Source organism: Conger conger, chromosome 8, assembly GCF_963514075.1.
Source record: "Conger conger chromosome 8, fConCon1.1, whole genome shotgun sequence".
NCBI classification, from domain to species: Eukaryota; Metazoa; Chordata; class Actinopteri; order Anguilliformes; family Congridae; genus Conger; species Conger conger.
Window position 1 is genome coordinate 21,534,467 of NC_083767.1, and position 121,896 is coordinate 21,656,362.

General features: G+C 41.9%; 3 protein-coding genes across 5 annotated transcripts; 2 read left to right on the forward strand and 1 right to left on the reverse strand.

Annotated features, from left to right (window-relative positions):
• The first annotated feature begins 31,477 nt into the window (after positions 1–31,477).
• guf1 (GTP binding elongation factor GUF1) lies at positions 31,478–44,286 on the forward strand. The gene is made up of 17 exons (XM_061251548.1): positions 31,478–31,984; positions 32,204–32,315; positions 32,686–32,834; positions 33,782–33,862; positions 35,390–35,467; positions 35,662–35,745; positions 35,837–35,901; positions 36,156–36,359; positions 36,846–36,985; positions 37,699–37,822; positions 38,246–38,378; positions 39,778–39,921; positions 40,058–40,191; positions 40,891–40,992; positions 41,784–41,903; positions 42,272–42,308; positions 43,682–44,286. The coding sequence occupies exons 1-17, from the start codon at positions 31,787–31,789 to the stop codon at positions 43,814–43,816; spliced, it is 2,040 nt and encodes a 679-aa protein (XP_061107532.1). The 5' UTR covers positions 31,478–31,786; the 3' UTR covers positions 43,817–44,286.
• Positions 44,240–50,605, reverse strand: LOC133134934 (glucosamine-6-phosphate isomerase 2-like). 2 transcript variants are annotated; one of them, XM_061251549.1, is made up of 7 exons: positions 50,506–50,605; positions 50,097–50,234; positions 49,915–50,016; positions 48,748–48,930; positions 46,986–47,170; positions 46,125–46,299; positions 44,240–45,757 (listed from the first exon to the last, which is right to left on the reverse strand). In XM_061251549.1, exons 2-7 carry the CDS (start codon positions 50,218–50,220, stop codon positions 45,693–45,695), a joined length of 834 nt encoding a protein of 277 aa, XP_061107533.1. In that variant the 5' UTR covers positions 50,221–50,234; positions 50,506–50,605; the 3' UTR covers positions 44,240–45,692. The 2 variants fall into 2 exon arrangements, with proteins under 2 accessions (XP_061107533.1, XP_061107534.1); XM_061251550.1 differs by lacking the exons at positions 49,915–50,016; positions 50,097–50,234; positions 50,506–50,605 and adding an exon at positions 49,380–49,498.
• Positions 50,606–59,243: 8,638 nt separating this feature from the next.
• LOC133135315 (BTB/POZ domain-containing protein KCTD8-like) lies at positions 59,244–118,839 on the forward strand. 2 transcript variants are annotated; one of them, XM_061252225.1, is made up of 3 exons: positions 59,244–60,078; positions 118,310–118,462; positions 118,529–118,839. In XM_061252225.1, exons 1-3 carry the CDS (start codon positions 59,244–59,246, stop codon positions 118,837–118,839), a joined length of 1,299 nt encoding a protein of 432 aa, XP_061108209.1. The 2 variants fall into 2 exon arrangements, with proteins under 2 accessions (XP_061108209.1, XP_061108208.1); XM_061252224.1 differs by having other exon boundaries at positions 118,310–118,839.
• The last annotated feature ends 3,057 nt before the right edge of the window (positions 118,840–121,896 follow it).

The following is a 121,896-nucleotide window of genomic DNA, read 5'->3' on the forward strand; positions in this document are numbered from 1 at the left end:
TTGACGTTCTCGTCATTGCGGTGTTCCGCCAACCCTTCAAGAGATTGGTCTTCAGCAACTATGGATTACCTTTAGCCAAGGCCGGTACCTGTGATTGATTCCCATCCATTAACTCTTTTTGTCTATTGCACTGCAGAAGAGCAAAGGAATTATCTTATTCTATGCCTTCACTGCGATGTTGTGTCAGCCTTCCGTGGTAAAGGCAAAAGGGCTGCATGGAAATCCTGGGATGTTTGTGATGAGGCTTCTGATGTTTTCAGCAAACTCAGCCAGTATCTACCAACAATAGATGATGACGACATGAATATTTTGGAAAAGTTAGTGGTCATTATGTATGACAGGTCCAGTACAGCTGATGGTGTTGATGATGCAAGGCTCAGAAGCAGAGGCCATCTAAAGCCATCCCTCCTCCTCAAGTTGCTCTACTCCAGCATGTAAAGTGTGTGGTCTAGCAGGCAGGATGCATATACGGGTCAATCAATACTTTGTCAACCAGGGACTTGTTTTACGAAAGTTGCGACATGCAAGCTGAGATCTGCAAGATGCAACAGATTTCTCCTGCACTTTTTGGAGTGTTTCATCGAGAAATCGCAATTGCAAGCCTCAAACGCATGTTGCAAGTGTGTCTATGTAGGCAATCAGTAAATCAGCTATTGTTCTCATCTGCCTGCTTCCTTTTGGTTTTCTATCAAACTTTTGTATTTGTGCACAGCATTAGCGCGTGTCAGCAAAGTGAGCTGGCCATGGGTGTTAGACACCAATATTTCAAAGGGTGGAAAATTAATCTTGCAGTCAGATAAAAAAAAAAAATCTAGTTGCGTTGTAAAATAAAAATGTTTTTATGGTTTGTTTTATTTGTACTATTAAGTCTACCTGGTACACCTAACATCATAGCCAACCCTTCATAGTAACGTTAGGTGTTTTCTTATATGTAATATCCAAATTAAACTGAACACTGACACCTAGACGCCATCCATTAGTAACATCACCTGTGATGAAGCAGTGACCCAAATCACAGTTGCTTTAAATGTAACTGTTGTGTGTGCTCCCAGTTTATTTAATGGCAGCATACTCTGTAAGTGGCAACACATAGGCTACGACTTGTAAGCTGACTTTTACTGAGTGATACCCTACTCATTTCTAAACACAAACATGTGTGCGGCCTTTGCATTGTGCATTGATGGGAATTTGTGAACTACCAATTGCACTAAGGACTTTTGGGAGACCAAGTAGTTTGAAATTTCACTTGATTACTGTGCCGGGCTTGGATAACCGAATAAAGGTTTTACACATTAGTGCTTTACGGACGCATCTGGATGGATGGTGCTTACGCCATTGCCTGAAAACCCCGGTTACTCAGAGCTGTCAACAATAAAGCTGTTTAGAAAAATATGCCTAAAGTACTTCTTCTGAACAAAATCCCAGGGAGTGGAGGCTATTTAAACTGCACATTCTTTGTACTTTAAATAAGTCAATGGTTTAAAAATAATTACAGTATAGCCTACCACTTTAGGATGCAGATCATAGAATAAATTGTATTCTTTCTGGAGCCTGTGCTGCAGCCTATCTGCACTATCAGAGGAAATCCCATATTTGAGAGGGAGAAAATGGGTTTTGCGAGAGGTATGCAGTCAGGTTTATTTGCGATTCGCAAGTGACACATTTTTGTGAAATGCATTTTTATAAGATATTGCGATCTGCGAATTAAAATCCTTGCAAATCACTTTTGTGAAATGAGCCCTAGAAGCACAAAATCCTGCCGACTGTGGATGGATCAAGAAAGGTGATCTGTCGTAGATCTTGTGGACTGATCTCCCGCCTATTACAGAGTTGGCAACAACTGACCAAGTGTGGATGACACATTTACTCTAACATAACTGTTGATCATGGAATGTTCAGGTTATTCAGGTTACAGATGTCTTCAGTGTGAAAAATAAACAGTACATTGAACCTTAAAACAGCTGTCAAGAGCTATCCCAGCGATGTGTGCGATTCACCCATTAGCATACATCTACCGGAAAATGTTTTGGATTTGTACCCAAATCTTAGCGTTGCCCTGCGCTTACTGTTAACCCTCTGGGGTCTGAGGGCAAAATGAGGAAAACTGGTGACTGTGCCATGCTCTGACATTTGTGTCATTTTAATTAACTTCATATACAGTGATTCCAAAGTTTTTAATAACTAAACACATACTAATCAATTGTAACAACATTGAACATTGAAATTGGTGATATCAAAAGATGACAAAATATTTTAGCAAATCCAATTAGAAATAAACTACAAACTTTTTCAGCACCAGTTGACAATGGCAATGGCCTTTTTCTTCAATGAATATTTATGTGGTATGCGGTCCTGCCAGTTAAGTAGACTTTTCACACCTGGCCTGTCCCCTCCTGGCCTTTCCACACAGCAATACCCAGTCAGCCGTTTAGAAGACAGAAACACATTTTTTGATTCAGGAATTTATTGAAATCACCACACAAACTACATACAATGAAGATGCCATTCACAAACACCTCAAAGTTTTCCGTGCCATTTTTCAAAACAGTTCCTGTTCAGCCACAAGCACAAGGGGGCATCACACTCTTTGCAAGTTATTTCTGCTATTTCCTCAAATGTGGATACAGTACGCAAGTATCGATTGTGCGAGGATACCAAGTTTTAGAATCCAGGCTACGCCACTACACATCACGTATGTATTATTTTGAGATGCAATGGTTACAGAGTGGGAATTTACAAATGTGCATATTGCTGAATATAATATAAACGACGCTGGAGAAGTTGCAGTACACACAGAAGAAATGCATCCAAATAGAAAGGAAAGTATCAGGCACTCAGAACGGGAGATCCAAAAACAAGACCACGACTTAAGTTCTTTAGTTAGTCTTTATTTTCTCAATGCAGTTTGAACAAGCGAAGGTCAGAAGCAGAAATAAGGCAGTTTATAATAGATAGTCCAGGCAATAGGTCAGATTTCCAGCGAACACATATATCAATGGTAATCCAAAGAGTAGTAGTGGTCACAGGCGAAGGATCGAAAACAAATGGGCTAATCAGACAAAAACACAATCCAGAAACAAAAGTCGAAAAACAGAAACGGGTCAAAAAACTACTGGTCAGAATCACCGCCGACGACACCGCCGACCCCAGAGGGTTAACTGCTGGTAAACGTGGCATCAGGAGAGAGGAATTTTTCGCATCTCAAACTTTGACTATCTGCGATTGACAATGTCACACATTAGATTACTCAAAGATAATTGTAGAGTTTGCAGCAGCCAAAGCAAGAAAATGTCAATGTGATAAACTGGCATTTCTTTTGTCTTAAAAATTTGAATGCTGGCATTTTCCTATTTTGCCCAGAGTGCCGGATTGTCTTCCCTCAGCCCTGCCCATGTGCAAGCATCTACAGTATAACTTCTGCTGAGCATACAACTGGCTAGTGGTATGGTATTACAATGATAATTGAGTAAAATCTTTGCAAAATAATTACGTTTTATATTATATTCTGTGCGGAGTTTGCATGTTCTCCCCGTGTTTGCGTGGGTTTCCTCTGGGTACTCCGGTTTCATCCCACAGTCCAAAGACATGCAGGTTAGGCTGATTGGAGAGTCTAAATTGCCCGTAGGTGTGAGTGTGTGAGTGAATGGTGTGTGTGCCCTGTGATGGACTGGCGACCTGCCCAGGGTGTATTCCTGCCTTTCGCCCAATGTATGCTGGGATAGGCTCCAGCCCCCCTGCGACCCTGTTCAGGATAAGCGGGTTAGGATAATGAATGACTGAATGAATTATACCAAATATTAAGTCATTGACTTTCATTTACTTAAATACTCTCTGTTCCAATACTTTGGCAAACCTAAAAATTGTGTGCTATGTTCTAAGTAGTTTACCACAACTAGGGGTAAATATCAGGAAATAAAAGCTGAAATTCTTGTTCATCTTTTTATCTCAACCCCAAATGTATTCAATGCATTTCAAAAAAGAAATTGGCCTTGCTGTTACAATACGTTTGGAGGGACTGTAGAAGACTCTGTTTTTGGTGACCATGGAAAAAATATTCACTCCTCTGAGGCTCAGAGCCACAGTTGGGTGGGGGGTACTTACCAGTGTGTGGTGTAGTGGGTTGACTTGCAGTGTGGGAAGTCCCTCTCTCAGGGCTTTGCTCACATGGCCTCGGGTCAGTTAGTGGATGGGGCCACCACATGAGCAGGGTAATAGAGATGAGAGGGGGGGTCAGAGTGGGATGGCTGCCCGGTCATGAACAGTTTTTATAAAAAATTGTAATAGAAAATGAGGACAGTAAAAATGCCTATGACTCCACATTAAAAGGAATTTTCAGTGACTTAACTCCATTTTATATCTAATTACAATATTAATAAATAAGGTGCTGGTCTTCTGTGAATGTGTGGGATGTTTCATTTGTTGATGAGGGTTGGGCATTTCACTCAGTCAATGAACCTCTATCAGTATATTAGTATATTAGATGTTATTAATGTGTAATTGTTATAGTTACAGAAGCTCAATCACAGTGAAAGTGCATACTTTTTTTCTCACTGAAAAGATTATCTGGATACAGATTATTGTAGCTGTGTTTAGAAACACAATGGAGTCAAGTTACAACACTGGACAAGTCCATTTCAAATTTGAGTGACAATATCACCGAAAATGAGCATTCTGCATTGTTTTTTTCTAATCAATGTCTCGGTAGTTTTCCAAAAAGGACATTTAGAGACTCGGACTTGTCTCATGGGCCCCTGAACTTGACAAGTATTAACAAAGGCAATGGGGGAATTCAAGGGCAGTTCCCTGCCATCTCCGCTTTCTGGTTCTGGACAGTGCCAGATTTTGTGGTTTGGGTTTTAATAGTAGCCTATATGGGTGTAAGCATGATGAAGTCACCCAGAAATCATCATCTGGATTTTTTGACCTTGGACTGTACCCTCACTATTGTCCTGCATCCTGATTTTGGCATTGTGTGTTCTGTATTACTGGCTTTGACATCGGACTGAAAATAAACTACAAATTCTGACTATCCTCTGGTCTGCATTTGGGTCTCCGGAACAGTATGTACTAATATATTCATTGAGGTCCATTGATTAAAGTTTTTGTCAAATACCCAACCCCCATCAGCAAGTCAAACACATTCCATAATTTCACTGTAATTATCTTCTTTTAATAAATTAACTCTTTATTTGAAACGTTACCTTGTTGTGTTGTCTCCCTTTTGTCAAGGCTTACAATAACTGGGGTAGGATTTGTTAACTAAATAAAAGATCTAAGCCTGCGCTATGACCATGTGTGAATTGTTTATACAAACAGAGAAAATAATTAAATCAAAAAGCAGAAAATGTAAGGTGATTCAAACTATGTACAACGGGGGGTACAGTGCAGGTTGTTTTATCGAACAGGCTAAGCAACCAACTGGCAGAAATGTTGACACTTGGTGCTACCATTGCATTTTTTCACCCTTTGCTGGTATAATCAAAATGTCTGAGTCAGACACAGTTAGAACTACCACAGATCTGCTTACTCCACTTCAAAAGGATTTCACCATCTGCTCTGGAAAAGGCACTAAAGAGGGAATGAATATCCAAGTATAAAAATCTGTTTGATTTCATGCTGCTCGTTCCCTAGTGCCCTTTGCAAAGAATTGATCCTAGTGCCCTTCAAATCGTAATTTCCAAAGTCTGCTTCACAATATTTGCCAGTTAATTATTGTGAATATCCTGGGTGAGACTGTAATTGACATACTCATTTTAGAGTGGAACAGTTTTAATCAGTGTTTATGTATTCTTGTTTTATCATGGTTCAGCCTATAGGGAAGCTTATGAAACATTTCATTATCTAAATGTACATTTAAGATTAAACACAATTACTTATTGATTGACAATGTTTGTACAATCTTATTTCAATCAATATATTCATAAAAATGCGTACGATCACATGATGTAATAATGTGTTTTAAATGTAATAAGGTGTTAATTAGTGTTTTGTTGCTGCAGTGCACAATGGTATGGAATATCTAGATTATCTTGGCTGTTAATGTATTTTTTAAGAATGTTGAAGCAGAAGGAGAATGATAATGATGACATTGATAATAATAATTTTAAAATAATAATTATAATAATAAACAATAAAATATATACACTCACTGATCACTTTATTAGGAACATTCTTACTTTATTATACCTACTTATTAACCAACTTAACATTCCCTGAAGCGCTGGCTCCTCACCCCATTCCCAAACTCACAGAGCACAGAGGAGAGGCACAACAACAACGGTCACAGTCAGGCGTGTTCCACCGTGGAGTGCACCATCAGGCTGCTGAAAGGGCGATGCCTGGATGGAACAGGTGGCTTTTGTACCACCCAGCAAATGTCTGCCACATTGTCAGGGCATGTGCTGTACTGCACAACATGGTGTAGAGGAATGGACTCCCCCCCCCCCCCCTTCAATTTGCCCGATGACCCTGACCCTCTCCTACTAGACTATCAGCTAAATGCTGCTGCTCTGCAACTGCATGTGGATGTGATGCATTGCCTGTGAAATAATTGTATTTTTCACAAGTTTTTATTTTTTCACAAGTTCTTTGAGATTGGAGCAAATTTCTGACAATACTGTTCTTATTTATCCCAATTCCATGGTGACGTCGGTGATTGCTGTAATTGTATCCGTCTGTGTCTGTAACACAGCATCAGTCAGGACGCGGCCACTGGTGCCAGTGCATGGGAGTCACTGGGACCCAATCTTCTGCCACCTCCTCACCTCCAATCACACCCAGTGAGTAATACCCAGAATCTGAAAGTTAACAAATACATTACATTACATTACATTACATTTTACATTATTTGCATTTGGCAGACGCTCTTATTCAGAGCGACAAACAACAAAGTGCATACCCATAACCAGGGATAAGTTCGCTGAAAGACCCTAGAGGGAAGTACAATTTCAACTGCTACCTGTACAACAAAGATAAGGACGAGGGCCCTTTTTTATTTTTATTTTTATTTTTTATTTTTTTTGATAACAAAGAAACAAACAAACAGAGCAAAAGTGACCAAAGTTAACTATCCAAACACTGCTTACCTAGCCAACTAAAAATTCCGATTCACAAAGCAAGTCACAGAGACAACAATTAAGGTTCACAGGGAGGTAGGGAGGGATGGGGAGAGGTGCTGCTTGAAGAGGTGTGTCTTCAGCTTGCGCTTGAAGGTGGGGAGAGATTCTACAGTTCCACCACCGTGGAGCCAGAACAGACAGTAGTCGTGAGCGTGATGTGGAGGTTCGGAGAGGGGGAGGTGCCAAGCGGCCTGTGGAGGCTGAACGAAGAGGTCTGGCAGGGGTGTAGGGTCTGATGATTTTTTGTAGATAAGCTGGGGAAGACCCTTTAACTGCTTGGAAGGCTAGCACCAATGTTTTGAATTTGATGCGAGCCATGACAGGCAGCCAGTGGAGGGAAGTAAGCAGGGGGGTGACGTGTGAGTATTTGGGAAGGTTGAAGACCAGACGAGCTGCTGCATTCTGGATAAGTTGGAGGGGTCTGATGGCGGACGCTGGGAGGCCAGCCAAGAGGGAATTGCAGTAGTCCAGGCGGGACAGAACCATCGCTTGGACCAGGAGCTGGGTCGAGTAGGGGGTGAGAAAGGGGCGGATTCTCCGTATGTTGTATAGGAAGAACCTGCATGACCGGGTCACCGCCACAATGTTCTCGGAGAGGGACAGTCTGCTGTCCATCACCACGCCAAGGTTCCTTGCACTGGGTGACGGCGTGAGTGTGGTATCCCCGAGGGAAATGGAGAGATCCAGATGGGGAGAGGTTTTAGCAGGGATGAATATCATTTCAGTCTTGCCTGGGTTGAGCTTTAGATGGTGGTTGTCCATCCAGCTCTGGATGTCCCTCAGGCAAGCAGAGATACGGGCTGAAACCAGCGTATCAGACGGCGGGAACGAGACGAAGAGTTGGGTATCGTCCGCGTAGCAGTGGTAGGATAGCCCATGTGCATTGATCACAGGGCCAAGGGAGCGAGTGTAAAGAGAAAAAAGAAGCGGGACTAGGACTGAGCCCTGGGGAACTCCTGTGGCGAGGGGCCGAGGTGTCGATACCGAACCAGCCCAGGCAACCTGGAAGGAGCGACCAGAGAGGTAGGACTCAATCCAGTCCAGGGCTGTGCCACAGATGCCCGTTGCTGACAGGGCAGACAGGAGGATGGAGTGATCCACAGTGTCGAAGGCAGCAGAGAGATCTAGAAGAATGAGGACAGAGGAGAGGGAGGCTGCTCGTGCGGCATGGAGTGATTCACTGACGGAGAGGAGCGCAGTCTCTGTCGAGTGGCCCGATCTGAAGCCAGACTGATGGGGGTCTAGCAGGTTGTTGTTAGAAAAGAAAGAAGAAAGTTGAGTAGAAGCGGCTCGTTCTATAGTTTTAGAAAGGAAAGGAAGAAGAGATACCGGGCGGTAGTTCTGGATGATGGAGGGATCCAGAGTAGGCTTTTTTAGCAGCGGAGTGATGTGGGCCCTCTTGGAGGATGCCGGAAAACAGCCGGAAGACAGGGAGGAGTTGACAAGGGAGGTGACAAATGGGAGGATGTCAGGTGTGATAGTTTGGAGAAGAGAAGAGGGGATAGGGTCAAGGGCACAGGTTGTAGGGCGGTGGCAGAGCAGGAGTTGAGAAACATCAGAGTCTGTAAGGGGGGAGAAAGTGGAAAAGGAAGGGATGGGCCTAGAGGGGGGGAAGGGCACAGTGAGGGGGGCGGTGGTTGTAAAGGATCTACGGATGACTGTGACCTTCTCATTGAAGAAATCAGCAAAGTCATCAGCAGCAAAGGAGGACTGAGGAGGAGGAGGCGGTGCATTGAGGAGAGAGGAGAAAATAGAGAAAAGTTTCCGGGGGTTAGAACCGGAGTTCTGAATTTGTGTTTGAAAGTATTTTGCTTTGGCGGCAGTGACAGCGGAAGAGAATGCCGCCAGGAGAGACTGGTAAGTCGTGAGGTCTGAAGCGTCTCTGGATTTCCCCCACTTCCTCTCCGCTGCGCGGAGGCTGGCCCTGGAGGTACGGAGGGTGTCAGATATCCAAGGACTGGGAGGGGATGTGCGAGGTGGCTTTGAGACAGGCGGACAGAGAGAGTCAAAGGCGGAGGAGAGAGATGAAAGGAGGGTGGCAGATGCAGAGTTAGTGGGGAGTTTGAAGAAGGATTCAAGAGGGGGGAGTGAGGTGATGACGGTGCTGGCGAAGGAAGAGGGTGAGAGGGAGCGGAGGTTACGGCGGGCTGACGAAGTGTGGGTGGGAGGAGGGGGAGGAGGATGGGGAGGAAGAGGGAGGGAGAATGAGATGAAGTGGTGATCAGATGTGTGCAGAGGGGTAACCATGAAATCGGAGCATGAGCAGTTCCTCACAAAGACAAGGTCTAGGACATTGCCCGCCTTGTGGGTTGGAGGAGAGTGTTGCAGGGAGAGGCCGAAGGAGTGGATTAGCGGTAGGAAGGCAGCAGCCTGGGAGGCTTCTAGGTGGATGTTGAAGTCTCCAAGGAGAATCAGTGGGGTGCCATCCTCAGGGAAGGAGCTGAGAAGGGTGTCTAGCTCATCAAGGAAGTTTCCCAGGGGCCCTGGAGGACGGTAGATAACTGCAATGAAAAGGTTAGTAGGGTAGGATACTGCAACAGAATGGAATTCAAAAGTGGATATGGACAGGTCAGAGAGGGGGAGAACAGAGAATTTCCACGAGGGGGAAATTAAAAGACCAGTACCACCGCCACGGCCGGAAGGCCGGGGAGTGTGCGAGAAGGAGAAGGAGGATGAGAGGGCAGCGGGAGTGGCGGTGTTGTCAGGTGTGATCCAGGTCTCCGTGAGGGCAAGGAATTGTAGGGACTGGAGGGAGGCATACGCAGGGATGAAGTCAGCCTTCTGAGTGGCAGACTGGCAGTTCCATAGTCACGAGGGGGTCAGCGGGGGGTAGCTGAGGTTCGAGGGGTTCCGACGCCGTGGAGGCCCACGTCGCAGGGGGGGTCTTTGAGGGAGAGAGCAGACTGGGATGGGGTGAAACAAAACATCACAAACTGTGTCCCAGTGATTTATCTTAACCACTACGCTACAGGCCGCCCCATGCATGAATTAAACAAAAATGTGAAATGTTGAATAGGTTTGGTGCACTGACACGCCTATTTAAATGGCCTACAATTGCTCACAAGCAATATGAAATCAAAGCTAGTCTACTGATAAATTCCACAGCTATTTAAGCTATTTAAGACAAATGTTCAATCACTCTATAGGTATGTGTAGGGACTACAACTTCCACATTCCCACAGGAAAATTCTGCGACGTCCACCACGAATGACGTCTAACTTGGTTCAGCCAATCCCGTAATGGCGGGAGCAATAAACGGTCCCGTATAAGAGCAAGACACGTTCTTGGGATTTTGCTTCCTCTCTTCTGCTTTTTCTGCCTCTTCTGCTTCTTCTCTTCGACGCACCCTTTTTGGCCATTCGCTTCAGCTCATCTGCTCCGATGCTGCACAGCGCACTACCAGGCCTACGGACACACCCAGTTACCTCGCGGTAACTTCGTGGCCTATAGCAAGTGGGAACGCTACATCAGTTTACTCCTGCAAAGCTCACCATCGAACAACAGCAACAAACTTTTCCACCCGGAACAAGCGAACATCCTTCCAGCAACCGAGTGGACCGGACGACAGCACGCTGCTAAGATGCCCCAGCCTGCGCATCTCTCCAGGACACGCATTCACAGCACCATCGCGGCTCCTATAAGGACAGCACGTCTTTTGGATCCAATGCGTATGGACTCAGTAAGAGAACAAACATTCAGGCATAGCCAGTGTTTAGTTTAGTCTTAACTGTTTTTGTGAATCTGTGTTTCTATATTTACCATCCTACTATTGTAATGTGTTTGGTTAGCTACATATATATGTACGTGAATTGATTCGCCGTCTTTTGCGCATATATAGAGTAAAACTACTCAAGTAGTCCCATCTCACAGCTAACTCTAACTCATTACCATACCCAGAACTCTAGCTTACTCAAGCTAGCTACTCCCACCTTTCCTTTGTTCAAGCCCACACACACACATACATGCCCTAACTTAACCTACTAAATTTCCTTACTAACTTCCCGTTAGTTTATCTGTTATGTGTTTGTATGTTTGTTTAATAAATATATTTTATTAAACCCTGGTGTCCGTTTTGGACATGAGAGCCGAGTTAAAGCAGTCTTTCGAAGAACTTCCAACCTTCAGGTTATCGGTATATTTAATCATTAATATTGGTTATTTTAATTATTAATTAAAATACTAAATTTGTGGTTAGATATTTCTGATAATAGTAATTTTATGAGACTGATTACTTTTTGCAGTTATACTGCTACACAACGTTTAACTGGCTCCCCGGTTTCGTGGAGAGTAAAATCCCTGCGTTATTTGGAGGCCCGTGCGAGGACCCTACATAATTTGGAGTCCCGTGCGAGGACCCCTACATATTTTGGTGCCCTGTGCGAGGACCCCTACATATGCAACCAGTAGAAGTGATTAACAGACAAACAAACTGGCTCAAGCCCTAACCCTTGCTGTTCAAATGAGCAATTTAAAAATCAACGTTACCGCGTCTAGAGGAAAGTCCGCAGCAATACTAAACACCTGGTCAGAATGAACTTACATTACATTACATTACATTATATTATATTACATTAATGGCATTTGGCAGACTCTCTTATCCAGAGCAACTTACAGTTGATTAGACTAAGCAGGAGACAATCCCCCCCAATGCAGGGTTAAGGGCTTTGCTCAAGGGCCCAACAGCTGTGCAGATCTTATTGTGGCTGCACCAGGGATCGAAGCACCGACCTTGCGTGTCCCAGTGATTTATCTTAACCACTACGCTACAGGCCGCCCCATGCATGAATTAAACAAAAATGTGAAATGTTGAATAGGTTTGGTGCACTAGACACAAAGTGTTGGGTTGTTTACCAGGTTCACCTGCGGTCTCATCTTCAGCCATGTCTGTGTCATCCTCCTTCTGTTACCACACCGGCAATTTATGCTTCCCTGACAATTGATGCCATGCGATTATCATAGGGAGAGAGATCTGGTGTCCCCATGCCCCCACCAGTGGCACTTATGCTCTGCCTATGCAGAGCAATGCGCTTTTTGGCATTAACTTTGAGGTCGGACCACTTCTTCACCTTCAACATGATTCAGCTCTCAGAGCTGGCAGCATTAACAGCTGCTACTACATGTTGCCACTCAACAAATTTCCTTTTTTGTTTGTAATGCCAGCGCCATGGCTACCAAACAAACCTTTTTTCTGGTCACAATATATTCTGGTCTCAATCTCACAGTCTGAGAAATGTCTCTAAGCTTTAATGTAATGGTGATGGTCATAGTCATCAGATTTCTTCCCGAAAATGTATTTAGCTGCATTTTCCCTGGCTTGCATTAACAAGTACCTTCTCACGTGACAATGGTAAGGTATTTGTAATGTATTTCTGAATTCGATTTTATGGAAAAATCATGAATTTATCTCCATGATGAAAGCTGTTATTTGTAATGTTTCCCAATAGTTTTAACTTAATGAATAGTGACATCTTGTGGATTGAGTTGGAATTTCAGCATTTAGGCCATCAAAATGAAAAGTGCCTTTATCATTGTTTGAAATTAAGACAGTCAAAATGGTTAGAAATATTGCCATTATGACAGTGTGCCCTGGAAGAACATTTCTTACAGTAGCAAATCAGTCTGTCTTCATGCAGTATTTATTTCACACTGAAATATGTAAAAGACCACCTGCAAGAGATTGGACAATGATCTTACTTGTTGAGAATCAGTTGTATTGACACTGTGACACAGTGCAATACTGTAATCAAAAAACACAACAGCGCAAAAAGTTACATTGCACTGCATAGTTGAAATATGTCAGTGCAAGAAAATCTGAATATGGGAACCAAACAGGGCAAAAGTAAATATACAGCGCTCTAATGTGGATTTGCATGGATTTTCACTGGATATCCTGCTGCTCCTGTGCATCTGGCCACAGATTATCATCTACTGTATGTTGCATTCTCTTTGGCAATGCAATGTGGAAAAAATCTTTCTTCATCCAAGCCCAGCTGGTTCTGCCGTGATGTCCTCACATGCAGCATTATGATGGTTGGATGGATCATTTTGCATGTGGTGACAGACACAAAGAGTAGTTGCACAGACGTGTTTGAGAATAAAACTATTAAACAGAAAACAACATAATCTATTGTGATCAGCAAGATTTATGCGATTTATAATTAGGCCAATTGTTGACTATTCTACTTGTAAAATATGCTTCACATTTGCAGTTTGTAGAAAGTAATGAGAAATTGTGTTATGGTGTGGAGGTTTTCGCAACGGTTTGAGAATGTTGATTGTCATTTGACAATTGGGCCAAAGCAATTGTGGAAAAAAAAAAAAATTTTTCGAGATTTGGAAAAAAGTATTATGGACAGATGAGAAGATGAACCTGTACCAGAGTGATGAAAAGAACAAAGCGTGAAGACAATAAGGAACTTAAGCACCCCTTCATCTGAGAAATATGGTGGTTGGGGTGTTATAGTTTGAGCATGTATGGCTGCCATAGGTGCTCACTGGTGTTCATTGATGATGTCACTGCTGACAGCAGCAACAAGATGAATGACGAAGTATACATAATCAACTTTTCTATTCAAATCCAAGCAAATGCATCACAACTGATTTTGACTTCAGCATGCTGCAGGATAATGATCCAAATCATACAGCCAAAGCAACCAAAGAGTTTTTTGGGCCAAAAAGTGGAATGTTCTTGAGTGGCCAAGCCAATCACCTGACCTGAGCATACATTTCACTTGCTGAAGACCAGCCTGAAACGAGCATGAGCTGAAGAGGGCTGCAGTACAGGCCTTGCAGAGCATCACCAGGGAAGATACCCAGCATCACCAGGGAAGATACCCAGCATCTGGTGATGTCTATGGGTTGTAGACTTCAGGCAGTCATTGATTGTAAAGGATTTGCAACAAAATATAGAATATAATGACTATTTCAGTTTGTGTTCATTTGTCCAATAACCTTTGGTCCCCTAAAATTGAGGGAGGGAGGGGGGAATTTGTATGAAAAAAGGGCTGTAATGCTACCATGGTTCACCCAATATAGATGTAAAAACCCTTTAACAACACTTTAAAGGTGTGCATTTTTACAACATAGTGGTTGTTGCATTTCAACCGTTTGTTTGCTAGAGTATAGAGTAAAAACAAAAAAACTAAAAATGTGTCACTGTCCAATTACTTACGGACTGCACTTTATCGAACAATTAATGCCACAGTATGTAAATATTTAACATAATCCATCTGTGAAAATAAAATCTCCACGTGAATTAAGAATTTGAGTCAATATGTCTGAAAGTGCAAACATGGTTTAGCTAAGCCAACAATCCATTATGAATATTTAATATGCACACTCAGTTCTTTAATAATGTTATTAGGGTGTTGAATATTGTGTTTTATCATGGCACAAAACATGAATTTGTTTAGATTGGGGTCATAGCCCACTTGCAAGCGTTTTATATTTTATAATAATGAGCCCACTTAGGGTAAGAGAAGTTGATGAGCTAGAGAGAAGACTGAACATCTGATTTACTTGTAAAAGGTAGCAAACTGTCAGAAGCCAATTGATTATGACTATTTTAGCATTTTGAGGTACATAAACAGGCTGGTTTAGCTTTAACGCAGATTTAACTCACTTTTCACCAAATTATGTTACCAACCCCCGATGTATCATATATCCTATCATATATCCATATAACTCATGTGGATTGAAAGATTTATTTCTATAACCATTTAAGCAGTAGGTCTTTTGTTCATCTTACTTGTCTCCAAATTATGCTACCAACTCCCAAAGTATCATATATCCTATCATTTATCCATATAACTCACGTCATCTATGCATACATCAAATAATAACACGTAATAATTCCTTTTGCACTTTTCTCATATTCACGAAACAATCTTATCCATTGTGTTGTTTTTAAGAATGTAAGGAATATTTTTAAGTTATAGACTGATATCTTAATTTTTCTCCAGATTAAGATTTTAAGGAGGGGAAATACTTAGGGAAGTCTGCATGATGCAATGGGTGCACCTAGTGTACAGAGCCACCTAGTGGGTGGACACAAACCTATTGAAGATATTTTTCTGAACCAAATGTTTTAACAACCATACAATTTAGGCTATTTATAACATAGCTAATGCTGGGCAAATCCATCTACCCCGGCTGTCACACAACAATGGCAGCACCCATGGAGACACACGTCCTAAATAGTAAATAATAATAAACCATCAACGAAAAGACAACTCAAAGTATTTGTTCCTGCAAGACATTCAAATAAAGCACACTGTCATATAGTAAGGCCTGTGTGAACTATTCTGAAACAATATTGCCAATGTTAATAGTTAGCTGATTAGGGAAAATGATCCCTGAACGTTATCTTCTCTGCACTAACGTTATTTAGGAAAATGTAAAAAATACTCCAAAAACTTGTGAAACCATGGAAATATACCATTTACTGACTTTTGCAGGTTAGCTACCAATGTAACTAGACCGGAGCACAATTAATGTGTGGTATAATTTCAGCTGTTGGGTCAGTGCACAATGCAGAGTTCATGTGCTTATACACTTGTCACATAAACACCACCAGTTCACGGTCACCCATGTTTTTTGTTTACGTTTGGTGTAGTGCACCTGGAACGCAAAGAGGAAATTTTAACTGGGAAATTCCAATCTCCAATGGAAAATGGAAAGCAGCATAACTTCCGGAATTGAGTCTCCTTAAATCGTAGGGAAACCATAGGGAGAAATGTTACAAGGCGGGAGAAGTCTCAGACAGTTACACTCTCATTGGCTGTCTGCAAGGAGTGTGGACGAAATTGGTGCTTAATGAGTGAGTGAGTTTGTTCTACCAACTGTCTTCACACCTGACCCCCAGGTAAAGGGAGGGTGGGAAAACCAGCACTTCTCAGCCCTCGAGGACCATTATTTGATGATCCTTAATGTAGATTTAAGTATGGTGTATGTCCAGGAGGCAAAACCAAGCTCTGCCTATAAGTATGCTTCACATTCAAATTCCTCTTGACCTACACTCTTAGGAACACCTATACACTGACTTATTCATGTGATTATCTAATCAGCTAATCGTGTGGCAGCAGTGCAATGCATCATGCAAAATCATGCAGATATGGGTCAGGTCAGGTCAGGTCACATCAACCATCAGAATGGGGGCAAAAATGTCAAAATGATATTTGACCGTGGAATGATTGTTGGTGGTAGACAGGGTGGTTTGAGTATCTCAGAAAATGCTGATCTCCCAGGATTTTCACACACAATAGTCTCTTGAGTTTGCAACAAATGGTGAAAAAAACAAACAAACAAAAAAAACAGTGAGCAGCAGTTCTGCAGACAGAAATGCCTTGTTCATGAGAGGTCAGAGGAGAGTGGCCAGACTGGTCAAAGCTGACAGGAAGGTGACAGTAACGCAAACCACACATTACAACAGTGGTGATAGAAATAAAGAATAAGAAATCATTTATTTCAACTGACTCCAAAACCACTTGAAGCTGTTTGAAACAAATAATATGATTAGGCTTAAGGACAGTACTGTTCTCGGAAAAAAATATTAAGTCATGATGATTTCGACAGTCGCATGATTGTTGATGCCAGACAGGGTGGTTTGAAAAATGCCTTATTAATGAGAGAGTTAAGAAGAGAAGGGCCAGACTGGTCAAAGCTGACTGGAAGGTGACAGTCAGGCAAATAACCACACATTACACATATAACAGTGGTAGGAAAAAGAGCATCTCTGAATGCAAACAATAAGTCTAATAAATACCAAATAAAGTTCTCACTGACTGTATATTAACTTTGAGTATCACATTTCTCCTCTCTCTGTTGACATCCTGAAACAGAGTATGTATTCAATAATTTTCAACCATCCTGTGTCTGGAGATTTATGCTTGTACAAACTGCACCCACTCTTGGATACAACTACACGCCAGATACTCTGAATTAAATAGTTCACTCAGCCCTGGAAGACTTCACCCCCCCCCCCCCCCCCCAAATAGCATCTATTTAATCTGTTGCAATCAGTTCAGCACAATCACAAAGCATTCCTGACTCAAGGCTGTTGCAATTGAATCAATCAATAGTAGTTTGCAGGTGCAACTTGGAGTTAAAAGACAAAATATATCAATATTATATTTGTGATGATTTGGCAGGGGAAAATAAAAAGGTGGATTAATTCAGAAACAATAAAATGTTCAGAAATGCACAAACTGATGATTTTAGGAAAAATAGGAAGATATCCAAAATGTCCCTCTGCTCTCCGAATTGTTTGAACGAACGTTTTGTTTGGTTTTGAGTTAAGTTGGGGGGGGGGGGGGGTGGTGTTACTTTTGATATGTGTCTGTATGGTTGGTGTATCAGTGGAGCACGTACCTGCCGATGGATTGTTAAGGTTGGCCAGGCGGTAGGCCATCCCGGGGGTAAATTGAGGTGTATGTAGGTGATAGGTGTGTGTGCAGAGTGCCTCCTAGTGTGTACAAAAGAGGCTTGGGCAGGGTGTGGCCATCACAGGGAGTAGTGCGGAGTGTGTGGGTGCGGACGTGCTTACTTTTGGGGGTCCTGAGTTGATCCTGTAAACGTCTCAGTGTTAGCTATGTGTTTATTTTTGAATTGATAAATGAAGATATTTTTCCTGTTACTTTACTCATGTGTTGGTGTGTTGTTTGGAGAGAGGTGGATTCCCTCTAAGGGAAATTGAGACGGGTTAATATGGGGGAGCCCACAACCCCCGACACGTGTATTCAAGAGCACACTTCTCAGGAAGTAAACCATACTATCATATGCCGTGTGACTCCCCAGGGAGGACAGAAGAGCTGGACACAAGGAGATTCCGGATGTTGCTGGTCTTTATTTAGCTACAATAAGTGGTGGTTATGGAGAGGGAGAGAGAGCACGCCAACAAACGGGAAAAATAAACAAAAGTCTTCAGCCTTCACCCTCACAGGATTCGGCTGTCTTGTCTCCTGTGGTGTCCCAGTCTTCCCAGTCCCAGCACACTTTTTAAAGCATGGACTGAGTCGTAACGCAGCCTAGGTGTGTGCTTAATTAACCAGTAGGCATGGTCCTCCGATTAAACCTGCTTCCTTCCTGCACACCAAGCCCAGCTGCCACACATAGGGGGGCCCTCAGAAAGGAAGAGGAAGAGCCATATTCCGGTCCAATTGCAGTCCCACTAGATAATAGAGGAAGATGGGCCATCCGAAGACTGGACATCTCTATAGCACTTCTGCCACACCATTGCAAAATACAATGGATGATATTTCAGACATGGCCTATGATTTTTCAGTTGTGGCCATATCTGTGTCTTAGTTTTAGAGTGGAGCTTGGCTATGTTCCAAGCATTGTCCACAATAACCCTTGCTATGTAAGAAACCTGTGCTTGATAAAGAATAATACCCTCCCAACAAATTAAATAGGTTCAAGTAAAATTTGTTGGGTGTTACCTGATGTCTTTCACTGCAAAACAGCATTTTCCTGATTTGCCAGTCCACTTCAGTCTGACTCTAGTCATTAAGCTTTGATTGCATAATTGGTAAATTTGCTGCTAAGTGGCAAAAGCTGAAAATGATCAATTATAGGGTGATGCTTCTTGATCACATAATTAAAATATGCCTATTAATACAACCCCATAAGAGTTTGTAGTAAAGGTACACTTTGGCAAAAACATTGTAATGTGTATTATGTACAATGCAGTGCTATATCTTTTTTGACTATTATCTTTAAAGTTTTTCTGGTTAAAAAAATAACAGTCCACAGAAAATGGTAAAATAGTAAAAGAGTTTTTTTTTTAAATATGCCTGAATATGCATATTTCAGATACATATTTTTTAACCCTCTATTATGTTTTGGGTAAATTTGACCCCATTCAGTGTTTGAGATGGGCAATAGTGGGCGGCCGGTTAATGTGAATGACTGGGACACGCAAGGTCGTGGTTCTAATCCCGGTGTAGCCACAATGAGATCCGCACAGCCATTGGGCCCTGCCCTGCTCCCTGCATTGCTCCAGGGGAGGATTGTCTCCTGCTTAGTCTAATCAACTGTTCGTTGCTCTGGATAAGAGCGTCTGCCAAATGGCAATAATGAAATGAAATGTAATGACATCGAGCTAACCATTTCTTATATTGGTACTGTATGATTTTTCTAATTTTCTAATTTGGTGGGATTAAAATGCAATAAGCATAATGCTATGAAAAGTCCTGTACCAAGTTAGCATAGAAATGTGCTGTGTGGTGTTTATTTCACCGTCTGTATAAAATGTAAGAAAATATACAACCATTTAAAAAAAATTATCAGATTTCTTTGTGAACGATTCTGGTTGGGCGGCACGGATGGTGCAGTGGGTAGCACTGCCGCCTCACAGCAAGGAGGTCCTGGGTTCGAATCCCCGTCGGCCAGGGCCTCTCTGTGCGGAGTTTGCATGTTCTCCCCGTGTCTGCGTGGGTTTCCTCCGGGTACTCCGGTTTCCTCCCACAGTCCAAAGACATGCACGTTAGGCTGATTGGAGAGTCTAAATTGCCCGTGTGTATGAGTGTGTGAGTGAATGGTGTGTGTGCCCTGTGATAGACTGGCGACCTGTCCAGGGTGTATTCCTGCCTTTCGCCCAATGTATGCTGGGATAGGCTCCAGCCCCCCTGCGACCCTGATCAGGATAAGCGGGTTCAGATAATGGATGGATGGATGGATGATTCTGGTTGAACTCTCCAATACAGCTTCCAAACTTTCACTTTCACCCCATTCTCTAAAACGAGATGTTTCTCCTGGATTTTTCATATTTATGGATACAATGTTGGGAGACAATAAGAAGGTGACACACTATGTGTCAAAATCCTTCTTTTGCAATATTGATGTGTGTATTTCACCTGTTGGGCTCAATTAGTCCACCTTGTTCATATTTGTGCCTGCCATTTCTTAAATTTGCCACTACTCACATGCCTTCAATTGATAACAAATTGAAGGGACGTGTCACACGCAAACCTTCAGACTGTAACAGGCTGAATACATTTCGCCCAAATGGATAACAAATCGAAGAGGCATGTCACTATATGTAAAGCACGTCACACACTTGACACTGTAATATGCTGACCGGGGGCTGAGAAAAAGCCCTGGCAGTAGCTAAAATATTGGTCATAATGGTCATTCTTATGTTATGCTGTTGTTCTTTGTTTCACCATAATTCAAACTAAACAGCTTTAATTCACTTATTGACATGAAATAAGATGACAAACAAGACATACAGAAGGGTAATATTTTTTAAACCCAGTCTAAATACTCTCAAACTAAAGGTGATAGTCTATACTTTAATCTCATATTCATTGTTTAATTTCAAATAATTTCAAATGTCTTAGATTACAATTAATATTTTATTATCAGATGAACCTCAAACTATTGTGCAGCTGCCAGATATGCTGTAGATACTACAAGGGACATTTCCCTGACTAATTCCCTGTTGAACTCAATGGAAGAATTATTCAGGAGAAACACCCCTTTAAGTATCTTCTGTATATCTAGTAGCAGCACAGTTGTTTGAGGCTGGTTTGATACCTCGGACACTTGAAGACTTGAAGCCATTTAGCCAACAAATGTGTTCCATACTGTTTTGCCGTAATTTACAGCTGAATCTAGTCCCACCGCCCAGTTCCCATAGAGATCCATTCAAATGAGATTTTTGTATCACTTGTACGACAACCTTAACATATGATATCCAGATTGTGGTGATGTTGATAGGTCACAGACATCAGGAAGTCATGGTATGCAATGCATATGTAACCAAATACAAAACATTTCATTTGACATTATGTTAATTTGTCTCAAACAATGAAATGGGGGGCTATGTATAAAATGTACTGTAATAACTACATGGTGAAATGTACAAAAATACCATGAGAATCTGTCAGACCAAGAGAAGCTGAAAATGAAATTTGTATGCATATTAAAAGATTTCTGAATGAGGTTTTTATAGATCTCTACATTGCAGAAGGGGAAAGTGGAGGCATCAATAATAAATCCAAGGTGAGACTGTAATGACGGAGACTGGCGGAGAGCCAGGAGCGACTAAGGGTAATCCCTTAAAAGCGGACACGCGAACGTGTTCACCACAAAACTCCGGGAGGTAAAGGAAACAGAAAGGAAACAGAAAACCAAACTAGTGTAAAACCCCACGCTAACCCAATGACGGAATTTAGCGAGGGCCGAAGGGGGTTTTGCGTGCTTGTCCTTCTGGTGTTGCTGGGAGAATATTAGTAGGGTTAATTATTATCCTCCGTCCAAGAACAGAGCACAATTACGTTTAAGAATATACTGGGTCCGTTGCCACGGGTCGGATATGGATTGACCTGCCCCATATCCCGTTTACGGCTGGCCTGAAACGGATCAGTACAATTCTTAATATTCTCCGTTCTCAAACGGGGCCATATTGTAAGCTTAGTGGTTACTATAGTTTTACTTGTTTATCTGACTCCATTTAAGATATATAATTTAGAAATTTGGGTTTGAAACATACGCAAACCTCGGGAGTGATTACACTCGACTCTTACCTACGCCACCATTACTCAATATATGCTCCCGGGATTAGCATTATTGCTGAAATCTCAGTTTGGTGGAGAACTCAGAGGCTGAGGGTCCAGCCAACACAATACATGCAAAACTGCCATGATAGTTGCGAGCCCAGGTTGGCGTAGCATTAACTGGGCTCCTTAGAGCTAATTTGACAGGAACCAGCGCCATAACACCCAGGGGTTCCCTTCGCATCAAATTACAAGAGCCGTGCGTCACCGATCTTTTAATGGGCAGAAACTTGACGGCCTCACAACAATCAGAATCAGAATCAGAATCAGAAAAACTTTATTGTCTGACATGACAGAAAATCATCTCCAGCGTGGCTCAACAATCAGAGACAAAAAACAAAAAAAAACAAAAAACAGACAACCTGACACAAAACAGCATTCCTGCAATCAATCAATAAATAAAACAATGGCCATCTAAAAGAGGGTGGGTGGTGGGGGGGGTTGTTATTGATTGTTTAAGGTTCTGATGGCAGTGGGAATAAATGAGTTTCGGTAAATGTTTTTCCTGATGGAGGGAACTTTGTAACGGCGGCCTGATGGTAATAGCTGGAAAGACTTAGGCAGGGGATGTCTGAAATCTGATGTGATGTGGTTAGCTTTCCTTTCTATTGCTTGTGTGTGGAGTACAGATAGTTGAGTTTGATTTACGCCAATTATTTTACTTGCTTAATTAATGACCCGGGAGAGCTTTGATTTGCTCTTAACAGATGTGAAGTTGAACCAGGAGGAGATATTGAAAGTGAGAATTGATTCAATAAGTGATTTGTAAACAACTGTTAAAATGTCCTTCTTGACATTAAAATCCCTGAGTTTCCTCAGCAGGAACAGGCGTTGCTGTGCCTTCTTGTACACTGAGTCAGTGTGGTGGGAGAAGGACAGGCAACTATCTATCTCCATACCCAGGTACTTGAAGGCCTCAACCTGCTCCACTGCCTGCACATGCAGCCTCAGGGATTCAAAGAGGGGGTGTAGAGAATTAGGTGTACGCTTCCCCCCACAGCACAGTTCCTTGGTTTTTGAGATGTTAAGTTCCAAGGAGCTTTCCTCTATCCAGGTCATGAGCTTGCCCACCAGTTCATGGTGTGCAGAGAGGGAGTTCACGTCCCTGATATGAGCTACCAGGGCCATGTCATCTGCATACTTTAATAGTGAGAAGTCCATGTTGTTGTTGCAGGTGATGTTGTTTGTGTAAATTGAAAATGAAATGGGGGATAAAAGCCCTGGGGAACTCCTGTGTTTAAAATCTTGTTTTTGGATGTAAAACCATTGACCACAACATGCTGGGGTCTATCCATTAAAAAGTCTTTTATCCAGAAAATCAGAGTTGGGTTGACATCTAATTCCAGAAGGCGGTCACATAGAGTATGTGAGTCAACCGTGTTAAAAGCAGAGGAAAAGTCCATGAATAAAATCCGTGTGTGTGGTTGTGTAGAATCCAGGTGCCGGCATACGGTGTCCAGAGGAGTGAAGGAGGCATCCTCCACCCCTCTCTTTGCCTTGGAGGCAAACTGGAGAGGGTCTAGTTTGTCTGCCATCATAGCAGTAAGGTGGTCACACAGCACTCTCTCCATGCACTTGCACACTATGGATGTTAGTGCCACTGGTCTGAAGTCTCTCTGGCATTGGACTTTTTCGGCACGGTATGATGGTTGACTCCTTCCATATCTGTGGAGCACAGTTGGAATCTAGCAACTGTTGGAATAACCGGGTGATGACATCACCCAGCTGGGCAGAACATTCCCTCAGCACCCTGCCCCTCAGCCCATCGGGACCAGGTACTTTCCGGGGATTGACACGGCTCAGAATTGATGTCACTTTCGTTTTATCCACTATGATGGCTGAATGGGTGGCGTTGGTCAGGGGCCAGTCCTTTCGGGCAGAGGGCTTGTTGAACCTGCTGTAGTAGTTGTTAAGTTGCTCTGCAAAGGTGGCAGAATCAGGGCATTGGATCTTGGCAGATTTCACTGTTCTGCCCATCATGATGTTAAGTCCCTCCCATGCCTCCCTTGCATTGCCAGAAGTGAATTTCTCCTCCACCTTGTTTTTATATTGGAGCTTAGCCATCCTGGTTTTCCTCCGCAGCTCTTTATTCAGCTCTCTGACTCTGTGTGTGTCCCCCTGGAGGAACACCGCTTTCTTGCTGTTTAAGCAATGTTTCAGGTCCTTGGTAACCCAAGGCTTGTTATTAGAGTACAGCTGTTACCAACCCTGTTTTGTTGGAATAGCAGACCAGTCTGTGATCTCTACACAGGCCCGCAATGTCTCCACAGACTCATTGTTCCAGACCTTAATAGTTTGTTTTAGTGTTTTATTCGTCTATTATTTATTTGTGTATTTTGGGAGCAGCAGAATAACATTATGGTCAGAGCGACCGAGTGGTGGGCGGGGCTTTGAGACATAAGCTCCCGGTATGTTACCAAAACACAAGTCTAAAGTTCTGTCCAGTCTGGTGGGAGATGTAATGTATTGTTCTAGGTTGGGTAACAGTGAGGCTACATCACATGTATTAAAATCCGGTTCCGGTTTAGAGCTTTGTTGTAATATTCAGCAATGTGTTGTGCAGCAAATGCATTATCAGGACCAGGGACATATGCTAAAATTATTGTTATCTGTGAAAACTCCCGTGGTAAGTAAAAAGGTCTGAATGACACAGTCATGATTTCATGATGTCTGCTGCACCCTGTCTCTCTCAATGTAAAGTTGGTAGCTCCCCCGATTGACTTCCGTGTTTGTATTGTGTCTCTGTCAAAGCATATGATAGTAAATCCCTCCAGATCTATATCGGATATTCCTTCTGACAGCCAGGTTTCCGTAAAACAGAAGAGGCTTGTCTGGCGGTAGTCTGAGTCCAGTTTGATGAGTGCAGAAAGTTCTGTCATTTTATTCCGCAGTGATCTCACGTTAGACAGCGTTATTGCAGGTAGTGGCAGCCTCCTACCTCGTCTTCGCATTCTATTTCGAATTCCTCCTCTGGATCCCCTTTTCCTCCGAACTCGTCTGACATGATGATTCCTCTGTATGCATCGAGGTATTTGATGCGAAAAAGGTGACGCCGCTTGTAAGTCCATGGACACCTGCCGAAGATCCATTAGTGTCGGCCGGGAATAGGTGAGTCTTGGTTTGGGATCTGCCGGCTTATTCCATAACGCGATTGCTGGGTGAATAAGGGCGATCAAGATTCCCAGGCTCGCCAAATGTTTCAATGTTGGAGTCATACTTGTTGTGTAGAGTCCAGTATTAAAAATTAGCGGTTTACACACTAATAGACAGCGAAAAACTCACAAACAGACAGAGACACATGCCACGAGTCGCTCACAGAGTAGCGCCCCACCCCCCAGTGAAACAAAAAACTACCACAGATGTACCAAGCTGCTGATCAGTCAGTCTTTAGCCACCATTTCCCCCTAAGTATTCAGTTGTAATTTAGGCTGAAAAGGTACAAGATGAATTACAGTCATGGAGATCACGCAAGTTACAAACAAAATAGTTTATTCGCAGACAGGTAGGTAATTAGCTTTAGAATGCCAACAGTCAATTACAGATACACAAATTAAGAATAGAGATGGAGTAAATCATCATACCTAGCCTGCGTTGGCTACACACAAACAAAGAGTATAGAATATGCCGTGTATGGGAAGCCGATTACGGTCTTCCTGATACTTACATATACATACAATATGTTGTGTGGGAAGTCGAATACGATCTTCCTGATACTTACATATACATACAATATGTTGTGTGGGAAGTCGAATACGATCTTCCTGATACTTACATATACATACAATATGTTGTGTGGGAAGTCGAATACGATCTTCCCAGATTGGTCTGTCTCCCTTGCTTTTATGCCAAATCATACGTTTGAAACCAGGCGGCAGTGCCATAAATCACCCATCTGTAATTTACAGCCAAAGCCCACCAGGCAGTAGTCAGGGGGCTAAAACACATGGCTTCTACAGAGACAGCTTTTGCCCAGTTTTCCCCTCCTGAATGGTTATGATAACAAAGGTAGACTGTTACAAAAACTAGACCATTACACCAGTCACACTGAATCAATCAGAATAACACAGGTGGGGGTTAACAATGTATGCTCCGGGAGGGGGAAGTCAGCAAGCTGACCAGCGCATGACACCAAATGTTACTTATGACTGGCTTACACTAGGAAAATAAAGCGACCCTTAAAAACCAGGGCGAACAACCCAACCAAAATGAGTGCTAAAGGCGAGCATTGCAAACCCCAGACCGGGGACCAAAATAAAAGTACAACCTAGTATAAAACACTAGGCAAGAAAACAAAGAACCTTGAGACGCAGCTCAGGAAAAAACACAAACAAAAATACAAATACCGGGGACAACGGCCCTCACCCACAAGCTCACACGAGCTATAAATGAAATCAAAAACAAAGAACCTTTCGGAAGGCGTCAGCAGTGCACACAGCACCAGCAAGCTGAGCGTCTTCCTTACCTTTTCTTTTAAATGTGAAAGAAACCCGAACCAGCATGATACCTGACTCATTAAGCCACCGAGTCTACCGCGTGCATACCAACTTGGTGCCAGAGCGAACAGTTGACACCAAACCGCTGACCGACTGCCAGCGATGGCTTTAAATACCCTCAGGAGGTAAGCTCCCCTGGCACTAATGAGGGCCAGGTGAAAATAATGAGCCCCCGGGGTTCGATTCTCGGTCCTGCCAAAAAGCCAAGTTTGGCCGGCTCACGTGGAGCAGCAATAATTGGCTCGCTGCTCCAGAGGGAGGGACTTAGCAGGGTTAGTAGATCGCCGCACAAAAACAAGCACCTCGGGCGCCTCGGAATCACTGTTACAACTTGGTAGGCGAGACGGCTTGAAGAAGGCGTGTCCCTCTCCCGTTGGCCGCCGAGGGACGGGGTGTGGGCGGTGTATCTAATACTAGCTCTAATTGAATCAGACGGGGTCCAATTGGCTACCAAATTGGGAGAAAAAGGGAAAAAATCTGATAAAATTTATTTAAAAAAAAAAAGAAAATAATGAGCCCCTGCCCTCTGGTGGCCACAACCAGTCACTACCTTCCACCCATGACAGAGATAAATTGAAAGACAAATTCCAAGAGACAAATGGCACAGGATGCTCCAATCATCTGCTGCAATAACATACAGTATTTAAACCTTTACTTATTCAATTAAGCCGAATCAGAGCGGTGTTGACAAAGGGGATCGCTGCCATTGGGAAGCTGATGAAGGCTGTATAGCCAAAATGCATTCTTATGACTGCTGCTGTTAAAAATTGTGGTATCTATATTGTAAGTGCTGGCCATTCCTTTTACAGGAATACATGGCTGCCTTGTTTGTGTTTCATTCAGGTATGAGGACAGGAATGTACCCAGACCAGAGATAAATCAGTAATTCACAGAGGATGGATGTCAGAGTTACTCAGGAATGCAGTGGATCAGGTCTTAACTGAGACCCAGAGAGACAAGCCACCGGAATCCTTTCCTCCAATTTCCAATTTTGTCTCAACCTCTTGCTGAACTCAACTAGGAGGTTACTGACACAGGGCTAAAGCAGATCACAGAACACTGAGGAGTAGATTACATCAATGAGAAAATCAGGAAGGAATCTTCAACAGAGAGGACTGTCATTGTCTGAATGAAGGAAGTTGCAACTATCTTGTAAAATAAAACAAGGCTTCCCAAAAATTGGAAACACTTCCTCTTAAAAAGCTGGAACCATGGCAATGCTCAGCACTAGCTTTCTGCCCTACATAAGGAGGTCCTGGATGTGTTTGAATATGTGCAACATATTCAGGAGAGACTGACACCAGTTGTCAATCAATGCAGGAAGGCAAGTATAGTTAGTTATATTCACTGGTTTGAGACTATCACTTGTATTCCAGGAAAGTTTTTACATTATGTATATACTCTAAGATTCAATCCTAACACACTTAAGAGAACCGAAACTCCGCTGCAATTACTTAGGACTAGAGCTAGGACTAGAGCACTCTGTTGTGCTGGTGAATGCAAGCTATAAACTATAAGACAATACTATCATATGACAATCGAGAAAGATTGGTAAATCTATTGGAAAATGTCTCCCTCTGCTGTATGAATGTATCATTGCATCACTTGTGTTTGTATTGATATTAAACACAGACACCATATGAGATTGTTTCAGTGCAAATGGTCAGTTGTATGAGGTCATAAAATACTCATTATATAATTTACCAAAAGGGAATACAAATCAAGTCTGTTGAACCAGTCTCTCACAAAAGCAAAATCATTTGAAAGAGAGAATCTGCTCAAGCATGCACACAGACCTCAAAAACCCAAACAAATATATTTTGTGACCCAATACAGCTGGGAGGAGACTCGGGTTAAGGAAATAATAAAAAGAAACTGGAGCTTCATTGAAAGTGATCCTACTCTGTGTGTTCATAATGCCCCCAGCCTTCTCTTACAGACGGGCCCCCACTCATCAGGATAAGATGGTGCACAGTGACCTGTCTCCCTTAGCTAAGCCTAGTTGGCTCCCCAAACCACCTGTAGGAAACCACCCATGTGGGAACTGCAATCAGTGTTGCCACATTGTGAGATCCAACACATTTAAGGACACTCATAGAGCCAGTGCATATAAAATACAATAATCTGTCAACTGTAATACCACTTTTGTTGTATGCAGGTTGGAATGTGAATGTGGTTGTTTCTATGTTGAACACACCAAATGTATATTAAGGGCCAGGGTGTCTTAACATGTGTATGCCATTAGGACGCATAATGATAAATACCCTATGGCTGAACATTACAGACAGGCCATTGCAGCCCTGATTCATTGAAAGCCATGGCCATTGAAGAGGTCTGCACTTCTCGGAGGGGAGGTGACCGGCTGATATGTCTTCTACAATGGGAAACATTTAGGATTTTTCAGCTGAAAGCTGCAGTATTTCTAGGGCCTAATGAGGAAATAGATTATTCCCCTTTTTTGTAATTTGATTTGTTTTGTTTTTCTTTTGGGGGGACATGAGATTTGGTAGATTTTCATTTTTCATTTCCCCATGCTACACTTGTTCTATGTAAGATTTATATAAGTATATGGGGCTTCCCCTGTGCATTGGATATAGGTGCTATTTATGGTAATAAACCCCTGCTTATTCACCCTGATGAAGACCTGATTGCCATAACGCGTCGGTGCGTGTTGTTAATTTCTTGCCTATGCATTAGACATATAATAAAGGCTTTTTAACGCATCCATATCAAGAGTGCCTTGGTCGCCATCCTTTTCTCATCATTCTCATCACCGTCACAGGAGCGCCAAAACAAATGTTTGAATGAACCCTTTACCCTTTATTTCAATGTAGTTAAGATAGATCTCATCAAGAGCTTTCTTTTGTATTTATATATATGCACCAAACCCTTGATTTGGTCAATCAGCACCAGAGTAATGACGTGGCATTTTAATGGTATTAGTGCATCCAAACCACATTAGGAAATCGAAGACCGTCAAAACGATAAAATAAAGGGAATCCATACCCCCTCTACACACCACAAAATCAGCCTTTACGCAGACAACATATTTCTCTACCTACAAGACCCATCAAACTCTCTGCATGAGGTCATCAGTCTCATTAATGCTTTCTCTCAAATATCCGACTATAAATTGGACAAAATCAACCATTTTACCCATAAATAGTGCTGACTGGAATGCTACATCTCAGAACCCCTCACCTCCACTAGCAATATAAAATATCTGGGTATAAATATTTCCACCAAGCTGTCAGAGTTTTATGTCATGTTTCATGTTTAGTTATTGTCTTTGTTATTTTATGGTCATGTCATGTATTATGTTAGACTAGCCTTGCCACATTTTTATGTTTTATTTCTTGTTACGTTTCATTTTCATGTTATGTAACGTTTCATGTTTAGTTCTTGTTACGATTTATTTTTCTTGTCATGTCACGTTATATAATTTATTCATGTCACAGTTCGCAAACTTGTTATGTCACGATTTATGTTTGTTTCACCTTCGCAATGACCACCAATACTAACCTGCAACTAATACAATATAAGGTAATTCACAGAACTCATATCACCCACCAAAAGATGTAGATAATGGGATTCGTGGACTCTTGCACTCACTGCTCTTTGAACACCCCAGATAATTACTTCCACTCGACCTGGCTCTGGCTCACAGGCCAAATATCTCTCATTATGAGCTGTAGCATTACACTCTGTCCATCCCTCTGTCTACTAAGAGACCTTTCAACAATCAACCTGTTATGTTCCTGTGTTCTCTCTGTTAGTTTATCATTATTTATTATCGTTATTCTTGTAATGTATTATTTTTCATATATATGTCTGGTGTTCTGTTTATATTCATTCGTCTTTGAACTCATCTTCCCCTCTGAGTCTGAATGTTCACAAGCCCAGTTACTCCCCTCTCCTGTCTGCGTGCTCCACTATTCGGGTGTTTACGGTAGTTCTGGGGTTCAACCTTCCTTCCAATCTTGCATTCCTTACTTCCTGCTTTCTCTCCATTTCATGTTTGTACATAGCACTAATATACTAATCCCAGCTAACATAGAATTTGTACAGAACTAATTATACTAACACACTAATATGTTCATCAAACTAACAAACTAACATTCACTAGTTTTGGGTATTTGTCATTTAAATCACTTAACTAACTTACTAACGCATCTCCAGTATCAATTCTGTTCTGTAACTCCGCCTCCCTATTCTATCACTGATTACTTGCTTAGTTTCCGAGAAGTATTCGCACCTGTTTCTCCGTATCTCTGCATCTCCTGATTCTATGCAATTGTCTACTCCCTAGTCCGGAGCCGCTTGTATTACATGTGTGTCTTTGTGAATCCAGTCCGCTTTTTTGTTTCCCCCTCGTTATTGTGCTATTACCCTTTCATGTGTCTCACCTGATGTTTATTTGTTAGACAGCCCTCACTCCCATGCCCCGCCTAGTTTGTCTCCTTCCCCTGTGTATTTATACCTGTCCTTTTCAGTTGCACCTTGCTAGTTCGTTTTGTCCTGTTTTTTGAGTCCCCCTGTTCTAGCCCCCTTTTTCCCCGAGCCCTTGCACTGTTTATCGTCGGATTTCCTGTGTTTGACCCCTGCCTGATTTTTGGACTCTTCTGTTGGATCTGATTTTGTACTTTTGCCTGTGGACTGACTATTTGCCTGTTTGTGATTATGCTCTGTCTGCAGCTTCATCTGCTAGTAAACCTGCCATTTTCCACACCCCTGTGTCTGCTTCTGGTTCCTCTGTCCTCCCCGCCGTGACACAACCCACCAAATCAAAATACCAAACCTATACTCATTGCCCTAGCTATTGCCAATCATTCAATTTGCCTGTGGAATAATCCCCCAACTCCACCCTAACCAACATATACTAACATACTCCAGAAACACTCTCCATGCAATAAAAAAATAAATAAATCGAAGACCACACTATTAAAGCTCTTATGTTACAATATCTCATCGGTACAATTACTGGACTCTCTTAAAAGAAAGAGAAAGTAATTGTGAGGTAGCCACAATTCTGGATGAAACGATTCAAAAACCCGCGCAGTAACTGCGGCAAATCATTTTGCTACCACATTCGTTTGCACCATAGACTGGTTTTAGGTTGATAATCGACTACATTTCCCAGGGTTCTTCATGGCGGAAAGCCGTCAAGTAAATTTAAGATTTAAAAAATAATGATTATAAATTTAAAATAGAATTTTTAATTAACAAATGATGGGTTGTCCTTTAGTTATATTTTGAACAGACATAAAACACGAATAGACAAAGACACTTCAACCTTTGACCTCAAGATGGCTGCCTCCTTCAGATGTCATGTTGCCCTATTTCAAATTTCGGCTATCCATTTGAATTATAATGTATTCGTTTCGTTGCTGAATGTCTAATTTGTGCGTTTAATCGCGTGCATGAAGCTAAAGTACTTTTATATGGCGTACATATGTTTAAGTGATGTTTTGCCTGCATTGTCCCTACGTTTGCTAGATATGAGCACCTCCAAGCAGCTCTAGTTTACTGCAAATAAGAGCGAGCTGGTTAGCTAGTTAGCTTGAAGAGACGTGAAAGTTTATCTTTAGCATCTTTCTTGTGTATCCAACGATCCGGTATGTCGTTTTCTCTAATATGTGCTCAGGACTATATGCTCCCTTTCGCAAGACGTGTTCTTGATTTGAGGACATTCAAGATAATACGAAAGAAACAAAGATACACCACGGCTTGCACTGTGATCAGACATCGATGGATGAAAAATGCGCCTGTTATGTACACTTACAGCTCCCGACAGTGTAGCTCTCAAAGCGGCAAGGTAACTAACACTGAAGTTAGATACTTTTATCAATTGGAAATATTGCAAAGTTTTGGTTGTGGTGATGGCAGGTGTACTTCAAATGGTTGTGATATTGTAAATAATCTTATAACCGTACAAATCAAGGGACAGGAGCCATGAAAGGTTGTTGGAGTAAGCATTGTTTTTGCAAAGATCCTGGCACGTTTTCCATATAAATTATATTTTTCTCCTCTCCAGGAGAACATGGATACATCCAAGTTCCCTGTGGAGAAGATCAGGAATTTTTGCATCATTGCTCACATTGACCATGGCAAGAGCACCTTAGCGGATAGACTTCTGGAAATAACTGGTACTGTGTGTGCTCTCATCATACCACCACTTAATATAGTTCAGGGACGCATGGTTTCTTCAGCCAGGATTTAATCTAACCAAAATGTATTTAAGCATGTTTTATTTATTTCAGTACTACCACAGTGGCACATTCTGTGTGTTTGCTGACATTTGCAAAGACTTCTGAGCATGAATTACAATTTTTAACATTTGTTTATATTTGATACAGTTTGGAACAGAATACAGTGCCATTAGAATGAATCCTGATGCTAACTTCATTTCTGTTAACTGTCAGTTCTTTAAAACAGAAAAAACACCCTATTGTATGTCCGCTTTCACTGGTTTGACTTTCTTGAAACTGCTAGCGATCGACCCTCTTGTTACTGCAGGAGCCATAGCCAAGACGGAACAGAACAAACAAGTCCTGGACAAGCTGCAGGTGGAGAGAGAAAGGGGAATCACAGTGAAGGCTCAGACAGCCTCCCTTCTCTACGCTTACAAAGGCAGCACATACCTACTCAACCTCATCGACACACCCGTAAGCTAAACAGTAGTTTAGTGTTTCTCAAACTTGGTCCTGGGGACCCCCTGTGTATACTGGTTTTGTGCCATATGGCACTCGAGCGTAACTCCCATAAAATCCCAAGCGACCTTATACCTTTTCAACCAATGACTGCTATACTATTGTTTTGAGCCCCTATTAAATCTTTACTAACTTCTCAACTTTCTCAGTTTTCCAAACCAAACCCTAACCTTTAGGATTACTAAACTAAACGGATCTTCAGCAACCTAATTTAGAGTCTATTGATTAAGCTCAGTCTGCCTTTTGATCCTAACCTGATCCTTACCTAGACCTTATGTAATTGTTTGCTGTGCAACACAATAACTACAATATGAAAATGGCAGTTTTACTTATGGCATGCATACCAATTTATTAATTAATGTGAATTGTGAGGGTAAATAATCCCAACTTAAAAAGCACCTTCCTAATTAAGAAAAATGAACACCTTGTTAAAATTCTGGGATTGCAATTGTGGTTGGAATGAAAACCACCATACACAGGGCAAGTTTGGGAACCAGTGGTCTAGAGAATAGGACTTTTATCCAGAAAGTTGAAGATTCTTGTATTGATCATATGTTACCAGGTCTATACTAGGGCTATCCTGAAAGTAACATTGCAGCAGTATATAACAAAAAACTTTGTATTAACAATGTAGTGCTGTTCCATGTTGGTGTGCAATTTATTTCTGGAGGGCTGGTTTGAAAGCTGGTTTTTGTGCCAGCTAATTACCTTAATTTATAGAGCTGTCAGAAAAATAAATTATGCTGTTTTACTCCTGTACCTGTTATTTAGGATGCACTAGCAGTCTGCAGCTGTAGTTAGTCCATATACAAATATCTGCCCAAGACATTATTGAGTTAATGTAATAATTAAGAGCATTCAGTATAGGCAGAGTTACCTAAGTTGTGCTTTCATTTTTGCAGGGGCATGTCGACTTCAGTTACGAGGTGTCCAGATCAATTTCAGCATGCCAAGGAGTTCTTCTCATTGTTGATGCAAACCAGGTTAAAGTTGTTTTCAGTATATAATTATGGATAAATATTGATATTTCTGCTTTTTAAAGGAGTAACATGGTGGTTGGTCACACTTTCTAGGTTTGTATATGCTATTTGCACAAGAGGGCATTGAAGAGACAATGAAAGTATTAAATATGTCTATTCTTTACTTATGGAAAAGTTTCAAATGTATTGTCCTATTTTCAACTGGTTGAGAATGTTCTCATCATGTAAAGCACAAGGATAACCACTCCCCTTATCCCTCCCCTTTAACTCGTGACCCATTGTTTGCGCCACTGGCCTCCAGGCGAGACAATGCCAATATTTGACTAACGTTAGGTTCACTTAAATTAGAGTACCATTTAAGGACTATTAGACCATCTCTGGTCATATTCATTTAGCTAGCTAGCTAACGTTAGCTAGCCAGCTAGTTTGCTTTTATAAGGATGTTATAGTTGTGCTTTTATCTTTACTTGACTAGCTAGGTAGCAAAACATATCATTGGATAAGTCAGCGTCCTTACATTAGCTATCGATAGTTGATATAGTAAGTTATCTAGCTTGTGGAAATTGATTATCTCAAGATAAGCGCATATCATGGATGTAGCTATGGTAACAAACAACAATGTGTGGAAAGTGTGAGCATGGTCTGTCAATCATAGCTAATTGACAGTTCTCATTATCATGCCCAGACAGGGAAATTTAGGCTTAGAAAAATATGTTTTAAAATACATTTAAATGACTTGTTGTTGTTTTGTTGTTGCCTAAAGAAGGCGGCACAGATGGTGCAGTGGGTAGCACTGCCGCCTCACAGCAAAGAGGTCATGGGTTCGAATCCCGGTCGGCCGGGGCCTCTGTGTGTGGAGTTTGCATGTTCTCCCTGTGTTTGCGTGGGTTTCCTCCAGGTACTCTGGTTTCCTCCCACAGTCCAAAGACATGCAGGTTAGGCTGATTGGAGAGTCTGAATTGCCCATAGGTATGAGTGTGTGAGTGAATGGAGTGTGTGCCCTGCAATGGACTGGCGACCTGTCCAGGGTGTATTCCTGCCTTTCGCCCAATGTATGCTGGGATAGGCTCCAGCCCCCCTGCAACCCTGTTCAGGATAAGCAGGTTAGGATAATGAATGAATGAATGTTGCCTAAAGACTACTGGTAAGTGTCACATTCAACCACCATGTTACTCCTTTAATTGCATATTTAATCACATATAACCTCTAGATGCATTTGACCACAATCATTCAGACACTGTCATCTACATTGTTGTATTTTTCCATACAGGAATGTAATACCTGTATAGTTATGAATTATTAATGCAGCTTCATTGTGTTTATTCAACACAAGATTGTAAGTCTTAGACACAATTCAACTGAGAGGTTATCAACGTCAGTAACAGTCAGATTGAAAACACACACACACACACAGAGTATAGTCACTGCTGACATATAACTGCTGTGTGCTTTACCTCAAAGTACTTTACCTCAGTTGTGAAGCAGGTGAACTGATGTGTAATTTCATGTTATTGTGTGGCTTGTTTGAAGGGGATCCAAGCACAGACCATGGCTAACTTCTACTTGGCATTTGAAGCTCAGTTGACTATCATACCAGTGATCAACAAGGTAAAATGGATTTGGTCATTCTGCGTGTGAAGCATCATGCTTATGTGCTCATCTTTCTGCCACATTCTGTCATAATATCTGGCGCCCAGTGGTATTTTAGTTTACTTTGAGAAGCATTATTTGCTGACGTCATGATGTCATTGTGGATACATTGTTTTATGCTTTGCTTTTCATCTTTGTCCACTTGATTTCAGATTGATCTGAAAAATGCTGACCCAGAACGGGTTGAGAAACAGATAGAAAAGGTGTTTGATATCCCAAAAGAAGAATGCATTCGGGTAACTAAAGGAGTTTTTAACCTAACTGTTGATAACCACTGTTTTCTAAATTTATTTTTGATTAAATGGGCTCCGTTTTCTCACTCATCAGATATCTGCCAAATTAGGCACGAACGTTGATCAGGTCCTTGAGGAAGTGATCAGAAGAATTCCTCCGTAAGTCATTTTTCATTGTATTTCATCCCCTTCTTTACAAACTCTCATTACATTTTCTGGAAGCAATGGTGAGGCGTTGTTTCATGTTACTTTTATTTAATCATATTTGGGGTTATGAAAGATTATTCACATTCAGGACTCGGAGTCACATTCCCCCTTTATGTTTTCACGCACATATGATTATATATTGGAACATAAAAACTAAAATCACTAGACCAGGTATTTGGCAGAAATTGTCCCATTCCCCCCCAAAGGCCCATTGCCAGCAAAGACGACCCATTCAAAGCACTGGTGTTCGACTCCAACTTCGATCACTACCGAGGAGTGGTTGCCAACATCGCACTCTTTGGCGGGCAGGTTTGTAAGGGGGACCGGATTGTGTCGGCTCACCAGGGCAAGACCTACGAGGTCAATGAGCTGGGTATTCTGCGGCCAGAGGAGCACCCCACCAACAGATTGTGAGCACACGCCCCGCTGTCTGCATGCATATACCAATGAGAATTATACAAATGAACTATAAAATCATGAATTCCTAGGTACTGTATATGAATCAATGACTATGAAGTGCTACAATATCCGTTAGTTATCTTGTAAATTCACATAATGGGAAGTCTTATTATATGTAATGAGAAGGTTTGTTTATTTGGGTAATATGCTTAACAGGAGAATTTGTTTTTATTGGCTTAATTGACCATGTACTTTAAAGTCATCAGACTATGCTTTTACACAGTTAATTAATCAGGTTGTAAGTAGATTAAACACTTTTAAGCTCAAAATCAATTCATATTAGCAATTTATCTGGGAGTGGCAGTGCACTACTGAATTAAACATGGAACCTGATGTTTGCTCTCCTAGTTCCATGCCCACTGTACCACATTGCTTATATAGTCAGTACGTAAGTATTAATTCCAGAGCATACACCTGATGCCTTGAGTGTGCCCCAGGTATGCGGGACAGGTGGGCTACGTGATTGCTGGGATGAAAGACGTGAAGGACGCGCAAATTGGAGACACGCTCTTCCACCAAAAACACCCTGTGGAGGCACTGCCGGGGTTCAAACCTGCCAAAGCCATGGTGTTTGCCGGTATGGAAGTTCTAAGCTGAAGGAGAGGGCTTAAAACTCAAAATCAATCACTATGTGGTTAAAGTGCCTTTCTGCTTTAGTTTGAGGGTTTTTACATCCATATTGGATTAATATACTTTTTACCACCCTCCCCCTCATAAAAAAGCTAGTAGTAGGTCTAGAGTTGGTCTAGAAGTATCTAGGAGTGCCATCTGCATTTGGATGTCTCCAAAGGACCAAATAAGTGTTAATGCCAGTAAAGCAGCATCATTAGACTGAAAAATAAGAATAAATCAATCCAAAAAAAAAGAGGTCTGTCAAAATCAATTGTTTGGTACATTTTTAAGAAGCAAGAATGCAAAGGTAAGCTCAGCAATGGCAAATAACCTGGCAGACCATGGAAGGACCAGTTAGTGATGGAAAGTGACCTAAATTTGCCAGTAGTGGAGCAGGCGCTGTGGGGAAGAAGGGTTGTAATTGACAGGGATAACCCGATATGGATGTAAATACCCTCGAGTTATAGTTGACAGTCAGCACTTTAACCTCATATTCAAATTGAATGTGCTGGAGTACAGAGCCAAAAGAACAGAAATTGTAGCACTTTCCAAATACTTACAGACCTCAGTGTTTTGTCTCTCCAAACGCTTTGTACAAGAGCCATGCAGTGCTGTTTTTGATGCCATGCCTTAAGGGTAATTTGCAGTTCTGTAATAGTGTGGTCTTGTTGTTGGCAGGGATGTACCCAGTGGACCAGTCGGACTACAGCACCCTCCGCAGCGCAGTGGAGAAGCTGACCCTCAATGACTCCAGTGTAACGGTTCATAGGGACAGTAGCCCTGCCTTAGGGGCTGGCTGGAGGTAACATTCATCCTAACCTGCCCTCTTATTACCAGATGAAAAAACTGGATTGTTTTACATGCTGCGTTGCAGTGTTTAAGCCGGATTCTGCAATAGGGTTGTTCTGCGACTTTTAAAGTTACTTATGCAATCATCATTTAAAAATGGTTGACTGTCCGATGCTTTGGGTTGGCCTTCAATATAACATTTGTATAGTCTTGTCTATGGAATAGCAACTCCAATGTTGACTGTGATAGCTACCACCCTGTGATAGGATGGAATGTAATGAGCAAAGACAAAGACAATCAAGCATGCCACCTCCAATACAGTGACTGCACTGCGAAAGGCACTCTCATCCATAGTTTAAGAAAGTGAATATGCATTCTTTCTGAGAGCACTCACCAGTGGTTCTGTTTCTCCCTTTGTCTCTCGTTCTCCCACCAGGTTGGGCTTCCTGGGTCTCCTCCATATGGAGGTGTTCAATCAGCGTTTGGAGCAGGAGTACAATGCCTCGGTCATTATCACGGCACCGACTGTGCCCTACAAGGCTATCCTTTCCTCTGCCAAACTCATCAAGGTAGAGCCTCAGGCTGCCGTACTCAGATACAGCGCTCTTCCAACACCCGTGTATACTGCTCTGGTACAAAAACAAAACTCCACACACACATCCCCACTGACTCATAATGTGTAATTCATAAGTCTGTTACATTACAAGTATCATAAAGAGGTTAGAAAATTCTCTTCCAATTGGAAACTGAATTTTGAGAATTGATGGATTAAACTGGAAAGTTGTAATCTCTCAGTCACACACACACACACACACACAGACTTCTTCTCCTTCTTCCTTCGAGAAAGGAACATACTGTAATATACTCACTGAGCACTTTATTAGGATCACTAATACTGGGTATGGCTCTGAAAACAGCCTCAATTCTTCGTGGCATGTATTCACAGGATGTTGAAAACGTTGTTTTGAGATTATGTTCCATGTTCACAATCGCATCACGCACTTTGTGCAGATTTGTCAGCTGCACATTCATTCTGACTGGGAAGGTCATTGAACTCATTGCCAACTTTTGCTTTGAGACATGGTGCATAATCATGCTGGAAGTAGCCATTATAGAAGATGGGTGTATTGTGGCCATGAAATGATGCACATGTTCAGCAACAATACTCAAACAGGCTGTAACTCAAGTGATGATTGATTGGAATTAACGGGCTCAAAGTGTGCAAAATTCTGACCCTATATGCGTCAGCAGAGATTCATCAGACCAGGCTACGTTTTTCCAGTCCTCAACTGTCCAGTTTTGTTGAGCCTGTGCCCACTGCAGCCTCAGCTCTCTGTTCTTCGCTGACAGAAGTGGAACTGGATGTGGTCTTCTGCTGTTGTAGCCCATCCGCCTCAAGGTTCGATGTGTTGTGCATTCTGAGATGCTTTTCTGCTCACCGCAATTGGACAGGGTGGCTATCTGAGATACCGTAGCATTTCAATCAGCTCGAACCAGTCTGGCCATTCTCCGTTGACCTCTCTCATCAACAAAGATCAGTTACAGAAATACTCAAACCAGCCCGTCTGGCCCCAACACTGAGATCACATTTTTCCCCCATTATGATGGTTGATGTGAACATTATCTGAGGCTCCTGACCCGTATCTGCATGATTTTATGCATTGCACTGCTGCCACACGATTGGCGGATTAGATCATTAATAAGTGCTCAGTGAGTGTATACTGCAATGTACACTTAGTAAATGTAATGCTAACAGTGGCATGTCTTGAAATATGAGATGTATTTATTTTTTACAAGAACAGTGGCTCCCAAATGTTCAGCAGTGTATTATTGATCAGGTGTCTGTCTAGATATACCACTTTTTTGCTTGGCCATGCCAGAAAACATAACTGATATTACAACCCCAATTACTGCAAATATTTGAAAAAGTACTTTAAGGAGCACTTTGAAATGTTGTCCGTCCTGTAGGAGCTTGGGGCGAAAGAGATCACAATCGTCAACCCCACCCATTTTCCAGATAAGTCTCAGGTGACTCACTACCTGGAGCCAATGGTCATTGGCACCATTATTGCCCCCGAGGACCACATCGGGAAGATCATGACCCTGTGCCTGGTATGTAGTCCTGTGGATCAATCCTCTAGGAAGGACATAAGGATATGCATCATATGCATACAAATTCCTCATGAAATGCAATAGCTTCCACAAAGAAGCAATGGTACCTTATTTTGAATACCATCTGTTTTTGCAGAACCGCAGGGCAGTACAGAAGAACATGATCTACATTGATGACCACAGGGTAATGATGAAATATCTCCTCCCCCTGAATGAAATTGTAGTTGATTTCTATGACCACCTGAAGTCGCTGTCCTCAGGATATGCCAGGTGAGTTAGCTTTTCTGCCTTTTCAGAATCCTATAGAGTGAGCTCCAGAATTATTGGTACTCTTGATAAATATGTAAAAACAAAAACTGTAAATTAACATATTATACCGTTAATTACAATACCCTAAATGAGTGTGTTTCATTAATGATTCAGTGGGATCAACTAAAATCTTGCATTTTTCCAAATTAAATATATTTTCTCAAAAATCAAATTCATGAACATTTGGTGCAGTTTGTCATTGCATCGTGTGACCAAGGAGTTTTATTTTGTGAATCACAGATTTGTTAACTCCCTTCTTTTTAACATAAGCCCAAAAATGACACGCAGAATAAAGTGGTTACTGAACCCTTTTGACAACAGGCTTAATCCTGATCCCTGCTGATAGGTACCCCTTGAGTGTTTTGTTTTCCAGTCAGAATTACACTAAATATTACTAAACCAAAGTAACAGAAGTTCAAGCACCGTAGACATTTTTTTTTATTTTTTATTTTTTTCCACCTAATCTTTTCTTGAGTGGATACAGATGCTTATGGCTGTGGCTGGTGAGTTTATAAACACAACGGTGCCACAACCGCAATGCTGGTCAATTTCTGGCAATTTTTTATTCTAAGATGAAGGGAAGTGTCAATTGGCAGCATCATAATTACAGTGGACATTGTGAGAGTGATGTTGGTGATTACAATGGCACTCTACCGACAGCTTTGACTATGAAGATTTTGGCTATCATCCTGCTGAGCTGGTGAAGATGGACATCTTGTTGAATGGCAAACCAGTGGAGGAGCTCAGCACAATCGTGCACAAGTGAGTCATAGCTTTTACCCTGTGATCCCAGTTTATTTTCATTAAAATGTCTTAATCTACCCTAAATTCTAAAATTGATTAAAAATAAATACCCATTTACTGTAAATATTTTAAATCACATTCTAAAGTGTAGTGTCACTGGAAGAGATTGAGTAATGCTTGTGTGTGCGCTTTGGTAAATTTTCTATTAATGCATGCATGTATAGACAGGTGACAAATTAAAGGAAAAACCACTCCAATGCACCTTGGCTTAGATTCGATAAGATTTGGCATAGTGTTTCCTAATTTGTCACCTGCCTGTATGTGCCGCAACAAAAACAAAAAGTAAAACATAATTATTCAACATTTATTAATTTCAGATTGTTGTATTGTGGGGGAAGTTGCTAATTGCGAAATTAATAAAAGTATGTAATTAAATAAACCAGATTTAGATTTTTAAAAATTATTTCTTTTTACAAAATTTACCGAATTCACTTTTTACTCAGTTTAGTCAATTTTTCATAACCATATGAACACTTAAACACTTCAAATGTTTGTCAATTTACGATTCTTTATAATCAATATCCTTTCCCCCCTCCTTTGAATTGAATTATGAGTATTGATCCCCAACATTAGTAGTTTGACCATGTTCCTGTCCTTATTGTAGTAATATTATGATATTGATCATTTATCCAGGACTGGTTATTTCAGGAATTTGAATGTAGAGGTTCCTGTTGAAGCCTGGGACCCTGAATATAAAGAGATCTGGGGTCTGAATGCCTTTACTCATTGGAATGTTTTTTTGGTCTCAGGGAGAAGGCTTACATTATGGGCAAAGCAATCTGTGAACGGCTGAAGGACTCCATACCAAGGCAGCTGTTCGAGATTGCTGTTCAGGCAGCTATAGGCAGCAAGATCATCTCAAGAGAAACGTAAGACTTGATGAGCACAGAATGGTTACAAATGATATGCAACAGCAGCAAAAATGCATTTCTTATACTGGAAAAATCTGTTTTGGTAATAACACTTAAAATAATCTTGTAATAAGAAATTATGTCCTCACATAGAAAATATTAACTTTTTAAGTTATTGTTAGCTTGACAAGTGAAATGTTCTATCCCCATTGGCAAACCGCACATTAGCAATATTATTGTAAAATGTTTTGCAAAAAAGTACCAGAAGTAAGATTTTAAGTTTAAATACAAGAGTAAAATATTTGGGACAGATTTCTTTCAGTTTTTTTAATACAGAATCTGTACATTTAGCAATTTACGCTATCATTTTCTTTATTTTTATTAAGGATCAAAGCTTACAGGAAAAATGTACTGGCAAAATGCGTAAGTATTAATACAAACACTACTTCTTTTTGCACTTCGATATCTGTTAAAAAACAAGTATTTTACAGTTTTTTAAATCACTTTGGCCCATTTCCCACAACATTTTTAATTTTCTCATACCTGTAGGTGCATTTGCCAAAACATTTTATGCATACAGCAGCACAACATTATGGCTCACCTTTAACCCATGTTTCAAAATGAATTGTTTCAAAGAATTAGTCATTGTCATCAAAATGAAAAAACCCTTTATCATTGTTTGAAATCAAGACTGTCAAATCAGTTAGATATATTGTCATTATGACAGTGCACCCTGGAAGAACGTTTGTTACAGTAACTTCAAATCAGTCTCTTTCTGCAGTACAATATTTCACATTGAAATATTGACAAGCAGTCTAGCTGTCATAACATCATTTCTATGTCACAGAAATTTAGGGAGTATCTATGTGACATTATGATGGTTGGATGGACCATTTTGCATATAATAACAAACACAAAGAGTAGTTGCTCAGATGTGTTTGAGAGTAAAACTATTCAACAGAAAACAACAATCTATTCTGATCAGCCAGAGTTATGTGATTGAGAATTTGGCCAGCTGTAGACAATTGTACTTCATTTGTATACATGTGTTCATCATTTGCAATTTGTAGAAAGCAATGAGAAATGGCATTCTGCTGTGAACAAGTGACGTTAAGTTGTGGAGATTTTCCACAAATTGTTTTGAGAATGTTAACTGTCATTGGGCCAAAGCGATTGAGAGAAACTGTAATGTACCCACAGGTCATTCCAGCTACACTCACCGAGCACTTTATTAGGAACATTTTTACTTTATTAAAATATTGCTTATTCATGCGATCAGCCAATTGTGTGGCAGCAGTGCAATGCATACAATCATGTAGATATGGGCTAGAAGCTTCAGTTAATGTTCACATCAACCATCAAAAAAATTTGATCCAAGTGACTTTGACTGCGGAATGATTGTTGGTGCCAGACAGGGTGGTTTGAGTATCCCAGAACCTGCTGATCTCCTGGGATTTTCTCACACACTAGTCTCTAGGGTTTGAAGAATGGTGCAAAAAAAATCCAGTGATCAGCAGTTCTGCAGACAGAAACATCTTGTTAATGAGAGAGATCAGAGGAGAATGGCCAAAATGGTAAAAGCTGACAGGAAGGTGACAGAAGGTATGCAGAAGAGCATCTCTGAACACACGACGCATCATAACTCTTGGATAGGCTACCGCAGTAGAAGTCTAAAAAAGAAGTAAATACCTAATAAAGTGCTCACTGAGTGTAGTATACTGGTAATCCTAGTGGGTTACTCTCACATTTCAGACCTTCAGGCAGGTATTGGTGTTGATGGTTCATGTGTTTTCTAGTATGGAGGGGACATATCTCGCAAAATGAAACTACTGAAGAAACAAGCTGAGGGCAAGAAGAAGATGCGGCGAATCGGAAACGTTGAAGTCCCCAAAGATACCTTCATCAATGTTTTAAAACGAAATGAAAAATAAGCAGAAATGCATTGCATTGACATTGTTGCTCAGTGTGGAAGTGGGAAATAATTCACCAGTTGCTTGTCCTAAAAATTGTCCAGAATATAATTGTCCAAGACCAGAATAGCGATTAGTCTATTTTTAATTATATAATTACATTTTTTCATTCTATTCTTGTAAATAAGAATGTACTACTTATTACTTAACCCTTTCAATCCCAAGCCCAATATGAAGTGGCTCCACCCAAATCACACAGGGTTTTGGCTTTGGCTAAGAAAACTGAGAACACTTGGTAGGGTTTTACTAGGGGCTCAAAACAAAAGTATAGCAGTCATTTTGATTGGCTGAAAAGGTGTAAGGTTGATATGGTAGTCTTTGGATTTTACGGTAGTTACGCTCGAGTACCATATGGCACTCATGGGTTAACTAGAGATATTCCACTTTTTCTGTAAAAAATCTTTTTTATTAAAGTTATCAATTTTATTGTTCACCACGTAGCAGACCATTACATTGCAATACAAGAACCATTGAGCCTTTATGAGTATAAACAGAGAATTATAAAGGCAGTAGTTATATATAGTAACCACAAACCATTCATCAAACAAGCCTCACTAGGAATACAATGGGCCTGATTTTAGAGCACCCAAAATTATTCTCTGAAGAGCACAAATCAAATAGCCTGCTTTGTATGTGCTAAATGCATGTCAGTCACCTTGATTTCTGTAATCTGCTAGTCATATGTTCCCTCTCAACATGACTGAAAAGTATCTTCAATATCCAGTTTCATAGAAAAAATGTAATGTTAAGGTCAAGGGTTGACATGATTTTAAACAGCCTTAATGTAACCTGCCATTATTCTGTAATGTAACTACATGTAACATATTCCCATAAAGTAAACACTAGCCCTTGCCCTGTAAACCATTGTACAGGACTGAATAGGTAAGGTAGAGGGGTACAGAGCTTTGAAATAATTCCAGCATCTGTCTTCCTGGCCTGTACTTGGCTGGAAGTAAAGACCATAAAGTTGGACATTGGAATATCTATAATGGGACACAATGGAGTCCTGAGAGCTTCACTGAAACATGGAAAAATGTACATTTTACAGGCACAGCACCTACAATACACAATCACTGAAATTATGCTGCAACAGACCATTTCCTTAAAGGAGCAACATGATGGTTGAATGTGACACGCAAACTATGGGTCAAGAGTTATCGGGGAGGGATAAGGAGAGTGGTTATCCTTGTGTGACAAACTAAGTGGAGAACATTCTCAACCGGTTGAACATAGGACGATAAAACGCTTACGCCTCCAAAACTAAATGGAAATATTTAATACTTAGTGTTTCGTGTGCAAATTGCATATAAAAAAAAAAAAAAAAGTGTGACCAACCACCATGTTACTACTTTAAAGTAAGAGGATTTTAAGAGGGAGTATTAATTGGACCAGGGCGTCGCAGCCTGTCAATGATAGAAAATTACATTTTCAAAGCTATTGTTAATATTTGTGAAGTACATAAAATGGTGTAATTCATGACATTATTCATTTTCCAGAATGAAAGTGAGAGAAACGCTTGTTTTCTGTAGTTTCTAGTCCCACTAAAACAAAATGGAGCAGCGTTTGAGAGGTGGAGCAGAGTTTGATTATTAGTGTTCAACCTTGGGAGACGTCAAATCAGTCAAACTTGCATTTATAATTTACTTCAAATGAAATTCAAACCATATAGTGAAGTACAGGCTAACAAACATATTTTGGTAGAGGTATAGTATAAAGGGGGGGTCCTGACCTTTATTTTAGCCAATTAACCAGCCAATTGTACCATTAATCATTCTGAGTGTGCGAAGGTCACTGCTTTTTGACTACCGTGGGGCAAGTTTCTCTGTGCTTCCGTTGTTTAATGCTTCTGCTCCTTAATGCTGTGCAGTGGATCCACCAGTTTGTTGTGCACGTGCATCAGTCCTTGGGGAAAAAAAACAAAAAAACAGAAGCAGTGTGTGACTAAACCACACAACTCTACAAGAAAGAACCAAATCTGCAGTACATTGCACATTGGTGAACAAAGGAAGGAGAAACCTACTTGAGTTTGGATGATGAAAAAATGTTTGAATCACCGAGTAAACCCTGAATAAAACTAGATGGAAGCACTATATTAAGGTCGCCATTTAGCTTTATAAAATTTTGGGTGTCGTGTTAAATTAAGTTGGACTTCGCATTTGGCATTCATTTACATGGTACACGCACAATTAGAATTGTAATTTTACATATACATAAATGTGTTTTCAGTTTGGGCTCCATGTCTAAGGACAAGCGTGGACACCTAACTCACCTTTGAAGTACTTGACGGTTTTCACCCTGAGCTCCAGGGTGGCATCCTCATCGCACACAAAGATGGTGTGAGGATGCTGCTGGAATGCCGAGACAGTCCACATGTGGTTGACCCCTTCCTCAATGGCCTTGTAGAGGGCAAAGGCTTTGTGTGCACCAGTTATTAAGATCATGACCTGAAATGCATATACAGAATAGCAATCACCTTACTAAAACAGACCATGGCATAGCTAACCAACCTGAGCCTTTTTTTAAAACCCAGTAAAAGTTAACCAGAGATGGACGCCCTTTTATATGAGGCCTGCAATCTGCAACAGTCCATAAATATACTTCACCAGTATCATATATATATAATTTTTAATTTTATTTTCAAATTGGCTGAATTTTAGTAATTACATTTTAGAGAATTTGTAACCTGCAAGCCATTGACCATCCTGGTCAAGTATATTGAAGGACTGTTGCAGACCTTCGCACACTCAGAAAAAAAAAAAAAAAAAAAAAAAAAAAATTATATATATATATATATATATATATATATATATATGAATAATTTATACATAAATGTATACATACAGTATGATGAGCTTGGGACAAAGGCTTTCTAGACTTGGCTCTGTACTCCACTGTCAACTGTCAAACAGCCATATCTGCAGGCTATTTTGTACTTTTCAGCCAACTACTGGTTTTTATTGGGGCAGTCTTTAGCTGAATGGTTAAGGTACATGACTTGCTTAGTCTAATCAACTGTGAGTTGCTTTGCTTAATGACATGTAATGCATCTTGCAGTCTCTGTATTTCTGTACTTCTGCTGACAGTGGACGCAGACACATCCACACCTGCCAACCGTATGCATGTACTGTACCTCTCTGGCATCCATTACTGTTCCGACACCTACAGTTAAGGTCATAGTGGGAACTTTGGACAGGTCATTCCCAAAAAACCTAGCATTGGCAAGGATGGTGTCTTTGGCAAGGGTCTTCACTCGCGTCCTGGAGACCAAGCTGGATCCTGGCTCGTTGAAGGCGATGTGCCCATCAGGACCAATACCTGCCAGCAACAAGATGAAAATAAGGAAGAGAAAGAAGTGAACAGCCATTTGTATTGACCCATTTATGTCCAATATAAATCACTATTTTTTAATACTAAGTATTGGGACATTGTTCAGATCAGGCCAGGCAATCAATGCACTGGAATTAAAATAAAGGCCTTTGGATAGCCTACTGATACTGCGGTGTTCTTATTTTATGGCACAAAAAAACCATATGTACTGATATCGTTATATACAGTGCCCTCCATAATGTTTGGGACAAACACCCATTATGTCTTGATTTGTCTCCCAATTTGCCAATTATAGATTTGGAATCACACAATTAAACAGTTGGTTAAAGTGCGCGTTCTCAGATTTTATTAAAGGGTATTTTTTATACATTTCGGTTTCACCATGTAGAAATTATAGCGGTGTATATACATTCACTGAGCACTTTATTAGGAACACTATACTAATACTGGGTAGGGCTCTCATAACAGCCTCAATTATTTGAAGCATGGATTGCACAAGATGCTGAAAATATTCCTTTGAGATTAGGTTCCATATTCACATTGCATCACTCAATTTCTGCAGCTGCACATTCATGCTCATTGTCATGTTCATGAAATCAGTTTGAGATTACTTCTGCTTTGTGACATAGTGCATTACCATGCTGGAAGTAGCCATTAGAAGATGGGTACATTGTGGACATGAAGGGATGTACATGGTTAGCAACAATACTCAAATAGGCTATGGCATTCAAGCGATGATTGATTGGTATTAACAGGCCAAAGCGTGCCAAGAAAACATTCCCCACACCATTCCACCACCACCACCAACCTGGTGGTTGGCAGGTTGGATCCACAGATTCATGCAGTTGCCACCAAATTCTGACCCTACCATCTGTATGCATCAGCCGAAATTAAGATTCATCAGACCAGGCTTTCTTCCTGTTTTTAGCTGACAAAAGTGGAACCCGGCGTGGTATTCTGCTGTTGTAGCCGAGCCACTTCAAGGTTCAACGCATTGTGCATTCAGAGATGGTTTCTGCTCACCACAATTATACAGAGTGATTATCTGAGTTACTGTAGCCTTCCTGTCACCTCGAACCAGCCTAGCCATTCTCCCTGATGTCTCATTAACAAAGCGTTTCTGTCTGCAGAACTGCTGGTCACTGGATTTATTTATTTTTTTGCACCATTCTTTGCTAATTCTAGATACTAAATTATAGTACATTCATTTACATAACATTTCTGTTTCCCAAACATTAAGGTGGCCTGAAATAGGGGCTACGTATAAACACTGCTGTAATTTCTACATGTTGAAACCAAAGTGTATAAAAATGTGCTTTATTAAAATCTGACAATGTGCACTTTAATCACATTTAAGTACAGAGGCAAGTAAATAAATTATGGTGTTAGTCCCAAACATTAGAGGTCACTTTAATTCAGCCATAATTTGTCACAGGAACAATTTACCTTCAACATTTCACCATTCAGTTGCATGGAAACGTTTTTGAATTATGACACTGGGAGTAGCTAGTAGCTAAACTTATGACAAAACTCATAGGTGATTGTGAGAAGGACTCCCAACCTACCTCCGACAAATAACTCTATCCCTCCAGCCTCCATGATCTTCTGCTCGAACGCAGCGCACTCTGCCTCCAGATTAGCAGCATTGCCATCCAGGATGTGAGTGTTGGCTGGGTCAATGTCAATGTGCTGGAAGAAGTTGCTCCACATGTAGGAGTGGTAGCTCTCTGGGTGATCCCTAGGTAGACCTAAGAAGAAGAATCGTGTTACACAAGTCATCGCAATGAAAACCCCTGACCTCAAGCAGTGGTGGGTTAAATCCCCAGTTTTTTTTTTTTTTAACTAATTTAGAAAGTGGTGGATTATGGTTAATGAACTTGATATATAGACTCACCAAGCACTTTATTACACACAACACATCATAACTCTAAGGCAGGGGTCGGCAACCCTGGTCCTGGAGAGCCGCAGGGTGTGCTGGTTTTTGTTTTCGCCTTAATACCAGCAACTGATTCATACCCAAAAAACCAGGTGAGGCCAGTTAACTGAGTAATCGACTGCTTTAATTGACCAATTAAGTGCTGAGTAACAACAAAAACCAGCACACCCTGCGGCTCTCCAGGACCAGGGTTGCCGACCCCTGCTCTAAGGGGATAGGCTACAGCAGTAGAAGTAAAAAAAAAATAAGTCTAATAAATACCTAATAAAGTGCTTGGTGAGTGTATTTCTTCTGTGCACGAGGTGCATTTATACTCCAGCTGTTTCATGTGATAGAAATAAAGAATAAGAAATAATTTCTTTCAACTAACTCCAAAACCACTTGAATCTGTTTGGAAGAAATAATATTATTAGGCTTAAGGACAGTACTTGTTCTCGAAAAAAATGTCAATCAAGGGAGGAAAAAAACAAAACAAAACCCCGACGCGCTTCGTGGGCAAAGTTCTTTCATCAGAGTGAATGAACATAGTATCAAACAGAAAGAAAAAATAAATGTAATCACTCCAATCCGTTACTCCCCTGTACCAATCACTTGTCATACTCACACGTAACCAAAACAGCAATTAATCAATCAATTGTTCATTGACAGATCACAAAAAAACCACTTGATCGCTGGGGTTCCAAAGCCCAAACTGTTATACTTACACTGCCATGAAACAATGCGTATAATTGGCATTACCCGAACGTCAAATCACTTTTTACTGATTCCGGATGTGTTCCAGATGAACAAGACTCACCGACATATTCGTCCATGTTGAACGTTTTGACGAATTTAAAAGAGACATCGCCCCTTTTGTAGAATTCAATTAACTTTTTGTAGCATCCCAGCGGTGTGCTTCCTGAGGAGAGGACAAAAGAACGAGTTATTACCACATGCAATTCGGTCTAGATGCGCATGAGCGTCCATTTGTGTCGTTACCTGTAGGTAATCCTAATGTGAAGTATCTGTCGGCGTTGGGGTTGAACTGGATAATGCGATTTCGGATATACTTCGCAGCCCATTCACTGGCAAGTTCGTAGTCCTCAAGGATAACCAACCTCATTTTTATCTGAATGGCTGCAGAACAAAAGACTGAATGAAGGCACTCTGAACAGGGAGTTCAATAAACGAAGTTAAATTATGACATCTGGACTAAGCAAACTAACTTGGCCTGTCCGGGAATAAGATAGTTTAACCATTTTTACAACAGCGAATGAAGTTCCCATAATTCAGTGGCTAACGAGCGAGTAGCTTCAGCAAGCAATTCGACTGTTGTTGTATTTTGCGATTTAAGTACAACACGTTTGTCAAAAACCCAAACACCCAAATAAGCTCCTACTTAACTCACAAAAGTAAGACGAAAGGCTGAAGACGTTACACTGAGGTGGGTTTTCCCGACGATTTACTTCCGCTTGTTTGTCGTGTATTTCACGTGACAGAAAGTTAAATATTCATTGGCGGAACCCAATCTTACAATCAACAGACTTTATCACCTTTCCAGTGGTCTAGAGTATAATCTAATTACGTTTTAAGTGAAATTTGCATTTGCAGAAAGCCTCAATATACAGGAAATTTAATTAATCAGCCCTAACGCTAACATCAGCCTGCTCTCCGTCAAGGTATCAGCGCAGACAACTGTAGGCTACGTCAAACAACATACAGTAGCTCAGATCTTTGAGAGGTTTGGGAATTTTGCATATTAAAGTTCGAGGCAATATACTCTTTTCGCGCTTTTCTAAAACATGCTTTAGTTCCAACAAGTCCATGTGTCCTATTTAAGACCACATATCTTGTATCACTCTTTCAACATACAGTCCCTTCAAAAAGTATTGGAACAGCAAGGTCAATTTCTTTGTTTTTCCAATACACTGAAAACATTTGGGGTTGAAATTAAAAAGATGAACACGAGACAAGAATTCAGAATTTCATCTTTTATTTCCTGGTATTTACACCTTGATGTGTTAAACTTAGAACATAGCACCTTTGGTATCAGACCACCAAATTTGTAGGTACAAGTATTGGAACAGAGAGTAAGTAAATAACACTTAATATTTCATATCCCTTGCTAGCAATAACTGCATCAAGCCTGTGACCCACTGACATCACCAAACTGTTGCATTCTTCTTTTGTGATACATTTTTCTGGGGGGGGGGGGGGGGGTTCTCCCTAATAAAGTCCTTTGCTGCATAATGAAGTTCCTCCCAATTAGTTTGGATACATTCATCCTGCTGCTACAATCATGAAGATTACTGAGCACACTCCAGAAGCAGGCATGCAAGCCCAAGCCATGCCACTTCCTCCACCATGCTTTACAGATGAGCTCTTGGTCTCATCTGTCCATACAACTTTGTTTCAGAACCTTTGTGGCTCATCTCTGTACTTCTCTGCAAATTCTAAATCTCTGAAATCAAGAGTAGACATTCAAAACTATTTATTATTTAACCAATCAATCAAACAGGACACATCTCGGCAACAAGAAACACCTGTGAGTCACATGTTCCAACACTTTTGCTCACCTACAAATTAGGTGGTTGGATACTACAAAGGGTCACGACATTGCATTCCCTCGCAATATTTTTTGCGTTACCTCACAACAAATTTTGCGTTCCCTTGCAATAGTTTTGGTTTCCCATGCAACATCGTCATATCATCTTTGGTGCCCTGGCGTGAAGTTATACATATAAGCTGTTGACAGGTAGCCCATTTCAGGTAAACTTGTGTGGTTAGAATATCTAACGTAAGTTACAGTTTTTAAGTTTTTGCAGTGCTGCCACATAGTTATTGATTGTCTTTCATGCCCGCAGTATCAGTTAGTACGTTGCATATATACGTTAGTTCTGTGATTTTTGTCCCCCAAAAAATGCTTGTTTCTGTGTTTCATGTGCACCTGAGTGTGTCATCACATTATTGCTGCATCTGTAACCTACAGTAGCCCACAAGCATGCAGTGTCAATTAATGAGCTTTTGTATTAGCCACTGTTAATTAGAACTTTGTATTTTACAGTAAAAACATAATGCTACAGCAGTAATAATGTTAGCAGTGGTTGTTAAGTGTCATCTTAAAAGGTGATATGTCAATGTTTGTTCACACCTTGTTCAGCAAGTGGTACACTTCTCATTGAACATTTTAAATCTTTTTTTTCTATTTTTAAAGATATACTGTTTACATTGTGTGGCCATTGTACAGTGTTATTTCTGTATTTCATGTTTAAATACAATAAATACTTCAATACAATAAATACAATAAATGTTTCACTTGTGAAATGCTTGTTTTTTATAATGTTAACAGTTTACAGAAATTAGCCATTCATTGTTCATATTATTCTTTGATATAACAGTAGGGGTCTCATCAGGGACAGAGGGATCTCATCCTCAGTGGCTTGGTCAGACAACAGTCAAACTAATGCATTTACATTGTGAAAGTGAAAACATATAGAAAACCCTGAGTAGAACCATGGCTGTTCTGTTAGGATGGCCACAAAAGCAACTATGTATTAACATTTACCTAAACTGACAGTAATCTGAAGTCTCTGAAGAAAACATTAAGTTTAGAAACACATTAAGTTTAGAAATTGTACAAAAGCCCATGACATACAGAAGAGTATGCAATAACATGACTTGGAACACCAGTTTTTATGCTTGGTGGTTATTGATAATGATGTAGTCTACATTAGTTAATATTGGTGTCTAGATTAAATCTGATTAAGAATTTTATAACAAAAGACATACCCGAAATATGATTCTTTATTTCCAGACAATAAATCTTTTAGAATTTACAACTTTCACATCATTTGGTACAGCTTGCACAAGGACATAATATTCCTGTTGATTTCTGCACAAGTAGACCAACCGGCATCACAACATAATTTTGTAAAATAAGGTAAGCCTCATAATAAACACCAAATGTCCGTCTCCAGAGGTGATTGTAACTGCTATTAAATAAGCGAGAAGAGATTAATGCTGCCTGTATTAATACAAACATAGGGAAGAGACAATTCTGTTTTTCTATGAACTTAAACTAATTCTTACATCAAGAGGTCTCTCCAGAAGAAAGCAGTACAGAAATCTGCAGGATGCTGTCGGTTTCATTCGTGACCAGTTACTGTACTCAGGGCAACTGCACGGATACAGATTAATGTATTCTAAATGTAGAGAGTATGGCCTACGAGTAAGAAAAGAGGATGTCCACTTGATTATGAAAGAGCTGGATCCCAGAGGGGTTTCACTGAGGAAAAGGAGACTTCTCCAGAGGTGGAGGCGGAGAGTCTTCTGGATAGACCTCTTGATCTAAGAATTTGTTTAAGTTCACCCCTAGACCAGGACAGCCCAGCAAAGTGAGGGTGAGAAGTAAGACAGACATACCAAAAACAGACCCATACACATTACTGCAACACTGTGTATCAGAAAAAACAATGAAATAAAAAGAAATGGACAGATGGTAATAGAAAAACAGAATTGTCTCTTCCCTATGTTTGTATAAATATAGGCAGCATTAATCTCTTCTCATTATTTAATAGCAGTTACAATTACATTGATAACAATTCACAAGACTGTAGACTCTAGTATCCTATCCTATGTTTAGTATACCATATCAATTTACCTAAATCATAAAACTGAGAACTGCATGGACATCTGCAAAACATAAAATTGCAAGGGCATGAAGTAAGTATGATGTCCCTGGAGTAGAGTATGTTCAGGTCTATGTTGTAGTATGTTCTGTCATCTGCTGACAGGTTGTAGCTTTTATAGTGAAAAACAAGCCGATCAAAGAGAAGCAAGAATAACATCTCTCAAATGTATAAGTCCATTGCCTCATATGGGTCTCTTGGAATAACCAGGTGTGATTCTGCCATGATGATGTTGTATATGTCATACACATATTGGTCGCATGGAACACTTTGGCAAAAGGTGGATGCAGCTCTGCACATTTGCAGATCATCGGCAGGTGGAAGGTAGTCCCTGGTTCCATAGAGCTCTGGCAGTGCATAAATAACGCTGGGCTTGCCACTTGACACATTGATGTTTTTTGATGGCCTGATCATGTGTGAAGACCACACCTGTGCTGTCTCATCCAAGTAATCCTAGAATAGTAAAACATACATAATGATTTTTCCATTATGAATTACAACACCTTCTTTCAGTTAGATAATTGTGCCTCAAAATGACAGAGTAATAAAAATTTTAAAATAATTTGTTAATTAACTACAACAGGTATTTCATTGTAATTGTACTCAAGTGCTTCAATTTTCCACGCTATACTTAGGCTATTTGACACTACAGTCACAGTGGAATATTGTACTTTTTACTCCACTACACTGATGATGATTTTACACATAAAACCATGATCGTCTTATAAAATATAATGCAGTGTTACAGAATAAACTTCCCAACAGTAGGTTAACCTCCAACCCCCCCCAAAACTGCGTTTTACAAGTTTATGCATCAATAATAATCCAGTAATATAGCAGATAGGCTGTATCATTCTGAAAGCAGTCATTCTGTATGCTATAATGAGCATTATTTTATGTACTTTAAATAGCCTAAGTCAGGTAAATAATCTTTGTCCACCAGAGCAATTAATGTATAACCAATCCATTTATAAAAACCTACATTTAAATTGCATGTTGAGCCATCTTGTACGCTTTTGTGGTAATTGAGTGGTAATGAGTTAAAGAATAGTTTAAACGGAAAAACAACATTTTCTAAATATCATTTTTTAGATAAGGGGTGTCAGGTTTGTAAATAACAATGACTTACACATACAGAAGCTAAAAAGGACATGGCATAGGCTATCACATCATCTCACCTGGATTAGCCCCATACAGCAAAACTGCACAAGGCTTTTGTCCATCAAATATATCATTATCTTTGAGGTCTATCAATAGGGCCATCCAGAACTCCGTACACTGCTTTCATAGAGATCCCCACCAGGATTCTATTCTTTTGTTGGCTGTGCTAGCCCCCTCCAAATAACTGTCAATTCTTTAAGCATTGTTGGACCAAAGAAGACGCTGAAAGTCCCGCAAATGTCCATTTTCTGTGCCAAGATCCCCTCTAACTTGCGGACATCCTTTAAGGCACTCAACTGCTTCAACATAATAGCCTCCGATTACCTTGGGATCACTGTTGGTAGTATAGGCGTTGAGCCAGATGATTTTTCTGGAAAAGCCATCAATGCAGCCATTAACACAAATGCCGAAAGGCTCGAGTTTATCATAAGAGTCAATACGCCAGAAACCCAGTGAAACCCCTCTGGGATCCAGCTATTTTATAATCAAGCAGACATCCTCTTTTCTTACTCATAGGCCATACTTTCTACATTTAGAATACATCCATCTGTATCCGTGCAGTAACTGGTCGCAAATGAAACCAACAGCATCCTGCAGATTACCGTACTGCTTTCTTCTGGAGAGACATCTTGAGCTAAGAATTAGTTTAAGTTTACTTTCTCTAATTACATAACCATGCCTATTGAGCAGTAGTACTATATCAGCATACTTGGGTGACAGGGGTGACATGGCTCAAGCAGAAAGAGCAGTCGTCTGGCAGTCGGAGGGCTGCCGGTTCGATCCCCCGCCCGGGCTGTGTCGAAGTGTCCTTGAGCAAGACACCTAACCCCTAAATGCTCCTGACGAGCTGATCGGTGCCTTGCATGGCAGCCAATTGCCGTTGGTGTGTGAGTGTGTGTATGAATGGGTGAATGAGAAGCATCAATTGTACAGCGCTTTTGATAAAGGCTCTATATAAATACCAACCATTTACCATTTAATGCCCAGTTCGAAGTAAAATTCAATGAGCTGATCTATACTGGGGCATTGCACTGGGAGCAGCTGAGTGGAAATAGACATATGGCTCAGAAGGAATGGAAGAAGAAAACTATTGTGAGGGAACGCAAAACATATTGCGAGAGAATGCAAAACATATTGTGAGGGAACGCGAAAAAATCATTCTCACCGTGACCGGGGTTGTTTAAATAAAATAAAAGCTGAAATTCGGATCTGTCATCTCATGTACATATTTTGACCTCAAACTCAGTTGTCTTCAGTGTATAGCAAAAACAAAGGAATTGACCTTGCTGTTCCAATACTTTTGGAGGGGACTGTATCTTTCCCCAAATGTTGGTGTTTTCATTTAAATTAAGCTAGCTAGCTGACTACAGACAAATACGTAATTAGCTGACTAGCTAGTTAGCTAACGTCGCACTGTTATCTCACTGAGCTGGCTAGCAAAATTAGCGGGATTTTAAATTAGTTTGTGTTTCATTTCATACAGTGCAGGCTGAGAAAATGGATACCCCAATATAGCTAGCTACGTTAGCGAAGGCAGACACCACTGACGAAGGAGTGCTTCAAGTTTTACGTTTATGTACGCTGACCCAGCTTTTTTCGGCTGCTCATGTTCGTTTAATAATAGAATATTCAATTAGCATGTGTCTCCCCCATGTTAATTATATGGACAATTCATTGTTCAAATGTAATAAAATGTACAGTCGTAAAATTAGAAAAAGCATGTATATTTCTGAATAAAAAATAGTGATAATTTTTATCAGGGTTACTCCAAGCATACTCTATGTCAAATTTGGTGAATATTAAATAATTTGTAGAAGTAGAAGCAAAAAATATATATATTTTAAATCAAAATGGCGTAAATTTGGGCAGATGCAAATGAAATTGAGAATATACAAACAAACAATAGTTTGGTTTCAGCCAAGGAATCTGCAGAAAAAAATAATTTTGAGTCTAGACAAAAAGCTGTATTTTTTGCTGCCCATTCAGTTTTATAAAAAAAAAAAAAAATAAGCGATAGGGTTTAGCACTTTGTGCTTGGGCCTCTAAAAACAATAATAAAATCAACAACAGAATAATGTCATGTAAATGGCACCTTGATCCAAAGATATGCTCAATGCATTAGGCATCAGGGAGCACTTTATTAGGTATTTATTAGACTTATTTATTTGACTTTTGCTGCTTTAGCCTGTCCGCATTATCCAGTACGCGCAGTGTGTTCAGAGATGCTCTTCTGCATACCACTGTCTTCCCCATTATTTTCTGCTGAATAAATATTTGGTGTACAGGTTGTGGTGACCCGATCAGGAATCGGTACACCACTGGAGTGGAACGGCCCGTGCGCCGGCGCCAAGCGCTAGGAAATGTCATTAACCACGTGTATTTCCCCAGTTCGTATTTAACAGAGCCGCACCGGGGAGAGAGCCGGCGAGGAGAATCAGCACCATGGCCAGCGACATGGGGAAAGAGAGAAAGAAATCATTAACCTTTCTTATTGGACAGGCGCAGCCGTACCGACTCCAAGAGAGAGAGAGGCCTTACAAAAGACGGGGCGCAACCACAGAGCGGGGCTGAGTACGGAGGGAGACGGAGACGCAGCCCAGTGCTTAAAGAAACAGCCACGAACACGAACAACGACAACACGGTGGAGCCGCGGGGCTTCGGAGGCTTGGGAAAAGGCGTGGGCGGAACGGACTACCCACAGTCACCGACGGACCGGTGTACCTAATTTTTTGGCCGGGTTTTTTTTTTTCGTTTTACTGAGAAAGTTTTTGTTGGGACTTTGTGAAAGTGCACGCCAGAAACAATTAAAATATAATTTTTTGATGAACTACTCTTGCTCTCTCTGCCTCTCTCTCCCCATGGGGCGCCACAAGGTCTACCTATAAAGTGTTCACTGAGTGTAGAATATAATATAATATAATTAAGAATAAAATTAGATACAAATTAGACATCATTGCTTAAAAATTCAGCAAACAGGGAAATCAAATGGATCCTTAGGAAAACACATTTCTAAAAGGTTGAATTACATATTCAGTTTCATAGGAGGGTGAGCCATAGAACCTTGAACCCCAAACCCCTAAAATACTGAAATTCATGTAATTATACATGTTGTTGAAAATGCACTGGAATCAGTGGACCACTCAAGAGAAGTAATCAGTTGTGAGTAGGAGGTATTCATTTGAATAAACAATGAATGAAGAAAGAATACAATGTACACAGAGGACAGAATGGATTTTATTTTTGAAATTATAATTGAAGCTGAATTCTGGCAAAATGCAATGCTTTGTTTCATGTCAGATGCTGGCAAATGAGATGGAATACATTTGCATGCTCTTTTGTCAGGGAAATATGCCTGGCCATATAACCTGTGCCATATAATTTCAGAAAACATACATGTGATCATGAGAAGGAAATTTGTCTTAACATAATTTAATGTGTGTGTGTGTGTGTGTATGTGTGTGTGAGAGAGACAGAGACAGAGAGAGAGACAGAGAGAGAGAGAGAGAGAGAGAGAGAGGCATAGGGGGTGCATGTGTGAGTTGCTCACTTTGTCTATGAAGCCAGCTAATAATGTGCATCACCACTAGATGGCTCTATTAACTTCTTCATTTGAAATTGGCTCATTGAGAGAGATATTTGACAACATTGTTACATAAAGTAGCATATGGTATATTGCTTCATAATAGATTTAATACTTATTAAATGGGGGAAAGTGTTAATAAGATGCCACCTCATGGCATGCTCTGAAATGCATCATTACAATCACCATTAAAAGTGCATGTAGCAATTACAAAGCTTTTAGTCTCTTGTAATTGGCCACATGCATGCAAAATATCCCTTTCCCATTAGCTATAGATGTAATATATTTGTGAGGTGGTTACAAGACCAGATTTGAACAATTTGCTACTGCTCCTTTAAAAGGTGGATTTGTGGAGTTACAGCTCCACCTTGCCTGCCACAGATGTTTGGCTCCGTGCTGTTTTACGCACTTTCACTGGCTGCAGTCTGAGGGGACTCTGTCCTTGTCCCTTGTTCTCTTTCCCTCCCTGTGTCGCTTGTTCTCTCTGTTTACTGCTCTCCTCTCTCTCCCTTCCTCTCTCTCTCTTTCCTAATTTCCATGTGGATGGATACAGAGCTCTTTCCCAAGGCAAACTTCAGCTCTTCTCTGCCAGCACTGCACTGGATGCATCTTTCCTAGAAATCCTTTTGGGCTAGGATTTGTTCCTCTCTGGATTGCAGTGGGTGGGTAAAGTGTTAGGGTAGTGGGTGGCGTGGGGAGAGTGGGGGGGTAGGTGCCATGGCTCTGAAGGAGAGCATCCTGCCCATAAGTGAGGTGTCCAGCCGTAGCCTTTTCCCCGAGGTGGTGGAGCTCAATGTAGGGGGCCAGGTGTACATGACACAACTCTCTACACTGGTCAGCATCCCCGACACCACCCTGCACACCATGTTCGCCCGCTGCCCGTCGCGAGAGCTCCCTCGAGACAGCAGGGGCCGCATCTTCATCGACCGAGATGGCTTCCTCTTCCGATACGTGCTGGACTTCCTGCGTGACCGGCAGCTGGTCCTGCCCGAGCACTTCCCCGAGAAGGAGCGGCTCCAGCGTGAGGCAGAGCACTTCCAGCTGGGGGAGCTGCTGAGGCAGCTGGCCCCCCGTGTGGCCAAGCAGGGCTCGCTCAACGACGAGGGCTGCCAGAGTGACATCGAGGATGGCTCGCAGAGCAGTGACTTGGCCCGTGCCAACACCAACTGCAACTCTAACGCTGGGGCCACCACGGCTAACAAGAGGTCGGGATTTATCACCGTGGGCTACCGGGGCTCCTACACCCTGGTCAGTGACAACCAGGCGGACGCCAAGTTTCAGCGGGTGGCACGCATCATGGTGTGTGGCTGGATTGCTCTCGCCAAGGAGGTCTTCAGAGACATGCTCAACGAGAGCCGGGACTCTGACCGGCCCCCGGAGAAGTACACGTCCCGTTTCTACTTGAAGTTCACTCACCTGGAGCAAGCCTTCGACAGGCTCTCAGAAGCTGGGTTCCACATGGTGGCTTGCAACTCTACTGGCACGGCCACTTTCGTCAACCAGTACAGGGACGACAAGATCTGGAGTAGCTATACTGAGTACATCTTCTTTAGTAAGTACACAAAAGTCCTCACTCTCATACTTTTTGTGTGCCTGTTCATTCTTCCCACTTCTCTCTTGCCCCCCTCTTTTTCCCCCAATCTTTCTAAATAAAAAGGTATTGAATGCAAAATGGCTAATTAAACAAAATCTTTCTAATTCTCTGTCTCTTATCCTCTCCACTTGCAACCTTCCCTCGCTTCATCCTTATTACCCCCATCCCATCCTTATCTTCTTCAAAGGTATTGCTTAATTTTACTCTGAAGGTAAAATGAATGAGAGTTTCAACAATTCCATCAAATTACTCATCCTCTCTCGTCTCTCCCACCGTCTCTCCTCATCTTTGCTTCTCTCTCCCCTATACAGTTCAGTCATAGACAGACTGCTCAGTTAATGATTCAAAAGGTTTGTGGGGATTTATCAACAAAATTGAGTACTGTATTTATAAAATGGAGTAGACTGTATCTTGAAGACAGGTGACTGTTGCTTAATTAGTTCCAAGCTCAAACAAACTGTTTCCTGGGATTTTCTTCAGCACACATTAATGTTTAAATTCCAGTGCTTCAATTTCAATTTGAAATATATTCTGGCAGATTAAAGGTACAATAGGTAAGAGCTTTGTGTTAAAACATTGTTACAAGATCTTTGTAAATCCCTTCCAATCATTGAAAAAGGCTCACTGTGTTTATAGTCCTTAAATTTGGGTTTCAAAATATTCAGTTGACGGGCCGGCATTATTGTACATTATATGGCTGTACAATAATTCAAGCTCATTGGTTCTCCTTTTTTACGGCGGACGGAATCCATCCAAACAAGCTGGGCTCACGTGTGCTTGCTGCAAACATTCTACATGCTGTGCACTGTGCCAATGATTATGCCCCACGTGACTGACAATCAAATCGGGACAATCCTTTCCCTTCTGGCTGTGAAGCTGTTCTAAGTGTCTACTCCGTTATTCCTGCGCTGATTACCTCTAGGCGAAACACTCACTTTTCAGCACGTTCTGTTTTTAAATCAAGCCTAATATCTATTCCCCAGGGACAGCCTGAAAAGCAGGCGTCACAAAATCCTGACACTAAAATTATAAAAGCTGCACTGCTCAATGTGAGATCACTGTCAAATAAATCTCTCCTAATCAGTGACCTGATTACTAGCCATAAATTGGATATCATGTTCCTCACTGAAACCTGGCTTGATCTGAATAACAGAGTGACTGTTCTGACTGAGTCAGCTCCGCCAAATTTTAGCTTCATTGATGCCCCCAGAGTTGATAAGAAAGGGGGGGGAGTAGCTGTTATCTTTTCAGACGTGTTTCAATGTAAGCATGTATCATTTGGAGACTTCTCCTTGTTCGAATATCTTGCTGCTGTTCTGAAATGTTTTCCTATTGTTTTACTCCTGATTATATACAGACCACCAAAGTACTCTAATAGCTTCTTTGATGAATTTGCTGAACTACTGTCCATAATCTCCATGGAACATGACTGTATATCTATTGCAGGAGATTTCAACATTCACATAGACAACCCCAATGATAACATTGCCAAAGAACTGAATAACTTACTTGACACTTTTGGTCTCTCACAGCACGTCTCAGGGCCCACCCACAACCGGGGCCATACAGTGGATTTATTTATCACAAGGGGTTTTAAGTCATCGTTTGTATCGGCTATTGATGTCGCTCTGTCTGACCATCTCTGCATCTTTCTTGAAATGAAGATCACCCCTGACACTCTTATTAGATCGCAAACCGTTAAAAAGCGACACATTAATGAGAGTACCAGTTTATGGAGACTATTTCCCTGACACCTACCTTCTCCTCAGCCTCTGTTAATGATCTCCTAGACAATTTAAATTCAAAAATCTTGAATGTTATTGATATTGTTGCACCTGTTAGGTTGAAATCAATCTCTGGTAAGAAAAAAGCACCGTGGAGGAATGCTGCTTCCGTAAAGCCAAGAAAAAAGAGTGTAGAAAAGCTGAGCGTAAATGGCGAAAAACTAAACTTCACATTTTCTATGACATCTACAAAGAAAGTCTTCACTCCTATAATCTAGAATTGAAAAGTTCCAGACAATCCTTCTTCTCTGACATTATTAACAAAAACATTAATGATGCTCGCACTCTATTCGCCACTGTTGATAGGCTGATTAACCCCCCTCCACAAACAGCTCCTGAATTTCTTTCCGCTGTCAAATGCAATGAGTTTGCTGTCTTCTTTAGAGATAAAATTAAAAACATCAGACAAAGTATTAGTGGTTCCACATTAAAAAAAGATGTAACACCACTGCACCTGCAGAAAAGTAGCTCAATAAGCATGACCCAGTTTAGTGCCATTGACCACAAAACTCTTGAGGAAACTGTACAAGGCCTTAAGTCATCATCGTGTTGCCTTGACACCCTGCCAACAAGCTTTCTTAAAAGTGTTTACAGCTGCTTGGCGACCGACTTACTGCAAATAGCTCCCTCCTAACCGGCATTTTTTCAAAGTCCTTGAAAACTGCAGTTATTAAACCCCTACTAAAAAAGCGTAGCCTTGACACTTCTGTAATTAGCAACTACAGACCAATATCAAATCTTCCCTTTATAAGCAAAGTAATTGAAAAAGCTGTCTACCAACAACTTAACAACTTCTTAACCTCAAACGATCTCCTAGATAAACTCCAGTCAGGTTTTCGACCCCATCACAGCACCGAAACGGCGCTCACTAAGGTTATAAATGACATTAGTATGAACACTGACTCAGGCAAAACTTCAATTCTAGTGTTACTGGATCTTAGCGCTGCCTTTGATACTGTTGACCACTTAATACTACTGGACAGACTGGAAAACTGGGTTGGGCTATCGGGCACGGTCTTAGAGTGGTTCAGGTCCTATCTGGAAGACAGGAACTACTTTGTTTCCATTGGCAACTACACATCTGACCAAACTAGTATGACATGTGGGGTACCCCAAGGATCTATTTTAGGACCTGTTTTATTCAACCTTTATATGCTCCCACTAGGCCTAATTATGCAAAAAACAAAATAGCTTACCATAATTATGCAGATGACACCCAACTATACATAACTCTCTCATCAGGTGACTATGCTCCTATAGACTCACTGTGTCAGTGCATTGACCAAATAAATGACTGGATGTGCCAGAATTTCCTCCAACTAAACAAAGATAAAACAGAGATAATTGTCTTCGGTGCCAAAGAAGAAAGGCTTAAAGTTACTGTACACCTTGACTCCTTATCTCTTAAGCCAAAAAATCAAGTAAAAAATTTTGGCGTTATTATTGACTCTGATCTCAATTTTAACTCCCACATCAAGTCTATAAGAAAATCTGCATTTTATCATCTTAAAAATATTGCAAGAATTAGAGGCTATATGTCCAAACAAGACCTAGAGAAACTAATTCAATTCATTTCTAGCAGGTTAGACTACTGGAATAGTCTTTTCTCAGGCCTTCCCAAAAAAGCACTGAGACAACTACAGCTCATTCAGAACGCTGCTGCTAGAGTTCTAACAAGGACTAAGAAAGCTGAACATATTACACCAGTTCCCAGGTCCTTGCATTGGCTACCAGTGTGTCATAGAATAGACTTTAAAATACTGTTACTGGTCTATAAATCACTTAACGGTTTAGGCCCAAAATACATCTCTGAATTGCTTCTACACTATGAACCCTCTAGAGCCCTTAGGTCATCAGGGACCGGTCTACTAGCTGTTCCTAGGATCAAAACAAAACATGGGAAAGCTGCATTCTGCCACTATGCCACACATAACTGGAATAAACTCTCGGAAGATCTTAGATCTGCCCCAACTCTACTTATCTTTAAAAATAGACTAAAGACCTTTATGTTTACCTCTGCCTTTAACTGCTGCTAAACTACTGCACTCTGACGCAAAAATGCACTACTTTTACACTTTTTTTATATTTTTTATTGTCTTTTTTTTTTAGCTCATCTTATGTCTATTTTATATGTCTATTTTATGATTCTGTTCTCTATGCTCTTTTTCTCCCCCTATGCTATTTTCCTCTGTCATCATTTTTGTTTATGTAAAGCACTTTGAATTGCCTTGTGTATGAAATGTGCTATACAAATAAACTTGACTTGACTTGACTTGGTTGAAAATTGGTTCTAACTGCCACAGCCAATGGCATTTGAACGTCAGCACATTCAGAGGGTTGGATAAACAGTGTTGTGGTTTGAGCCTCTTTGTTGCTGCAATTCCTCTCTTGACTGTTAGAAGTCTGAAATTACCTATTGTACCTTTAAGTTTAAATTTGTTTCGAGAATCTGTAGCCTAACAGAGCCCAGTTCGCTTCCAGCTCATTTCAATTTTAGTACCGCTCATCTTATGTGTCTGGTTGCTCATCTAAATGGAATATCATCCAAAGTCAGGACCCATAGGAGAGACTAACCAAGTCATAAAGCAATATGAGCTGTCAAGGGCATCAGAACATCTACGTGTCATGAAGGGGGGACCCACACATACTTTGAACACTTCTCATTGAACACTTCTTTGAATCCACTCACATACATTGACTCATATGCACACATGCGCGAACACACACACACACATGAATGTTACATAGTGGCAGAAAAATGCATGCACATTGACAATGTTTTGATGGCAGGGGGGCATGGAACAGGATGGATTGGGTGCGTACAGCAACTGTGAGCTGGTTGTTGCATGAGGCATACTGCCTAGTGGGACTCGTTAGGAAATGTCTCGCTCTCACCCCACATAATATGATCTTCAGGACATGGAGGATGTATCTTCTCAGATCTCAGGGCACAACTCGCCTCAAACAAGGGTGACTTGCTGAAACATCTCTTCGGCAGCATATTTTATGGCTGAGCGTGCCAAATTGTTTTTATGGCGAAAAAAATTTATTTTATTATGAGTCAGTGCTAAGAACAACAAATCAAATGGCAATGCCAGAATGGAAAAGCCACAGGTTACAGCATTCCCAGGTTACTAGCTCTTTTTTTATGAGACTAAGTTGTCCGTTAAAACTGAATACAGACATCTTCAGAGCATTTGAGTGTATAACTGAATTTGTATAAATGCTTGGACAAACACTGTGAGCACGGTATTAGGTATATATTAGACTTATTCTTTTGACTTATTGGTCTTCTGCTGCTGTAAGCCTTAAGTGGTTTGATGCATTGTGTGCTCTTCTGCATATCACTGTTATGTGTAATGTGTGGTTATTTGCATTACTATCACCTTCCTCTCAGCTATGACCAGTCTGGCCCTTCTCCTCTAACGACCTTCATTATCAAAGCTTTTTTGCCCACAGAACTGCTGCTCACTGGATCTTTGTTTTTCGCAGCATTCTCTGCAAACTCTAGACACTGCTGTGTCTGAAAATCCCAGGAGGTCAGCAGTTTCTGATATATTCAAACCACCCTGTCTGGCATCAGCAATCACCCCACGGTCAAAGAATCTACACAGAAATGGTTCTGAGATGCTTTGGAACTTTGCAGCTTTACCTTTTTAGCAATGGCATCAAAAAGTGGAAAAAGAAGATCAAGACAGTTCTTAATTTCATTCCAGAAACAGAGGCTTTGCACATGGTGAAAACTCTGTTTAAGCAGCACAAGGGAAAAACAATGGCCAGTGTACAAGAAGTGTCTTCAGAAAATGAAAGAGAAGAAGACCAATAAACCACAAATTTATTTATTCAACATTAGATAAAAAAAAGGATTTTGTATCTTTTCCACAGGGGAATTTGAAAAATTTGAATAATGATACGATCCAAGTAGAAGATCCGTGTGGTCAAAGTCAAGCAGGTCACATCCGAGATAAATTGCGATGGTGGACCAAGAAGGAAAAAGAAAAGGGCATCAGACGAGTTAGGATCAGCTAACCATGGAACAGACAAGACCGCATGACCAGTCTGAAATGCCTGCAGCTTATTCCTACCACACAATGATGCTTGGAACATACCCTGTGGGTACTTGGGACAAAGGCATGGCACATATTATTCAGTTCTTTATTTATACATTCATTTATTCAGCTGCCAGCTAATATTTCCCCAGAGTGGTCTTGGAACAGTGGAATTGGTGGAGGTTAATAAAGGTCTTCCTTTATTAAGTAAATCACTTTGAAATTGTTAAAATATTTAATATAAATATATTATTATTATTATTATTATTATTATTATTATTATGAAGCACTGTTTTATCCATACTATCCATGAGAAGTCACAAACTTGACATGCCCACGTGACAACTTTCACACATATTACATTCCTTTTTATATCTTCGTGAAGTGAATATAAATCCATGAGTACAAAAAAAAAGTTCTGTTAATGGAAGTACAAGAAGGCAAAAACATACACCGATCAGGCGCAACATTAAAACCACCTGCTTAAACCAGTTTTTTCACGATTAAAAATGCTTTAAACTGTATAGACTTGTTTATAAACACTTAATAGTGCATTGTTTGATATTTAAATATCTTGGTACTACTGTTGTTCATGACAACGTATATCTTAACAGGTGCTCCGGGACCTGTAGAATTTTTACCTTTAGAAAAAAAAAAAAAGATTTTTATTTATAAAAATTATTTTTTTATATTTAAAAATGCAAGGGATTTCACCACATGCAGTACCAAGTAATTCCAATGGAGGGAAGAAGGTTGAAACTGATGTAGGATTAGATGGGACCAAACTTAAATATGGATGGTCTTTATTTATTGTTAAATATGAAAACTTCTACAGGTCCTGGAGAATCTGTTAAGACGTAATCATGAACACCAGTACATACCAAGGTATTTAAATAGCAAAACAATGCACGTTTGATAAATGAGGCCCAATGTATTTATTAAACCTGTCAATAAAATGAGGCTATATCGTGAATTTGTGATGTTTGTAGACTAATTTTCGAACATTATGTCGGTTGATTTTGGCAACAGTGACCCTTTCATTGTAGCCTAATGTTTTATTAAACCTGTAGATAAATGTTTGTTGTGAGGACTCAAAGCTTATCAAGCAGTCACAGTTCAAATGATTTCATATTTGTGGACTCATTTTCAAACATTAGGTAGTTCATTTTGGCAACAAAGAAACTAGAGGAGACAACAAACTTTTATTGTTTATTTTTTACAGCAGGCTTAAGCAAGAAGCCTGAACAATAGGTAAGAATAGACATAAGAAAGTGCAAGATAAAGAGACATCTGGAACTACAAATGATTAGTTAACTTCATCCTTTTTATAAATCTAGGAAGCGTCACATGCCATAAGCCATGCTTATCTGTGCTTGTGTGCAGATAGCTTTCCCACTTGGACATACACTCATTGAGCACTTTATTAGGTATTTATTAGACTTATTTATTAGACTTAACCACTATCCACTTAGCGTTATGATGCATTGTTTGCTCAGAGATGCTCTTCTGCATACCACTTGTAAATGGTAAATGGTTGGCATTTATATAGCGCCTTTATCCAAAGCGCTATACAATTGATGCTTCTCATTCACCCATTCATACACACACTCACACACCGACGGTGATTGGCTGCCATGCAAGGCACCGACCAGCTCGTCAGGGGGGGATCAAACCGGCAAACCCTCCGACTGCCAGACGACTCTGCTCTTACTGCCTGAACCACATAGAAACACCTTACTGGGAACAATGTCGTAATGTGTGTAGTGATGGCCAGTTCGCGAACGAACAGATCTTTTTTCGAACTAATCTTTCCAATGAACGAACCGAGCCGAGACTTCTCCATGAAAGATTTGTTTGTTTGGCTCTGTCACAACAAATTCTATCCCCCTTACAAAACTTATCCCCTCCAGGGTCACGTTTCCGGTTCCGTCTCTGCAATGACGTCAATCATATTTGTTTACTGCTGTGTGTAATAGGCTCTGCATCGGCTTGCTAGCGATGCTTTTGTGAATATGTAGTGCTTCATATGTAATATCCTGATTATTTATATACATTGAACCACGATATAGGCTACATCTAGCTAGCTAGATAGAAAGATCCCTAGCTAGCTAGGAATGAAAAAATCTGGCTTATCTTCCTAGTTAGCAAGCGATCTATCCGTCTGGCTGTCTCGCTAGCTAGATGTTTCTTATTTTGCTAGCTAGGGAGCTAACTTAAATATATCTACCTATGTCATGCTTCTACTTCTCTACTTCTCTACATATATTTATTGCCGAATGGTTTGCTGTCCGTTTCACTAACTAGCTAGCGGTACTGATATTAGTCCACCGAGAGATGAGCACTAGCTATCTCTATCGCTATCTTAAACTGTAGGGAAATTTGTATGTTTCGCTAACTTACATACACCGGACTAAATAAATGCTTATTGACAGTAATGACTAAGCGTATGCTGTTCACATAAAGACACGCCAGCCAGTTGACGCTACCGTACGCATCAGGGGAATGTATCTTATAGATCGCATCATAGCAACCAACATCTTGGCAACCACGCCATCGACTTGACGCTAACTCATGAGATAGAATTTGGAATTTGTTGTGACAGCTCTCTCCACGTTCTTCCTTCACCTCCTTAGCAAAAGACAGTGATTTTAGTGACTTACACATTGTCCAATGGCTACTTATCAGGCCAGCATTATGTGAAGGCTGATAGGCTTACCGAAATGCCAATCAAACAACTGCGAAATGTATGACCTTACGTACCTACATCAGCGAGCCAAGGAGCCATTCTGAGCCAGTAAACGAAAAGTGACCGAAATGAGTGAACAAACGAAAGAGCCATTGAGCCGGTGAACTAGTTTGTGAACGTTGAGCCATTGAACAAGTGAGCCAAATGAGCCATTGAACGAGTAAACAAACAAGCCATTGAATGAATTAACGAACGAGCATGAGCTGGTGTTGAACTGAAAGACGTAATGCAATCAGCAGGCATTCCGGGGACCAGCAAGTGGTGTCAACGAATGCGGTCTAAAAGAGGGCTAATGATTATGGTTATTTAACCAATTACACTTGGTTGTGGTTTACACCTTATAATAAATTAATATTAAAAGGGGAATGTTAACTCAATTCCGCAGCGAGGCTGGGTGATATTCAGAAGGTGCAGTCGGCGGTTTACCAATAACGTTCAAAACGATAAACTGAGTGACATTGTGAGACTCATGCGCGTACTTTCCAGAAGTACAAGTGAACGAACAAGTGTGCCGAATGGACAATGAACTGAGTTACATATGAAACTCATGCGCATACTTTCCGGCAGTACAAGTGAACTAATGAGTGAGCCAAACAAACAAATCTTTTGAACGAACAGAGCCAGAAGATCAGGCTCAACGAAACGAGCGAACATTCCCATCATTAAATGTGTGGTAATTTGGATTACTGTCACCTTCCTGTCAGCTTTGACCAGTCCAGCCATTCTCCTCTGATTAAACAAGGCGTTTCTGTCTGCAGAACTGCTGCACACTGGCTATTTTTTGTTTTTGCACCATTCCTTGCAAACTCTAGAGCCTAGTGTGCATGAAAATACCAGGAGATCAGGAGTTTCTGAGATACTCAACCCACCCTGTCTGCCAGCACCTAATAAAGTGCTCACTAAGTGAAGCTTTTTACAGTTGTATCTCAACAGCTAACATTAGGTGAGCTAGAAATAGCCGTGACAAGTCGCTCTGTCATTTTTGCTCTGGCAATGTATAATTGTATGTTCCATGTGATTTTTAATGTATATTGGTGCCAGAATGGCAAAACCATGAGACTGGTGATTTTTGTGTGTCCTTCAGACATTATCTAACAGAGGCACTATTGGACTAATGTAGTTTGGAACCAAATTAAACTCGAGATGTGCATTTGATGTATAATATATGTATCCTTAAATATCTTGGAAATTAATGGGAATATGCTATGAACAAGCACACCATTTGGGAACAATCCTAACATTTTCCAGTTGGTTTGGTGTCAGAAACTGTGGGAGGAGTAGGCGGACAAAAAACGGTTTATAATAAATAAAACCTTTGGATAACAATAGTTTGTTGCTTCAAAATCACACTAATACGTTTTTTGCACCGGAAACAGGTACAGGTAGACAGATTTTAAAAAATTTGAGTTGTAACGTGTAATAATTAATTAGAGTCTTAATCGAGTGAAAAGTGTAAATGTTTTTGACAATGTCGATTATTAATTATTAAATGTGGCATTTATTTGCATGTGTTATTGTCTGTGGAAGTAGTTTCTTGAAGAACATTGATCAGCATTGCTTTATAGCAATTAAAAAAAGTATTTCAGAATAACATCATGTTAAAATAACTCAATTACTTTCTTCAAGAATGAGAAATGATTACTTTGAATGTTACAAAAGTATTGAATAATAATTGGTGTAGGCCTACTGAATAGGCCTAGCCCTAAATATAGTAATTCATTTATTTACGAAATTCACTGTGCCTCGCACCCTCCGTTATAGCAGTGGGTACAGCGGGTGACCTCTGCTGGTCACTTCAGGTAGCTGGAATGAGTTTCTGGCTGAGCTTCCACATAGCCAAGTGTTTATAAATGATATGAAACTAGAATATATCTTGAATAATAATAATAATAGCTAAAATGTATTACTACTACCCTATGCTACATATCACACCAACTAGTTCATGTTATTTTAATCTGAAGTTACAGGTCACCAAAAATGCTTCATTCTCCCAAATAACACGTTGCATAGACAAATGATACATGGACCCCGCTGTCTGTCCACCGTTAATTCTTCAATTCAAAAAGGAAAATGATAAAAGGAATTTTTAAAAATAAAAATTGGACCTTTTTTAAATTTAAATTTTAAACAATACAGCATGTTGTGTGCCTATGTACATGGATAAATACATGTTTGTGTGTATATATGTTTGGGGTGGGTCAATTAGCAAATTTATGGAGTGTTTTCATACTCAGCATATTGTGTATTCCACTGGATCTCCAAACTACTGTGCAACATTTTGTAATAGCACTGATAAGGAAAATGCGGTAATTCTCATCATTGAGAAGGCATATTCATCATATAACTGCATATTGGTGTTTTTAGTATTAAATGCTTTATAAAGTTTTTAGGCTTGTGTTTTATAATTATTCATTTTTATGTAAAAACTTTGTCGAATCTTTTGTGCCATCTGGGCTGCCTCATGGGAGTAGCCATACCGAATTTCCCAAAAAGTAATGTGTGTTTCTTAGCGAGGCGGTAGAAACACAAAGTGGCGCAGAGTTCCCCACACCCCACCCACTGGAATACTGAAACACACAAGATAAAGAAGAGAAAAGAGTACATGTTCACTCTTGAAGAGAGCTGGAATGCGCCTTTAAAAAGCAATTGTCAAACTTGAAATAAGTGAGTAGATAAAATAGCCAAATGTTTTGTTGTTGGGTTTCTGTGTCACTCAACAATTGTTTTTAAATTATTTCTAGCTAAGTAGCAGTACCAAACAGCTATTGTAACATACATTTCTTGTGTTTTTATTGTGAGTAGGCATGTCATGGTAAATTGATTGATTTTATTGTAAGGTGACTGAGACGGGTGCGTGGGGGGTTGGACCCAAAATGCACGACTCAGAAACAATGGTAAAATAAAGTCCCGTCAGGGCTTTATTCGGGACGAATCCCAGGAGCGTAGTCAAAACAAGCAAAGTCCATACACATAGATCCAGCCGAACAAACAGTAAACAAACAAAAAGCACGGTGCTGAGGGAAGAGGCAAACTCGTAGTCGGTAGACGTGCAGGGAGATCCGGTAGCAGGAGAGCTGTCAGCGGGGCAGAAGAACAGGCGGACGGCAGGCAGAGGCGTAGTCGTGGGCGAAGCGTAAGTCGAAACCATAAAACAATCAGCGAGGCAAAGGTACAAAACGGTAGGCAAGGACGTGGTCAAAAACAAGCGAGGGTCAACAAAACAGAAATCAATAAACAATGGTCGGTAACAGGCTTGGATCGTAACGTGTAATCAATAGTAAATAATGCTCAAGAGTTGCTTTGACGGACAAGAGGCAGACAATTTCGCAGTGAACAGTAGCGCGACTGGGATATAAATGCAGGTGTAGACAATTAGTTAGAGCGTAGCAAGGAAATGGAAAACAGGTGCGATGGATGACAAGTTAAACAAGGTAATTAGTAATCGTTAGGAATAAACCTATCCTGCCCTAGCATTAGTAAATTAGTAAATGACATGCACGAGAAACGTAAGGTAACATGAACACATGATTAGTTTGTTAGTTTCTACCCAATCCTGATCTAGCGTTAGTAGCTTTAGTAAATAGACAAATGGAAACAATTAGGGAGTGAATGACAGAAAGAGAGAGAGAGAAAAGGCGGAACGCAAGGTTTGCGGAAAGACATGTAAAAGTGTATGTTTAAACAGTAACCAGTCTCCGTAAAAATAAACATAAATCAAAACATAACACAAAACGAAACTAAGACGATAACCACTCAACATAACAAGGTAATATAATCGTGACGAAACATAACTAGACATGACGAGAAAATAAATCGTAACAAGAAATAAACTAAACAACATGACGAACCTAGACTAACATAATACATGATAAGACCATACAAGACTAAGACAAAATGAATAAACATAAAACATGGCGAGACAGACCTGAAACGTGACAGGACCCCCCCCTTAACGACCGACTCCTGCCGGTCCCTTGAATTTGTCAGGGTGGTCACGATGGAAGTCTCTGATGAGCGAATTGTCCAGAATGAGACTGGGAGCGACCCAGGAACGCTCCTCAGGACCATAGCCCTCCCAGTCAACCAAGTATTGCACCCCACGACCCCTCTTACGAATGTTCAAGAGTTTTTTAACAGTGAATGCAGGGTGGTTGTCAATAGTTGTCCGAAGTTTATCCTGGAATGTTCTGGATGATAGATGCACAGGCCATGTTCTATTAATTATTATTATTATTATTATTATTATCTTATTTAATTAATAATTTATCTATTTCCTTTGGCCTATATTATCTCTCAAAGGTCTTGGACCCTTAATTTATTTTCTTGTTCATGAGCTATGCAGACTGAGCTGTTTGTTTTTATGTTGCCACTTGATTTGTTCTGTCCTTTTTTGCCGTGTGTGTGTGTGTGTATGTGGTGCGTGCTATGGCTCTCCTGCCTTCCTCTCTCAGACCCTTCCCTTCCCCCATCCGCTATCACTCAACCCCCTTGATTGATAATTGATACAGCTAAAGGTCTAAAAATTATGCACTTGAATATAAGGAGCCTTCTCCCAAAAATTGACTTAATTCGAGTCTGGGTTGCTCAGCACAAACCTGATGTACTTACTTTTTCAGAAACATGGTTGCACAGCAAGATATGTGACAATGAGATCAAACTTGATAATTATATGTTATTCAGAACAGACAGGGGTACAAGAGGAGGAGGTGTGGCTATATATGTTTCCCTGCACTTTGTATCTGAACTTACCATTCCTAAAGTAATCCCGTCATTTTTTGAATGTCTTTTTGTTAAGTTAAAACTCCATGAAAATGAACATCTCACCATTGGTAGCATCTATAGACCTCCACCTGTCCATCCCGACTCAACTAAATGTATATTATCTACCCTCACCTCACTTGAACATCCAGGTGAAACGATTATCATGGGCGACTTCAACAGCAACTGGCTTGAGCGCTCTTCATCAAATGATAAAACCCTGTTTAAAAGTGTAAACCTGACCCAGTTGATCAATGAGCCTACCAGAGTCCACACCAGATCTAAGTCTTTATTAGACTGGATCCTTGTTACGCATCCTGACAGAATTAAAAACTCTGGTGTTTTGTCAGACTGCTTTAGTGATCACTCAGCTATCTTCTGTGTATGGAAGATTAAATATCTCAGTCTTCCTCCAAAATGCATTAGAGTTAGGCAATGCAAAAACATTCACTTCGATAATTTCACACATGATTTGATTTCAATAAACTGGGACAGGTTTTCACTTATACCTTATGTTGAAGATGCCTGGAATTATTTACATTCTGAACTCGCTAGAGTCATTGATGAACATGCCCCCTGGAGGGAAATCAGGGTCAAGGGTAAACACTTACCCTGGATCAGCTCTGACCTGATTAGTCTCTTTAAACAACGGGATAAAGCTTGGAGGATCTCCAGAGAAACCAAGGATCCTGCTGACTGGGACAAATATAGATCTCTAAAGAACATATGTACAACAAAAACACGCAATGCTAAATCAGACTTCTACAAAAAACAACTATCTGATGATATGCATAACCCTAAACGGTTCTAAAATGTTTTTAATCAGCATTTTTCCTCTATAGGTAGCTCTTGTGTATTTGATTCACCCATGGCATGAGATTCTTCTAGTAGCTCTATGTGTACAAGTTCATTTTCCTTTCGAAAGATTCTACCTGTCGAAGTCCAATGTGCAATCAATGCACTAAAAGATGACTGTGGAACTGGACCAGATGGCATTGAGAATAAATTTATCAAGTTAGCGGCTCATATCTTGATGTATCCACTCTGTGACTTATTTAACCTCTCATTGTCAACCTGTGCCCTCCCTTCCACCTGGAAATGTGCCATAGTTACTCCACTTCATAAGGGAGGTGACCCCCATGACATTAATAACTACCGTCCTATTTCTATCATAAATTCTATAGCCAAAATCTTTGAGAAACTAATCTTCAATCAATTATCACGCTATGTTACTTGTCCCCATGCCAGTCTGGTTTCAGGCCTAACATCTCAACAACAACAGCTCTCTTAAAATTTACAAACGACGTGTTTACTGCTTCTGAGAATGGCAAACCCACTGGTGTAATTTTTCTTGACTTAACCAAGACATTCGACATTGTTGATCACTATTTACTTCTTGATAAACTGTATTCCATTGGTGTCTCCCAGACTGCTGTCGAGAAGGGAGTACCACAAGGCTCATCATTAGGTCCACTCCTTTTCTCCATTTTTATTAATGACCTTCCTAAAATCTGCTCTGACTGTCAAGTACAACTATATGCCAACGACACTGCAATTTACACATCTAGCACTAACAGATCTGCAATTGAGAGATCCTTGCAACGTGAGTTTGCCTCTGTTCAGAAGTGGTTCTCACTCAACAAACTACTGCTCAACAAAAGGAAGCCATGTAGTATGTTGCTTGGTACCAGACACGGTCTGAGTGATGCCTCAGACCTGACTATTTCTTTTAATGATGGATCACCTCTTGAACATGTGACTTCTTATAAATACCTTGGACTTTGGATCGACCCAGTGCTTTCTTTTAAACAACATATTGAGACTATCACTAACAAACTAAGTCGAAATTTGGGCATACTGTATCGCTCCATAAATTGCTTTACTTTTCAGTTGAGAAAAAGAATCGTTACACAGTTGTTATTGCCAATATTGGATTATGCTGACATTGTTTATCAGAACACCTTCGAAACACATCTTCAACCCCTCAATGTTATTTACAATAGTCTCTGTCGATTTATTCTAAGGTGTCCCTATCAAACTCATCATTGCTCTATGTATGAAACTCTGAACTGGTTACCCCTCAATGCTCGAAGACATTACCATTGGCTCCAATGCACTTTCAAATGCATCCACTTTAACTATCCCTCTTACCTAAAGCATTATCTAGTACCACACATATCCTCATACTCTCTTAGACATATACAGCAACCTTTCTTATCTGTTCCCAAAACCAAGTAAGAAATTGGCAGACGCGCCTTCAAATTCAAAGCTCCCTTCGACTGGAACAATCTACCCGTCAACATCAGAACAATTATCTCACTAAGTATATTTAAGAACTCATTATTACCCTTTCTTAAAACGTCATGTTGCTGCTTCTAATGCTACTGTCTTCCTGCTCCTTTACCATTGCATCACTGTATTTGCTTGTTGGTTATTTTGTTACTATTATTATTATCATCATTATTACCATTATTATTATTATTATTATTACTACTACTGTCATTGTCATCAACACATTCTGTTGTACCTACCTCCTTCTTATTTTGTGTGGGTATTGCGGGTTTATGGGAACGATGTGCGGGCTGGATCGGTAAATGAGAGCCTCTGTGTATGTATGGTGTACGTGACTGTGTTTGTTGTACTGTACTATTGTATTGTATTGTACTGTATGTTCTGTGTTGGACCCCCTCGAAAACGAGATGGCTCATCTCAAGGGGTTATCCATTAATAAATTTGAAATTTAATGCGGGGGGGAGGTTGTGGGGGATCCGGGGGACATATGGGGTGAGAGGATACAGGCTTAATACAAGAAACATGGAAAGTGGGGTGAATCCTAAGTGAAGCAGGGAGTGACAGTTAAACAGAGGACGGGTTGATGATGCTGTGGATCTTAAAGGGACCAATAAAGCGGGGTTGCAGTTTGTGAGAGGTGGCTTGGAGGGGAATGTCCTTAGTGGACAGCCAGACGGAGTCACCTGGTTTGTAGGCCGGAGCTGGAGTGCGGTGGCGATCAGCAAAACGCCGATTACAGTCTGCCGTGCTTAACAGCGCGGCCTTGGCATCCCTCCAAACCTTGGCGCACCGTTTCATGTGGATGGCGAGGGAGGGAACAGCGATCTCGGCTTCCTGGTCAGGGAACAGTGGAGGTTGGTAGCCCAAGGAGACCTCAAACGGAGATTTCCCGGTGGCGGCGCAGGGTAAGGTGTTGTGTGCGTATTCCACCCAGGTAAGCATCTTGCTCCAGCCGGCTGGATTCTTGGCCGATTCGCAGCGTAGAGCGGCCCCCAGGTCCTGATTGGCCCTCTCCGTTTGGCCATTGGACTGAGGGTGGTAGCCCGAAGAGAGGCTAGCTGTGGCCCCGAGGGCCATGCAGAATGCCTTACAAACTTGGGAGATGAATTGGGGCCGCGGTCTGAAACGATGTCCGAGGGGAGTCCGTGGATGTGGAATACTTCTCTCACCAGAACCTCCGCGGTCTCTTGAGCGGTGGGCAATCCAGCCAGGGGGATGAAGTGTGCCGCTTTGCTGAATCGATCCACCACCGTCAGGATGGTGGTGTTACCCTCGGAAAGGAGAAGTCCGGTCACGAAATCCACTCCAATGTGGCTCCAGGGTCGGCTGGGCACCGGCAATAGTTGAAGCAGTCCAGCAGGGGCCTGGTGAGATGCCTTGCTTCTGGCGCATGTGGTACAAGCCTTGATGAAGCGTCTGGTGTCAGGGATCATGGAACTCCACCTGAATTTTCGCTTAAGTACCGCCAAGGTGCGGGTAAAGCCGGGATGGCAGGAAAGGAGGGATGAATGGGCCGATTGCAGCACCTGTGTCCGAGCGGCTGAGGGGATGTATAGGCGTAATCCGGGGTTGGACCTAGGATCGGGTTCCTCCCGTAGGGCCCTCTGGATCACCGACTCGATCTTCCATGTGAGAGACGCAATGGTGCAGGAGGCAGGAAGGATGTTCTCGGGAACCTCACGCTCGGAACAGGTGTTGAATTGACGGGACAGGGCGTCAGGCTTAACGTCCCGGGGGAGGAAAGGGAAGGAAATGAAGAGTTGGGTGTCATCAGCGTAGGAGTGATAAGAAAAGCCGTGGGAAGAGATAACAGAACCAAGAGACATGGTGTATAGCGAGAAGAGGAGAGGCCCAAGAACCGAGCCCTGCGGGACTCCAGTTCGTAGGGGTTGAGGGTCAGAGACTGCGCCCCTCCAAGTCACCTGGTAGGAGTGACCAGAGAGGTAGGAGGAAAACCAAGCGAGTGCAGAACCTGTGACACCCTTCCCAGACAGCGATGAGAGCAGAATCTCATGGTTGACTGTATCGAAGGCGGCTGATAGGTCTAGGAAGATGAGGACAGAGGAGAGGGATTTTGCTTTAGCAGAGTGGAGTGCCTCAGTGACCGCGAGCAGGGCGGTTTCAGTGGAGTGGCCACTCTTGAAGCCAGACTGGTTGGGGTCATGTAGATTGTTGTGGAGAAGAGAAGTGGACAGTTGGGAGCAGACCGCCCGTTCCAGGGTTTTAGCGAGAAAGGGAAGAAGAGAGACAGGCCGGTAGTTGTTCAGGGCAGAGGGGTCAAGAGTAGGTTTTTTGAGGAGGGGAGTGACTCTGGCCCTCTTCAGGGAAGAGGGCATGGTGCCGGAAGAGAGGGAGGTGTTGATTAGAGAGGAGAGAAAAGGGAGAATGTCCTCAGATATAGATTGTAGGAGGGGAGAGGGGATTGGGTCAAGAGGACAGGTGGATGGGCGGTGGGAAGTAAGGAGTTTTAGTATGTCGGCGTCAGAGAGGGGAGAAAAGGAGGTTAGGGAGTTGGGGAGGGTAGGAGGGTCAGCAGGGGTGGAGGGTTGGGAGAAGGAATTGCGAATAGCATCGACCTTCTTTTCAAAGAAGGAGACGAAGTCATCAGGTGTGAGTGATGAGGGGGGTGGGGGGGGAGGGGGGGCCAGAAGAGAGGAGAAAGTTGAAAACAGTTTGCGGGGATTAGAGGCGGCCGCGTTAATTTTCGAGTGAAAGAAGGAAGATTTAGCTAGAGAGACAGAGGAATGGAAAGATGATAGGAGGGCATGGAAGGAAGCCATATCACTGGGGAGACAGGACCTTTTCCATTTTCTCTCCGCCGCCCGCAGTTCGGTTCGGACAGCTCGTAGAGCATCAGAAAGCCAAGGACTGGGGGGGGAGGCCCGAGCTAGTTTGGTGGTGAGGGGACACAGAGAGTCAAAGGAAGATGAGAGGGAGGACATGAGAGTTGTAGCCGCATCATCGGGAGACAGTTGAGAGAAAAACTCCGCAGATGGTAGGGAGGAGAGGATTGTAGATGAGAGGGTGGAGGAAGACAGGTGGCATAGGTTCCGTCGACAGGTGACAGTGGATGGTGGGAGAGATGGATGGGTGTAAGAGGAGAGTGGAAGAGAGAAAGAGATGAAGGAGTGGTCAGATATATGGAGTGGTGTTACAGAGAGGTTGGTTGTTGTGCAGCTCCTTGTGAAGATGAGGTCAAGAAGGTTGCCTGCTTTGTGGGTGGGAGGGGAAAGAGTGAGGGTAAGGTCAAAAGAAGAGAGGAGGGAGAGAAAGGTAGACTGGGTGGACTCTGAATTGAGGTTGAAGTCACCCAGGAGGATCAGGGGGGTGTCATTGACAGGTGAGGAGTTGAGGAGGATGTCCATCTCATCCAAAAAGTTTCCCAGAGGACCCGGGGGGCGATAAACAACAATAACAAACAGTTTGCACGGCAGAGTAATAGAAACCGCATGAAATTCAAAAGAGGAGAAGGAGAGGGATGAGGAGAAGACACTAGATCTCCATGAGGATGAGATTAGGAGACCTGTGCCACCTCCTCTGCCAGATGATCTGGGTGTGTGGGAAAAAGAGAAGGCAGAGGAAAGGGCAGCCGGGGTGGCCGTGTTCTCTGGTGAGAGCCACGTTTCAGTTAAAGCAAGAAAGTCAAGGTTGAGGTGGGAGGCATAGGCAGATATGAAGTCTGCTTTCTGGACGGCGGACTGGCAGTTCCAGAGGCCACCAGCCACACAGAGATCAATACCAGGGGATCTGGGAGGGAAGATGAGGTTAGAGATATTCTGCCCATGTTGGCGGGAGGCGAACCTCCTACCTGACTGGGACCTGGGGAGAGGAGAGAGGACAGGGATGGGAAGGAAACACATGGAGGGAACTAGGGAGGACAAGGGGAATACTACACAGTGGAATGAGGGCAGGCAGCAAAAACAAAATCAAACATCAGGCTCTCGGACAGCCTGGATGGACACCCGTAGATAGACACCCCTGACTTTGTACACCTGCGACTTCGTACGCCGAGGCAAGTAGCCGAGGCTGCCGCACACAGCTGCCACTGGTGCGCTACACAACTGCTTAAATAACACTGACGCCGAATACAGAAAATGCAACCAACCCACTGCAGAACAATAATGCACACTGAAGTGAGTTCAGGTGTGCCCGTACTAATAGCCTGAGCAGGGTGCAAAGTATTGGCTCCTCCTACAACAAAAGCTGTGGCCTGCCAGCCAGTAAAACAATAGCCTAACTTAATAGCCTAGCTTACCTGAGAGAAACAAACACCTAACCCAGTTTCACTGAATCTAAATAAACACCACTTGTAATAGCTAACAAACAAGTACACAACAGAACACTATAATGACAACTAAACTGAATTTAGAATCAGCAAGCAAACAAATAATACTTAACTAATCCAGGAGAAAATGCAACCAACCCACTGCAGAACAATAATGCACACTGAAGTGAGTTCAGGAGTGTCAGTACTAATAGCCTGAGCAGGGTGCAAAGTATTGGCTCCTCCTACAACAAAAGCTGTGGCCTGCCAGCCAGTAAAACAATAGCCTAACTTAATAGCCTAGCTTACCTGAGAGAAACAAACACCTAACCCAGTTTCACTGAATCTAAATAAACACCACTTGTAATAGCTAACAAACAAACAAGTACACAACAGAACACTATAATGACAACTAAACTGCACTGTTCTGTAACTCCGCCTCCCTATGCTATCCCTGATTACTCGTTTAGTTTCAGCAAAGTGTTCGCACCTGTCTCTAACTATCACTACGTCTTCAAACTATGCAAATGTCTACTCCCTAATCCGGAGCCGTATGTTTTACATGTTTTGTTTCGTGCATCCAGTCCGCGTTTTCGTCTCCCTCCCGTTATTATGTTATTACCCTATTATGTTTCCCCACCTGTTGTCTATTTGTTTAGCCCACCTTTTCCTCTGCCCCGCCTAGATTGTCACCTTCCCTCTTGTATTTAAACCTCAGTCTCAGTATGCTTCTTTGTCAGAACGTTGATCTTAGTAAGTGCCGATTGTGTGTAAGCCTTATTATTGAGATTCATGCTAGACACCCCCTTTGCCTTGACTTCTGTACCTGCCTTGCCCTCTTGTTTTGTTTGCTCATCTGATCTTCTGGTTTTTCGAGGTGTTGTTTTGTATTTTTTTGACTACGAGTTTGTTTTTGCCCTTTTGTACCTTCGCCCTGTGATTTCCTGGATTTTGACCTCTCGCTTGTTTTTTCGACTATTCTTTTGCTTTTCGTTCTTGGCTTTGTACTGGATCTCTTGGCTTTTGACCCCTGAACATTAAAACTTCGATTTTTGGATTATCCTGTGGTGTGCGTCTGGGTTCTCTGCACCTTGCATAACAAAGTCAACATCTTGAACTCTTGGTTATGTTCCTCAAAACATTCCTGAATAATGTTTGCAGTGTAGCAGGGAGCATTATCCTTCTGAAAGAGGCCACTGCCATCAGGGAATATCGTTGCCATGAAGGGGTGTACTTGGTCTGCAGCAATGTTTAGGTAGGTTGTACGTGTCAAAGTAACATTCACATGAATTCCAGGACCTAAGGATTCCCAACAGAACTTCACCCAGAGCATCAAGCTGCTATGCACTGTGTGTTCTGGCATCTTTTTATTATAACCAGCATTAACTTTAACATGCTACAGTAGCTCTTCTGCAGGATCGGACCAGATGCGCTAGCCTTCGCTCCCCACTTGCATCAATGAGTCTTGGGTCCTTCCTTGGACCACTTTGGGTAGGTGCTAACCACTGCATACTGGGAACACCCCACAAGGCCTGCCGTATATTGGAGATGCTCTGACTCATCTAGCCCATTTTTCCCATGCTTCCAACACATAAACTTCAAACTGCTTTAAACTGCTGCCTGATATATCCCACCCCTCGGCAGGTGCCATTGTAATGAGATGATCAATGTTATTCACTTCACCTGTCAGTGGTTTTAATGTTGTGGCTGATCGGTGTACACTCACCAAGCACTTTATTCTGAAAATGTTTACATAATTGCATGACTAAGTTTGTGTAATAATCTAATCAGCCAATTGTGTGGCAGCAGTGACTTTGACCGTGGAATTGTTGGATGCACACTTGTTCCTAGAGTTTGCAAAGAATGGTGCAAAAAAGTAAAAAAAAATCAACTGGGCAGCAGTTCTGCATACAGAAACGCCTTGTTAATGAGAGACGTCAGAGGAGAATGGCCAGACTGGTCAAAGCTGACAGGAAGGTGACAGTAACGCAAATAACCACATATTACAACAGTGGTATGCAGAAGAGCATCTCTGAACACACAATGCATCATAACTCTAAGTGGATAGGCTACAGCAGTAGAAGTCTATATAATAAGTCTAATAAATACCAAATAATGTGCTCACTGAGTGTATTTATTTAACAGGCATGTCTCAACTGCACAGAAGCAATGAGTGGTCTTGATTTATCTCTGTCTCTTGTTTTTGTCTCTTGTCTTTCATGTGGTGAACTGAATAAACACAAGTGCTGTGTTTAAATAGTTTGTTAAATGGGAGTGTTTAATTGATTACAGCTTGCATTTCAATTATTCGTTAATTGGACAATTTGGCTCAACATGGAGGGAAATGTACAATATTCACATAGCATTCTCATGTGATTTCAGATGCCCCCATGTTCACGTGCGCATTAATAAAACCACTATGTAGCACAGAGCGCGTTTGAGCGGTGGTCTGGTTTGGTTGAAACGGAAACTCATTATTCGATACCAAACTTGCACAGCGCCGACTGTTTTTATTGTCACACCTCCTATTGTGCAAGCCCAACCCGTATTGACGCGAACGCCTTTATACCCACCACGAAAATGGGCGCAAGCTCAAAATATTGTGTCGTTTAGTGCCACCACAAAAATGTCTTGTGGAATGATAAATCAAATTCATAATACACTCTTTAACAACATAGACCATAATGTTTGTTGCACCTGCTAAATCAAGAGAAGTGCAATAGGAAATGTTGAAATGATTTATCATTCTGGTCAGTTTATTTTCATGTCAACTTGTCATAATATGAGATGCTGTGTACCGTATTTTCCGGACTATAAGGCGCACTTAAAAACCTTTAATTTTCTCAAAAACCGACAGTGCGCCTTATAGTCCGGTGCGCCTTATATATGGATCAAATTGTTAATTGGTTGATCCATAGTGGTTGTACACGGCGCTCTGTCAAAATGTTTCAGTACGGCTGGTAAACTACAAATGCGCACCGTTTGCAGCATTACGGTAGTCAGGTGGGGTCGCCAAATACCGGTAGGTACTGTGCTTACCCATACACCACTTGTAAATAAAGACCCCAAAATGGCACCTTTGAAGAGACACGCTTACGACGCAGAGTTCAAACTCAAGGCTATCAGTCACGCAGTAGAACATGGGAATAGAGCAGCAGCGAGAGAATTCAACATTAATGAATCAATGGTACGGAAATGGAGGAAGCAAGAAGACCTGCGCCAAGTAAAAAGAATAAAAAGAGTTTGCGAGGGCACAAAGCGAGATGGCCACAGTTGGAGGACCAACTCGAACAGTGGGTTGTTGAACAGAGAGCAGCAAGTAGAAGCGTCTCTACAGTCACTGTTCGAATGAAGGCAGCAGCGCTAGCACAGGACATGAACATCAATGACTTTCGAGGCGGTCCTTCTTGGTGCTTTCGTGTAAACCCTGGGTATATAGAGGGAAACATGGAATGGTTCGAGGAGACTCGATAATACGACCTCTTGCACACCATTCGCGTATAGCTATTCATATTGCACCTTTCCACGTAATTATATTTCTGCTCTGCACAATGTTGAATAAATTGTATTAATTTGAACCTGCATACTCTTGACTCGCACCACTGCACACTTAGCAGTTTAGAGTCCTAGCAGACATAGGCAACCTAGGACGCCTGCACCCCATTGTCACTCGCCTATACACCAGTACCGTTGTTTGCTAACCCCGTTTCATGTATGTGGCTAACTCGGTTAACCAGATTAATTTGTCGCAGTTTTGGGATGAAGTCAGGATTTAAGGTTTCACAAAGCAAGTTCACAGTTTATGCAGACTTAATAGTTCATTGCCTGCATAAAATGCAAAAGGCAAAGTACAGGTAAATTTCACATAACTTGCAAGAGGGTTTCACAATGGCGGTAGATTATTTAGCTACGTATAGGCTTAATCAAATATTTTAATAGCGTTCCCAAATGTCATGTGAGGTGTAACACTAACTTGTAGTCTCCACCTTGGTGAATAAGCTGAACTGCAATACCTGTTTGCAATAGGTTTTTATATTTGACTTTGACCTGCTTCCAGTACAGTACGTGTTATACGTAAGGCAAAGCAAAGCAATGTAAGTTGCGTGTGAGTTTTTGTGAATGCACTAACTACGCGATATGCGTAAGTGTCACAAGTGTTATAGGCAAAGCAACGTAAGTTGCTTGTGAGTTGTTGTGAATGCCTTTCTTTTACGAGTTTACTGATTTAGGGAAAAGTTTACCTCCACGTTTGGGAGAACAAGTGAATAGTATGCACATTAACGTTTGAACAACGTTGAGTTTTTGCACTGCTGGTTTGTATTGTATTAATACATTTTGACTGACTGAGTTACGGTATCTGACTGTTTTGTTGACTTAGCGCCTTATAATGTGTGCGCCTTATAGTCCGGTGCGTCTTATATATGGAAAAAATTCTAAAATAGGCCATTCATTGACGGTGCGCCTTATAGTTCGGTGCGCCTTATCGTCCGGAAAATACGGTAAATAAATGTTTAATTGGGTCAGTAAATTTAATTTGCGTTACTATAAAAGAGTAATTGTATTTTAACTAAAGCACAATTATAACACATTGTGAAAGGGGTCAAATTAGTTTTAACTGAGTGATGATATTCTCTGTTGGTGAAAGAATGCTTTTCTGTAAAGTAACCTTTAATGGTATATATTGAGCCTCGATTGGATAGGTTATCTTCTTGTAATGAAAGCCTCTACATTATAGATTTGTCTAATAATTTAAATGTTCTTTTTGGCATATATGGGAACATGCCTTTGTAACACATTATGCTTATTTCTCTCTGCCAAAAACTGCAGATATTCTAAATATGCGACTGATTAAGGGCATTTTCACAACTGCTGTCAATAAATATGAGCAAAAAGCATGTGGTGTGTAAGGTGTGTAAGCGGAAAAATGGTGGCCGTATGGTAAGATTATAGCAGGTCACACATCTACTGCATTGGTTTTTCTATTCTTTGTACCTCCGTTTGATGCAGTTTTTGCTATTATAGGAACTGTAGGCGGGGTGAGGGGAATGGGACAGACAAATTCCCAAAGTCAGGGTGTCCAAACCCAGGCAGAAAATCACTCTGGGTCAGATCTGCCCCAATTCTGGCCTGAAGTCAGCCGGTACTGGCACAGATCCGGTCCGGAGTCAATTGCAAACTGGAAATGCTTTGCACCCTCAGTTCACAGTTGGGCATTGCTGCAAAAGAGAATGTTTGCTCAGTCAACTTACCCTGTATAAATAAAGGTTACAACATGATCGAGAATTTGTAGTGCTCATGAAAGAAATGGCCCAAGGGCCAATATTTTCCAGCACAATGGCTTCTGGGTGTTCATTACATATTACATGCTCCCTTTTTTCAGTATTGTAATACAATGCCCCCAGAAATTCCTCATTTACAAATGCCCTCCCATAGGAAGCCATTGTATTTCTATCCCTGTCACGTCCGTGCCTCTTTTGCCATTTTTTCCTTTCCCTGTGCTTTCACTCCGGTCCTTGTTTTCCCTTTTTCGCCATTACGTGTCTCCACCCTCCACTCCTTATATGTATTTCCTTCCTGTCTTGTGTCCACACTGTTTCTCGTTGTCTCCTGTTGGACCCATCTCTCTGACCCGTGATCAGCTAACACTTCAGGCTTTAGCCCCAGCCCCTGCTCCGTCTCAGACTCCGCGCCTGTTATCATGTTAGCTTTATTTATTTTAACCATTCTGGAATAATGGAGGTAGAATACCTCAGAGGTAAAAATGAAATGTTCTTCCTTGATTTTGGACCCGCAAACCTCTAACTATTTCTCGACACCACTACCACTGACTGTGAGCCAAAACATGTGGCTCATAGCAGCGGCATGTTGATGAGGGTATAAGAGGGTGTGGTGCCATTTTAAGCATCCAACCAAAACATGCAAATGCTGGACAGTTAAATCTCTGCTGACACTGGAGCCTAATCTGTCCACTGCAGTGCTTTTGTCTCTCTCTTACTGGTGAAGAAACCTTAAAAGGCTTCACCTTGCCACAACCGCTGCTACCCCCATGCAGGACTGCTGCTGCATTGGCAATTTCTTTCAGGCCTTGTGTTTAAACCACCTCCCTGAAATACCTCTCATGACCAAAGCCTCCTGTATACCGTAGTCCTACATTTCAATTATAGATAGGTATCACCTCTGACTTGCCTTCCCATAATCCCTTTCCCCTCAGCAGAGGTTGAAATTCCCTTTGATCCAGGTGTGTTGCTATGGCTTGAAACCGAAAGCCGCTGAGTAGACCAGGTTCCAGGCTTGGCACTATATTTTACCCCTGGGGTATGACTCACCTGCTCTATTGCTTCTTTGCTTTACTTCCAACAAACAAACAAACAAATTTGATATAAAGTCAGAGCAATTCCCCTCCGATCCGCATCTCGCTCTGTGGGTATTCAGATAATGCATGCTGACCACAGAGTCAAATGCTTTTTGGTCTAATCTTCTGCACCAGGTAGGATAGCACCTGGATGAGAAATTAAGGGCACAAGCTTGGTGAATTAAATCACTGATAAAGCCTTGTCCACTGTTGTGGATGACACTTCCATATAGAGTGCTTCAGTTTGTCACTGGCAGCCTGGATCTGTTTTATAGTTTTTTTAAATCCAAACCTGACCTGGGTCAAATATGCAAATACTCTGCAATTAATAATGTGCCACAGGGTTTCCACAGTTGGCACTGATACTGTCTGGTTGTCTGGATTAGATTGTGCACTGTGGGGAACAAAAGTGTTGTGTTCTCTAAATTAAATCTGATGAAGTGGAAATGGTCAGGTCGACTGATAACATTTTTAAGGGCATAGCTCTTAGCCATGTTTTACTGAAGAATATAGAGCCCAGTATTTTTATTTAGTATTTTTCTAAATAAGGATTTGGACTCCTCTTTCAGAATAAAAAACCTTTTCATGCCTACTCTTGATCCCTACAATTACTTGACTGCAGATAGAGTTATCGATTTTCTTAGGTTGTTGGTGCACCTTTTGTTCTGAAGTGTGAGATAAATATATAAATACATTTAAATTTGAGCTTTCAAAAGAAACACAGGGTGCTTGTCTAGGTAAATAGGTAAGAGGCTGAACATATCGAGCAAAACATTGATACGAACTGGTTTGTAGTCTGTATGCTCTCTGTGCGTCCATGAGGTAAAAAACAACCCTACCCTCAACTTAATTTGCATCTCTTTATTTCCATTACACATGGACATACAGTACTACACTGGGGAAGGAGGAACAGGTACTGCACAGTTTGTGTTTCAGACAAAATGAAATGCAAATACTGGCCAAATTAATTAATCAGTTGTAAATCACATTCCCCCTACCTTCATCCAACAAGAGTGCCTTCAAGTTCTGAAAAGCCCAGGGGGGTGTACTACGAAGTGAGCTTACGGGGTTAGCTAGCTACCCTAAATGCTAACCCTGGGGTTTCTGTACTACGAAGCTGAGTTACTTTCAGTCATGTATATAACCTCCGCAATGTATGCTGCATAGCTAACCTGGTCCGAGGCAGGCTATCGGCTTGAAACATATAAAAGCACTGCCCTTTCACCAATCTATAATGTGGTCTATAATGTGTAGTATAGTTTCCGCAGCAGAAAATTTGTGAGAATGTACAATTATTCATTAAGAGTGGTAAGATAACCTAAATAAAATTTTAACTAACAAATGTACACCAACCTATTCACAGTTTTTTGCAACCCTTGTCCCTGACTTTGTTGGTGGAATCGGCGTTACATTTGCAATTTGTATTTTATGTTCTTCATATCCGTCCATTTTATTTGTAAATATCAGTATTTTACTCAGGTGAGAAATACACCAGTTGTGTAGCCTACAGCCCATGTTGCACTCCTATAGGCTCATTTTTACATACACCGCCACTTTTACATAGATAGATAGATAGTTGCATTTATATAGCACATACCCAAAACACTTTACAGTGATGAGGGGGAAACTCGCCAATGTGTAGCACATACCTTGGCGCAGCCAGTTTGCGCCAGAATGCTCACCACACACAAACTGAGGTGGAGAGGTTTTTTTAAGCAATTCAATCAGGGGATTATTAAGTGGAATTTTGAAAGAACCAGGTTGGGAATTTAGTCAGGACACCAGGGAACTCTTTGTGAAGAGTTTGTGCATAGGTGGATTGTAGCGTAGTGGTTAAGGTAAATGACTGGGACATGCAAGGTCAGTGGTTCTGATCCCGGTGTAGCCACAATAAGATCCGCACAGCCGTTGGGCGTAACCCTGCATTGCTCCAGGGGAGGATTGTCTCCTGCTTAGTCTAATGAACTGTACGTCGCTCTGGATGAGAGCGTCTGCCAAAATGCCAATAATGTAATGGGATCTTTAATGATTACAATGAGTCAGGGCCTCAGTTTAACATCTCATCTGAAAGACGCCGCCTCCTACAGCACAGTGTCCCCATCTCTGCACTGGGGCAGTGTTTTCCACTTTTAATTTGGAGTTTTTTCTTCACAATTTAGTATTACAGGACAATATATTGTGTTATGTTGACTAAGTCAACAGCATCAGATTAAGAAGGTTATAATAAATTTTATATCCATCGAATACTTGCATACCATTGCACTGTGTCATAATAAACAATTACATCTGACTAAATAAAACATTATTGGACAGGTTGTTTTTTTTCTTTTTCATGGTGAAATAACAAAAGTAATGGGACTTACCAAACCAAAAACTGGTTTAATTTTATTTTATTGGAACCATTCACTATATTTCCTGAATTTATGAAAAAAAAAGTCCTATTCCATCTCAGATTTAAAGAATGCAGTTTTTTAAAGCCACAAAATTGTGCTTTCCTACTTAAATATTACATTGTGATTCCCAATAAAGACTTTGGTTTTAGTGTGGAAGATAATCCTTTGTTCTTGCATTACTTTTTTTCTGGTGATGACATCGGTGTAAAGTCACATCAATACTCCCACTGAAAATGGGGATTGTGATGGAAAGATTTCTGGGGTTTTGTTTCACCTGATCATGAGGTTGCACTAAATAAGCATTTTCTTGTCTGTCTGGTTAACTAGTGATGAGAACTGTTAACTACATTACATTACATTAATAGCAGTTGGCAGACGCTCTTATCCAGAGCGATGTACAGTTGATTAGACTAAGCAGGAGGCAATCCTCCCCCGGAGCAATGCAGGGTTAAGGGCCTTGCTCAAGGGCCCAACGGCTGTGCGGTTCTTATTGTGGCTACACCAGGGATTGAACCACCAACCTTGCGGGTCCCAGTCATGTACCTTAACCTCTACGCTACAGGCCGCCCTAACTAGTTGCATTAAATGCTAATAAGGGGGCACATAAGGAAGTTTCCTATTGCAGGGTTGCCAACAGGGTTGCCAATATTTGCGCATCTCACGCCAAATATTTAAAAACCTGCAAATAAGTACAAAGCCAACTCCCTGATGAAACCAAAGTGGTATCTTCCAGTTTGCAAGACAAAATCTTTTTTTTTCTGGCAAGCAATTCAAATTAGTTCATAAACATTACAGTGAGGTTGTTAATTGCTTTTGTATCTTTGAAAACCACGTCCTCTGCAGCAATCAAATTTCTGCCTGCACTGCCTGCATAGTGAATGTGGTGACAGTTACAGCAGCAGAGACAACGAAGCTGGTGAAAACTATTAGCTATGTATAACCGAAATGGCTGTATGTATGTTGTAATTTCAGTGAAATTATAAAATAAAGTTTTGATGATGACCGTGAGGGCTTGTTAGCTAATATAATTTAGAGTTTCTGACGTTCACAAAGTGACACTAGCTTGTTGAAACTGTACAGTATGATCTACAGTAAAACGAGATGTAATAAGTTAGCCAGCTAGCTGATAACTCACTACAAAGTTTAAAAGCGAGTGTCTCCAGATTAGTTTGTTAAAAGTATTTTTAGTGGAGAGGCAGAGGACTGAATGGAAGAGAAAGCACAACTGCCAAAGAAGAGAGGGAAAGAGAAAACAAAGAAGTGATGAGGATGAGAAAATAGATGAAGTAAGAGGACAGAGTGGACAGGAGAACGTCTTCAACACAGCAGCATAATATTTCTTAAAGTGATAGTACAGCTTGGTTTTCTGGGACATATGTATAAAGCCACTCGGAATTACTCCTAAGAATGGTCTCAAACTTTGACTTAGGAGTTAAAAAATTCTCACAAAAAAGTAGGACCTACCTAACATACAGTACTGTGCAAAAGTTTTGAAAATTGTGAAATGTGTGAAAATGTTTTGTAAAGTTGCTGATGAGCTGATGCCACTGCTGGACATCTTCCGATTGTGAAGGGAAGTAAGCATGATGTGTCTTTCATCTGCTGCACTAAGTTTCCTTGGCCGACCACCGCATCTATGGTCCTCAACGTTGCCCGTTTCTTTGTGCTTCTTCAACAGAGCTTGGACAGCACATCTGGAAACCCCTGTCTGCCTTGAAATTTCTGCCTGGGAGAGACCTTGCTGATGCAATATAACTACCTTGTGTCTTGTTGCTGTGCTCAGTCTTGCCATGGTGTATGACTTCTGACATTACACTGTCTTCAGCTACACCTTTTGCACAGTACTGTAAGTAACATTCAAAAATACACATGCACATCATACTCAATATTATCCATGATGCACGAGCATAGGTATAAGCAGATAACATTGTACTTTCAATGAGCATTTCTGATAGAAATGCATATGAAAGACAATTTCATGTCAACTATATCTAATGGAAAATACATATGCTCAAGTTCTTGCTGGGTCAGTTTTTTGTTATTGAAGCAAAATTCACCCCTCTGTCTTTTCAGAGGCAGTATTTAGTATTCTGGTCTTATTGCTGGTATTTTGAAATGGTGCACTTCACCTTCTCCCTCAAATTTAATTGCCTGCCATTTCACGTTACCACACTCAGGGGAATATTAATTGGGTAATCCTTTTCGACCATTTGATTGACAACTGATGGTGTAATTGTTGTGTTGAGTTGCATGGGGTTAATATCATTTTTCAAGGCTGAGCTTAAATCTTTGCAGCAGGGGAATAGATTTCAGTATAGTACAGTGGTTTCATGTTTCATTTGGCGTTTCTGCCTCAGGAGATCTGCCAGGCATCGACAGGATTTTCCAGGGTAATTCCTTTGTCCTTTGTTATTTGCACAACCACCACCAGGTGGAATATGTGAGCACTGTAATCCACAGCAGTAGGAAATACTTGCAGGTGCCTACAGTAGGGAGGCAGCAGTGCCCTTTTTCATCATGAGGAACTTGCATTATCATGAAAGAGCTGGAAAGTACAGAAGTAAATACAGTACCAAAGTACTTGCCAGAGGGAAAGACACTTGAATCATGGTTATGTTTTGTTTCTATTCATTAAGATATATATTCATCAACACCGATCTCAAAATTATCAGTAAGGCACTAGCCACCAGAATTGAAATGGTTACCCCATCACTAATCCATCCAGATCAATCCAGATTTATCAGATTTATCTTCGAACAATTTGCGTAGACTTTTCAATTTAATTCATACATCATATCAAAACAAAACTAAAGCAATAATTGCCTCACTAGATGCAGAAAAGGCATTTGACCGAGTAAATTGGACATCCCTGTTTAAAACACTCAACAAATTTGGCTTTGGAGAATCGTTTATTCACTGGATAAAAATATATAATTCACCAATGGCCCCTATGAATGGACTAACATCACAGAGTTTCACACTGCACAGAGGGACCAGGCAAGGATTCCCACTCTCTGTGTGTAACACACCCCTTCAATTTTTTATCCAGTGAAGGCATGTAGTGGCAAATTAATGAAATGGCGGGCACAAATATGAACAAGGTGGACGATGTACTTCACTAATGTTCTGTTTCCTAAGATGTCTCTGGAGGAAAAACTTGAAATAAAGAACAAACAACAAAAATGGAAGTTTTGTGTTTCTGGGTATGAATGAAAGGACTGGCTAGGTAACAGCGAGCGCAGCATAGCTAAGAATGGGCTTTTCTGCTTTCCATGTCTGCTTTTTGGAGTAGACACGGCATGGACTAGCAAGGCATTAAGATTTGAAACATTAATTTGAGATGTCAATGCTGGGTAAAGCTAACATAGCCTGTCAGCTTGATGAAGGTAGCTAATCGTAACTCATTGCCAAGGTTATGGATTGAATTCCCACTGGTGCCAGCCCAGGCAACCTGGAAGGAGCGACCAGAGAGGTAGGACTCAATCCTGTCCAGGGCTGTGCCACAGATGCCCGTTGCTGACAGGGCAGACAGGAGGATGGAGTGATCCACAGTGTCGAAGGCAGCAGAGAGATCTAGAAGAATGAGGACAGAGGAGAGGGAGGCTGCTCGTGCGGCATGGAGTGACTCACTGAAGGAGAGGAGCGCAGTCTCTGTCGAGTGGCCCGATCTGAAGCCAGACTGATGGGGGTCTAGCAGGTTGTTGTTAGAAAAGCAGGTTGTTGTCATTTTGTGTCTCCACCTCCTCACTCCTTATATGTGCTTCCTTCCTGTCTCTTGTCAGTCAGCTCGCTTGTGTCTCATTATCTGTCAATCACCAGTCTATTTAAACCTGTCATTTTTAGTTTCTTGTTGGTAGTTCATCTTTCTGTATTCTGTTCCCCACCCCATTTCTAGCGCCCTGTGCCCTGTGCCCTGTGCCCTGTGCCCTCCCACTCCTCTCTGTAGGAGGGAGGCGAAGTGTGACTGCCATCTGTGAGGAGCCTGTGAGCTGAGGGTTCTGCCATTTGTGAGGTGGGGGTTCTGGTGTGTGTCAAAAGGGACAAAGGACAATGCTGTTTGTAGTACCTTTTGACGAGTTCCAGACCAGTGACGCCAAGAAGATAAGGGATAGATATATGGTGGGTGGATGAGCGGTTCCCGGGCAATTAGGCCATGTGGGCCATTAAAACTCCTGGGAAAAGAATGTGCCTAAAATCTTATGACCCCACACCTGGTCACTTCCAGGGGGAAAGACTCCGGGCAGTACCACAGTGCCCTCCTTTGGGCACTGCTGTCATTACCCCAGTGACTACTCTCTTGGAGGAAAACCTCAGAACTATGGTTGAGATGGTCAATAGACCCGGTACAATATTGTAAACATTGCCCATGTGATCCTTGTTGTATTGCATTATGCCCATTGTTGTAATAACAGGAATTACATGTAAAATGGATACACAGGAGGGAGGTTTCATGCTAACTGCACCATAACACAACATTAGGATAATCTGTTTGGTATGGATGTGATCCAGTAAAATCAAGGAATCAGATGAGATACATTTCATACCAAATGGATTTTAATAAACCATAGTTTCAATAACTCAAGGGAAAACCTACACGTCCTCTCTTGGTAATCATCTCATTTTCCCTACGCAACAACCCCCAACGGTGGGGGTCTAAATTCCAGATTCGACAACCCCACCAGGCTAATTTATGGCACTGCCGCCTGGATCAAACACATGATTTGGCATAAAAGCCAGGGAGACGAGCCTATCAGGGAAGATCGCACTCGACTTCCCACACTGTGCATACTTTGTATATGTGTGTAGTGAAAGCAGGCTGGGTAAGACTATTTCACTCTGTTCTTTTTATCTTCAATTTGTCTTTTCGTAATTGACTGTGTGATTCTACGCTAACTGCCTACCCGTCTGCAAATAAATTATTTTGTTTGTAACTTGCGTGATCTCCATGACTCTAATTCATCTTGTACCTTTTCAGCCTAAATTACAACTGAATATTGAGGGGGACAATGGGGACCAAGGACTGACCGATCGGCAGTCCCTTGGTACAGGTGATAGTTCTAAGCTGTGAGGCCAGCAAGTTTCTGCCAACGTAAAGGGTCGGCTATGCCCGGCTCTTGTGGTTTGACGCGAAGGGAACCCCTGGGCGTTACGGCGCTGGTTCCTGTCAAATTATCTCTAAGGAGCCCAGTTAATGCTACGCCAACCTGGGCTCGCAACTATCATGACTGTGTTGCATGTATTGTGTTGACTGGACCCTCAGCCTCTGAGTTCTACACCAAACTGAGAGCTTGGTACCCATGTGATAGTTCTAAGCTGTGAGGCCAGCAAGTTTCTGCCAACTTAAAGGGTCGGTTAGGCACGGCTCTTGTGATTTGACGCGAAGGGAACCCCTGGGCGTTACGGCGCTGGTTCCTGTCAAATTATCTCTAAGGAGCCCAGTTAATGCTACGCCGACCTGGGCTCGCAACTATCATGACTGTGTTGCATGTATTGTGTTGACTGGACCCTCAGCCTCTGAGTTCTACACCGAACTGAGATATTCAGCAATAATGTTAAATTGCGAGAACATATATTGAGTAATAGTGGCGCAGGTACGAGTCGAGTGTAATCACTCCCGAGGTTCGCGTAAATTTCAAACCCAAATTTCTAAATTATATATCTTAAATGGAGTCAGATAAACGAGTGGAACGAGAGTAACCACTAAGCTTTCAATACGGCCCCGTTTACGAACGGAGAATATTAGGAATTTTACTGATCTGTTTCAGGCCAGTTGTAAGCGGGATATGGGGCAGGTCAATCCATATCCGACCCGTGGCAACAGACCCAGTAAATTCCTAAACATAATTGTGCTCTGTTCGTGTGCGGAGGATGATAATTAAAATCTTTCATTCACTTCCAAACAGCCAGGAAAGAACACGTCGTCCCTTCACCTCCAGCTATTCCCTCATAGGTCTAGCTGTGCAGGTTCTACATCTCCGCACTGTTCAGTTCTGTTTTTGGATTTGTACTTCTATTTTTTCTGTCTCCTCAGTTTATGAACTCTGCCTGTCCCCACATGTACCTGTCTGCCTGGATCTTGACCTTTGCCTGTTTTCTGGATTGCGTTCTGGATCTGCCCCCCTGTGTCATTAAACCTGCACTTGGTTCCTCTGTCTCCCCGTCCCTGACAAAAAGTCTTACGCTGTTCCTCAGTCTCCCCAGATCATCAGCAAATTAGCTTAATGAACAACATGGCCCTATAGCCTACTGTATAAACGGGATGCTTTACTGCACTGACAGCACATTTGTTTTTGCCTAATTTTCAGTAATGGATATGCATGTGCATTGTAAATATAATAACAAGTTTCCATTTTCCATTTATCGTTTGCAATCACGGAATTTTCATTTTTCTCATTTAGATAATTAGAAAATGTCTAAGTGGGAATGTCTCTGAGGCAACTTAAAAAAAAATGTTTAACTTTTTTTTTTTTTTTCTCCCAATTTGGTAGCCAATTGTACCCCGTCTAATTCAATTAGAGCTAGTATTAGATACACCGCCCACACCCCATCCCTCAGAAGCCATACGGAGAGCGACACGCCTTCTTCAAGCCGCCACATGCTGGTAACTGTGATTCCTCTCTGGTCGCGCCCGAGGTGCCCGAGGTGCTTTTTTGTGCAGCAATCTACTAACCCTGTCAAGTCCCTCCCCCTGGAGCAGCGAGCCAATTATGCTGCTCCACGTGAGCCGGCCAAACTTGGCTTTTGGCAGGACCGAGAATCGAACCCCAGTCCCCGGTGTGCAACTGCAGTGAACTGCAACCGCAAGTCCGCTGCGTCTTAGCCTGTTGTGCCACCACGGCCCCTGTCTCTGAGCCGGCTTAACAGAGGAGAGGAAATCAAAAGTTTGTATTGGTAGGCCTACATTGCATGGTTTAAGTCTTTGATGAGCCTGTGAGGTTACCGTAACAGCGAAATGAGCGGTATCCCCATTGAATTGTGATACAAAAAAATTATCTGATGTAGAATATCCATTCACTTCATCCGTATTTCTGTGAATATGAACCAGAGATGTTCACATTGGTAAAAAAAAAAAATTCAAATAGGCCCTGGTCCTTATCTTTGTTGTACAGGTAACAGTTGAAATTTTACTTCCCTCTAGGGTCTTTCAGCGCACTTATCCCTGGTTATGGGTATGCAATTTGTTGTACGTTGCTCTGGATAAGAGCGTCTGCCAAATGCCATTAATGTAATGTAATGTAAAAAATGCTGGTCCAAGTCAAGTCTCAAGTCTAGGAGTTAAGAGTCCAGGCAAGTCTCAAGTCTCCAGAATGGCTATAGAATTTAATCACAATTCCCATGCTAGTTGAAGATATAGAAACCAGAAGTGTAGAAGACATATTTTGTACATGACATAAAGTGTGACAACTGAAGAAGCAGTAGTAACAGGGGCACACAAAAAGATGGTGGTGATTTAATTTATTTATTCATATATCAATGAACTACCATACCTGAGCCAACGTTTTGGCACAGCCTTTCTCAAGTTGGCTGGATATTGCAGATATTGTTTATGCAAGAAATCAGAAGCTATGATTTTTGCAACTACATCTACATTACATTACATTACATTAATGGCATTTGGCAAAGTGACGTACAACAAAGTGCAAAGTGCATACTCATAACCAGGGATAAGTGCGCTGAAAGACCCTAGAGGGAAGTGTTTCAACTGCTACCTGTACAACAAAGATAAGGACCAGGGCCTATTTGATCATCTTTTTTTTTCTTCTTTTTTTTCGTAATACCGCAACACGCAAATGTATGAACAAACCGCTTACCTAGCCAAACACTGCTTATCTAGCCCAACGAAATATCCTGATACACAAGTAAATATCACAGAAATACAACAATTAAGGTTTATAGGGAGGTAGGGAGGGACAGGGACTGGTACAGCTTGAAGAGGTGCGTCCTCAGTTTGCACTTGAAGATGGAGAGAGATTCTACTGTTCTGACCTCCACGGGGAGTTTGTTCAGTAGTCGTGAGTGGCAGGCGGAAGTTCGAAGAGGGGGAGGTGCCAAGCGACATGTGGAGGCCGAACGAAGAGGTCTGGCAGGGGTGTAGGGTCTGATGATTTTTTGGAGGTAAGCTGGGGCAGACCTCTTAATTGCTTGGAAGGCTAGCACCAATGTTTTGAATTTGATGCGAGCCATGACAGACAGCCAGTGGAGGGAAGTTGCAGTAGTCCAGGCGAGACAGAATCATTGCTTGGACCAGGAGCTGGGTCGAGTGGGGGGTGAGAACGGGGCGGATTCTCCATATGTTGTATAGGAAGCACCTGCATGACCGGGTCACCGCTGTAATGTTCTCAGAGAGGGACAGTCTGATGAACTCCTGTGGCAAGAGGTCGAGGTGTCAATACCGTACCAGCCCAGGCAACCTGGAAGGAGCGACCAGAGAGGTCCAGGGCTGTGCTACAGATCCCCGTTGCTCACAGGGAGGACAGGAGGATGGAGTGATCCACAGTGTCGAAGGCAGCAGAGAGGTCTAGAAGAATGAGGACAGAGGAGAGGGAAGCTGCTTGCACAGCATGGAGTGATTCACTGACGGAGAGTAGTGCGGTCTCTGTCGAGTGGCCAGATCTGAAGCCAGACTGATGGGGGTCTAGCTGGTTGTTCTTGGAAAAGAAAGAAGAAAGTTAACTAGAAGCGGCTCGTTCTATTGTTTTAGATAGAAAAGGAAGAAGAGATTGCGGTAGTTCTGGATGATGGAGGGATCCAGAGTAGGCTTTTTTAGGTGATGGCGGGGTGATGTGGGCCCTCTTGGAGGATGATGGAAAACAGCCAGAAGACAGGGAGGAGTTGACAAGGGAGGTGAAAAATGGGAGAATGTCAGGTGTGATAGTTTGGAGGAGAGAAGAGGGGATAGGATCAAGGGCACAGGTTGTAGGGCGGTGGGAGAGCAGGATTTGAGAAATATCAGAGTCTGCAAGGGGAGAGGAAGGGATGGGCCTAGAGGGGGGGAAGGGCACGGAGAAGGGGGCGGTGGTTGCAAAGGATCTTCGGATGTTTGTGACTTTCTCATCGAAAAAATCAGCAAAGTCATCAGCAGACTGAGGTGGAGGAGGCGGTGTGCTGAGGAGAGAGGAAAAAATTGAGAACAGTTTCCAGGGGTTAGAAGTGGAGTTCTGAATTTGTGTTTGATAGGATTTTACCTTGGCGGCAGTGACAGCGGAAGAGAATGCCGCCAGGAGAGACTGGTAGGTTGTGAGGTCTGATTGGTCTCTGGATTTTCCCAACTTCCTCTCTGCTGCGCGGAGGCTGGCCCTGGAGGTACCGAGGGTGTCAGATATTCAAGGACTGGGAGGGGATGTGCGAGGTGGCTTTGAGACAAGGGGACAGAGAGAGTCAAAGGCAGAGGAGAGAGATGAGAGGAGGGTGGTAGATGCAGAGTCAGTGGGGAGTTTGGAGAAGGATTTGAGAGGGGGGAGTGAGGCGGTGACAGTGGTGGCAAAGGAAGAGGGTGAGATGGAGTGAAGGTTACGGCGGGCTGAGGAAGTGTGGGTGGGAGGAAGGGGGGAGGATGGAGAGGAAGAGGGAGGGAGAATGAGATGAAGTGGTGATCAGATGTATATTATGCTATAGGAAAACCTTGAATCCTAAGGAATGCCATTGCACTATTGCATAGTAAAATTCTAAATAATTTCAAAACCATTACATGGCAATTTTACTGAAAATGCAGCTGCTTGTGTGAATGTTGACAATGAAAATGTATGGGGCTTTTCAAGCCAAGTTTTAATGTTACTCTTGCATAGCTTTTCAAAATCAAGCATTTGAAATGCAAGCCAACATCGCTGCAACTTGACAGTCATCGAAATAAGAAAATATGTGCTTCTCTTGCTGATTAAACAGTGACACGGACATTATAGTCTGAAACGTGTCATTTGGGCAACACAACAGTTTAGCCAAGTTACGTTAAAGCAACAGTGAACAGCAGTGGGATCAGCTTCGGTGCTGGTAAACTGACTTTCTGTTTTCAAATGTGTGTTGAAATTTGACGTGGTTGCTCCCGCATCTTTTATTTTAATTCTCCAAATTTTGCTAGTTGCAATAATTTTGCTTGGCTCAATGAGACTGAATTATTTAAACTCAAAGGTGGAACGACATGCGGAACTGTAATCTTAGCGAGCTATGCAAGATGGGTGTGTTTTAAGGAATATCTTTAAGGAATATCTTTCATATAAATAAGTGAAAAATAATCATTGGCTGTGACATTATTCACTAAGTCACCGGGGTCGGTGGTTCGATCCACAATAAGATCCGCACAGCCATTGGGCCCTTGAGCAAGGCCCTTAACCCTGCATTGCTCCGCGTTCCCGGCATAGCCTGACGCGCACCTCCCCAGAAATGTAACTACATGTCGCAGTGACACGGTCCGTAAGAACTGTGATTGGTCCGCTTGGTAGCATTGCATTATGCATTTCCAGCTGCTCCGCTATTGATCAGTTTCAGTCGCCTGTGCTGTGTCCGACACTGAAATCAGTTGACTTCATGCCTCATTGCGTGATTAGTAATCAGTTCATCAACAAAGGCGACTTTGGAGGTGTGTTTGCAGCATGCGATTGAGACGCACTTTGAAGGCAGAAAGATGTCAGAGTGAAAGTAAAGTGATTACGTGATGCACAATTACAATTTAGCTGGCTAGCTCACGAAGGCTTAAACATTATATACATTATATGTATAGGTATACTGTACATACTGTATACTGTATAGGTAAGAACTTGGACCCTGTAGATTAATCTATATCTATGTAGATTAAAGTATACACAAGTGTGATAACTAAAATAGCAGCTTACATAGTGAATTAGAAACTACAGGGTTTTTAACTGACCGAAAAGCATTTTTGAATACAATTTACAATGGTAAAAATCATGGAGAACTTGTCTTGAATATTATGCATAGGTATTACTGTGCCTTCCTTCTCTGCCAGTGCACACACCTTTATTTATGGATTCAATGAAAATGTCCAAAAGTGTCTTCTGGGAGTATTTTATGGCAGGTCTTTGGGAAAGTGTTGTAATATGAAATGCCGTGTTATTGATCATACGTTATCATCATTGATTATGGTAATCCATGCTTTTTGACTTTCCAGTGGCCTTTGCATTCATTAAAGAACCTTCCATTCTATGTGCTTTCTACAATGATGGGGGAAATTGGGGACTTTTTTATTCCAGGGATATTTGATAATTAATCACAGAAAGGTATAAAAATGTTAAAAGTAGGTGAGGCGGGGGAATGGAGAACAGATTGAAAGTGAAAATGGATCAGAGTGATGGTGAGAATACATGAGAGGGAGAAAGTAAAAGACTGTGGTTGGGCCTGATGTAAATGTGAAGAAAATGGGAGATGAAAATTCTGGATTAGTTGAGGACAATAACACAGAAAGACTGATGCCACAATAAGCGAATTCACAGAGCCCTTTCAGCTAGACACAGGAGAAGGGCACTGTACTACCTCTAGCAATGCAGACCTCAGGGGAAAGACTTATTGGATTTTTGATGCTGATCTTTCTGATATGCCCTGGCAGGAAATGTCAGGTATGACGAGTGATGGATTGACAGATGAGAACAAGCAGACGCAGTGGTGCTGCTCTCAGTGACAGCTTTCTTTATTTTCCCCATGTGGGTGATTCTGATGGGCTGTGACAGGTGTGAAAACAATTGAAGGAGGCTTTTGTCCAGTTTTGTTTGGGTGGGTGTGGGGTTCTCCAGTGATGGCCAAAACTCAGGTAGGGTGGGGTTTCCCAATAAAAAAACCCCTCAGTATTCATCATTGTGAGTCAGAGCTTGCATTTGCTGCAAGCCTCAAAAGACATTAAAGGTACAATAGGTCATTTCAGACTTCTAATGGTCAAGAGAGGAATTGCAGCAAAAAAACACCCTCAAACCACAACACTGTTTATCCTCCCCCTTCTCTGTGAACGCGTTGACATTGAAACCCCCCTATGCCATTGGCTGTGGCAATTAGAATGAGATGCACACCACTCATCAGTAGGATTACAATTTGTACAGAGATGAGCCACAAAAGTTCTGGAACAAAGTTTTATGGACTGATGAGACCAAGATTAACCTCTACCAAAGTGATTGAAAAGCCAAAGTGTGGAGAAAGAGGGGATCTACTTATTTGGGGTAAATGGTTGGCATTTATATAGCGCCTTATCCAAAGCTCTGTACGATTGATTCATTCACCCATTCATACACACACTAAGGGTGATTGGCTGCCATGCAAGGCACCAACCAGCTCTTCAGGAGCATTTAGGGGTTAGGTGTCTTGCTCAAGGACATTTCGACACACCCAGGGCGGAATCGGACCAGAAACCCTCTGACTGCCAGACGACTGCTCTTACCGCCTGAGCCAATGTGTGATCAGAGAATTGGCCTGCTTTATTTATTTATAGTAGCTATACATCAGTGATGAATGTGTAACCTAAAGTTAACACTGTTCGGTGATAGGCCATTTCCTCCCTGGTTCCTCCCACTTAGGTTTGTAAAAATGACTGCTGGCTGCTATTTTCCTCACTTCTCTCTTGTGCATGCAAAGAGACTGCTGTGTGAACTTGTTCCAATCGTAGATTAAGGATATAACAACTTACAGTATACAACAGAAGTGAGTACACCCCTGTGCCATATCACTTAAATGTCAAATGATTCAAAATTGTATCACCTCTCAATAATTGCATTATTTCTAAGTTCACAAGTAAGAGTCTTTCCACTTATGAACAATCAAAAACAAATACTTTAGAAAGACTATATTGAAAATACAGGCCTCAAAGTAGAAACTCAATGCAACTGTCAGGGTGGGAGGTAATACCCCTGGTCACCACCTGATATCATTGATTACCTGTAATCATTGATTACACCTGATCCTCATTTACTTCAGGGGCCCAGTCCTGACTTCCTTTCAGTGCTTGTGTATTAACTGTTCGCTCTTATACCAAGCCGGTAAAGGCACAGGGTAGACTCTTACTCTATGAGTCAGGTATTGTGCTGGTGGTATTGTGTTGCTATTACGGGTAAGGTTGGCGTGCAGTTGGTCGCTCTTTTTCACTGGCACCTTCCTTTAAGGTTCTTTGTTCTTTTTATTTGAGACTCGTGTGAGTCGTGGGTAGAGGGATGGTGTCCCCGGTAATTGTATTTTTCTCTGTCTTTTCTTCCCGAGCTGCGTCTCGTGGGTTTTATTTTATTGTGCCTAGCATTTTTACGCTAGGTTGTATTTTCTTTTCGGGATTGCCTCAGTCCACTACATCACTGAGGGTTTACAAGCACCAAGTTTGGTTTGTTATTTCGCCCAGTTTTAAAGGGTTGTTTTATTTTTTGTTTTGTTTTTGTTCCTCCCTCTGTCTCGGGAGAAGGGAAGTATTTAGTCCCGTTTTGTTTTGGGGAGTATTAGTGGCGAACACGTTCGCGTGCGCGCTTTTTGAAGGGTTCTTCTCCTAGTCGCAACTGGCTCTCCGTCACCCCCAACCTTACAGAATACACAAGCCACCTGGGAGAGACCAGCGACTAGTGTTGGAATGGAAGGGAGGGACTCTTCGTTAGAAGCAGTGGTAGCCGCCCAGCAGGCTATGCTTAGTAGGCAGGAGCAGGTGCTACAGACGTTGCAGTCTCAGCAAGCCGCCACCACTGAGCAGCAGACCTTAGTGTTTCGGCGTCAGGACGAAATCCTGGCCCAGTTAGGTAGGCAGCAGGATGTGCTGTTAGGTCTGGCGAGCGAGTTTCGCTCAGGGCAGGTACAAGAGTCATCTCTAGACCATCAACCACTTCCCACTCCTACCCAACTTGCGGCTCCCTCTTCCTCGTTTACTACACCTATAATCAGGGAGCCCAAGTTACAGTTGCCGCTACGGTATGGAGGGGAGGCGGGCAAACGTAGGGTTTTTTTGTCGCAGTGCCTGATATTTTTTAAAGCCCAGCCTTCTCGGTTCTCGACTGAGGACTCGCGGGTAGCATTTATTTTATCCTTACTGACCGGCACCGCCCTGGCCTGGGCAGAACCCCTGATCCGCGCCCAGTCCCCCGTTATGAGTGATTCTCAGTCCCTCATCCAAGAAATGAGTTTTTGATCACAACATTACGGGTAAAGAGGCCGCGGCCCGCCTAACACAAATGAGGCAGGGAACGCAGAGTGTGGCCGAATTCTCTGTGGTGTTTCAAGCTCTGGCTGGGGAGACGGGGTGGGCGAACGACCCTCTGATAACTCTGTTTATGGGTGCACTATCCGACCCCGTTAGGGATGTTCTCGCTACCCTGGAACCCCCGGAGACTTTAGGGGCACTCATTTCCACCGCCATTCGCATTGACAACCGGGTGCGGGAACGAGATAGAGAGAAGGCCGGTCGTCAGGGCAGAGTCAATTGGCCCAGCCTGCCAGATAGAACTATAAGGGCTGAGGGGAGCCGGGAGACACGCAGAGGGGAGGAGCCGATGCAACTGGGGGTTACCACTCTGGCGCGTGCCCGTAAACGACCCGGGAGAGAGGGGTTGTGTTTTCTTTGTCATCGGCCAGGGCATTTTTGCAGAGACTGTCCGGACTTAAAAGCAAAAGAGCAGTCCCACTAGTGGAGCGAAAGTCACTAGTGGGACTGCTCAAGGGTATTAGCTTTCGCACCACAGTACGAATGGAGTTAATTTGGAGAGGAGCCACTGTTGGGGCAGAAGCCTTTATAGACTCTGGGGCGGTGGATAATTTCATTGACCAGCAGTGGGCTAAAGGGAAGGGACTGCCGTTTCGCTCTATGCCGCAACCCCAGTCGATCACTGCACTAGACGGGCGTCCGTTGGGGACCGGGGTGGTTCGCCAGCGGACAGAGCGGGTGGTTCGCCAGCGGACAGAGCGGGTGGTTATGCGAATCCCGTTCCAGGGGCACTGGGAGCGCATTCATTTTTATGTGGTGGAATCCCCGGCATATCCGATAGTTTTAGGACATGTCTGGCTTATGAAACACCAGCCTCACATGAACTGGGGTAGCCAGAGTAATCCGGTGTCTCGGTGGGGTCCGCAGTGCGCCGCTCACACCGACCATGGGAATGATTCCCCTGCCCCTCCCGCTGATACTGACATAGGTTCCGAATGGGATGAGGAGGAGTCTAGTGAGCTCCTAAACCCTGGGGTTAGGGCACCCGAGGAGGAGGAGTCGGAAGGGAGCCTGGCGTGGGACCCAGTCTGGGACTGGAGCCTCCCCATAGACGAGGGAGAGGGTAGTGACGTCACAGACAGGGATCTCGATAGCCTAGGACATACGGGAAGGCGATGAATGGAAAACAGCCTTCAACACACACTCTGGTCATTATGAATACCTGGTTATGCCGTTTGGTCTCACTAACGCCCCCGCAGTGTTTCAGGCGCTCGTTAATGATGTGCTTCGGGACATGCTGGAGAGATTTGTTTTCGTCGATTTAGACGATATTCTGATCTTTTCCGCCACACTCTCGGAGCACATTCAGCATGTTAAGAAGGTACTGACACGCCTATTAGAGGCTCGCCTTTTTGTGAAGGCAGAAAAGTGCGTGTTTCACGCAAGTTCGGTAACGTTCCTCGGTTTTATTGTTTCCGCCGGCAAAACCGAGATGGATCCAAAAAAAATTGCGGCCGTGAGGGATTGGCCAACCCCGGAGTCAGTGAAGCAGGTACAGAGATTCCTAGGGTTTGCCAATTTTTATCGCCGGTTCATCTGGAATTTCAGTACAGTAGTAGTAGTAGTAGGTACTTTATTGTCCCCGTGGCGAAATTAGTTTTCGGTAGAAAAACATTGTTGGTGGTGTTACATAAAAACAGGCACAGCACATAGAGACAGACATATAACATCAACAGATCAGATCTGAAGTCCAAAATTAATAAAAAGAAAAAAAAAAACACGGTGCACTATAGCAACTGCTGGTAGTTACGACATATATAACAAAATAAAAGTAGTGCTCTGGCTGGACCCGCTAGACAGAGTTAAACTAAGTGAATAAAATATAAATATAAAAAAATATATAAAATATGTGGGTTAGACCTTACCATTCAGGGATTTAATCACCTGTGGTATGAATGAATGTTTGGACCTGTTTTTTGAAAAGGCTGGCTGCCGGAACCTACGCCCAGAAGGTAACCGGTCGAAGGCTGTACACAGAGAGTGCTTGGGGTCAGAGATGATTTTTTCTGCTTTCTTGAGAGACCTGGTTCTGTAACTCTCTTCTAAGCTGGTCAGTTTAAAGCCCAGCAATTTGCCGGCACTGGTTACAGTTTTCCTCAGTGTTTTTTTCTGTGCTTCTGTTGCATTACCAAACCAGCAAATAAGGCCAAAAGTTAAAACACTCTCAACAAAGGCACTGTAAAACATCTTAAGCATGGTGAGATTGACATCAAATAAGGCTAACTTTTTAAGAAAGTAAAGCCTTTGCTGGCTCTTTTTGTTAATGGATTCAGTATATTTGTCCCACTTCAGCTTATTATCTAAGACAACCCCCAGGTATTTATATTCCGTGACTGACTGTATAGGCTGTCCTCTAATACTAGTCAGACCGGATGTGGGCTCTTTCCTAAAATCAATAGACATCTCTTTTGTCTTAGAAGTGTTCAGGAGGAGATGTGAGTCCTCACACCATTTGATAAATGCCTCTAAAACAGGGCCATGCTCCTCCTCATCACCCTGAAGAAGGCTAACCAGTGCCGTATCGTCGGCAAACTTAACTAAAAATCTTCCAGGGAAGGAGCTGGTACAGCTATTTGTGTATAAAATAAACAACAAGGCAGATAAAACGCAGCCTTGAGGAGAGCCTATAAAAGTAGATATTTTATTGGACAGTGCAAGGCCCACTTTCACCTGCTGTACTCGCTGACTTAGAAAGTCCAGCAGCCAGAGAATCAGACCACCATCCAGGGAAAACTCATCCGCTAGTCTCTGGGCCAGGATATGAGGCTGAATCGTGTTGAAGGCGGAAGAAAAATCTACGAATAAAATTTTTACGTGCGTCTTTGGAGCCTCAAGATGTGAGTGGACAAGATGCAACAGGGTTAAAATGGCATCATCTACCCCCCTACTAGGCTGATAGGCAAATTGTAAGGCGTCCAGTGAATGTTGGGTATGTGATACTATATGCCTTTTAATTATTCTTTCAAAACATTTCATCACTAATGAAGTTAGTGCTATGGGGCGGTAGTCGTTGGGCTCAGAGGGTTTAGGAACCTTGGGAATGGGAACAATGATGGACGTTTTCCATAAAAGTGGTACAGTATGCTGATCCAGAGAAGACTGAAAAATAGAACTGAAAATGGGAGACAGTTGTTCTGCACAATATTTCAACACTTTACCACAGATATTGTCTGGGCCTGGGCTTTTATGTGTATTACAGCTTCTGAACAGTTTGAAAACCTCTGACTGGTTGATGGCGATATTATGAGCTGTCATTAAGGAAGACTTAACCTGTTCAGTCTCAGCAGTGCTATCACATTCAAATCTAGAGAAAAATGCATTAAGCTGATTAGCCATGTCCTGCCCCTCTACACCCTCCAGTCCAGCGTGGAGCTTTCCTCTGCCCTTATGGGGAGCGCTAGTCATGGCTTTGATGCCCTGCCATGCATGTCTGGGGTTGCTCAGGGCCATATTGTCCTCCACTTTTTGCTTGTAAATGTTCTTGTCCATCTTAATTTGTCTCTTAATTTCCCTTTGTATGTCTCTCATGGCTGTCGCATCTTTTTGAGTGTGGGCCAGTTTCTTTTTATTTAAAAGGTGCTTCAGTTTTTTTCGATACCCAGGGGTTATTATTAGAAAACGTCTTAAATGTATTAGTGGGTATCACTGAATCTACACAAAACTGTATATAGTCTGAAATCACGTCGGTCTGTTCATTCAAGTCTGGACAGTTAAAAACCTCCCATTAGGTGCAGTCGAAACAGCCTTGCAGACAAGAGATGCTGTCCTCATTCCAGATCTTTACAGTCTTGACCTGGGGTTTCTCCCTCTTCAGGAGCCTCTGATATGCTGGTCGGAGGTACACCACATTGTGATCTGATGCCCCCAGTGGAGGCAGGGAGGAGGCAGAGTAGGCACCCTTTACAGTGCCATAACACAAGTCCAGGATCTTGTTTTTTCTCGTGTGGCACTTCACATATTGATAATAAGTGCGTAGACTATTTCGCAAGGAGCAGTTATTAAAGTCGCCTAAAATAAATTTTGGAGCATCTGGAGACATGGTTTCAAGTTTCTGAGAGAGATTATAGATCGCCTCCGATGCTTTGGCAGTATTTTCAATACAGCAGTCGTGCATCACTGTGCTCACCCAAAAGAAAGCCCCTACGCATTTCGTGTGGACTCAGGCTGAGGCGGCGTTCGTGGAGTTAAAGAAGAGGTTCTGTTCTGAACCCATTCTTATAACCCCGAACCCGTCTCTGCCGTTTATTGTGGAGGTTGATGCGTCTGAATTGGGGGTGGGGGCCATTCTTTCACAACGGTCTCCCCAAGATCAAAAGGTGCACCCCTGCGCGTTTTTCTCTCGGTCGCTGTCTCAGGCTGAGAGAAACTACGACGTGGGGGATCGAGAACTGCTGGCAGTAAAATTAGCCTTGGAGGAGTGGCGGCACTGGCCAAACGCGCAATTCCCGTCAGGCCCGCTGGGCACTATTTTTTGCGCGTTTCTCGTTTACGGTAACATACCGGCCAGGTTCTAAAAACATCAAGCCAGACTCTCTCTCCCGGGTTTATGATAAAACTGACCGGGAACACAATCCGGAACCCATTCTGTCTGGGGTTCAGATCGTGGCGCCAGTCATTTGGGGGGTTGAATCAGCAGTGCGGAGAGCACTACGGCAAGATCCGGATCCAGGGGGGGGTCCGCCCGTCTTTTTGTGCCCGCGAGGGTCCGGTCTCAAGTTCTGCAGTGGGGGCACGCCTCACATTTAGCGGGGCATCCCGGGGTTCGGCGCACCACAGATTTGTTGTCCCGGCGATTCTGGTGGCCCGGGATGGAGAGGGAGGTCCGTGAATTTGTGGTCGCGTGCCTCATCTGCACGCGCAGCAAGGGCTCTCACAGTCCTTTACAGTTACGGCAGTTACGTCCGTTACCTATTCCGAGGCGGCCCTGGAGTCACATCGCACTGGATTTCATCATGGGGTTGCCACCATCCGAGGGGAAAACGGTCATTTTAGTGGTGGTGGATCGGTTTTCCAAGGCGGCCCACTTTGTGGCACTGCCCAAGTTACCATCGGCAGTGGAGACCGCACGGTTGGTGGTTGACCACGTGTTCCAGTTGCATGGGCTGCCTCAGGATGTGGTATCGGATCGGGGTCCTCAGTTCGCATCCCGGTTCTGGCGGGCATTCTGTTCTCTGCTGGGGGCTTCGGCTAGTCTGTCCTCAGGCTTTCACCCTGAGACTAACGGGCAGACAGAACGCACCAACCAGACCCTAGAAAACACGCTACAGTGTCTGGCGGTTGACAACCCCACGTCATGGAGTCGTCAACTCACGTGGGCGGAGTATGCCTACAATTCACTGCAGAACGCCTCCACAGGGCTCTCGCCGTTCGAGGCGCAATTCGGCTACCCCCCGCCACTGTTCCCGGAGTTGGAGAGAGGGAACGAAGTGCCATCTGCAGAGGCCTTTGTTCGGCGGTGCCGGGCCACGTGGGGCAAGGTGCGGGCTGCTCTCATAAGGTCGGCGGCCAATCAAAAAAGATGGGCTGACAGACGCCGCCAGTCGGCACCCTGCTACAGGGTAGGACAACGTGTGTGGCTGTCCACGCGGGATCTCCCACTGCGGGTGGAGTCGTGTAAGCTCGCGCCACGTTTCATAGGGCCATTCAAAATAACCAAGAAAATCAATCCCGTTACGGTACGCCTGCAACTGCCCCGGTCTATGAGAATCCATCCTACATTCCACGTCTCTCGCCTTAAACCGGTGTTGACTAGTGTGTTGGCCCCTGCGGAGGTCCCACCACCACCTCCACGCCTTATTGACGGGGGGCCGGTCTACACCGTGCGGCGCATCATGGCGGAGCGTCGGGTGGGCAGGGGAAAACAGTATCTCATAGACTGGGAGGGGTTTGGCCCTGAGGAACGATGTTGGGTCCCCTCAAGGAACATTCTGGACCCTGAGTTGATCCAGGAATTTCGCAGGCGAGGGGCGGAAGGAGCGTCTGGGGCCGCTCCTTAGTGGGGGGGTCCTGTCAGGGTGGGAGGTAATACCCCTGGTCACCACCTGAGGGCTGAGGATCATTGATTACACCTGATCCTCATTTACTTCAGGGGAATTACCTCCCGGGAGACTATTTAAGCCCAGTCCTGACTTCCTTTCAGTGCTTCGCTGTTCGCTCTTATACCAAGACTCTATGAGTCAGGTATTGTGCTGGTGGTATTGTGTTGCTATTACGGGTAAGGTTGGCATGCAGTTGGTCGCTCTTTTTCACTGGCGCCTTCCTTTAAGGTTCTTTGTTCTTTTTATTTGAGACTCGTGTGAGTCGTGGGTAGAGGGACGGTGTCCCCTGTAATTGTATTTTTGTTTGTCTTTTCTTCCCGAGCTGCGTCTCGTGGGTTTTATTTTATCGTGCCTAGCATTTTTACGCTAGGTTGCATTTTCTTTTCGGGATTGCCTCAGTCCACTATATCACTGAGGGTTTACAAGCACCAAGTTTGGTTTGTTATTTCGCCCAGTTTTAAAGGGTTGTTTTATTTTCTCCTCAGCCAGTTTTTGGGCTTCATTTCTGTTTAGTTATTCTGAATCGCCTTCGGGTTTGTTTTTGTTCCTCCCTCTGTCTCGGGAGAAGGGAAGTATTTAGTTCCGTTTTGTTTTGGGGAGTATTAGTGGCGAACACGTTCGCGTGCGCGCTTTTTGAAGGGTTCTTCTCCTAGTCGCAACTGGCTCTCCGTCACCCCCAACCTTACAGCAACAAAAGTGAATACACCTGTAATCATTGAAACAAAATTGAGTACACCTGTGATTTAAAGTTAGCCTAATTGCATGCACATGGTTATAAAATGACCTGTGAACACCAGAACTCTCAATTTATATCTGCATGTCTGCATCATAGCTCCACATGGAAAAAAATTGCCAGAGGAATTAAAAAAATCTGATTGTGAGACTTCACAGAGATGGAAAAGGATACAGAAACACCTTTGGAAACGTACCGATAATCCATGCGAGCCCAATGTATTCAATGAGGTGTTTTACCTCTGTCACAGATTGCCGTGAGAGTTAGCATTCCGGGAATCTGGATGGGAGTGTGGTTGTTGGTCACACGGGTGTTTGTGATTCACGGTATGTTATCTGAGTAATTTTTATCTGCATTATTTTATTCATGTAACAAACTGTGATGGATGTGTTGCTTAAGAGTATAATGCTTTCAGACAACATGGGTGTGTGTTTAAAGGGCTAGTGTGACGACATTGCAGATAGTGGTTCTGATATGAACGGGCAGGTAGCTCAGCCAAAAATGTTCCTTGTAAAATCGTTTCATAATTAATGTTAAGATTAATCAGACAAACTCACACTCAGCATATAAACAAAAAAGTTAAGTTTTGTTCTTTATTGTAATGACCATAGACCTGCTTGTTGTGTGCATTATCTAGCATTCTAGTTTTTGGCTGGAGAGATATTAAATGTATTTTTTTAAATTACTTTGGGTGCGTTATGATACACAGCTCCAGGGTGATGTTGCCCTTACTTGCAGATCAAGCATCAGATTTCCAAACCCCATTCAAACTTTAACCATTGTAACCTACCATATAATGCTAAGTTGATCCTGAACAGCATTATCTGTGAAATGACAGTTATCGCATAGAACGAAGTTATGAATATTTCTAGTTTACTGTATCATTATATAGTTTTGGAGGAGTATGTGAAACATAGGTTTATATTAGAAATACAGCTCTGACCCAATTGGCAGGTAGGGCAGACAATTAATGAGACTGAATAGATAATGTTCCAGTGTCTAGTTCGATTTGTTCCCTGATAACTCTCTCTAGCAGACATTACATGCTCAATCAGAGGATTTCCCTAAATCATCTCCTCTGCGGCTATTTAAGACACACTAAAATGCCCTGGCATTGTGTCAAGTCTATTTTTACCATTTATTGCCCTCGATGTAACCATGCATATTTCAACAAACCAGGCAATGTCACAGGAGAGTGCTTCCTAGCCCTGGGGATGAGTATGCAGTCAAATCAGAATCATATACAGTATAAAATCAGTTTACTTAGAATCACACAGCTCCATTGCTTCCTTTGAATATTAGATCTTCCATATTTAAAGTAAATAGAATAGTGTTCAGATAACATTTTAAGCATTTCTCTGTCTTCACCACTCAAAAATAAATAAATAAATAAATAAATAAATAAATAAAATATGTATCGACTCACTGGTCCTTGGCTAAATCTGTTTAAGAAGCACTGCCTCAGACAGTGATAATTTGGATGAATTTATTTAGCATTATCTTTTTGAAAATAATCTCTTCCTGTGACCCATCATATAGCACTCGGTTTGAAATATCTTCAAATGAAAGAATAAAACAACCTTTGTCACGAGTCAACGGGTGTGGTAGATCTGATGAGAAATGCTGTAGTTGGATTTCATCATTAAATCCCCCACTTTCTTACTTCCTCGCAGTCACAACCAGTTCTAAATGACATGGTTACTTCAATGTCTTATTAATGTTTTATGAACATTGTTTAATATATTAACAAATATTGGCTTTTGCTTCATTTTTGAAAAGGCACTTTTAAGCTGGCGTGTACCAAAATAATACAGAATCTTATTGCTCCGCAGAATAAAATCGAGTCCTGCATGTCTGCGCTGAATCTTACAATGGACACAGGCAAATATAAGCTCTGTGTGCTTGTTTATATGGATTTCCTTTAAGTCTGAATTAAATTTTTTTGGTTCATTCAGGTACATAATAGAAGATTTTATCAGAATGGTCTTAGGTGCGAAAAGCCCTTCTTTTTAATTTTCTGCCCATTGATTGAGATAGTCAAAGGTATTGTGCCTGAGATAGAGTTTAGTTTTTGGGTCTCTCACCATAGATAATTGGCACCCTTGTGGTTGAGTTGTTGACGTCTGAAATTATTGTCGCAATCATATTTATATCTGATGTAATAAAACCGCAGAAATGTGATGCCAGATTGCTGACTACTAGCGATAATCTATTAGATTCTTATCAGCCTCTTATTTGCAATGCAGGGCAATAAAACAGCGCGCTCCCCCATGCCATGCTCACGGTTTACAACCCTGACATCATCACAGACTCAGACAATAAAAGGCATATTCTAACAATCCTTGATACCATTTCTCTACATAATAAAATGATCAATATACAATTATATACAAAAATATATACAAAATATACAATTCAGAAGTTGCATGAATAAACACATGGGTTTTTTTCTCTGGCCAACATATTTCCGGTTTGTTTTGCAAATTATTAGATATATTTATGGAACTAAATATGCCATGTCGACCTAACTTTTAAATAAAGTTCAATTTTAAATGTGATGCAGATTTGTTATAATGCATTGAGTAATCCTTTTTAGAGAGCTTTTTGAACACTTTGGGCATGCTTTATAAAAACATACTCTCATATACTGTATGTGTATAAAACACATGTGAATATTATTTTTTACATTTTGTATCAAAACATCTGTTTGAATAGAAAAAATATGCTTTTATATACGCACGTTCATGTGTCTGGACAAAATGATATGCAGTTATTTTGTATTTGGAGTGATTTGGGGACACCTGGGTGCAGTTTTGGGGAAACCCATTTGGAATTTGAATGCCTGTTGATATCTTTACCAAAAGTTGACAGTTTATGCACAAATATTAAGTAGTTCTGGGTTGGTCCTTGACTTAGAAATGTAGATATTGAACACTAAACTATAAAAACATAAGGTGTTTTGCTTTTTTTTTTTTTTATATATATTTTTGTATGCAACTAGGTTTTTGTATTTAAAAAAACAAAAAAAATTAACGGAGTCATTTTTTCCATAAAAATGAAGAGCAGAGTTTATATATATTTGTTGCATGTATGGGCCTTTGACATAGCTCTGCATAGCTATGGGATGTTCATGGCTGAGACCTTTTCTACAGCAGAGTCATTTATGAACTTCGTTGTGAAAGAGCTGCCTTGTTTATCAGGTGTGCCTATAACCACAAGCCTGCTTTTTTTTGGGGAAAGACACTTCCATGACATTCGCACAAAAGTGTGTGTTATGTGTAATTCCCTGTGCCACCGATCCTGAAGTGGTGAAGAACCAGTGTTACTTCCTGGTCTAGGGTCAGGTCGTGACAGGGTAAAGGATAGGGAAATGCAGTGTAGAACGGGAAGTGTGAACAAAGCCAACACTGTAGGCCGACGAGTAACTCCTGTCTGCCTAAACTGCTACGTACGGCACTGATGACCCAGACGCAGACCACGGGATAATCCAAAAAAAGATCCAAGACAATGCCAAAAACAGCAAGTAAAAGAATAGTTGGGAAAACAAGCAAAGGATCAAAATTCAAGTCAAAGGGCTAAGGCAGGAAACGGTCACAAAACAAAGCAAATAGTCAAAACCAAGAAAGCAGAAGGGCAAACAAAACCAGAGGGCAAGGCAAAACTTGAAAATAAAAACCAAAGGGGTGTCTTTTATGAATCTCAAAAATAGGCATACAAAAACTCTATCAATGATCAATGTTCTGACAATGGAAGCGGAGACTGAGGTTTAAATACATGAGGGAAGGTGACAATCTAGGCGGGGCTGGGAAGAAGGTGGGCTAAACAAATAGACAACAGGTGGGGAAACATAATAGGGTAATAACACCATAACAGCGGGGAGACACAAACGCGGACTGGGTGCACGTTAAACATGTAAAACATACGGCTCCGGATTCAGGAGTAGACATTTGCATAGATTGAAGACGTAGTGATAGTCAGAGTCAGGTGCGAACACTTCGCTGAAACTAAGCAAGTAATCAGGGATAGCATAGGGAGGCGGAGTTATAGAACAGTGCGGTTGTGTTATAGATTGTGTTAGTGAATTAGTTACGTGAATAATTCTAAACTACCCAATAAAAGTGACTGTTAGTTACTTAGACAGACAGTAAGTGTATTAATCGGATTCGTACTGTACAATATCTAGATTGGTAGTAGTTAGTAAGAATAGTAAGAATAGTGCTTTACAACATTCAACTACCGAGAGAAGCAGGAAGTAACAACTGCGAGATTGGAAGGAATGTTGAAATCCTGAAAACTACCATAAACACCCAAATAGCAGACGGGAGTGACTCGGCTGGTAAACATTCAGATGCAGACATAACGGGGGATCATGAATGAGAAACTGTAATGAGAAACGATAACCAAGGCTGTATGAAAATGAATAAACACTAATAAACAGGACAGATACAGAAACATTTCATAAACAAACCAAAATAAATCTCAGCTAGTCTTCGAAAGCTTACTGGTCTCAAAGTGGTGTGTAGCCAACCCCCAACGGAGATAGATCAGGTCTCGTCCCAGGATCGCTTTCAAAAATAAAAAAGGAAAAATACAGCAAAAGAACAAACAGCATCCCGTTGGAAGGATGCACTCTAGCTAATATGTCAAGCAGAGGGGCGAAACAGTCGAAGTTAGGGTGGGCGAACAGAGTTGAGCACAAATCGCTAGGTCAACCAAACCAAAAATTGTTGGGCAAGAATCAGGACCACGTTTCCTGATAACGGTGTCTCTTAGCATTTTACGAAGGCTCAAAAGCTATACCTTACTGAAGTTCTAGGCATATTTTCCTTAGGAGGTTGCTTAAGGCATGGCTTCTACATGCGACGTTACTGGGCCCATTGACTACTCCAGGATTGATTATTCACTCCATGCATCGACTGCTAGACTGTTAGAGAAATTAGTGTTCTTTATAAATAAAACACTGCATGAATACTTACAAATGAACCAGAGTCCAAACACAGCCAGTAAAATATGAACAGAAGGTTGGTCCAAGAAACAGAAGTTGAAAACAAAAAGGGTCGATACACGGGAAGTCAGACAGGAAAAACCGCTGGAACGGATGACCCAAATGCATGACAATCTGGCAAAGACTAGACAGAATAGACAGGTTTAAATAGACAGATAACGAGGGGAAATAACAATCAGGTGTGCGCAACAATCACTAAGTGAAATACAGGTGAAGCAAATGATAGAGAATGAATGAACTGATAGACAGACTACGGGAAGCACAGGATGGGTGACAAGAGGCAAAAATGCTGAACAGTTAACAGAAAATACGTATCATGACACAGAGACTTCTGTCAAACTTTATATCACTAATGTAAATAAATGAATGATTTATTGTGACTTGCAACTGAATGAAATTGGGCCTCTTTGTTGCCTCATGTTGCTCTGCAAACTCACATATCTGTGGATCACTCCATCCTCCTGTCTGCCCTGTCAGCAACGGGCATCTGTGGCACAGCCCTGGACTGGATTGAGTCCTACCTCTCTGGTCGCTCCTTCCAGGTTGCCTGGGCTGGTTCGGTATCGACACCTCGGCCCCTCGCCACAGGAGTTCCCCAGGGCTCAGTCCTTGGCCCACTTCTTTTTTCTCTCTACACTCGCTCCCTTGGCCCTGTGATCACTGCACATGGGCTATCCTACCACTGCTATGCGGACGATACCCAACTCTTCGTCTCATTCCCGCCGTCTGATACGCTGGTTTCAGCCCTTATCTCTGCTTGCCTGAGGGACATCCAGAGCTGGATGGACAACCACCATCTAAAGCTCAACCCAGGTAAAACTGAAATGATATTCATCCCTGCTAATACCTCTCCCCATCTGGATCTCTCCATTTCCCTCGGGGATACCACACTCACGCCGTCACCCAGTGCAAGGAACCTCGGCGTGGTGATGGACAGCAGACTGTCCCTTTCCGAGAACATTGCGGCGGTGACCCGGTCTTGCAGGTTCTTCCTATACAACATACGGAGAATCCGCCCCTTTCTCACCCCCTACTCGACCCAGCTCCTGGTCCAAGCGATGGTTCTGTCCCGCCTGGACTACTGCAATTCCCTCTTGGCTGGCCTCCCAGCGTCCGCCATCAGACCCCTCCAACTCATCCAGAATGCAGCAGCTCGTCTGGTCTTCAACCTTCCCAAATACTCACATGTCACCCCCCTGCTTACTTCCCTCCACTGGCTGCCTGTCATGGCTCGCATCAAATTCAAAACATTGGTGCTAGCCTTCCAAGCAGTTAAAGGGTCTTCCCCAGCTTATCTGCAAAAAATCATCAGACCCTACACCCCTGCCAGACCTCTTCGTTCAGCCTCCACAGGCCGCTTGGCACCTCCCCCTCTCAGAACCTCCACCTCACGCTCACGACTACTGTCTGTTCTGGCTCCACGGTGGTGGAACGAACTCCCCGTTGAGGTCAGAACTATAGAATCTCTCCCCACCTTCAAGCGCAAGCTGAAGACACACCTCTTCAAACAGCACCTCTCCCCATCCCTCCCTACCTCCCTGTGAACCTTAATTGTTGTCTCTGTGACTTGTGTATCGGTATTTTAGTTGGCTAGGTAAGCAGTGTTTGGATAGTTAACTTTGGTGACTTTTGCTCTGTTTGTTTGTTTGTTCAAAAAAAAATAAAAAAAAATAAATGGCCCTTGTCCTTATCTTTGTTGTACAGGTAGCAGTTGAAATTGTACTTACCTCTAGGGTCTTTCAGCGAACTTATCCCTGGTTATGGGTATGCACTTTGTTGTACGTCGCTCTGGATAAGAGCGTCTGCCAAATGCCAATAATGTAATGTAATGTAAATATCAAAATGCTGAATGTCAAACCTATTTTATAGCTGATACATCACCTCTGGAGGTAAAAGTCCTTTCAATGCAGCATTTTCATTGTTTGATTATTTTATCCAAACCCCTGTATCTCTGGGAGTAATAGATTAGGCAGTCTTGGGCAAGCTTTAATTAACTGTGTACCAAACAGAAATAGGCAATTGGATAAGCTATGATTAACACCAAACTAAATGTAAGAATATGTGCCTTGACCAACAATACAAAAATTCTACTTTGTAAGAGCACGTGTATTAACTAAGTGTTACAGGATTCACAGGGGGAACCATTTTCTCTTGTAAAATTTATATTTCTTTTATTTGTTTCCTCCCTGTGTCACAGTGCCAGGCATGGCAAGGTAACTGCATGAGAGGGTGAACCTAGAGATCCCGGAATGGCTGCTTGGATGTTTTATTACTCTTTCTGGGGTAACAACACAGTATAAACAAATCAAACAAAAAGCCATACAGTATAGGTGCAACGAATAATTGACGTAGTCGACTAAAATCGATGAGCAAACTAGTTGCCAACTAATTTAATTGTTGATTCGTTCGTGACATCATTGCATGTGTTTTTTGCGCTGACTCGGAATACTCTGACTTGTAGGCATTACCACTTACTGGAGTCAGAGTATTGGCAACAGAGGGCAATGGCAACACCTTCATGACCAATAACCACCCTGAAGTGGTTTATTTCCTTCGAACTTCAGTGGTTTATACTCACCAAATATTGGTTGGCAGCATGGTGGCACAGTGGATAGCACTGTTGCCCTACAGAAAGAAGGTCCTGGGTTTGAATCCTGGCCTGGGCCTTTCTGTGTGGAGTTTGCATGTTCTCCCGGTGTCTCTGTGAGTTTCCTCTGGGTACTCTGGTTTCTTCCCCAGTCTAAAGACATGCAGGTTAGGCTGCTTTGCTGCTCAGTCAACTCACCCTGTATAAATAAAGGTTAATACAAATAATTCTGCGCTTATTACACATCCACCTTAACTAAGTCACTAAGTCACTAAGTAGATGTCATGTGCAGTGTCCATCTTAGTTAATGTTAATTTACCTAACTAATGATAGCATCAATGTTAGCAACACTGTCCGTCATCTTTAACATAGCCTACTATGTGGAAACTATGACTAGACCACATTGTATGTATTTCTTGAAACCAAATCGTTTCTATAGCGATGAACGGTTCTGGAAAAAAACTGATTTAACATGGCATTTTAAACAAGGGATACGGGCGATTCACACCACTCCTGTCACAATTTTTATTTTCTCATATTTTGTATCAGTGGGAAAGTTCATTAAAAGACATATTTATTCATCTGTATTGTCTTTATTGTTAGTTAGCAGATGCCTAAAACAACCTCAAGATAAATTTAAAAGCTGATTGGCTAAATAAGAGCCATTGAGTAATTGTGCGATTCATAATCTGAATAGTCGATGATTAGTTTCAATAATCGAAAGATTATTCAACTATCAAAATAGTCGTTAGTTACAGCCCTATACCGAAATATATTACCAATCAGCCGCAGCTGTGCGTATCTGTATTTGGTGCTATTCTCTTCCTCCTCTTTTGGAATAGAAATTATACTTGCATAACACCAATAAATGGCAGAGAAGATGGAAAAAAAAGATTAACATATCATTGCCAGAAACAATAAAATGCATCCTGTTACACATGAGTGATTACAGATCTGTTTCCTTTGTGCGTTTTACCCCTGTGGCTGATGGGTGACTTACCCTGGACCTGCCATATCTTCCCAGGGCCTGTGGTGAAGACAGTGTCCCCCAAACAGGAGAGCAAGGACTGCAAGCAGGAGAATCTTCCAGACAAGGGCAGTGAGAGCGGCACCTCGCTGAACCAGCTGTCCAGCTCCAGCTCCGAGACCCACTCCGAGATCGCCTCGCCCCAGGACGGCCATGAGCCGAGAGGGACGGGACTGGTCGGAGGGACGGGAGTAGAGGCCGGGCGGTGTTCCTCAGCACCACGCGGGGCCCTGCAGCCTACCTCCTGCCAGCCCAGCGCGCTCACACTGGGCCGGCCCTCCATGAAGGGCTCGGTGCAGTGGATGCGGCTTCCGGACAAGCGCCGCAACAGTGAGCTCTTCCAGTCTCTGATGGGCAGCGGCCCACGCAAGGGGGGTCTGAGCAGGCAGAAGACCACAGAGAAGCTCAGCACCGAGGAGGAGATGAAGCAGTGCATCCAGGACTTCCAAAAAATCAAAATCCCCCTCAAATTCCCCCAGCGGAAGCGGCAGTGGCAATCCGAGCTGCTCCACAAATACGGGCTGTGAGATGACTCTGGGCTCATTCCAATCACTTATTTTTCTCCTCTTTTTTCTTGCTTTTTTTCTACTCCACCCATCTGGAGAGGCCAGAAAAAGAAATTGAGACTGATAAATCGAGAAAAATGAATTTGCAAAATGGAATATCCTTGCTCCTTCAAATGTCAGTTCAAAGTCACATTAGTTAGATTTATATGCCATGCTTTCCAAAGAAAGGATGTGGTCATGTTTTCCTGCTCAAAGGAAAGATTGGGAGTTCCTATCTTCTACTGTAGCTCTGAGAAGGAACATTTAACGGTTTGGAATGCTCTTAAAGATGGCAGACATTAATCGATTTCCAGGTCAGGAGCAAGGAAAAGAAAAAAGAAGAGAAAAATAAGCAATTGGAATGAACACTCTGTCTAATTTCCTCTTGTAGCCTTCAAGATGCTACAGTCCCTCATTCACTAAACGGATAGAGTGGCTCTCCTGTGGTGCCTACAGTACCCTAGATTTCAATGGTGCAGGTGGAATCCCCTTGTTCACTTGCAGCAATGCTACTCCTACCCCCAATTATGTGACCAGCTGTTTCAAGCATAGCCTAATCTCAGCACTTTTTTCCAGTAAAATTGGGTAGCCACTAAAACAGAGACCTTCTGCTGCTATGAAACTGTGAAGTTAATTTCCCACCAGTGAATAATACAGTATATGCTTTACAATTGTAATGGACATACTTCTGTAAAAAGTGTACATTTATGGATGTGGTTCCCCTTCATTCATATTGCGAGTTGTTGAGTAGTTCTGTCTCAAACAGCTCTAGTGAGAAGTTGGTGAGTGTCTGAGCCCTAAAAACAGTTGAGTAATAGATCACAATAATTCATGCCAGTGTGCATATCTTGACTGTGATGGTTGTACAAATGGGTCCTAATTAATGTGAATTGTTTTGTGGTTTTATCTATGCTTCTTATAATTTGTTAGGTGCTGTGATCAATTTGTGATGCCAGTTGTTTAGAATATGTCATCAGCATACAGTCGTAGAAATGTTTGGAACCTTGTATAATTCATTAGAATTGCCGTTTTGTATTAAACAGAGAGGAGAGGAGAAGAAGAAGGGTGATCAGCTAAGGTGTAATGATGTGTCACATAGATGTCAAAATATAGAACTATTCAAACATCAAACAGTGTTGCATAGAAGTTTCACTTAATCGCAACAATAATCAATAATAGAACAGATAGTGTTATCTTCTATATATCTCGATACCAACCAGTCCAGGCTCTTTTAAAACATTTTTACATTTTCACTCTAGATTTCATCCTTTATGTATGTTTTAATCCTTCCAATTCCAACGTGCGAATGACAGATTCTGTCAGATCAGAATTGACAACTAAACAGAGCGTGCTCTCTAGCCATGGTATCAGAACTCACTTTCTTTTAACTTGATAACTATCTGTCTCACGGAATTCAGATTTATTTTAAGCCACTTAAAAAAGTTGTATACTTATGCACGTTATATATTGTGCACATTATTTTGTTTGACAGACACTCAAATAAACTTGTTGATCTACCATTACTCCCTTCTCCCCGATGGCCTACTAGGTGCTTTGGATGGAAAGGAATTTCCAGGAAGAATGCCAGAGAGAATGATCCTCTGATCCCACCACTGTATAATCAATAATAATCATCATTTTGGTAAAAAATTGTGAAATTTGTATAGAAAACATATTCCTTGCATTCATCTCTATTCATCCTTCTATCAGATTCAGATTTTCGGGAAGAAAACTTCAAGGGTCTGGACAACAGTAATGTGGATGGATATACTAACACGCACAAGAGCTATTTTCAATATAATTTGTTATTTATTTAGAGGACACTGGGGATATAGTTATTGATGTTTATAAGTAGCTTCAAGAGAAAGTGATTGGTATTATCAGAGGAAATCATCGGATGGGTATACAAGCAGTTTCATGGTTGGTATCCCAGCATGTGACATCAGGATTTAAAATTCCAGAACTACACCAATAAATCTCATTTCATTTTCTTTATCGAAAGGTTATTTTTATTGCATGAAATTGTCTTTATTGTTTCACTTCAACATACCATCATCAGTTCATGAATAAAAAATAAAAAAAACAATGAAAAGTTCCATTTCCTAATGACCTATGGATATTACACCTTAGTTGATTGTCACCCAGAAATAAAAAGAGCCAGATTCATTCAAATTCATCAATTGAATGCTATTCAGTCAACACACTCCGGTTTATTCAGTGCCTTATCTCAATAAGAGACTTACAGTATTGAGATATGGAATTAAGATGCCCATACCAATGAAAATCAGTCTGAACAGTTTGAACCACCCTTTCATGCTTAAACTTGTTGTCTGAGTCAGATTTCTATCATGCTTAATCCAGCTCAATGAGCTCTGTAAAACCGACTGTTACTACTTCAAGATGAATTTATACCATCCTGGTAATATAATAAAAATGAATTGTTGATGTTTCTCATTAGTTTCCTTTAAAAATTCCCAAGACAAGATCAACTTGATTTAATTATATATATTATACATATACCCTGCCATTTAACCACTTATGGGTGGATGCAACCTGCACGTTATATCTCCCTTAACAGATGGTTTTGTTTGATCATATGACCGTTTTTCAAGACTCATGACCGTTGAAATGCATTGTGATTCCTAGGACTTTCTATGGGATTTCTATAGGGTACCTTAGTCCACAAATGGGAACAGTTTAATTTGTTTCCAACAAATTTATCTGTACATGGAACCATGCATGTATGGATGCCTTGAAGATACATAATGTAATTGAGGTATGAACAGATACCAGAATTGCCCACATTTTAAAGGTACAATATGTAAGATTTTTGTATTAAAACATTGTTATGAGACCATAAATCCCTTCCTATCATTGAAAAATGTTGACTCACCCTCTGACTGTGTTTATTGTCCTTAAATTTGGGTTTCAAAATATGCAGTTGACAGCCCAACACTCTGTACCAAAACATTGCACAAGTTCATTGGTTGTAAATTGGTTTTAATTGCCACAGCCAATGGCGTTTCAATGTCAGCGCAT

What these genes read in the sequence shown, in the direction of transcription:
- LOC133134934 (XM_061251549.1), bottom strand. Translation starts at nt 50,220, where the DNA reads ATGAGGTTGGTTATCCTTGAGGACTACGAACTTGCCAGTGAATGGGCT. An exon ending in CAACATGGACGAATATGTCG is followed by an intron (nt 48,931 to 49,914) that starts GTGAGTCTTGTT and finishes TCTTCTTCTTAG; the next exon opens with GTCTACCTAGGGATCACCCA. An exon ending in CAGTAATGGATGCCAGAGAG is followed by an intron (nt 46,300 to 46,985) that starts GTACAGTACATG and finishes TATGCATTTCAG; the next exon opens with GTCATGATCTTAATAACTGG.
- guf1 (XM_061251548.1), top strand. Translation starts at nt 31,787, where the DNA reads ATGTCGTTTTCTCTAATATGTGCTCAGGACTATATGCTCCCTTTCGCA. An exon ending in TCATACCAGTGATCAACAAG is followed by an intron (nt 35,468 to 35,661) that starts GTAAAATGGATT and finishes ACTTGATTTCAG; the next exon opens with ATTGATCTGAAAAATGCTGA. An exon ending in GAGCACCCCACCAACAGATT is followed by an intron (nt 36,360 to 36,845) that starts GTGAGCACACGC and finishes AGTGTGCCCCAG; the next exon opens with GTATGCGGGACAGGTGGGCT.
- LOC133135315 (XM_061252224.1), top strand. Translation starts at nt 59,244, where the DNA reads ATGGCTCTGAAGGAGAGCATCCTGCCCATAAGTGAGGTGTCCAGCCGT. An exon ending in TACTGAGTACATCTTCTTTA is followed by an intron (nt 60,079 to 118,309) that starts GTAAGTACACAA and finishes ATATCTTCCCAG; the next exon opens with GGCCTGTGGTGAAGACAGTG.